Source organism: Zingiber officinale, chromosome 1B (genome assembly GCF_018446385.1).
Source record: "Zingiber officinale cultivar Zhangliang chromosome 1B, Zo_v1.1, whole genome shotgun sequence".
NCBI classification, from domain to species: domain Eukaryota; kingdom Viridiplantae; phylum Streptophyta; class Magnoliopsida; order Zingiberales; family Zingiberaceae; genus Zingiber; species Zingiber officinale.
Window position 1 is genome coordinate 85,955,118 of NC_055986.1, and position 144,179 is coordinate 86,099,296.

Here is a 144,179-nt window from a genome sequence, read left to right on the forward strand (position 1 = left end):
TGACTAATTAACCAAGTGAATACTGCTATCTTCTTAAAGATAATTAGTAACTAACGATTAGACATGTATTAAGGATATTGGTGTTAGGATCTCTTCGTACGGCTAGAGAGGGGGGGTGTGAATAGCCGACCCCAATTGCTCGCGTTTCTTTCTACAAACTAGGGTTAGCGCAGCGGAAACTAAATGTAGAAAGAAAACAGGAGAAGAAATCAAACCTCTACGCAAGGATGTAACGAGGTTCGGAGATGAAACTCCTACTCCTCGGCGTGTCCGTAAGGTGGACGAAGCCTATCAATCCGTCGGTGGATGAGTCCCCGGAAAAATCGGCTAAATCAAACTCCTTGTGGGTGGAGAAACCTCGCCACAATCACTTGCAACAGCAAGCTAAGAGTACAAGAGAATAGCAAGAACAAAATACAACAGGAATGTAAACACAGTAGCTTGCCTTCTCGTCGACTGGGGTCCCGAATGAAGTAGCAACTTCACGGACAGATGCAACAAGCATCTCAGCAGCAGCTGATCCAGGAAGCTCACACGAAGCTTCGACAAGGAGGAGCTCAACAAAGCTCAAGCACAACGCAACAGAAGGAAGAAGAAGAAGTCATCATCCCCTTTATACCTGCGAAGAAGACACGAAGAAACTAGTCGTTGCTACGCGGCTAGAACCCTAACCGATCGGGCTTGACTGATCGATGCCTGATCGGTCGCGAGGACCGATCAGGCCTGTCGATCGGTCCCGGCATCGATCGGAAAAGGCTTCACAGAGTTGCCCAACTCTGTGGAATCTGATCGGTCCCGGACCGGGTCCTGATCGGTCCCAAGGACCGATCAGGCTCATGTTGATCGGTCCCTAGACCGTCAAGACCTTACATTTGTTATCGATCGGTCACGGACCGATCGATACTAACGTATCACTGGATCAGTCTGCAGACCGATCCAGAGCTTGGTTTTTGCCCAAACCAAGTCCCAAACCTTCCAAACCAATATCCGGTCAACCTTGACCTATTGGTACTTCATCCCTAGCATCTGGTCATTCCCTTGACCTGCTAGAATTCCTCGCCAAGTGTCCGGTCAATCCCTTTGACCTACTTGGACTTTCCTCAACACCAGATGTCCGATCATCCTTGATCTATCTGGATTTTCCCTTGCCCGGCTTCACTCACCAGGACTTTCCACCTGGCTTCACTCACCAGGATTTCCACACCGCCTAACATCCCAGTTAGGACTTTCTCACTACGGCTTCACTCACGGGACTTTCCAACCGCCTAACATCCCACTAGGACTTTCCATCTGCCTGACTTCACTGCCTAACATCCCAGTTAGGACTTTCTCACTGCCTGGCTTCACTCACCAGGACTTTCCAACTGCCTAACATCCCAGTTAGGACTTTCCACCTGGCTTCACTCACCAGGACTTTCCACACTGCCTAACATCCCAGTTAGGACTTTCCCACTGCCTGGCTTCACTCACCAGGACTTTCCAGCTGCCTAACATCCCAGTTAGGACTTTCCCTCGTGCCAAGCTCCCTGCTTGGACTTCTCCGTGCCAAGTCTCCATACTTGGACTTTTCCAGTGCCAAGTCTCCATACTTGGACTTTTCCCGTGCCAAGTCTCCACACTTGGACTTTTCGCGTGCCAAGCTCCCTGCTTGGACTTTTCCAGTGCGAAGTCTCCACACTTGGACTTTTCCGTTGCCAAGTCTCCATACTTGGACTCTTTCCCGAATCAGGTCAACCAGGTCAACCTTGACCTACGGTTGCACCAATAATCTCCCAAACATATATTCTTGTCCCATATCAAGAATAGAACTTCTCTTCTCGTCAAACATCGTCAAACATAACTCGTCAAACATCAAAACACAACTCGAGTCAAGTCAACTCGAGTCTGGTCAACCAGGTCAACCTTGACCTAAGATTGCACCAACAATCTCCCCCTTTTTGATGTTTGACAAAATCCAAAATCAAGTTAGGTTAACCCTGTTAGGATCTTGGATGGCTAGAGGGGGGTGAATAGCCTCTTCAAAAGCTAAAACTTAAAGATAAAACTCACACGAGTGGTTAGCGCAGCGGAAAACAAGTTAAGAACAGAATAAGAATAAGAGAAGAAACAAAGCAAACCACAGTGACTCAAGTGTTTACGAGGTTCGGGGATAACTTGCCCCTACTCCTCGGTGTCCGTAAGGTGGACAAGCCGATCTTCGGTAGATCAACCCCGGTGAACACCCGGCTATGAACTTTCTCCTTCTCGGTGGAGTGACCTCTCAACAAAATCTCAACAGGTATGTAGAATATAGCACAAGACTTACTGAGCTTGGTGACTTAGGAGAATGAAAATTAAGCTTACAGTCACGCGAAGGTCAGTGAAACAGAGAGCAAGTCGAGACAGCCGCTTCTCAGCCCCGAGCGTCAAAGCTTTTGCACCGATCGACAGAGAGTTTTTTCTTCTTCTTATAAACCCTCTCTTCAACCAGCCTTTTATGTCTCTGCCATCTCTGCCTTTCGCCCGCAACGGATCCCTGCCAAACTGCAGCAAATCTCTGCATCCAGCCATAGCATCGCCAATCACGCTTCTTTCTCATCTGATCATCTGAGCTCACACCAATGGAATTCTGGTCTTCACTGGTGTCTCTGAGCTCCACCCAATCACCATGAGTTGAGCTGATCGATGCCAGATCACCGCCAGATCGCAGCCACGACTTTGCTGCTTTAACAGGTTTACAGTGGAACATAGCAAAAGTTTCTCTGGTATCCTCTACTAATGAAGCTCAATTTGAAATCAACCAATTGCAAATTACCAGTAACCTGCACCTCAAAATCTTGCAGCAGATGGTTAGAAATATTTAGGCAAAAGCAACTTTGAATCAGAAAGAATCAGAGAAAGTGCATGCAAAACAGACTATAGTATGGATCGGTCTGCAGACCGATCCATACGTTCAAATTTCTTTTTCGATCGTTACTGATCGGTCTGCGGACCGATCAGGAACTAACCTGATCGGTCCTCAGACCGGTCAGTATCGATACAGTAGCGCAGTATGCTATTTACTGATCGGTCCGTAGACCGATCAGGGCACACTTAGTGTCACTGGATCGGTCTGCCGACCGATCACCCGTGCCACTTGTGCCACTGGATCGGTCATCAGACCGATCCAAGGCTGTGATTTAAGAGGCAAGCTTCCAAGCTTGCTACCCTTAATCCTGACAGTCCAGAGACCGAGCTACCGAGCTCTTCTCCGACTATACATGCCAAGTTTCCATACTTGGACTTCCCAATACCAGATGTCCGATCACCCTTGATCCATCTGGATTTTCCCTTGCCTGGCTTCACTCACCAGGACTTTCCAATTGCCTGGCTTCACTCACCAGGACTTTCCAATTGCCTGGCTTCACTCACCAGGACTTTTCCAATTGCCTGGCTTCACTCACCAGGACTTCTCCAATTGCCTGGCTTCACTCACCAGGACTTCTCCCGTGCCAAGCTCCTTGCTCGGACTTTTCCCAATCAGATTAATCAGGTCAACCAAGTCAACCCTGATTTGTCTGAGTTAATTCAATATCTGATTGAAACTTAAATCAGTGTTAACATCAAAACAACATCCAGGTCAGACTGTATCAACAATCTCCCCCTTTTTGTTGTTTGACAACACGATTTAAGTTTAGATCAGAAATGCTTTCATATCCATAATTTTAGGGAAATCGGGATCCTCCCCCTAAGACGGATATATCTCAAATATCTTCTCCCCTTTTTTTCATATTGAGTTTACAATTCGTCTCTAAACTTCAAATACTCTCTCCCCCTTTGTCAAACACCGAAAAGGTATATATAAAAAATATGAGGACCGACAAACACCTCCCCCTTAAACCCATATCATAATCCACAAAAAGAAGTAAGATATGATAGAACTCAAGCAATGTCATATACATAGCATGAAAAAGATATCATAGGAGTACAAAACGCATGAAAATAAACATAATGTCTAAAATAGCAACCATCCAGGACAGGCAATCAACATCGTATCTAGAATAAAGTATCACAATCAACAATCAATCACATAATCAAAATCAACTCGCATCCTCATCATGAGGAGCAGTGTCATCAGCAACAGGATAAGAGAATCCCTGAGGGGGCACGCCGCTGCCTGAAGATGGATCGTCTGTAGAAGGCTGAGGTGGTGGGTGGCTGGCCATCCATCCCATAAACGCCTGATGAGTAGCCAGCTGATGTCTCTGTAGGGTCTCAAAGCGTCGGTCAATGTGGAGACGTAGACCAACGAACTCAGCAGCCACCATCTCCTCGTGGCGATCAAATCGGTCCTCCAACTCCGCGATCTGCCAGCGCAGATCAGGGTCCGCCTCGCCAATGTCAGCAGGAGGAGCAGCTGCAACCTGTCGTGGTAACTCACCTAAAGCTCTCCCATCCTTCCACTGAACCTCCCCATTTCGCCCTATGATTCCAGACTTGGAAAATGCTCGTTTCCCAAGTCGGCAATCCTGCCTGATCATTTTGATTATTCTACCCTTAGAGACATCAACCTGAAGGGTCTCAAGCCAATCAGTAATTATATGCCCATAAGGCATATAAATAGTGAAGCCGCTAGGCTGAGAATATGATATGATCGAGGAGTAGATGCTTGACATGATATCAAAATCGAGACGCCGACGCAAACCATAAAGCATAAGACAATGATATGGTCGGATCTCAGATAGTGGTTTAGATGTGATAGGTAGAAGGCAGTTCGTGACAATTTTAAAAAGAATGTAGTCTTGAGGAGATAATCTCAAGGCTGCAAAAGTAGGGAAGTCAACATCTAGCTCATCTAGCCCTAGTCTAGGCTGTCTGAAGAAGTACTCATAGATTTCGTCAGATGAGATATCAAACGGTGGAGGTAACTCTTCTGGTAAGTCAGGAAATATCGAAAAGACATCACCGGAACACCTCCGACAATCGAGATACTCAAAGAAAGATGAGATACTGAAATCAAGAGTCCGCCTAGCAACTCTTGTTTTAAAACCTTGATCATTAGTCTCATGAAGGTTATTATAGAACTCAGAGACCAAGTCATAGTTGATATCCCGTTCCAAGTAGACTAGAGTATCGAGTTTGTAGTATGCTAAGATTTCGGACACTTGTGGGCAAAATTCGTCCATGAATTTTCTATCCACGGACCTACAAGGGAGTAATTTGAATGTCCTTTGTTGAAAAGCTTCCTCAGTCCGGCGGTTTGGGAATCTACTGGAACTAGCCGGTTGGGGTCGGGAAGAAGCAGCAGGAGTTTTGGATTTGGATGTCTTGGTTGGTTCCTTAGAGGTTCCCTCACCATCAGTGGGTTTCTTCCTAAGGGGACACAATGGGGTGAAATGGGGAGCACCGGAGCCACCGACAATTAAGAACCGAGACAACAAACCAACAAATTCAGTGAGAAACATAATGCTGCCAAATTCTAGAAAGGTAAGAAGTTACCTTGGTGCCATTTGAACCTTAGTATAGGGCGAGGGCTGGAGCTTCGGCGTGCAAAGAGAAGAGAAGGAGTGAACTGGTGGGAAGAGTCGGCTAGGGTTCGTGTGAATGAGGGAAAGAAGAATCGGGGGTTTTAAGGGTTAAGATGGGTGTACAGTGAAGAAAAGATCGGACGGTTGTCCGATCAGAAGGTTTCGGAAGCCCACAGATCGGTCACCAGACCGATCAGGGAACCTCCTGATCGGTCAGTAGACCGATCAGGGAGTGCGAAGCTGATCGATCCTCGGACCGATCAGGGAACTACCTGATCGGTCCGTAGACCGATCAGAGATCGATCAGTAAGCCCAAGTTACAGACTTAACCAATGGAACCACTGATCGGTCTATGGACCGATCAGAAGAACCCTATGCGTATCAGATTATCCTGATCGGTCCCTGGACCGATCAGTGAGCCGCACAAACATACCCTGATCGGTCCCTGGACCGATCAGATTACAAACAGTAGTTTTGGATCGGTCCGTCGACCGATCCATCTTCTCCTGATCGGGCTGTAGCCCGATCAGTGTCTGATACTGAAATTTTCAGTGATTTCAGTAACCGAAATCCTTAGATATGTTTGATAGGTCGTAGAAGTTTCTCCAGTAAAACTGTCAAACTCAATATCTAGAACCCTGAGAATCTACAATCATAACTATGTCCTAACGATGGGCTCTTATGGTGTGAATTTGTTTATAATTTGAGACTTTCATATTCGACTACAAACACTGAGATTTCAGACAAGTTTCAAGTTTGTCAAAATAGACAACTTGTCCTAATTTGCAATCAAGGCATGAAAGCTGAAATTCTTGATTCTTGTTATGTTTAGTTTCAAGTTTGTCAAAATATATCCAATTTGTTATTATTTCCTTTAATAACCTAGCGTTTTATCAATCAAGGTCATGACATGAACCAAGCAACAATACCAATCAACACATCAACCATCAACCATGATTAGAGAATTTCTAGGCAAATGTCCAACCAAGATTCCTTGGTTGGAATATATGAGTAAGATCTAGGAACCAAATACACATGAATTGTGTAATGGTGTTCCCCAAACTCAATTAATGTCTCTTCAACCTAATTATTCAAGGGATGCATGATACATTTTGAATAATTTGGTTGATCCTAGCATCTCACCCCATTTCTAGCAAACAAAAACATTTTGTTAAACCTTATAGTGTATGTGAGATGTTCCCAAGTTGCCCAAATTTTTGTCCCAATTACTCTTGTCATTTTAATAGTCCTTATTGTTCATGGTGAAACTCTAATGACCTAAGGGGCCAAACACATTCCCAACTCCCTCCTTAAATGACTAAATTCATTTTCCGGAAGGGGTTTGGTGAAAATATCAGCTAGGTTTGACTTTGACTCAACATATGTGAGTGCAATGTCTCCCCTAGCTACATGATCTCTAATGAAGTGATGACGCACTTCAATGTGTTTTGTCCTTGAATGATGGACTGGATTTTTAGTTAGGTTAATCGTGCTAATGTTATCACATAGCACTTGTACACCCTTGTAAGAAAATCCATAATCCTCTAAGGTGTGTATCATCCACAACAATTGCGATACACTCTCTCCCATGGCAATATATTCAGCCTCGGTCGTGGAGAGAGCAACACAATGTTGCTTCCGACTTGACCAACTAACTAAAGATGACCCTAAAAATTGGCAACCCCCACTCGTACTTTTCCGATCCAATTTGCACCCAGCATAATCGGAATCGGTATAACCTATCAAGTCAAAAGACTCGGTACGAGGATACCAAAGACCTACTCTTATTGTGCCCTTAAGATATCTCAAAATTCTTTTAACTGCAATTAAATGAGATTCCTTTGCACAGACTTGATACCTAGCGCACATGCCCACAGCAAAAAGTATATCGGGTCTCTGGCTGTGAGATATAGAAGACTACCAATCATGCTTCTATATTGCGTTAGATCAACCGGTTTTCCATCTCATCATTGTCAAGGCGAGTGTTTGTCGCCATTGGAGTGGACACTTCCTTAGAGTCACTCATATTGAATTTTCTGAGCATCTCTTGAGTGTATTTTGCTTGATGGACATAAATACCATCTCTAGTTTGTTTGATTTCGAGTCCAAGGAAGAAAGTCAATTCTCCCACTAGACTCATCTCAAACTCACTCTCCATGTGAGTGATGAACTCATTTAAATAGCCCTTGTTGTTTGAGCCACAAATTATGTCATCGACATATACTTGGGCTACAAAAATATTTTCACCATCTCTACGTAGAAATAGTGTTGGGTCTATTTGTCCTCTAACAAAGCCCTTCTCTAGTAGATATGTTGACAACCTTTCGTACCAAGCTCGTGGTGCTTGTTTAAGCCCATAAAGTGCTTTCTTGAGCTTGTACACGTGATTTGGAGATTCGGTATTCACAAATCCCGGTGGTTGTTCAACATAAACTTCTTCCTTAATGAGACCATTTAAGAAGGCCGATTTTACATCCATTTGATAGAGCTTGAAACCTCTATGTGCAGCAAAAGCTAGCATTAAGCGAATGGACTCTAATCGGGCCACTGGAGCATATGTCTCATCATAATCAAGGCCTTCAACTTGACTATAGCCCTTGGCTACAAGTCTTGCCTTGTTTCTAACTACCTCTCCCTTTTGGTTCAATTTGTTCTTGAAGACCCATTTGGTTCCAATAATGGTGGTCTTCTTAGGTCTGGGAACCAAGTCCCATACTTGGCTCCTCTCAAATTGACCTAATTCGTCTTGCATAGCTATGATCCACTCAGGATCATGCAATGCCTCATCAATTAATCTAGGTTCAATTTCTGAGATCAAAGCGACCTCATTGGACTCATTTCTAAAGAATGACCTAGTCCTAACCCCTTGATGGATGTCTCCCACAATCTGGTCTTGGGGGTGACTAGTGTCTAACCTAGACTGCCTTGGTGCTGATGGTGCCTCATGAGTGGTCTCACTTGGCACAGACAAGGACTCAATATCAGGCAATGGATCCACCTGAGTTCTTTGTTGTCCTTGCTCATCATTATCAGAGTCAATTTCGACTCTTTCGATGTTTTGGTCATTCAAACTTAGCCTTCTAAGTTCGAATTGAATTTGTTCTACATCCCTTGATTGATCATTTAAATTAGGGATTTCTTCAAAAGCTACATCAGAGGACTCTTCAATCAATTTAGTCCTACTGTTGTAGACTCGATAGGCTTTGCTGGTGAGTGAATACCCGACCAGTATCCCTTCATCAGCCTTAGCCGTGAACTTCCCAAGATGATCCTTTGTGTTCAAGATAAACACCTTACAACCAAACACCCTAAGATGTTTAATTGTAGGTGGTTTCCCAAACCAAAGTTCATGAGGGGTCTTTCCTAAAAATCTGTGTATTAGGACTCGATTTTGCACATAGCAAGCTGTACTCACAGCTTCGGCCCATAAGTAGCTCGGCAAAGAGTACTCATTGAGCATGCTTCGTGCAGCCTCCTGTAGGACTCCACAACCCCATTTTGCTGTGGGGTCCTCGGAGTAGAGAACTCATGTCTATAACCCTTCTCTTGACAAAACTCTAAAAACCTATGGTTTTGGAATTCACCACCATGATCACTCCTAATGGTTTTAATTGTGGTTGATTTTTCATTTTCCGTTCTTCTACAAAAAGAAATGAAAATATCTATGGTTTGGTCCTTATGTTTCAAAAAGAAGGTCCAAGTATATCTAGTGAAATCATCAATAATCACAAGACAATATCTACTTCCATTCAAAGATATTACACTACTGCAATCAAATAGGTCCATGTGCAATAAGTCTAACGGAGTAGAAGTACTTACAATGCTTTTACCTTTATGAACCGCTTTTGTTTGCTTACCCTTTTGACATGCATCACATAGTTTGTTCTTTTGATATTTGATGCTTGGTAAGCCTCGCACTAATCCTTTGTTTGCTAGCTTCCGGATGTTCTTCATGTTTACATGTGCCAACCTTCTATGCCATAGCCAAGACTCTTCTTCTTTGTACATGAAACACTTAATCAAAGCATTAGTAGCACTTTTAAATGATACTTGATAAATATTGTCTACCCTTGTGCCTACTAGTACTGTGTCAAGTGTGTCAATGTTTTTAACCAAACATTGACTTGAATGAAATTCAATTGTGTAACCCGTATCACACAATTGACTGACACTTAGGAGATTAAAAGTCATTCCCTTGACTAGAAGGACATTCTTGATATGAAGACATTCGGATATATGAATGTCTCCAACTCCTATTACCTTAAGACTACCATTGTTACCAAAGGACACATTACCTCTACTTTTGTTTTGAAGAGAAGCAAATAGAGATTTGTCCCCGGTCATGTGCTTGGAGCATCCACTATCAACAAACCAAGTTGATAGGTGCTCCCCCTCGATCAATGCCTACAAGATACGAAAGATAGATGTTTTAGGTACCCAAATCTTGGGACCTAATGCATCTACAAGAAGTGACCTAGGAACCCATGCTTTGGTCATACCCTTCCTAGTTCCATGAACCCTAGAATCATTTGATCTATGGTATTGGGTCCTAGACACTAATGAGATAAAACTCGATTCTTTGGGTTGATAACCTATCCCGGCTTTGTTGTAGACTGCCCTTTGGGCATTTAAGATCATGTCTAATGTCTTAGAGCTAGTTGAGAATTTCTCAAGCATTTTCTTGAGCTTCTCAACCTCACTCTTCAAAGCCTTGTTCTCATCTTCAAGAAGCTCTAGATGGAGGTCATCAACCTCATCTTCCCTAAGAGCCTTTAGCATTTCTACTTCTTCTTTTAACAATTTATTTTCTGTTTTCGATTTTTTAAGCAATGTAGATAAATGAGTAATAGTCTTATAACATTTTTCTACATGAGAAGAAGTTACCTCTTCATCATCCGAGGATGATGAGGCCGCGTTTGAAGCATCACTTGAGTTGCCATCGCTTCCGGAGTCCTCCCTTGCCATGAGTGCTAAATGGCGAGTGCTCTTCTCCTTCTTCTCTTCTTCCTCGGATGAGCTTGAAGATGACTCATCCCAAGTGGCCTTAAGGGCCTTCTTCTTTTTGCTTCTTTCTTCTTTCTTCTTGACTCGTTCTTCCTTCTTCTTGGCTCGTTCTTCCTTCTTGAGCTTAGGACACTCACTTCGGTAGTGCCCTTTCTTACTACATTCATAGCACGTAACGTTAGATTTATCAATGTTCGGATCATTAGGTTTACCTTTGTATCTTCGGCTTCTTCTCATGATCCTCCTCACGAAATTCGCCATTTCGCTTGATGACGATGATTCGCCTTCGTCATCGGACTCGGAGGAAGAGGTGGATGAGGAGATCTCCTTTTCTTTCTTCTTTTCCTTCTTCCTTCTCCCATCCTTGCTCCTTTCTCCTGCAACAAGAGCAATACCTTTCTCCTTTTGGCCTTTGTTAGCAAGTTCATGTAATTCCATTTCACAGAAAAATTCATCTAACTTGACAATTGAAAGATCCTTGGATACCTTGTAGGCATCTACCATAGATGACCACAAGGCATTCCTAGGAAAAGCTTTAAGTGCATACCTTACAAGATCGCGGTTTTCTACATGTTCATCTATGGAATGGAGACCGTTAATGATCTCTTTAAACCTACCATGAAGTTCACTTACATTCTCATTTTCCTTCATGGTGAGGTTCTGGAGTTGGTTGAGGAACAAGTCTCTCTTGGCAATTCGAGAGTCCCGAGTCCCTTCTTGAAGCTCAATGAGCTTGTTCCATAGATCTCTTGCACTAGTAAAAGGACCTACCTTGACTAGTTGGTCCTTGGCGATTCCACATTGCAAGGTGACCATGGCCTTGGCATCGGCTTGTGCTTTGCGGAGTTGTTCGGTAGACCACCTTGACGATTCGAGCTCCTTACCTTCCTCATCTCTTGGTGGTGTGTAGCCTTCCTTGACTGAGAACCACATGGCAATGTCCGTCTTTAGGTAATACTCCATGCGTCCCTTCCAGTACTGGAAATCTGCCCCTTCAAAGTAAGGTGGTCGATTTGTGCTAAAACCTTCCCTCATGGCCATCTCTTTGCTCTTAGGTTGTTAAGCCGGATGAAGAGCTCCAAGCTCTGATACCACTTGTTAGGATCTTGGATGGCTAGAGGGGGTGAATAGCCTCTTCAAAAGCTAAAACTTAAAGATAAAACTCACACGAGTGGTTAGCGCAGCGGAAAACAAGTTAAGAACAGAATAAGAATAAGAGAAGAAACAAAGCAAACCACAGTGACTCAAGTGTTTACGAGGTTCGGGGATAACTTGCCCCTACTCCTCGGTGTCCGTAAGGTGGACAAGCCGATCTTCGGTAGATCAACCCCGGTGAACACCCGGCTATGAACTTTCTCCTTCTCGGTGGAGTGACCTCTCAACAAAATCTCAACAGGTATGTAGAATATAGCACAAGACTTACTGAGCTTGGTGACTTAGGAGAATGAAAATTAAGCTTACAGTCACGCGAAGGTCAGTGAAACAGAGAGCAAGTCGAGACAGCCGCTTCTCAGCCCCGAGCGTCAAAGCTTTTGCACTGATCGACAGAGAGTTTCTTTTCTTGCCCAAGAACTTCTTCTAAACCCTCTCTTCAACCAGCCTTTTATGTCTCTGCCATCTCTGCCTTTCGCCCGCAACGGATCCCTGCCAAACTGCAGCAAATCTCTGCATCCAGCCATAGCATCGCCAATCACGCTTCTTTCTCATCTGATCATCTGAGCTCACACCAATGGAATTCTGGTCTTCACTGGTGTCTCTGAGCTCCACCCAATCACCATGAGTTGAGCTGATCGATGCCAGATCACCGCCAGATCGCAGCCACGACTTTGCTGCTTTAACAGGTTTACAGTGGAACATAGCAAAAGTTTCTCTGGTATCCTCTACTAATGAAGCTCAATTTGAAATCAACCAATTGCAAATTACCAGTAACCTGCACCTCAAAATCTTGCAGCAGATGGTTAGAAATATTTAGGCAAAAGCAACTTTGAATCAGAAAGAATCAGAGAAAGTGCATGCAAAACAGACTATAGTATGGATCGGTCTGCAGACCGATCCATACGTTCAAATCTCTTTTTCGATCGTTACTGATCGGTCTGCGGACCGATCAGTAACAACACAGTATGCTACTGAGTGTTTACTGATCGGTCCGTAGACCGATCAGGACACACTTAGTGTCACTGGATCGGTCTGCCGACCGATCACCCGTGCCACTTGTGCCACTGGATCGGTCATCAGACCGATCCAAGGCTGTGATTTAAGAGGCAAGCTTCCAAGCTTGCTACCCTTAATCCTGACAGTCCAGAGACCGAGCTACCGAGCTCTTCTCCGACTATACATGCCAAGTTTCCATACTTGGACTTCCCAATACCAGATGTCCGATCACCCTTGATCCATCTGGATTTTCCCTTGCCTGGCTTCACTCACCAGGACTTTCCAATTGCCTGGCTTCACTCACCAGGACTTTCCAATTGCCTGGCTTCACTCACCAGGACTTTTCCAATTGCCTGGCTTCACTCACCAGGACTTCTCCAATTGCCTGGCTTCACTCACCAGGACTTCTCTAATGCCAAGCTCCTTGCTCGGACTTTTCCCAATCAGATTAATCAGGTCAACCAAGTCAACCCTGATTTGTCTGAGTTAATTCAATATCTGATTGAAACTTAAATCAGTGTTAACATCAAAACAACATCCAGGTCAGACTGTATCAACAAACCCGATAACCTAACTTAGGTTTTCCAATGTTCTTCCTTGAACATTCTTCCAAAACCTACACTCTCCCCCTTGGGACATCTCTCCCCCTTTTTGACACACATCAAAAAGAGGAAATCAAGGTTAAGAGTTTCTTCCTAATGAAAGTCTCATACCTTTCATTGAAACTCTTCATTTCCCCCTTGATACTAAACACAACAATCAACTTAGTGATAATCCCATATCACTCAAGTCTTTAGGAGTAAAAACTCCCCCTAAAAGTCAACTCCCCTTTGACTAATAGGTAAAACTCTCCCTAAAGGCCAACTCCCCCTTGACCATTGCGCCAACAATGTCTTGGAGAGTTTCAATCCTTTAGAGATCTGAAACTCAACTCCCAAAAACTGAAATTTCAGACATCCAGTCGAATTTCAGCAATTCAGCACGCACTGATCGGTCCCCAGACCGATCAGGAACCCCTTGGATCGATTCCCAAATCAATCCTCTTTCTGGATCATCACTGATTGGTCATCAGACCGATCAGGCCTTCCCTGGATCGGTCCGGTGACCGATCCAGACTCTGAAATCAGAGATTTCTGATTTTCCTCCCCGGGAGAAATTCAGAAACTCCTAGAAAATTCCAGAAAATTCGAAAAATTATAAAATTTTGAGGATATATTCCTCATAACATATACTATCATGGAAAAATAGTTTTCTATGAAAATAACTTCCATTTTTCAATCTTGATACAAAGTTCAAAAACTTTGAAATAGTTCAAGTTTAACTCAACTTTGTATCACAATGTTCAATGATGAATGCAATCACTAAGATGGCTTCATCAAGGTTTTCCAAATCAATTTCAAAATGATTTTAAACCTTTTAATTTAGGACCATAATCTTAGGGCTAAATGTACATGACTTGTACACAAGCTTTCCCTATGATCCTCCATTTCTTGAATTAGGCTCATCTAGGTACAAGAACTATGCACCTTGATCCTAATTCATGATCCTAATATCTCACACACATCTAAAGTGTATCAAACACATCCATGGTAATTTTGATGTGAGATATGAGTTTAGGTATCTTAGACTAAGGTCTCATGCATTTTCTAAACACAAATTTGATCTCAATATCAAAATGTATTTTTCATCCTTAAATCAATTCAATTGATTATTAATGCAAGAGATGATGACATGGCATATAATGATATCATAAGTAAAAACATGTGCCAATGTCATGATGTCATGGCATAAAGTTTGAAAACTTAAATAAAGCATGACATATGAACTAGCCTAAGCATTATCATGACATTTCAAATGATAATAAAACTAAACATGATGTCATGACATGTGAGGGCAATCAATCATGGCAAGATTTAGCATAAATAAATATACCTAGATTACCTATCTAAGTATCCTTAACCACTTTGCTAACCTAAAATTTAACCCTTGATTGCCCTAAAATGCCAAAATCCTAATTTTGACACTTCTTGAACTCTAGATTAATTCATGCCACTTAAAGATCAAATTTATCCTCAAAACTTGGCATGTTTCATTTTTCCTCGAGAGTTCTCTAGATTTTCCCAAATTGTGCCAATTAAAATCATTCTTTTCCATAATGGCACATTTTACTCTTCCAAGGAGTAAATGATAATTCCAGTTCATTTTCAAAGGTTCACAAAACCTTGAAAATGCTCCTTGAGTGTCAATTTCCTCAAAGTTGGGTTAACTACCCTTCTTATTGGAGTTGACACTCTCTAACCCATTTATGGGGTAGAGAAGATGCTCCTAGGAACCCAATATCTATGTGAGCTCATTGGGTTCACTAAATATTCACTAGGGATGACTTCCCTAGCAACCCTCCTAATGACCCTCTTATGCTTTGAAGCCTTGGTCATTTGGGACTCATCAAGATCAACTCTAGGGGTGACTCCCCTTGTGACCTTGGTGGTGGTCTTCCTAGCCCTATGTTTTGTTCCATAATCGAATGGAACACTATGATAAGTGGGCTTGACCACTTGGGACTTAGGTTTGTGACCCAAACCTTTCTTGTCCTTGGACTTGGGTTTTTGACTCTTAAACCCTAGAGATGACTTCTCCATGTTTTTAAGAGCCTTTTCTAAATTATCAAGTCTTGACCTCAAGACTTGATTTTCCCTCTCTAATACCTCAAGTGTTAATTTGTCATTTTCTCTTGAGATATTCCTAGGTATGTGTCTAGTCTTCTTGGGATTTCTACCTAGGTTTTCCTTAACTTTAGAAGCGTTAATCCTAGGGTTGGTATTTCTAGTGTTATCCTTACCTAGGCTAACATGTTTGGCTCCTAAGCACATGTATTGGTTCCTAAAGTTAACATGCTTATCATTATTAACAATTGCAACAAAACTACTAGCATGAGTTTTATTAGAATTGCAATAATGAACCTTAGAGATTACCTTAGGGTTTGCCTTAGCCCCCCCTATTGATGTGCTTGGTTTCTTGTCCTTGTGAGGTTGCCTCCCCCTCAGACATTGGCTCCTATAGTGTCCCCTTCGCTTGCATTGGAAGCACACCACGTGCTCCTTGCCTTTGCGTATCGGGCCTCCGGCTTCCTTGACCTTAGGCGCCGGTGGAGTCTTCCTAACTCTCTTTGGACATTTGCTCTTGTAATGTCCATACTCCCTACACTCAAAGCATAATATATGTAATTTGCTCGAAATTAAAGTGTTTGAGTTACCTAGGTTTGTGGATGGAGATGAGCTTTCTTCTTCATCCCTTCCGGAGGTAGAATCTTCTTCTTGCTCCGATCTTGAACAAGAGGAACTCTCCTCCTCTTCTTCCTTGGATGTTGAGTAGCCCTCAACTCCCAATTCGCTCCCTCCATGATGTGAGCTACTTGGCTCACTAGGCTCCTCTTCATGGCTTGAAGTGGAGCTCTCCTCATGGTACTTGGCCAAGTTATCCCATAATTCCTTGGCATTGTTGTAACCTATCTTACACAAGATGTTAGTAGGCAATGAAAATTCAATTATTCTCGTTACCTCTTCGTTGATTTCGGATTTGTGAATTTGTTCTCTTGTCCACTCCTTCTTCTCAAGTGGTTTTCCTTCCTTATCCACCGGAGGAATAAAACCTTCTTGTACACAAAACCAATTCATTATGTTAGTTATAAGAAAGTACTTCATCCTTACCTTCCAATACGCGAAGTCACCGGATTCGTAGAATGGTGGAATGGTGACATCTTCTCCGAGTAGATCCATCCTCTAGCTCGTGCTCCCCGGGTGTTAATCCGATGAAGAGCAAACCTTTGCTCTGATACCACTTGTTAGGATCTCTTCGTACGGCTAGAGAGGGGGGTGTGAATAGCCGACCCCAATTGCTCGCGTTTCTTTCTACAAACTAGGGTTAGCGCAGCGGAAACTAAATGTAGAAAGAAAACAGGAGAAGAAATCAAACCTCTACGCAAGGATGTAACGAGGTTCGGAGATGAAACTCCTACTCCTCGGCGTGTCCGTAAGGTGGACGAAGCCTATCAATCCGTCGGTGGATGAGTCCCCGGAAAAACCGGCTAAATCAAACTCCTTGTGGGTGAAGAAACCTCGCCACAATCACTTGCAACAGCAAGCTAAGAGTACAAGAGAATAGCAAGAACAAAATACAACAGGAATGTAAACACAGTAGCTTGCCTTCTCGTCGACTGGGGTCCCGGATGAAGTAGCAACTTCACGGACAGATGCAACAAGCAACTCAGCAGCAGCTGATCCAGTCGTGGAATGAAGCTCACGCGAAGCTTCGACAAGGAGGAGCTCAACAAAGCTCAAGCACAACAGCACTTCGCAACAGGAAGGAAGAAGAAGAAGTCATCGCAGCAGCAGCCCTCGACCCCTTTATACCTGCGAAGAAGACACAGCAGAAACTAGCCGTTGCTACGCACTTCTGGGGCTTGCCTGATCGGTCGCGGGGACCGATCAGGCCCTGTGCTGATCGGTCCCCAGACCGATCAGAAGGCTTCACAGAGAGTTGCCCAACTCTCTGTGTGGAATCTGATCGGTCCCCGGACCGATCCCAGCGTCCCTGATCGGTCCCGGGGACCGATCCAGCACTGATCGGTCCTGATTTCTGATTTTGTTTGTTATCGATTGGTCACCGCACCGATCGGATACAACATATCGATCGGTCTGCAGACCGATCCAATGGATTTTGCCCAAACCAAGTCCCAAACCTTCCAAACCAATATCCGGTCAACCTGACCTATTGGTACTTCATCCCTAGCATCGGTCATTCCCTTGACCTGCTAGAATTCCTCGCCAAGTGTCCGGTCAACTTTGACCTACTTGGACTTTCCTCAACACCGATGTCCGATCATCCTTGATCTATCTGGATTTTCCTCTTCCCGGCTTCACTCACGGGACTTTCCCCGGCTTCACTCACAGGATTTTTACACCGCCTAACATCCCAGTTAGGACTTTCTCACCGCCTCACTCAGGACTTTCCAACCGCCTAACATCCCAGTTAGGACTTTCCCCTGCCTCACTCACCAGGACTTTCCAACCGCCTAACATCCAGTTAGGACTTTCCCATTGCGACTTCACTCACGGGACTTTCCACACCGCCTAACATCCAGTTAGGACTTTCCCACCGCCTGGCTTCACTCACGGACTTTCCAAACGCCTAACATCCAGTTAGGACTTTCCCTCGTGCCAAGCTCCCTGCTTGGACTTCTCCGTGCCAAGTCTCCATACTTGGACTTTTCCAGTGCCAAGTCTCCATACTTGGACTTTTGCCGTGCCAAGTCTCCACACTTGGACTTTTCGCGTGCCAAGCTCCCTGCTTGGACTTTTCCAGTGCGAAGTCTCCACACTTGGACTTTTCCATTGCCAAGTCTCCATACTTGGACTCTTTCCCGAATCAGGTCAACCAGGTCAACCTTGACCTACGGTTGCACCAATAATCTCCCAAACATCTATTCTTGTCCCATATCAAGAATAGAACTTCTTTTCTCGTCAAACATCGTCAAACATAACTCGTCAAACATCAAAACACAACTTGAGTCAAGTCAACTCGAGTCTGGTCAACCAGGTCAACCTTGACCTAAGATTGCACCAACAATTGGCAATTGAATGATTATTTTAAATAAAGATATTAGATTCAGGGAGAGGATTTAATTTCAAATCATGTGTTAAAAATTCTAAAATATTTACTGAAAAAAAAAAATTAAGCTTTACCTAGAAAACATCATGGAAAATTAGTTGCCTTGAGAAATACATAATTTTGAAAGTTTTTTAAATCATTTTTAAAAACATAGAAAATTATTTTGAATCCGTACTTTTAAAATTACTTTAAAAATCTTTCTGAGAAATCTTTCTTAAAAATTAATTTGAAATTTTTTTGTTTAAAATTACTTTGAAAATCTTTATTAGAAATTTTTTTTACTATAAAAATTTTTACTTAGAAAATTGTTGGAAATTATTTACTACAAATATTGTTCCTTTGCAAATATTTACTTAGGAAATTTTTTCTCACAATTATTTTTAAAAATCCTAATTGTAAAAAAGTTCACTTAGAATTTTTTTTAATTATTTTTGAAAATCTTTTTAAAAAGTTTACATAGAAATTTTGGAAACAAATTACTTAGAAAATTTTAAAGAAATTTACTTAAAAGTTTTTTAACAAAGCCTTGTTTGGAACACAATTTTGACAAAGTTTTACTTCAAAAATGCTCTTAAAAATATTTGTAAATTTTTTTTTTTGCTAAACTAAACTTTTGGTCAAACCTCTCCCTAAGTCCGATACCTACAAAGTATTTACTTTCAGTTATATTTTGCATTAATGTCTGGCATTATTTATCTTATGATTGTATTTCTTTTACCTTAGTTTTTTTTTTTATAAATGCCAAAGAGAGAGGGTAAGGATTAATGTAGAAAAAGAACAAACAAATTTGATCAAATAAATCAAATTCAAAACTAACTTAGATCATTTATGCATATCATCTTTCAATATTGTTTCTTTCTAACTTTAACCCAATTTGTTATTACATTAAAAAGAGGGAGATTGTTAGTGCAATTTTCACTAATGATCTAACTCAGATTTTGATGAATGATAAGTGGATTAAAATTAAAGTGTTTGTGATCTAATTACTTAACCAAGTGTGTAGGAGTTGACAAGTCTGGAAGACCTGACACCGGGTTGAAATTTAGCTAGGTCTGTGGGACCCGATAGCTAGTGTGAAGTCCATATAGGTCCGCGGGACCCAATATCTGGTGGAAAGTCCGATTAGGTCCGCAAGACCTGACAATCGGTCGAAATCCAATTGGGACTGCGGACTTGACAACTGGCGGGAAGACCTATTCAGTTAAAGGCAAGTCAAGTGACTGCAGTTGGTAAGTAAAAAGTAAGCAACTGGAGGAGAGATCCAGTGAGGATGCATTCTCGGTTGAGGGAATAGTAGATATCGGTGCAGATTAAGTCCATTTGGAAAACCTAAGCTGAGACATTGACTAGATTCTGATCTTGAGAAGATAGAATCTAATTACTACTACCATCTTATTACGCTAACTTTATTTTGCAAGATACACATATTTTGGTTGTCTCGACTAACCTTTTTTAGGAAAGACATGCCTGAAAAAGAGTACCTGGAGTTGGTTCGGGCACCCGAAGCTGGTCCGAGTACCTGGAGTTGGTCCGGGCACCCGGACCAGCTTTGTCGGGCGAGTGCCTGGCCAGCACTCGCAAGGTTCGAGCGCCTGGACTAGAAATTTCATCCAGAAGCTGAGTTGGAGCGCGACAACTGCACGAACCCGTGTCAACGGTTTAGGTACCCAGAGCAGGTCCGAGCACCCGGAGGTGGATAAACTTCGAGAATGAAGTTTCGATGAGAGTTTGCCACATCAACACAGTCCAGGCGCCTAGGAGGGGATCCAAACACCCCGAGAAGGGATTTAGGTGCCCGGACGGGCATATAAAAGCAGCCTTTGACCAGCAACTTCACTACAGCATTTGCTACAAGTTTCATTTTTACACGTTGCTCCGAGAAAGCTCCGACGATCCTAAAAAGCTACTTCGACGATCCTAAAAAGCTACTCCGACAATCAACGATCAAGGAACTCTGTTCTTTCTTTTCTATTGTTCTTTTATTTTTCTAGTTCTTGTACTCAAATCTTTGTAACTCATTTTCGAACTGATAGTGATTGCCCAACGAAAGCACTCAACGAATGCAAACCTTGGAGAAAGAGTTGTCGAAAGCTCCAAACCAAGTAAAAATTACTTGTGTTTGTGTTTATACTTTCATGTTTCTTTTCCACTGTGTATTCTTAATTTCTGAAAAAATCGACGAATACTATTCAACCCATCCCCTCTCCAACATCTTTACGATTCAACAGGAATAAGTCAATTTTGTAGTGAGTTACTAGTTCACTAGGGTTTAGACACGAATTAATTTTGAAGTATAAGAGTTGCCAACCTTAATTAATCATGTTGAAAGTGTCCTCTCCTCTTCATTGAGATTAAATCCTCTAATCCAAAATTTTCTGAGCTAAGGAGATCCTGCAAATTTATTAGTAGGATAAATTAAACCTCATCTATTTAATAAATAGGGTACAATTTATCCCATCAATAAATAAATAAGAGTCTAAATTAATCTAGAGATTCTGGACTAAAGGAGACCTCCATTTGGAGGCAATTTAACCGATGAGGAGGTAAAAAAACAGAATATTGGAATAATAAATTTTTTAATATATATATATATATATATTTTGATCGTGCACTTAACTTACAAATGATAGAATTAAATATTTATGGCATTATTATGCATTGCGTCCAAATAATATACCGGCAGAGTTACTGAACAAAGAACAATCTACACAGACAAGCACCAATCATAGTTGGGCACGTCATGGAGAATCTACGGCTTCCTCCTCTCCGGCGGATGCAGCGCTTTGTAAGTCGCGTACCCGGACGCCACTGGCGCCCTATCCGCCTCCCCGTCTGCCACCGCCCAAGCGTCCTCCTTCGCCGGGAGCCGGCAGGGGACGTATTGCGCTCCGGGACACACGGGCTTCGGCTGCTTCAAGAACCGCTCGCATTCTGCTGCCGGCCGCTGTCCCGGCAATCCCGGAATGCAGTTCTTCTCCACGTGCAACACATTACGTTTGATCAGATCGACGCAGCACTTCCCCACCGACGTGAAGTAGTTGTCGGAGAGCGAGAGGTTCACCAGGAGGCCGTGCATGGAATTCGCCAGTTGGCAGACGGCATCAGGCACCTCGCCGGAGAGAAAGTTTCCGGCAAGATTGAGCTGCTCCACCTTCTTCAGACACCCGAACGAGAGCGGGATCGGGCCGGAGAGATGGTTGCTCCCGGCGTCGAACACCGTTGCCTTCTTCAACAGCCCTATCTCGTACGGCAGGCAGCCGCAGAGTTGATTGCCGAGGAATAGGATCTCGAGCAGAGTATTGGATGCTTGCCCGATCGACCGAGGGATCGGCCCGGTGAAGTAGTTGAACGCGAAGGTGATGTAATTCGCGGGAGTCTTCCCGAGGTTGGCCGGGATTTGGCCGTTGAACTTGTTGTTGTTGAGGAAAAGCACCTGCGTCTGGATGTTGAAAACGGCGCAGGGAACCTGACCGGAGTAGTTGTTATACCGGAGGTCGAGGAAGGAGAGGTTGACTAGGGGGAGGACGAAGGAGGGAAAGCAGCCGGTTTGGACGTTGTTGCTGAGGTCGAGCTCATAGAAGAAGGGAAGGCGGGAGAGATCCGGCACTGTGCCGCCGAAGCGGTTGGAATTAGCGTGGAAAATGGCGAGATCAGGGAGATCGTCGATGAAGCCGCGCACCGTCGGCGCCGCCAGGTGATACCCATTGAAGTCGACGGAGGCCACCGTCGGCATATTCCTTTTATCCGGCGGCCCTTCGCAGTAGAAACCGGAATATCTGCCACAGAATTCACCAAAAATTCAATCTTTAAAATCCAATCAACTAAAAACTCCAATTTTTATGATGATAATCAAACCCATGGCCTTTGCCGTCGGAGCAGATCCGGGTTCCGACCCAGGTTCCGGTGATGTTCTTGGGATCGCAGGTGATGGTTCTCCTGAATTGTTGGATGACCAAATAAGCTCGGTACTGGAGATCGTTCACGAAGTCGCACGGTTGCGGCTCGCGAGGTGGTGGTGGTGGTGGAGGTGGAGGTGGAGGTGGCGGTGGAGGTGGAGGTGGAGGTGGAGGTGGGGGGGGTGGGTGGGGGGGGGGGGGGGGGGGGGGGGGGGGGGGGGGGGGGGGGGGGGGGGGGGGGGGGGGGGGGGGGGGGGGGGGGGGGGGGGGGGGGGGGGCGGTGGTGGTGGAGGTGGAGGTGGAGGGGGCGGTGGTGGTGGAGGTGGAGGTGGAGGTGGAGGTGGCGGTGGAGGCGATGATCGAGGTGGCGGTGGACAGTGCGACCGACCGATCCCGATCCCGATCTCGATGGTTTCTCTGTTACCATTACTGGCAAAACAGGGGGCCAGAGACGAGCAGAGGAAGAAGAGTAATAGTACTGGGAGCAAATGGCGACTCCTCCAGCGATCCTCCGCCATGGCTGAAGCAAACTAGGAATCGAAGGAGAAGTTTATTTATATTGGATTACCGGGTTCGATTTTTGCATGGGGAAGAGATAATCGGAGAGGAAGCTGATATAGGTACAGCTGGGCGATCTGGACGTGAGCTCGATCTTTGAATGACTCGATAAGGAAAATATAGAGATGTTCTTAGGATTTGTTGAGCCATAGCCGTCGCCGATCAATCACATTTGTAGCGACAGGGACCTTTTCTGTCGGTCGAGGATCCATTGATCGATTAAACTAACTAATTTGCGATGAAACAGTGGACTGGAAAATTGTCGTTTTGAAACTTCAAACAATTAATTTTAAATGAGGATCAATTTGGATAGAAAATCAGTATCAAATTGAAGTAAGGGTATCATAAAAATATCTAAACAAAATTAGAATTCAAAAAACCCTTTAAACTAATGATAGTTTGATTCACTGTTTGATTTCTACCCATAGATGAACACATAAATTCAAGTTAGTTATGAAAGTTAAGGTCTAAGTATTTTTACCTTTTATTAATTCACAGGTGCAGTACCATGAAAATTTTTCATTAGTCATCATTCAGGAAGTACACTACAGTCCAGCATCCTGAATGATTCATAAATATTTATTCATGTTGTGTAAGGATCGAATCTCCGTTACTTAAAAAACTCATTCTTCTATTTAACGTCGCACTCGATCCCGAGGACAGGAGTGGTTGAATCCAACCACCGTTGCTCATTGCAATCAAGTCATCAAGCATAAAGGACTCAAGGCTTAAGTAGCGATCACAATTTTCCTCGTAAATTTGGAGTTTTGCGAGAAAAATCTAAAATGAAGATAGGAATCTCTGATTTTTTATAGATGCGGTGGATTCAGGGTGAATATGAGAATACTATCTTCATCTCTGAATCCGCCCCGAATGTTATTATTATTAATATTAATAAACAATAATAAGTTTTTTTAAAAATATTAATAATAGTGTTAATATTAATATTAAAAATTTTGAAAATATTAATAATAATATTATTATTATTGATATTAATATTAATATTAATATTATCATTAATAATAATGATAAAATAATAATAATAATATAAATTAAATTTAGGGATGGAGCAGGGATGGGGACGGGGATGGAAATTTGATCTCCGTGGATTTGGATTCGGAGATTCTCTAAACTCGAAAAAATAAAGACAAGATAGAGATGGGGATGACAAATCTGCTCCCGCCCTGCCCAACCCCATTTTCATTCTTGGACTTAAAGTGCGTTCCCTTATCCTTGTCTATTACTTATCCTAATGGAGGTTAGACTCGTTTAAGTTTTTAACTAACGTTGGTGTGTCCAGTCGAGAATGAGAACCATTGGCCCATACAAATGACACCGTACGTCCTTCTTCCCCTGCATAATAAATTATATTATCAATGAATATGCAACGTTAACTATGATTTTTAAAAAAAATAATTTTGTTTTTAAAAAAGAATAAAATAAATATAAATAAACTTTGTGAAGAAAGGCAAAATATTAGGTAATGGAATTGAAATTAGTAATTAACGAAAGTTAGATCAAAAGACTTTAATATCCATGTTAACGTGTTTGTTCTTTCTATTTATTACTTCTCATACTAATATACTTAATACGAATGAATATGCACGAGCATCGGGGACCCTTGATCAACTTATGGTTGAATAGGATTATAAACCAATAAAACCGAGTCAGGTTTTATAGTGTTCAACTTTGTTTGATAAGATAACTGATCGAGTCAAGTTAAATCGAACTTAAAATGAATTAAACAGTTGAAATGATTGTTCAAACTTAACTTAATTTTTTTTTTCTTAATGATCTTGAGCTTAGTTCAAATTTAGGATAAACTTTATTCATTTAGATGTTAGCACGTTGTCAATTCAAGTTTTTTTTATTGTTTGAAATTTTTACATTTTAAATTTATTTGGTTGATTATTGAGTTTGATAATATAAATTTATTTGTTTATTTTGAAAGTTAAGTTGTTTATGTAATATATTGATAAAAGTTTTAGTGATAAACATGGTTCATAAATATTATTCACGACGTTGTTTACAAATATTATTTATAAATATTATTCATGAATATTAATGAGTCGAATATATCTGTGTTCAAGATTGTTCAAGAATTCATTTATAGCCTTAGTTGAATTATAATTGTTTTATACAAATTTTCCACTACTTGTACAATTATTCAAAATGTTGGAAGTCGATAATATTGTTTTCATACAACTACCCAGAGGATAACTAGTCAACTAACAAGATACTAGTTGAATACCTAGTCTACGAATATACTAACATAATATTTTTATTTCAAAGCCAATCAGTTGGGAAGTTTTATTTTTCGAGTCAAGTTGCTTGGATTCCTTCGAGTTGATTTACATAGATTAAAATGTCCCCCTAGTCAATTTACAAGCCCCTTATGTTGTCCTAAGGCTCTAGATTTGAGTTGTTTTATTTTTCGAGTCAAGTTGCTTGGATTCCTTCGAGTTGATTTACATAGATTAAAATGTCCCCCTAGTCAATTTACAAGCCCCTTATGTTGTCCTAAGGCTCTAGATTTGAGTTGTTAGTGCAAAAAGACAAATACATTTGTCCCTGTCAATTCGTCCCATGACCATCATAAGAAAGGTAAATCAGTACCTGATAGGTAATGTGGATGGGAGAGTGATATAGATTTAGTGGTAAAATATGATTCGCTCACCCCAGAGCCTTCGCAAGTCTGTCCCCAGGCCAACATAAAAAAAAGGTAAATTATAGGTAGCTACTAGCTTTGAGCAGTTACATAGTGCATGAGGGAGGACAGACACCAGATTACTAACAGAAATTTGACCCTCAGACCTTATAGTAGCACCATCATCATGTTGGGATTTTCGGGCCGCAAAAATCGCCTTTTTGTGTTGCGAAAACCCCAAATCCCATGCCACCGGATCCGTGCGAAGTTTAAAATTCGTGTACGAGTTTCTCTACTCCTAGATCTACATTAGATCTACAAGATCAGAAGGTATACCTTTGAAGCGATGCCCTTCGCTTAATCCCGCTCGTCCAAATGATGCCGGATCTCGAGAATGTCAAAGTAGTCACTCCTTTATGTACATCCACACGAACAAGGAGATGGAGAAAAGACACTAGAGTGTGCTAGCACCCTTTGTGGCTATCGGCAATGGAGGAAGAGAGGGAGAGAAGAGAGCTTGAGGAAGAAGATGAGAGTTACACACAAAATGAAAAAACTCCTCTCTTGAATGAATTGTGGTCGGCCACATTAAGAGGTTAATAACCTCCATGGAATACCAAGAGTCACAACTCTTGGTAACTCCCATGAGGTGGCATCCCACTTAAGCAACCATGATGATGTGGAGCATCATCATTGGTCCACTCTTTGCCAACTCACCAATGAGGTGGCAAATAGTCAAGTCAAACTTGACTCTTCATCTTCCTCTCAAGTCAAGTCAAACTTGACCACTTTTCTCCCATGGTTGATTAAATCTAACCATTGGTTCAAGTTAATTTTAATTTAATGAATCTCTATTCATTTAATTAAATTGACTCAATGAGTCTAAGTCCAAATTAGACTCATCTAACACACGAATCAAATTGAGTCCAACTCAATTAGCCTAATTTGGATTACTCTTAATCTAATTTGGTTCATCACATGGACCTAATCCTTTAGGTTCATCAAATGAACCTAATCTCCATCTAATTGCCCTTTGTGTGTGACCCTATAGGTTCTTATAGCATTGGCAATGCTCCTAAACCTATTTAGAAGCATAAGTAATGAGCGGTATCTAGCAACACATCATTACTACCCAAGTTATAAGAATGTTGAGATCCAACATCACCTTGTGACTACTAATTATGACTCTTCATAATATATGACAAGTGTCCTTCTATCCTTGACATCTAGATTGATCAATGTGAGGCATAGACCGTGTCAACCTCTAATCAATCTAAATCTTGAATCCCAAGTATACTCACTTAATTAAATGAGCTCAACATCTCATATTGACTCATTTGGGCATGACCATGCACTTAGTGGTCTCACTCTATCAAGAATATCGATGTCTCTCCCATCATATAGGAGGGATAGATCTCATCTACATCACTCACATCCCTCCGCATAATTTGTTACATACCCAGTAATCGCCTTTATAGTCCACCCAGTTACGGGTGACGTTTGACGAAGTCAAAGTATGTAACTCCTTATGTAGGGAACCATGGTGACTTCAGGTCCAAGGACTAATAGTCATACTAATAGCCACATGAGAAAGTATATGACACTCATATAACGATCCATGATACTTTCTCATGGCGGGTAATTCAGTATACATTCTCCAATGCATACCCATGTGTCAACTTGATATCTTTATATCCATGACTTGTGAGATCAAGTCATCGAGTTGACCTACATGCTAGTCTCGTCGCATTAACATTGTCCCTGAATGCTAATACTTGACTAGGAATGATTAAGAGTAATGTTCCCTATATCATCTCACTATCAATTCAACTAACCGATTGATATAGGTAAGAACCTTCTACTCAAGAACGCTATTATACTTAGTTATTTGACATCAATACAAGTAAGCATAATAACCATAAACAAATGCCTTTATATATATATAAGAATATGATACAACGAGTCCATACAACAATTATCAAATGATTGGCTCTAGGGCTCTATCTAACACATCATGCGTTAGTCAATTGCCCATTCCAAGGGGACTAGAGTGATCTAGACTTGAGTTGTTGCTAAGGTGGGAGAGAGAGAGAGAGAGTGAGCGCACGCGCATGAAGGCTATTGGTGAGGAGAGGTTGATGCGACCATGGGTTGGAAGGAGCAGAGGGAGGGAGGGTTTTGCTACTTTGGTAGATCATCCTTCTTGTGCCCATCTCATTGTGAAGGACTCCACCTATAATAAAAGATCAATTAAATGATAAAAATAAGGCAATGAATAAAATAAATGTTTATGTTTAGCGTTCAACTGGATAAGAATTTATTTATTTTCATTCAGTATAAATAAGATCAAACTAAATGAAGAAACTTGAATAATTCATTAAATTATATGAATGTATTTTGCTCGTTAATATTCATGAACAAAGATTGTAAATTGTTAATAAATAATATTGATGAATAATATTCATAAATAAAATTTGCCATTAACAAAGTCCATATCAAACTTATTAAACTGTCAAAACAAAAAAAAAAAATAGAATATATCAAACACACTAACCAACCAACCAAACTTAAAAATATAAAAGTTTAAAACAATCAAACAATTTAGAATTAAGAGCTCGATAATATATCTAAATGAACCAAGCTTGAACTAAGTTCAAGTGCAAAAAAAAAAAAATCAAAGTTAAATAATAGTTTAAATGGCTTTGTTTATTTAGACTCGGTTTAGCTTAACTTAATTATCTTATTAAACAAGTTTGAATAATTCAAATCTTGACTCGGCTTATTTATTACCCTAAGCAGAAAATCTAAGAAAAACTCTTTTTATCTATATTGTTGTTTTTGTCTGAGATCATCGGAGGATGAACCACTAGTAAAGTGATCTTTTTTGTTGATGAAGTCTTTAGATGACGAAAGGAGAACTAGCTGGTAAGAGAGTCCACGTAGCTTGAGGAAAAGAGGGTTAGAATGGAGGGCGAGGGATTGCCCTGGCTCAGTCACTCCACCACTCAAATAAGATCTCCAACGGGGGAGAAAATCAAATGGAGAAGATGAACAGTAGAGTGATATGTATGTATGTGCATGAGTGATTATATACCTTAGCCACGGGAGTGGGTTCCTTTTATAGCATTACTAGAGAAATAATATCTCTTTGCTCAGGGCCGGCCCAAGACTTGAAAGGGCCCGGTGAAAAAAAAAACCTAAGAAAAGTTCATCTAAATCTAAGTGTTTAAACATGTGCACTACTATGTAGTATCGGTGGGTGAGGGCAGTGACGCGTAGATGCGACGACTGCAGCGTTGGACGATAGCTATCGGTGTGGACAAAGAGTTTGAGGGTGAGCAAAAGTAAATTTCGAAAGATTAGGGTTTAAAGAAATAGATATAGAAAATGATTCGTGAAGGAGGAACAAAATGTCTACTCTCGCGCGTATTTTTCTCTTCTTTGGGAGACACTTTTATAAAAAAAAATAAAAAATGTAATATTTTAGATTTTATAATTAGATTTTATAATTTTTTTCTAATAAATACAAAAATTATTTTATTGTAAAGTATATGTATATAAAATATTTTTTTTAAAAGGGGCTCCACTAAAGGTAGGGCCCTGTCATTGGCCCCACCTTGATAGCCCCCAGGCCGGCTCTATCTTTACTCATTAATTGGACATTGTGTCATAGTAGAGAAAACGTCACATCATTATATTTTGGCCGTATCATATAGTCACATTATGTTAGTATCCCCAAGGTAGTTTTGATGTGATCAACCAAATCAGGTTAGGTCCTGTTGATTTTTAACCCCTGTGTCTAAGTGTGCAGGAACTTAGAAGCACAGAAAGTCGAGCGAAAGACGCAGCTAGCGAGAAAGACGGTACGGAAGAGAGTCGACGGGCTTGGTGCGTTTGAGGGACGAGGTGCTACGGAAGAGTACGCGGGCGGATGAGAAGGAGGCGCGTGACGTTTCCGAGGGATGAGAAGCTAGAGCGGAAGATTGCACGAAGGCCGAAAGTTGGGTTCGGGTGAGCCCTATTCCGGATGGCCGAGATCACCCAAGCGAGCGGAGCCGGAGCCGGAGCGGAAGACCTGGACCAAGTCGAGCGAAACCGGAGCAGAAGATCGGGACCGAAAGTCAATAAGATGTTGACTTTCTTGGTCCGGGCACTCGAACCAGGATGTTTATCTGGAGCGTGTCAAACGTGATCCGTTGCTACGGAGATAAAATTTTATCCTCTCCAGGCATCTTGACCAGGGCTATACCCAGAAGCTTAGATAGAACACTTGTAAACGATTTCTTTTATCTAGCTTCGTATTTTTAGTATTTCAACTGTTATAAAGAGGTTTCTCCGCCTGAAAGAGAAATTAGTGCGCTTTCTACTTTCTTGGATTAACAACCTCCCCGGTTGTAACCAAGTAATTCGTTGTGTCTCTTCCTTTTTTAAGCAGTCTTATATATTTTATTCAAGTGTTAATTTTATTAAAGTTATAAAAGCTCAAGGAAGGTTTAGTTTTATTTTTTCAGGACTATCACCTCCTTCTAGCCGGCCGCCAGCGATCCCAACAAGTGGTATTAGAGACAGGACACCTCAGAAGGACTCATCGCCAACTGAAGCAACGAGACGATGGCCGGTGCAAGCATACATCTACCAAAGTTCGAGGGAGACTTCGCACAATGGAAATGTCAGATGGAGGTATTTTTTTAAAATAGATTTTGAGATTCTGTTAATCATGAAATATGATTTTGTAACCCCCAAGGACCAACATGGAGTTGGAAAGGAAGAGTGCTTATGGACAAAGAAAGAATAAGCTGATTTCGTGGTGAATAGTAAGCAGAGTTCCATATGCTAAGTGTCCTTCCGTCCCAGGAGGTTAATCGAATCGGCATCTATGACTCCGCCAAAGAGCTCTCGGAGAAGTTCCTGGAACTCCACGAAGGCACTTCGGAAGCAAAGTTAGCAGGCGAGACATCCTCCGAACTCAACTAACAAACCTGCAGATGAACAATAGAGAAAAGGTAGCGCAACTCCAAGCACGAATCAAAGAACTCATCACTCAATTCAACAATCTTGGAGAATTGGTAACGAACCAAGATTCAATCCGGTATACGCTCAACGTCTTCCTAAGAACTCCAGAATGGTCATCCTTAGTAGATGCATACTACATCTTTAAGGACTTTGAGGTAAGTACACTAGAGAATTTATTTTCTACTTTTGAACTTCATGAAACTCGATGTGTAGATTCTAAAGAAATTGAAAAGTCGAACAACAATCTTGCCTTGAAAGCCAAGAAGGAAGATTCTGACTCTGAAGTGTCGATCGATGAAGATAAAGCGACACTACTAGTAAGAAAGTTTAATAAATTTATTAAAACTAATAAATTTAAATTGCAGTCGAGAAAACATCATCGGAACAAAAGGAAGATCCAATGCTACAACTGTAACGAAGAAGGGCACATCAAGGATGACTGTCCAAAATTGAAGAACAAGGACAAGGAAAAGAATAAGAAGTCAGCTCGGTCCAAGCATAATCTAAAAGTCACATGGGATGAATCGTCGTCCTCCGAATCCGAAATCGAAGCCTATGCCAGACTAGCCCTAATGGAAGACCATCAAAAGGGAGATTAAACCAGCTCAGAGATGAGCATTGACGAAGGGGGAGGATCATTAGAGGAAAGCTACGATAAAGGGGGAGCATCAGAATACGACGTAAGTCAAGTATGTGCCTTGTCTCCTAAAATGTCATTTAAATTTATTAAGATTCTTTCCAAGGATTTAGTAAAACTAGAAAAAGAAAATATAGACTTAAAAAGATAATTAGCTAATGCATGCCCCTTAGATTTGTTTGATAATTTAAAATTAGAAAATGATATATCAAAAATGCAAATCAAAAGTTTGAAAAATGAACATGCATGTTTGAAAATGAATAACTTACAAAAACTAAAATTTAGAAAGTATGGAAGGCTAAAATGGTACATTAGAAAATACCAGGGATAAATTAGAAAAGTCCCCAGAAGTTATGTACCTCCTAAATTTTTAATGAATCTAGTAGATAGGAACCTGTACTGGGTTCTAAAATCATATTTAGGTTAACTATTTTTCTGGACTTAGGGCTTTTCAGAAAGAAGATTAAATGTCTAATTCTTTAATAGATTTTGTCTAGAAGTAGTTGATGATCTAATAACTAAGAAGGTCTAGTGACTTATCATAGCTTGGAAGCTAATTACTGAATTTAATGTTTAATTGACTTACTGTGAGGTATTCAACTAATGCATAAAATTTTTTTGTTAGAAAAATTTATTTAAAAAGAGTCTAATCATTAAAATTTATTTAAGTTTTTTTAACAACCTTTTGAAATTTTTTATGAACTATGATCAAAATACAATTTTTTAAAAAAAAAATTGCCAAAAATTTTCATATATTTTTCCCTTAGACTTTTTTAGATCTTCCAAGTTATATGTTTAACGTACCCCACTTTTAATGTGGTCAAAAGGGGGAGTAATAAAGATTAAGTCTAAGGGGAGGGTAGTATTTTTGTACTTGCAATTTGGGTAGTACAATTTTAATTTTTGTACTTAATTTTTGTACTTGCAATTTTTTGCAAAAATTATAACTGCTATTTGTTTATGGTTTATCCTAACTTAATTTGGGTTTGATCACATCAAAAAAGGAAAGATTGTTAATACCCCAAGGTAATTTTGATGTGATCAACCAAGTTAGGTTAGGTTATGTTGGTTTTTAACCCCTGTGTCTAAGTGTATAGGAACTTAGGAGCACAGGAAGTCGAGCAAAAGACGCAGATAGCAAGAAGGACGACACGGAAGAGAGTCGACGGGCTCGATGCATCTGAGGGACGAGGTGCTGCGGAAGAGTACACGGGCGGACAAGAAGGAGGTGCTCGGCATTTCCGAGGGACGAGAAGCCGGAGCGGAAGATTGCTCGAAGGTCGGAAGTTGAGTTCGGGTGAGCCCTATTCCGGATGGTCGAGATCACCCAAGTAAGTGGAGTCAGAGCGGAAGACCCGGACCAAGGTGAGAGGAACCGAAGTGGAAGATCGGGACTAAAAGTCAACAGGATGTTGACTTTCTTGGTTTGGCGCACGGACTCGTCGGACTCTAGGGGCTCGGAACTCTTCCGTGCGTCCGGACCAGAATGTTTATCCGGAATGCGTCAAACGCGATCCGTTGCTACGGGGATAAAATTTTTTCCCCCTCCAGGTGCTTGGAATCCTTCCAAGTGCCCCGACCAGGACTAAAATATAGCCCTGGTCCTAGAAGGTTAGATAGAACACTTATAAACGATTTCTTTTGTCTAACTTTATATTTTTAGTACTTCAACTGTTGTAAAGAGGCTTCTCTGTCTGAAGGAGAAATTAATACGCTTTCTACTTCCTTAGATTAACAACCTCCCCAGTTGTAACCAAGTAATTCGTTGTGTCTCTTCCTTTTTTAAGTAGTCTTATATATTTTATGCAAGTGTTAATTTTGTTAAAGTTATAAAAGCTTGAGGAAGGTTTAGTTTTATTTTTTCAAGACTATCACCTCCTTCTAGCCGACCGCCAGTGATCCCAACACGTTACCCATATCCCATATTTGTATAATCATACTATTCCACGTGCCCTAACAATCCACGTACCATCCCATGTGTTGTGTTAATTCAGGCACTGCAGAAACCCATATAATTAATTGGGCCAACGAACCTGTCCCATTAAGCGAAGGAGGATTGAGTCGGAGGAGTTGAGCCCCTGGAGTCGGGCAGACTGATTGGATGAATCGTGGGAGATGAGCTGACTGAGCGAAGCAGTGAGTTCAGGAAGCTGAGCCCCTAGAGTCGGATGGACCGACTAGAGGAATCAGAGAGTTGAACTGACTGAGCGGAGCAGTTTGTCGGGGGAGTTGAGCCATTGGAGTCAAGCGGACCAACTAGAGGAATTGGGGGGTTGAACTGACTGAGCGGAGCAAGTTATCGAAGGAGCTGGACTCCCTGGAGTCGAGCAAGCTGACTGGAGAAATTGGATAGTTGAACTGACTAAGCAAAGCAAGATGTCGGAGGAGTTGAACCCCTAGAGTCGGATAGACCGACTGGAGGAATCTGGGAGTTAAACTTACTAAGCATAGAAGGTTGTTGGAAGAGCTAAGCTCCTGGAGCCGAGTGGGCCAACTGGAGGAATCAGAGAGTTAAACTGACTAAGCGAAGAAGGTTGTCAAGGAAGTTGAGCCCCTGGAGTTTATCTAAACTGAATGGTCACCCTTCTTGTCTTGGATAGCCCGACTGAGGGTGATCTGATTAATCCATCCGGACTTTGACCTCCATCTCAGTAGGATTATTGACCTTCTCGATACACGTGGAAACTCCTAATTTACACCTCATATCAATTGTTAAAGGGATACCCTTGATAAAGGACACTCTAGCGTACGAAACTTCCGTTAATGTGGAGTCCTAGGGAAAGAGCTATTATATACCATCTCATCTTGCATCATAAGAGATAATTTATACCTTCCTCGTGATGGCCTTGGATCGGGTGCGGCGGGGGTGCTGGGGGCGAGCGATTTCGCCTTTTACCACATAAGAAATAATTTATACAACTTAAATCCATAACTTCTAAATCATATAGTAATAATTTTATCTTTACGTTAAGACTCTGCTTTTGAAAAGATGCTCTTGATGCAATACTAAAATTGAATCGTTGAATCAGTCAGGAATTAGGAACACCCAGGAATTAAGAACGAAGTGAATGAAGCTAATTAAAAATAAATAACCTCACATGCAAACAAAAAAACACTCACATAGAAAAGTAAAATTAAAAACTATATTAATTCAACGATTCAAAGATGATTAAAATATAGGTCTAGACTGTTTTTATATATTCGATTCAATACCAAATATGAAAATTAATACTCTAAATAAAAAAAATTGGCTAATTTAATGAGATTATAATTATTCTCTATTTACTGCAAAAACGAAAATATTAATTTTTAAATAATAAAAATTAAATCTCAAATTACGAATTCATCAATATTTTTTTAAAATTTAATTTTATTTATTACAAATACGTTTTCAATTCTCTTTCTTTTATGGCAGATGCATAAATCTTTAATTTTTTACTTTTGAATATTTTAAATTTCTTTCCTTTTATTACGCATGAATCCGTCTGAATTTTATTTTATTTTTTTCTTCAAGATTATTTTATTATCTACAATATTTATTCCTTATTTATTTACATTTACTTTTTTAAAATTTATTAAATAGGAAGCCCACTCATATCCAAAATATCTTTTTATACTTAGGTTGAGCAACTTTGATCACAGTTTATCTCTAGATCAGTTTGAGATCGTTGACACAGTTGATTATCTATTTGAGTGATTATTTTTTATTAATTTTTTAGATTAATTTTTAAGGATGTAAAATATTTTATTAAATATTTGAGCTCTCCATATATACAGGACTATTGTATTCCTTATGATTTATTAAAGAGTACGGAGTGCCCTGGAGGGGCGATGGCGACTTCATTATTTTTTTTCCCCAATAAATCGACCATTTGAGTAAAGCTAATTCATTCTTAAAATAGTTTGGGTCAAAGCTATTTCACTTCAAACTTTAGCGAAAGTTATTTTAAAGTGCTGCAATAGTGAAATCTATCATCTTAACGCCCACAACAGTTCCATACTCGAACTATTAAGAAAGAATAAATTAAGAAATCAAAATAAATCATGGAGGCAATTTCCGTCGATTTCACTGAGAATCGATCTTCCTGCATTTTTAGATAATCAGCTCGGCTATTATAAATGATCACATCGAGCGTTGTATGTCCATGTGATGAATAGACCACTTGCAAAAAAAACGCTATTACCATGTGCAGCATAAATGCACAATTAATTATGTCACAACTACTAATTCACTAAATTAAAGCTTTAATTAGCTTATAGAAATATAATAAATGAGAAGACATTCTTCAATCTTCATAATGGTCGGTTTATCTCAAAAAATAATAGTATTGTAGCAATTAAGTCAGAAATATCATCAAATTTTATAATTAAAAATAAATCAATTCAAGTCCCATTGATAGGTGTGATGTAATAAAATATTTAAAAGAGTAATAAAAGGAATATAATTTAAATTTTAAATAAAATAAATATTTTAGAGATTGATTTTTTGAAAAATAATAATAGTGTTCATGACTAGGGATATAAATGGACCAAACAGTTTACGAGTTATTCAGACCTTGATTTGGTAAAAAGCTCATTCGAGTTCATTCGTTTATCTTATCGAGCAGAGCTCGAGTTCGATTTCGAGTTTGACAGTTTTATCGAGCCAAGCTCGAGCTTAAGGGCATTCGGCTCGTGAGTTCACGAACATGTTCATTTATAGACTCACGAGCTTGGGCTGGAACTCGGCTCGTTTAAAGGGCTCGAGGACATGTTCGTTAATAGGTTAGTGAATTCGGGCTTGAGTTCAGCTCGATTAAAGGGCTTGTGAATATGTTAAATAATGTATTGAGTTTGGAAGTTTAATATAGTGGTTTGAAATGTTCCATGATATGTTGAGTTTATATTATTTTAGTTGTTATGTTTTATGAATATTTATTCAAACGAGTTTTCGAACTCGTTTAACAAACCTCCAAAATGAGCCTTACAAAAAATGAGCTCTAAAATAAATCCGAGTGCACTTAACGAGTTAGACTCATTAACTATAATAATCAAGCTAATAACAAAGCCGAGCTCGAAATATTCACAAACTTGGTAATTCTAAAACGAACTGAGCTCGAGTCTTATGATAAAAATTTGATTCAAGTTCGAGCCAAACCCAAGTCCAAATATAACTTAAATAAGCTGAACTCAAATCTAATACTATCCGATTTAATTCGACTCGTTTACCTCCCTACTCATCATGACAGTAAATCATGTAATTCTCTCGGATGGGTCTAGTGGCTAGCGCATGAGGTGTTGTCACAATAAGGTCTGGGGTTCGAATCTCGGTAAAGTCGATGTAAATATCTCTCTTATATGCTAGTCACTATTTCAAAGGCTTGAGGGGGCCGCTGAGTTGACGGTTCTAACCTTTTGCAGCATAAATAGATTGATGGTGACGCTGAAAGCAATTGTATTCACTTTTTGTCACAATGACAGTAAATCATGGAAGTATTAGGACGCATTGGTGCGGCCCAATCGGGCCGGGTCGGTCCGAAGGCGGGCGGCTTGATATACATACAACTCCAACCACTGCTTGTACACTTTTTCGGCGGTGTCGGGATCTCACCATCCGAGTTCCAATCTCGTGGCGAGGCGAGAGAAAACGAAGCTCGGGGCAGCGATCCAGATCAATAATGGATTGTTTCATTCTGATCTCTCAGAGTTCATGAATTTTTAATTTCCCCTGTTTCATGTTGTAGATCTTCTGTTATCCGCGAATGCTCTGGTTGTCTTTTTTTTTTTGTTTCTGTTGCTTCCTTGGCATTTCCTTGGCTTTTTTTTTTTTTTCCTTTTTCTTTTCTTTGATCTCTCTTGGTTTCGGTATCTTTGCTGAGCATATTCGGAAGCAGCAGATCTGAAAGAATCTGAAAGTTCATTCTTCAAATATTAGCTATGTTTGCTTATGATGATACACTGCCGTTAAATCTTGAATCAAAGTTGGAAAAAAGTTATCGCCTGTTTAAAGAAACGAGTTTCGTTATGTTCCATGAGCACAGGCCGCTTAAGAACTAAGGTATGAAACGATGGAATGCTTTTCCCATTTTGCATTTTTTGCATTACCGTTGAAAGAATCGACACTAATTCTTTAACACTGGTGTTATTAACTGAATTTGTTATTATAAGAGATATGAAGCCATCTTTTTTGAGGTTGTTAGTTGTGCTACCTAGAGTCGGTTCTGAGGGTCAATTCAGTACTCAGTGGATTGTTTTATAATAAGATCATCGTACGATTGATATTCCATTTGCTAGAGAATCCGTAGCTTCTATTTCCCCGCTTCATGTAACTAAGAGGTTGTCCAAAGGGCATGTCAATTTCACTGAGCAAAATGTTTGACTCTGGGAAATCACAGGTTCATTCGAAGCTTTAGTAGAAATGTTATGGGATTGGGGCTGCCTCAAATGGCTTGCAGGGGTATTCTTCCTTTGTACCATGGTGTCAAGGGCTCAACCCCTGAATCCCTATATAGTGTATCAATCAAGCTTCACATAACAATTTAGACACTTACAATTGCGGCTTGAGGTTAGTTAGACAAGTGGAGCTTAGAAAGAAACTTAAATTGGTTTTATTACTTGTTATTTCCTATGTTGATCTTGATTAATGCACTATAAAGAGGCATGGAGGTTGAGCTTTTTTTATCAGCTCGTTGGGGTGCAAGAGTCTTGACGTTGTTGGAAGTTCAAGGGCAACATCCAATGTTTTTCTACCTTAGGCGACTCAACTTTGTGTCCTACCAAATGTATCAGGCTAATTTAACCTAGGGACATATTGACCCAATCAGGTGGCCTATTGACCTAATTTGGATACATGTTGACCATGTTAGATGTTTAGGTGTTCCCTTTTGCTTGCTTTTCATTCATTGGTGGTTAATGCACTGTTTGGTAGAATATAATACAACATTTCTGTTCTGCATGTAGTATTATCATAGTGGAAAATCTTCTACATTAGTTACAGTTTATGGATGAGTAATGGAATTTTAGTTGTTCACAAGGATGGACAGGGTTTCTAGATATGATACTTCTTAAGTGACCTGCATCAATTAACCATTTATGACTAACTATTAAATTTTTGTGTTTCAGATCCATTTTGTAATTCTAATTAGTCGACAAGGGAAGGTGAGATTGACGAAATGGTATTCTCCATACCAACAGAAAGAACGAGCCACGGTAATGCTATCTACATAAGCCTTAGCATTATCTGATATATTTTTTTCAGAAAAACTCTTAAGCATGATATCATTGCATATGTAGCTGACTGGCTTTGAAGTCTATATTTTTGGGTCAGTTCTTTCTTCCTAAAAGTATTAAATGGTTAGCACATGAAAAGTAGAGGATCACATGTTGATTTGTGGAATTCTTTGAACTTTTGGAGTTTTTACTTAGATTAGGTATCTGTTATCATGTCCCAGAACCAATGCATAAATTACTTAGTAAAACAAACTAATGATTTTTTAGGATTATGTAGATCTGTGCTAATTTATGTATTTATTTTCACATATTAATTTATTAAGGCTATCCGGGAGCTTAGCAGCCTTATTCTTACACGAGGACCAAAACTTTGCAATTTTGTCGAGTGGAAGGGATACAAAGCTGTGTATCGAAGGTATGTTAGCTTTGTTGTCACTGTGGTGATTTCCTTGCTAATTTCTTCCTCATTTTATTAATCAAGGTAGCAATATTGTTGATCAATCATTGAACAGGTATGCTAGCCTATACTTCTGTATGTGTGTCGATCAAGATGACAACGAACTTGAAATCCTTGAGATAATTCATCATTTTGTCGAGATATTAGATCGTTACTTCGGCAGTGTGAGTTATACAGAAGTGTCTTTCTTAATGCTCTACTCACATTTAGCTTACACTTCTTTTGCCTCTTTTATCCTGTCAGGTGTGTGAACTTGATTTGATCTTTAATTTCCACAAGGTATCACTGTATTATTATTATTATTATTATTATTATTATTATTATTATTATTATTATTATTATTATTATTATTATTATTATTATTATTATTATTATTACCATTTTGTAATTCACATGGAACTCTATAGATTCTTCCCTTTCTTGCCTGAACAAAGAAATTTACAGGCATATTACATTTTGGATGAGATTTTGATTGCCGGTGAGCTTCAAGAATCAAGCAAGAAAATTGTTGCTCGACTTATAGCTGCTCAGGTAACTGTAACTGATATAGTGTTTGAGCTACTTTCCCTTTCATCTTTAAACTTAATGTGCTAGGTGCATTCAATTTCCCAGATGCATTGATAACCCACATATACCCTGCTGTTATGCTATATAGGTGAGATCAGCTATGTTGCTAGATTGGGGGAAGTGGGCTATCAATAGCAAGTAGGTAAGATGAATGAGTGAAATGAGGGTACACAAGCAGATTCAGGGATGTAGAGCTTGGAAGACAGCCTGAAGGTGAGCAATAAGGAGTTGGGTGAGTGGGCAATCTAATCCCCTCGTGGGGACGAAGCATATCCAAAGGGTATCATGTTTGTATTGCCTGTTCTCCTATCTTTCTGTCTCGCCTCACCTTCTTTCTCTGTTAGTCTAGAATGCAGTAGAAGCAACATGACCATTAATCATACACACGGAAAAGCAGTTCTCTGATCCAATGCCCAGACTGTGATCTCTATAATGGCTAATCTAGTGCTCCAGGAGGATTGAATTCCTCTTGAGAGGGAATGAGATGTTTTCATTGAAACATATCTCATTACTGCTTGATTATAGTCTAAGCTCGGAAATCTTCTATGGAATCAAGGACTCTAATCGCTCGTGTTTGTTCCTAACCCTCACTCTTATTCCTGTTCCATCCCATCCTCCCATCCCTTGTCTTCACCTCCTTATCTGTTCTGCCTCGGCTTCACCTTGTTTTTTCCTGTTGAGGGGATGAGGTCACAGGCTGACAAGAAATAAACATTTCCACCAAGTTAGCTTGTGTAGAAGTAGGGCGAGCTTGTTCCATCTTGAAATGAATTGTGACAATTGTTTGGGATGAGAACACCCTTCTAATACACAGGTGTTATGTGCAACCCACTTATTTGTTTGGGTCTATGGGCATCAAGCATCTCTAGTTTTAACAAATTCTTTCTTGCTCATCATGAAGTATGGCAAAGTGCGACAGCTGATTTCATCCCAGAATTACTAATAATCGCATTTGTCTGTGTGAGACTAATACTATTACAGGCAGACAGACATCTTTACTTTACACATCCTGCATTCATGCATGTTCATCGGAAAAAGGAAAAAAGTTACATTGATTGCAGAGGAATATAAATCTGGTTCTTTCAGGACACAATGGTGGAAACAGCAAAGGCGGAAGCTGGTTCAGTCAGCAATATGATTGCACAGACAATGTGATCAAGGTGCCCAGTGGGGAAGTGGTGATATCTTTCTACTCAGGCCTTTGTTAATGTTTCATTCCATTTATGACGTCATTCATAGCATTATTCCTTTGATAATGACTTGTTGCTTCTATGCTCTCATTTTATGCAAATATTTCTTGTTCCTTTTCGTAGTACTTGCTACTGTGATTATTATGATTTATGACAACGTAATAACTGGGAATTCACGAATAGTCAATTATTTAGGGTCCAATTACTTGGAAAGGAGAGAAACGATTACAAAATTACATATACGGAGCTCTATTATTTATGCACATGTTTTGTTACTTCTTTCTCTTAAAATTCACGTACCTGATTATGTTAATAATTGAATTTGGTTCAATTCATATGTTTGTGCGCGTCTATATATATATATATATATAGAGAGAGAGAGAGAGAGAGAAAGAGAGAGAGAGAGTAATGATATGTTTAAGGAAAAAAATTCATGGAAAAATTTAAAGATAGACACATAAAGTCATGACTCACTATTTCATTTTTTGTGGACCTCATCATTTTATGTGTCTATCCTTGAGTTTTTCCTTGAATTTTTTTCCTTGAACATATCATTTTTCATATATATATATATATATATATATATATATATATATATATATATATATATATATATATATAATCCATTTTAAGTTGGAATGCATGCCAACCTATGGATCTGAGTCCCCATTTTTCGTGTATTCATGTATGCTCAACTTGTTTTAAGTTGAATTTAAGTTTTAGATCTAGGTTGCTTGATGTTTGGGTACCAAGTCAGCGACGTATGCATTCAATTACTTATTTATCATTCGAATTGAGTATTTAAATGAGTTTTGAGTAGGGGTATTCAATTTGATTCGAGCTCGGCTAGTCTATTAAACCCTTGGTATCCAAAATTGATTATTGCATTTATATGGTTTCAATAGACTTGTGGTATGTTGTATCATTGTTCTTGTGTTGTGGGTAATTTGGGTAATCATTTTTAATGATAATTAGTACAAGCATCTCCAATTCAGCGAGGGTGCCAATTCACTTTGTTAGTAAAAGCTTTAAATTTTTTTGTTAAGGTTTCAATTCACTATGTATCACTTTGTTATCAAAGGGCACTCGAAGCCCTGAAATTCTACGATTTTAATTTTTCTAAAGAGCGCATTTAATTTCAAAACACTCTTTCCATCTTTCAATTCGAAATTATAGTAAAAAATTGATTTTCTTTATTTAAATAATTGAACTGAAAAGGAAAAAAATTAATTATTTTATCAAAGATTTTTATACAAGAGTCACTGTTGATTTTTTAAAAAATGTTTTTTTAAAATAAGTCATTAAACTATGATGCTCTCTTAAATTTATCCATATTTTTTAAAAATATTTAGATGTTTTATTAAAAAAATAAAAAATTTAAAATACAAAAGAAGGTTAATAAAAAGTTAAAAAAACATTCATTAAAAAATAAAAATTTAAAACTATTTTTTAATTTTTTTATTAGTTTAATAATTAAGAAAAATTAAATTAAATAATATTTTAGTACAGTTTTAATTAAAATATTATTATTTTTTATTGACTTTTCCAAAACATCATCATTTTAATATTAATTTTTTTAAAATATCACTTTAAGATTTAGGATATAGAATATATTAAGATATTTTAATTGATTGATCCACTAATTGGTCTACAAAATAGTGACTCAAAAACTTCGCATGGCTGTCTCATTTGTTTGTATGGTGCAGAGAGGCTATTTTAGAATTCGGAAAAATTTTGATGCTTGAATAACAAAAGTCTACAGCTTTGGTATAAGGTCGACCCACCTGTTTACCATAAATAAATTTGACTAATTTTTTTCTTAGAAATTGTAATTATTTTATATTACTGAAAATCATGTGAAAGTGATAGTGTAAATTACATTTCATGGAGGGGTATAATTAAGTCGAGTCGAACTCTTGAATATTTGAGTTTGACTCATTTATAATCAAGCTCAGCTTGAATTTTATTTAATGAATATATTCATAGTTCATAAGCTTATTCAAATTTTTATCGAGTTTAAATAAATTTAATAAATATAAATTATAAATTTAAATATTTATTAAAAATTAAATTATATATTTAAAAAAAATTATAATATTTTTATTAAAATTTATAATTTTATTCTTATAAATAAATTTAATATATTTATTTATATTTTTTTATAAGTAGAATGTAAAATTTATAAATTTAATATCAAAATTATTATTTTTTTATTTAAAAATTGATTCATGAATTTATTTATAAGAATTGTGAAATTAATATCAATATATTCATGAGTTAATGAGTAGTATTGTGAAATTTGAATTTGATTTATTTATCTTAAGAGTCTAATGAATTTTTATAGAATTGAATTTCTAATATCTCAAAAACAGCTTAATTTATTTACACATTTCTATGTGATGGGCGAGAAAGTTGTATCATGCAACTTTCATCCAATAGTGCGACAATTTAGCTAAAGCCTTCAACAATATGTAGACTTTCTAGTAAAATAAATTATATTAAAAAAATTAATAAACGAGAGAACTACTAAACATTCGGACATTAAAAATAAATGATTAACTAAAAAATAGACAAAGTAAATGTCACAAAAAAAAAATGATATTATATTTTTAGACTAGAAATTTCCACTTAGCATAAATAATCTAAAGTCAAAATAAATTTGAAATGTTCTATTAACATAAATAATCGATCTTTAAGAGTATAAATTAATAAGAAAACAGTCTTAACAAAGCGTTCACATTAAATAGCTTTCCCCACAGTGTTAATTGTATTTTCAATGAAAATATTTTTAAAAGAATTTTACTAAAATAATTTACACTACATGTCCTCTAAGAAGTTCTTTATATATATATATATATATATATATATTAGAGATTGAATGAAAAATAATATTCGTACTTTAAAAAATACAAATATATAAAAGAATATTTGTTCCAGGAACAGAAAAAGCAATTAGTTGTAATCACAATTCCAAATTAATTTTTACAATTAAGTATAAGAATATTTACTCCATAAAACTCACAAGGAATTAAACGGTGAACCAATTGCACCATTAATCATTCGAATTGATACACTTTTAAAGAAAGATCTGAAACATGTTCAGTTGGTTTAGGATCTGGTACATCACTTTTTTTGTGCAAACAAGGCTACAGACAATTTCTAAGAGAACAGCCATTTGATTGATATAACTTATTTGTTGAGTCAATTGATTTGAAGCCAATAATGAAATCACTCAAAGAGGATAGAAGCCAGACCAGATCGGATATCTTCTTTAGCTTGGCTGTCAAAGGGATCGTCGCCAAAGTAGAGGTCCAACACCGACTTACAAAGCAGCTTACTTTGGATCTTCCCCACATCCTGTCCATCAACTAAGGAAAACAAAAGTACAATCAGGGCAAAGAAATAAAAGTAGATAAGTTTGTTAAAAGATTTATATTTTAGAATTCTCTTCAGGAAACTCATAAATTTAACGGCTAAAAACTAGTTGTAGATCCTGATTGTTCATATACTCAGGATCCGTATAGGTTAGATCAGTTTGGATCTTAAGCGTGTCAGAACCTAGAGACTAGATCACAAACAGGACTACCATGTATGCTACAATGTTACAAGTAAGGTAGTGAGAGTTTAGAAGAATTTGTTTAAATATGAGTATCAACATATCTAAAATCACATGAAAAATAATATAGTATCAGTATTGTTTCCTTTCAAAAAAATTACAAAAGGAAACTAGTAGGCTTGCAGCAGAAATCTTAGATCATAATCATCATCAATTTGTGTTAGTCACGAAGAGAATACTTTTCCTTTAAATTTTCTTTCCCACATACAGGCAATCTGAAATTTCTCACTTTTTTTTCCTCCTCACTTTCATACCTTAGTATTATACTAAAGAGAAAGGAAAATAAAAAAGAAATAAGGTGATATCAATATTTTTTTCAATGATACTTTCCCTTTGTTTCCTTTGATAGAAATAAGGGAGGGAAGCAACAGGCAGACCCCTCACTTTTGCATGCAATGACTCAAATCTAAACTTCAAAAAATTAGATTTTTTTTTTCAAATCCATTTTTAATTAAATGAGTTTTCCTCCCTTTGTTCCTACCCCAAAAAATGTTGCATGGAAATATTTTATAATTTTTTTATACTCCTACCTTTTTTGCTCTTTAACTCCTTTCCATTGTAGGTAAATGACAATTAATCAAAACAAGAGCTTAAGAAAGTTTGTATGTGTAAAAGGATCTGGCCAGTGACCCAAAATCTAGTCAGGACCAGCAACCAACCCTTTAGTAAAAGCAAAAGAGCTGATAGCCAGTTTAAAACTAGTACCATGGCCAAATAAGGAAGAATCAACCTATTGCACGCCAGTTGGTACAGAACAACCTATTGATCTAATCAAATTCTTTTTAAGAATCAGTCACTGGGTGTCTGTATGGTGTACAATAGTCAAAAACGATCAAGTCCAGACCTTGTCAAATCCTGTCAAAGGCCAGTCAGTGCATGTGCGGGTCAAGAACAGAACCAGTCATTAGCAAATTGATCGTATGCTCGACCATTTTGTGTAATTACATAACCAATGCACATGCAGCTCATTAATTGTATACTCATCAGCCCAGAAATTCAACAAATTAGCCAACATAGTAGGATTTGGATTTGACCAACTGAAGCAGATCTTCAGGTACAAGATTTGCAAAAAAAGCCAGGAAGGCCGGGTACTCATACAAATACCTTCACAAAAGGTTTTGAATTATTGAATTTCCTAGGGAAAGCTGAATGTACAGAAATTTCCTAGGTAAAACTTAATAGAATGAAGATGTTAGATATTGGCACTGGGAAGCTGAACAAACTTTGGCAGAATGTTAGATATTGACACTGTTTCATAGGTTTGTCAGAAGTTGTGAAAATGCACATCAATTTCTTTAAGCCGTACCAAACAGTTTCAAAATTATAGGCAAAAAGCAACTTCCAGATTTTGTTTCTAAACTTAGAATTCTATAACTGTGAAAAAATTGTTCCTTCACTAACTATGCGTCTAATAACATATGAGCAAATAGTATTTTAAACAGCTCATTCAAAACAGAAGTTGGATTCGCTCTTGCTAAAGAAAAAGGTCAACACTAATGAATGAACAAAATAAATTGTCTTACTTTTTATTTGAAGCACATAACCTTGTTCCCTTGAAAGATCAATTACCGAACCCTTGGGAAGCTTGTATTCATCTTTGAATAAAGAAGTAAAGCTGCAAAACAGTTAGCCTTTCATTATGTATTGAGAGATCAAAGCAACATATTTAAGCTAGTTTAAAAAACACCAAATAACACTCTCGTTTATATTCTAAACTAATGTGTTAAAAGGAAAAAAAAAACTCAGGCCAATTTTAATAATTTTCGGATGCTAGATATATATCTGATTCTGGATGTATGCAAGAATAAGCATGCAAATTGCACCATTAGGACAGGGAAAGCTAGAGAAGCTGATATCCAGAACAGAAAATATGAAAGAACATAGTTCAAGAATATTCCAATACGATATTACTTCCAAAATTATTTTGGAAAGTCCAACATTATTAGTAATAGTACATCGAGTTTTTCTCCACTATGATTCCCTGATTCTGTCACTTAACCAAACAAATCCTAACAGTTTTTTTGGATTCTCTAGTATGGGCATTATAAGAATTAGGACAACCAATATGAAGGTTCATAGAAGTATAAACAAGTTGAAAATGGGAATATAACTTTGATATGATATCCACATAATGCAATCTATTGAATATGCTTTTATGCTATCCCCAGTCTCCAAATCTTAAGCATCAGATTAAAGCTATCAATTTCATGATTTCAATTGGAATGAATTTCTAAATCAGTGGTCATCCATTTATGTTCTTTAGATCATGAAAGTGCTTCTCGTTCGGGTCATGAATAAATAACCAAAAGGGTAATCAAGATCATCTAGAAGGATATTTAGATATAATCCATACTCATCTTTCATACCAAAATGCATAATGTCGAGCATATATCTAACTGGAGGTGCAGCAGGAATACTACCTTTGAAGCAATTCTTTGTTTTCTGATCCACTAAACTTTTGAAGCCTGCTTCCTACACTTTTTTCAAATGCATTCCGCACTGAACCTATGCTTAGTCTGCTATAAACTATTTGAAGCCTAACTGTCAAGCGTAAATCCTGGTCCAATACATCTTCAATGAACTCTTTATTTTCCTTCAATTCAGTTGCTGCAACGTTGCCATATTTCTGACTCAATCTTTTTATATCACTGTCATCAGCATAAACACCTGCAGGAGTCAAGAAAATATTCATGGATAACTATGTAAGGTCAATGAATGAGTCAGTAGCAAGATTTGCAACCAGAACTTTGTCATATTCCTGTCTCAATGATTTTATACTTAATCAGACAACATTCTTTGCAATTTGAACTGACTCGACCATGAAAAAAATGTCAAATGAAGTCAAGAAACCAATCAGAAGAAACTATTCTGGTTAAAAAAATTGTGGATGAAGTTTAAATTGATTGGCAATTCTTTTATAATAATAGTACAAATAATAGATCACTTGGTAGCCAAATGATGCTATCCGATGAAAAATGATTGAAAAATATAAGTAATTTGAAAAACAAATACAGTTGAAGATAAGATCTGAATCAAGAATGGAAGTTAATCTTTCTCATAGCATAAACAACTACGATATGGAGATAAAGAACTAAGAGAACTAGGCATTGCCAGCACAATATGTGATTCTATCTACATTCCCGAATAAAACACCAACAATAAGGAAATTACCAAAGGCGTAGACATTGATGCTCTTGATCCCCAAGACGATCGTCTTCCGCAGCCCGATCCCAGTGAGGCGCCGGCCGCCGTCCAAAGACGTGGGGAACGACGCGCCCGTACTCGGCTCCACGGAGGTATCCGCGGGAGGAGCATCGGCGAGGGACACGGAGGCCCAAATGGGGGAAGGTCGGGCAAACGGATGACGGTAGGGTTCGGAAGGGTCTGCGGCCGATCTACGGGAGACATTGACCGCGAACCCAATTCCGGCGCCGGCAGTGGCGGCGGCGGCGATGAGGAACGAGGAGGGTTTCGGCCATCGACTCGGATTCGGGAGCTGAGGCAGCGAGAACGGAAAGCGAAGGGAGCCCATGGCAGCGCTCCTCTGCTATGCTCCGTTTCAGTGTGCGTAGCAAATGAGCCAGGACTAGGAGAGAGGACAAGAACGACTTCGTTGTTATCGATCACAGCGTTAAAATAGGGACACTACTTTACATTTACACCCTTGTATATATTTCTTCACAGAAAGGACCTTATTAATATGATCAATTTTTGATAGGGCTGTCAATTGTTCAGTCTTATTTGATAAGAACTGAGCCAACAAAGTGGAGGACGGTTGAATTGGTTATTCAAGTTTAATTAAGTTACTTTTTTATAAGCTTAATAAATATTTTATATTTTAAAAATTTATTTGGTAATTAATTAGCTTGATATTGTAATTTTATTTGTTCATTTTCAAAAATATTTATTTATTTGTAACTTTTATAAAAAAAAAATTATCAACCAACATAATTCACAAATTCATTAATATTATTATAAATAAGTTCTTGCCCCGGGATAAGAGTACAATGTCAAACATTTTCTATTTATTTTGATGGTTAATAAAAAATTTTCATTCAACTAAATTGATCACCTCAGGTAAATTGGATACTTGAATATTATCGAATTGAAAATATTAAACTTGTGCACAATCATTTACAGTCTTATCCGTTGAAATTTTAATTATATGTATTCCTAGTCACTCAATGACAAACACATGAATTATTTGTATTTTTGAACTATGGCAAGAGCAACAAATCTTACGATTCAAGCAATGTTAAACAGGTATACTTCAGAAGATAGAACCAACATTTACAGTGCAAAAGTGATAAAAAAAATAGCAACAGAAAATCACGTGTGATTCTTATAGTTAGAAACTCTCTTTCAATTTTATTGTTGATAAACTGAAACAAAATGAGCAACAAAAAGTGTTGCAATCAGGAAGCCTTCATATCGTCCAGGCCGACGCTGGCCTATACAGGAAGAGAACAGCAGCATGTCAGTTTAACGAGAGGATGAAAACCAAGTTTAGGGTTCTTACGAGGAACTTGTGATTCTCTGCAAGAAGAGGAGCAAATGTTTTACAGAATTGCTCTATGTCAGCATTGAGGTTGCCTGATCCACCGATGAGCTCCATGAACTTCTTTCTATCGGGGATAAGTTTGATAGCAACCTACAAGGAGAGGAGCTTTGTAGTTTAAGTTATTAGAAGGGGAAAACATAATAACAAGACCGTAACCATTATTACCGAAAAGCTAGAACTGGCGAGCCAGCCATGCCATTTCTTTAAGGTCTTGGAGTAGGAATCGTTGCAGACTTGTGTCATTGTCCATTCTGGACGATCAAGCAAGTTCCGAAATAGATCCACTTGGAAATCCATCGCTCTAAAAGAGGAAAAAAGTTATTTGCCAGATGAAACCGGGTGAAACAAAGTTTAGCTTGACTTGTAAGAATGTAGGAAAGACCCCATGCATTCAGGTTCCGTTTGAAGAGTTGCCTGGTCATATAATACAATTAGAATAGAAAATTACAAAAATGAAACGCTTCATTTTGAATAAGAAAAAGTGATTAATCAGGTCCGACAATGAGTTTTCCAACAAGCCTTACAAGGAGCTCTAGGAACTTTGAATAGTGAGTTACATTTCCATATGGTCCGTGCTAATATTCGCATTCTTAGAACCATGCAAAAAATAACGGATTAGCCTTAACTTCTAATTTAGGTAATATTTTTTTTCCTTCCTAAAAAGAATAAAGAAATGCTAATGGTAACCCTTCGAGCCGACGAAATTAGTAATATTATCCATGAATGCATTGAACAATATACTAGAGAAGTAAAGATTATGAATACCGGTACCATCCTTCAAGTAGGCAACGGAATTGCTCGTATTCATGGTCTTGATGAAGTAATGGCAGGTGAATTAGTAGAGTTTGAAGAGGGTACAATAGGCATTGCTCTGAATTTGGAATCAAATAATGTTGGTGTTGTATTAATGGGTGATGGTCAATTGCTAAAAGTAAAATTCAGGAAAAAGAACCCACTGTATAGGAAATACTTCAAGAAGTTATGCAGGGGCATCCTGTATTATTGAATAGAGCACCCACCTTGCACAAATTAGGCATACAAGCATTCCAACCTATTTTAGTGGAAGGGAGCGCTATTTGTTTACACTCGTTAGTTTGTAAGGGTTTCAATGCAGGCTTTAATGAGGATCAAATGGCTACTCATGTACCTTTATCTTTGGAAGCTCAAGCGGAGGCATGTTTACTTATGTTTTCCAATATGAATCTCTTGTCTCCATCTACCGGGGATCCCATTTCTATACCAACTCAAGACATGTTTATTGGACTCTATTTATTAACAATCGGAAATCGTCGAGGTATTTGTGCAAATAGGTATAATCCATATAATAGTGGAAACTACAAAAAAAATAGTTGCTAATCATAATAATAACTATAGGTATACGAGGGAAAAAGAACCATATTTTTCTAATTCCTATGATCCACTTGGGGCTAATCAACATAAAAGAATCAGTTTAAATAGTCCTTTGTGGCTCCGATGGAGACGAGATCAACGTATCATTGGTTCAAGAGAAATTCCCATTAAAGTTCAATATGAATCTTTAGGTACTTATCATGAGATTTATGAGCACTATCTAATAGTAGGAAGTATAGCAAAAGAAATCCGTTCTATATACATTCGAACTACTCTTGGTCATATTTCTTATATAGATCGTATCGATTCTTATCAAAGAAAGACAAGTTTAATTGAAGCTGCTCAAACAGGCATAGGTCAACCAAATGGCATTCCTGTAGCTATTGGCGTTATGGATTTTTAGTTTATGGGGGGTAGTACGGGATCCGTAGTAGGCGAGAAAATTACTCGTTTGATCGAATATGCTATCAATCAATCTCTACCTGTCATTATTGTGTGTGCTTCTAGAGGAGCACGCATGCAAGAAGGAAGTTTGATGCAAATGGCTAAAATTTCTTCTGCTTTATATAATTATCAATTAGATAAAAAGTTATTTTATGTAGCAATTCTTACAGATCCTACAACCGGTGGAGTAACAACCAGTTTTGCTATGTTAGGAGATGGCATTATTGCTAAACCTAATGCAACTATTGCATTTGCGGGTAAAAGAGTAACTGAACAAACATTGAATACGACAGTACCCGAGGGCTCACAAACATCTGGGTATTTATTCGAATAGAAGGTAACCCAGTGCACAAAGCTCCCTCCAATGCGGAGTCTGGGTCTATTATACGCAATCTTACCTTGCATTGCAAGATGTTGTTTCCGTGACTCGAACCCGTGACCTCCAGATCACGGGTCACACAACAACAATTTTACCATTGCCCAATCATATAATGTTGTGCAAAATTGAGTGTGTTTTTGTGCGTAGAACCATTAGATTTCCTTCGAGTGATCAATCACAAATCTGAAGGTTCAGATTGTCCAAATTTGGACTCTCAAAACTAGGGCTGCAAATGAATCGAGCCGGCTCACGAGTTTTTCGGCCGACTCGAAAAATATTTGATTCATATTCAAAATTATCGAATTTGAGCCGAACTCGAACATGTTCGATAATTTTTTCGAGCCGAATTCAAACCCATAATATTTTATTTGATTATTCACGAGTCGCTCGCGAGCCAAACTTGAATCGAATTCTCATTATCATTATTTTTACACAATTTTAACTTAAATATATTTAAATTAAGGTTTGAATAATTCTAATCAAATTCGAATTTAAGTCATTTCAAATTAAAGTTTGAATATGCTCGAATTAAGATTTGAATAATTTGAATCGAACTCGAGCTTTAATTTTATTTCAAATCAAGCTTCGAATATCATATATATATTTTTTTGAGCTCGAACTCAAATATCAATATTTTCATATTATTCGGCTCGATTCGATTCGTTTGCATCCCCTACTCAAAACTGAACCACAATCCATATATGAGCATGCAAATCCTTTTCTAGTTAGGCACATGCTAATGCTTATGATGTTGTCTAAATTAAAGACTCCCATCAAGATAAATCCATCCATCTAAAGTTTCCAAACCACAATGAAAAACTAATATTCAGACATGAACTAAATGTTTAGAGATCTTAACCCTTTTTCAGAAAAAGAAAAAAAGGATTAACAAAGATCAAACTTGAGCATGTTTCTGCTCCTGATTCCATGCATAATTCTGAGTTTCTAAAACTACCTAGCTCACAAATTATTTGATTCTCTTGAAAAAATTCTAATTTCAGGAATCAGTAAATATGATACACAGCCAGTAAATATGATCAGTATAATGAAGTGCATTTTCCACAAAAAATATTGGCCAACATGGAATCTCAGGAGCATGTTAACAACTTTGCCCTTGAATAATAACCAATAGATTGTTTCCATGATTCCAACTTTGATAACAATGGAGCAATCTTCCACTATGATCTCACCCCTCACATACATCATACTTGTCAACATGCATAAAATTATGGCGGTAATATGGGTAAAATCCATCGTTTGACTGGGGAGATGCAGATCCACCATGTGAATACATAGCGATCCACAGTGAACATGAGGAGTCCAATCAGAAAGACACCTGATAACAATGGGATCAGACAATGCTCATTACCATGGCCTATAAATAGGTAGTGCTACAATAATGGGAACATCTTTGACAGTTTTTCCAGAAAACCATAGTGCTTATTGCAACAAAGTCCCTGCCAACTTTGCAAAGTTGAACAGTACACTAGCTTCTAGAAGAGCAACAAAGACAGAAAAATGCCTCAGGGCCCTTGAGCTTCTGCATCTCGGCAAGTCAAGCACATCAATTATGGTGCCCACCTTGGAGAGCTCACCTTTAGTTCAACACCAACTTCCACCCTGAAGGAACCAAGTCATGTTTAGCTCAACACCAACTTTCACCTTGAAGGAACCAAGTCCACCTTGGGAGAGCTAAACTTGTTGCTAAGAAGCCACCACTATTCTGGCCCAAAGTGCATCCCGCCTTGGCCAAACATAGCTGCCTCACAATAGGCCCTAACAAATAATGACAACAACTAAGCGGTTATCCCACCTATATGGATCCTCTTACGTCATTAGGCTCTTCCCCTACTATATCATTATCTATATTTAAATAAATTTTATCTTATTTTATTATTGTTAACCAAGTTTCTTTGGTCCTCTTCCTCAAAAAGCCCCAACAAATTTCAAATACCTTAGGTGATTTACATAAGGCCCCAATGAAGCCTTAACAAAACTCATCTTGTACTCATCCCGCTACAAGCCCAATTTATAGTTTAAGCCTATTATAAATTTGGCAAATTACTATTTAATATGTTGCATCCTGATCAAATCAGGAGAGACCAAAGTGCCACATTAATTCAAATTGTTTTAAGTTGTAATAAAAAAACTGGTGGTGCATATAAAGGTTTGAACGACTTTACCAAAGAGAAGGTTACATGACATGCAATTTGGCCAAATAGGCAGTGTTTGCCCAATCTTGTCAAATTTACAACACATTTCCCTTGAATCAGCACCCTCATCTATATTGAAACAAATATCCTATCCTTCAACATAGTAAACCACTGCCAGCTTTCTAGGATCTACCCATATGAATATACTATTTGAAACCTTTAATTTAGAGCGTATCACAATTCACAATGAATGAAAGCGCAAACCTTGTTAGCCACAGAAGACCATTGGTACAGCTTGAAGAACCTTTAGCTGTTTTAGAATCTACTTCCATTTGCACCATACTGTATAGATGTTCAAACTTTGGTGGATCAGAGTTGTATTTGTTTTCAAGCCTCTACAAAAATAACTAGGTGAATATGCGCAAGTCATGCAAAAGAAAAGGAAACAAAGACCATATATATTTTACGCAATACTCTTACTAATTAATGGGACTTTCCAAAACAAAAAATGCCCCATTAATAAATAATATAATAGGAATTCAGAGGCATACCTAGAAAATCATTTGACTAGGGTAAAATTAAAACAGAACTTACACATACATTAACGTATAAAAAAATTCTAATAAACCTAGATAAAACAAAAATAAAGAAAAAAAAAGTAAGAATCCATTATTTATAAAATCAAAAGGAACAACTTTTTCTTTAAAAAAAAAAAATCATTAAGACTGAAATAAACTTAAATAAAGTCATTTGTTGACATTCAATTTCTAACGTTGAGTAGATAGGGTTTGAGATTAATACATTGGTTGTACGAGCCAATGTGCATGGATAAAAAAATTAGGACCCATAGAGCAATCCAATATTCAAAAAAGGAAAAATACTCTGTAGTTTGAGGCAGTGTTTTCACGGATAGATTTAATCAGTTGATCAATAATGAATTAGTTAAGTCAGGCACTGAGGATAATCAAGTTTGAATGATGCAATCTAAGGGGGTGCTTGGTTCATTGAAAGGAATGGGAATAAGAATGGGATTGATAGAAGTAGAGAATGGAAATGGGGGCTTTCCCATTCCTCTTCTTTTACTAGGGAATGGTTCATTCCCATGTTTAGGGTAATGAATCCATGGGACCCACCACTAATCCCCCAAACCAAACACCCACTTTCAATCCCTTTCCCATTCCTTGCTCTCATTCCATCCAACCAAGCACCCCCTAAACTTTTGGTTGAACTTTTAAAAAAAAACAAAGATACTGATTTTGTTAGGAAGCTATTTGCAAATACCATATATTACAAGAGCTTAAATGAATGTTGCAATACATAGGTAGAAGGGACTACCTAGGTAAATTAATCCAAATTTTCCCTTCTACACGGTATTGGACCCAACACGCCCACTTGAAATCAATCTCTTGTGCCACATCATGAGCAACACACCTTCATTTGCTAACCTTTTCGGTGGAGATGAGTAGCAACAGCAACCCTCATTGATTGATCGCTAAATACCTTCTCTAATTGGCATCTCTATCATTTCACCAACACCTTTGTTCTCGTTGGCATTTCCTTTGTTGGCTTGCGGTCTTCTTGCAACAAGCGATGAACACTATCAGCCTCTTCCCAGAATAAGCAACAGACAGTACCACCCTCATTCTGGAATGAGTGACTTATCATGGCTCTGTTCTCAGCTTGAAATATTTCTTTCTCCGTTCCAATCGTGGAGTTCATCACTGCTGAACTCAAGTTGTCATACTAAACGAGGGGTTGCCACACGTTGCACTTGTGAAAAAAATTTAAAGTGCAGGTATTTCATATTCCTCTATTTGTATCACAGTCAATGCGCATATTCATGTGCAATGTGCGGTGTCTTAGGTTACTACTTTAGTAACTTTGTTTAAAAAAAAAGGAAAAAGAAAAGAAAAATAAAAAAATGACAAGCGCCACAACCATACAACATGTTCAATCTAATGCTTCCTTGACTCATTGATGAGAAGAATTCTACTTTGTTGGATGTAACAGTTTGTATTTTATTTATGGGTCAATTAAAACACCTTACATCGACGCTGTCAACATTCTCAAGTTTATACAAGCATTGTAGGAGCAGATTGATGCACAATTGCTGATTCCTCCCAATCCTAGTCTTATGAGCATTTCTTGATGCTTCTTCTTGTGTTATGAAACTTGGACACCTGATAGAAATTTGTACACGGGTATATTTATCAAGCATATATTGTAATTGATAGTCTTTTATAGTTGTGGCAATTCAATGTAGAGATTACCATATATTGGCCGAGTCCAAGCCATTGTTGTTGATCTTCAAGACGATGGTAATGGGTGTGGTTTCATATCATCTGTCCTCATACCCATCAGAAATCAGATATCCATCCTCATATACATACTCATTATCGGATATTCAGGTCGATATCGGATATTGGCAGTCCCTCCATACTCTCCTCCATTCGGGTCAGATATCGGATCCTCCATCAGGTTCGGAGGAAATTGTCATCCCTATTCGAGACATCTTTCTGATTACATCAAGAGTATGGATCATGCAAAAGCATTTTGATTAGCTTCTAGTCATTATGTTACTTTACACAATTTGACCTAAGAGCTTAAAGTCTCATATCTTAGGAGGTACCTCTATTAGATGCTTATATGAGGTCCATGAGGATGTTGAAAGCTTCCACTAGATTCATAAGACCATCTGATTATTTAGTAGACAAATCCATACAAGCAACTCAATTTCATGGAGAGATCATTGGCGAAATTGCGGAGGCTACACTAGGGCAAACCCAAATGTACTCACTCTGGGAAACCTTACATGTTATCTTATAAAATGTTTTGCCTGTTTTATTGTTTTCCTTTTTTTATTCTTTGTACTCCAACTCCCATTAATATTCTTTTTCCTTGTAACCATATTTATTATCATCTGACCAAGGTATTTGACCATAATTGTTTTGTTTATAATTGATCTTCTGGTTGAGATAAAGTATCACCTAAGATAGTCAAGTGTGTTTCCCTTAACTACTCCCAATTATAAAAGGAATATTGTTGCTACTCTCAAAAGTTACGTGCATTTATTTCGATGCCACTTTCTCTGAATCCATTCCATTTTTCTCAAACTCGCCATCTACTTTAGTCTATGATTAAGGTGCTTCCAGTTCCTATATCGTTGTCCATTTCATTGCCTCCACTTTTATTTTCTCTTGTTGAACCATTGGTAACAAAAGCTATTGCGGACCATAGCAGACAACCACGAGACTCTGATACTTGCCCAATACTATCTCTTGTTTAGGCTTGCCATTTGATTTAGAACTTGCTATTGCTCTTCGAAAAGGTACTTGTAATTGTTCTATCTCTCATCACATTTTTGTTCCTATCTTACATTGCACTATCACCTTGCTACCTATTGTGCCTTCATTTCTTCTTTAGCTACATATCCTTTAGAGAGGTAATATAATTTTTTATAAAAGTAAGAAGTAAAACATTGTAGCTAGATTGAGAGCAAAGACATAGATTAGGAACTAAACACAAAAAAATAATCACATCATTTGTCAGCTCTGATGATAAATCAACAAAACTTTCTAAGTTATTCAAAGGTCCAAGGATCAAGTACCCCTATAGATATCCTTTCTTCTTCCTTTTTTTTTTTTTTTGATAATTCTTTGGCCTTCGGCTCAACTATCCTGCAGGAGGGTGGCTTTTCCCTTGGCTCGCCCACCAAGTAAATCTGGAAGCACAAGTGGCTCCTCGCCCAGCAACCAACATCCTAGATTTTTCATCCCACCGGAGGAAAATACTCTGTAGTGTGTCATAGCTAGGATTTGAACCGTGAGTGCTAGGGTAAACGGCTGAACACATGTAGATATCTTTAATCCAACTTGAATGGGAGTGTTAGGGAACTATTTGTAAATATCATGCATTACTAAAGCCTAAATGCAATATTAAACTGATGCATGTTATGTATATAGGTAGAGAGGACTACCTAGGGTTATTAACCCAAATCTTTCACTCCCGATACGCCCCAAATTCAAAGGGAGAAAGCCCATATCAAGGAGCCATCTACATGACCACGACTAATGGTATATCCATATGAACATGGTAAAGTGGTAATATATTAATTTCACAGTTATCTATTATTTTGGAAATTTCAGTGAGATCAACAGAGTCCCCATTTAGCTACACACCCTAATGGGGAAGAAGTGATAATAACTGGATTTTAAAAAAAAAACTATTTATGAGCAACTAGGAAAGTAACATCACTGCTATCCTTACTACTCAATGAAACTAATTAATAAGAAAGTCTTACTGTTATATTGCCCCCAATATCAGACTTAACAATAGCCAGAGCAGCTCCAAAATTGTCTAGCAAGAAAAGAACAAGATTAGAGGAAAATTAGAACAAGATACTGCAAGAATGAATATTTATGGTCTATAGATTATTTCTTGACAATGTTGTCAAGTAACAGAATTAAGAGAAAGAAAGAAGTTGTCTATATTTAAAAGTGAGTAACAGGGGCAAGTTTGCAATATCCAAGGACAACAATCACTACAGGTGAGCTATGGCGGATACATTGTTGTGTGATATTTTATCTACTATGTTCATGTGATTGAAAGTTTGCAGTTAAAAGTAAAAATTAACAACTTCCTATAACATTGGCGAGAATATTGCTATGTACAAACTCATTTGTGGCAACACATGGTGACATTAGAAATTAATGAAATTATTATTCAGTTTAATCTGATTATTAACAAGAAAATAAGATCATTTTTATACCAAAACAAGGTCAAATTCAAAAGTTTCACTGCAATGGTAGGTCGAGGGAGAAACAAGTGCAATGAGAACAATGTACCTAGAATGGGCAGGACGGATTTGCACACGTCAAGGAAAGGCTTTGTTAGCATAATGCCGTTCTCTGACTTGACATTCTTCATTCCTTCCAGTAAGGGAGTGAACACTGTGCCCGCCATTTGTTTGCTTTGATACTCCGATCTATTGAAATCATACCAAATACAAAGTCTTCACATCTAGTTGCTCAGTTTGTTAAAAAGCGAACGAACCAAAAAAACGACAGTAGATAGTAATAAATTAAGTGATTTGTTCCAAATACCACAGACGCCCTATCATATCATATCATATCATATCATCACTCTAACAAAAGTAACACATTGGGATCCAGGCATTCCCCATAGGAACTAGCATTTCACACCTTCCAGATGGCAAATAATAACGAATCTTATTCGATATAACCTAGAACTCTAATCAAAACAAGAATGAAAAAAAAAATGCAAAGATCAGCTCTTGACTCAAACCAGTATTAAACGAAAATCAGGCGATAAGAAAGCAATGCCCAACTAAGTATTAAGTGTGATCCCGCACAGTTTCTCTTTTGGCTCCAGAACTGTCAGAATGTAATCAAAGATCCAACCTTTGTGCCAATTTTTAATCGAAGAAAATCGTGGAAGTCATAAATAAATAAATAAATATAATTATGCAGAAAAATACGTGTACCCGCGCGATGTGCCCTCCCTCTCAACCTCCGCAATTGCCGCCTGCTGCCAGTATCCATCATATCCAGTGCAAGCGCCGCCGAGAGCCGATGCCTCTGCCGCTTACTCGTCGCGCCCTCCACCGAGCTTGCCGTCGCCCAGATCCCTAAATTCAAATGCTTCGCTTTTATTTTTTTATTTTTGAGAATTTGAGACGTAGAATAATAATAATTTCTTAGAATTGTTTTTTTTTTCTCTAAAATGTAGAAAGGCACTTGTTAAAAAATCTTAGTTATAAGAGTAACTGCAATGCTAAATGGGAGCTGCTTTTCCCAACCAACCCATCCTGAGGATGGATCCAGATCAAAGGGATAATCTATTTTTCTAAATCCTTGATTTGGATGGATCCTACCTATTTAAAAATGGAATCTATCCAAATCAAGGATCCACATGTAAGGAATCATCCCCTGATCCATAATTTATGAACCAGAGGATCCCGCCCTCCCTAATTTAATTTTTTTTTACCCTTATACCCTCACCTCATCCACGGTTTTTTTTTGTTTTGTTTCTTTTTTTAATTGGTTTTATTTTTTTATTAATCAATTTTTCTTTTTGAATAATTTATTTTTTATTATATATTTGTAATCTTTTATTTATTTTTTTAGTTATAGATTTTAGGAGTTGTTATTTGTAAAAATTTTAAAAAGTATAAAAATATAGATTAAAATAAAAATTATATATATGAAATTAATAAAAATACTAACAATTAATAGTAAACATGTTTATAACTTACGAATAATTTTTTTTTTAAATAAAAAAGTACATATAATAATACATAAAAAAATACATGAAAATATATAAAAAATAGAAATTTTAATCAATTCAAATGGAGAAGAGGTTCTGACATGTGTCAAGAGTTGGAAGGGGATAATTTAAATGGAGATGGATGTTTTAACATGTGTCAAGAGTTAGAGGATGAGTAATTTAAAGGGAGAGGAGGTTCTAATATATGTCAAGCGTGAGAAGATGGATAACCTTGGTTATTCATCCAAGATTATCAACGAAAATCCTATCTGGTTTAGGTAATCGATAATTTTCGAGTAATGTTCCATACCCGACACGTCAACAAAAGGGGCATGCAACCCGGAATCGGAAAACCTCGGAAAACTAATGGGAATGAGAGTGGGGAATGAGAATGGGAATCATTGATTGTCATTATTAATGTTTGGATTATAGGAATAGGAATACAAATAAGGGAATGAATCCTTAAAATTGGGTGATAACTCATTCTCATGTACCTCTCCTTCAATGAGTCATTACCCTATTTTCATCAATCAAAATATTCACTTATTCCAAAAATACCCTTGACCTAAAATTAAAATTTTTTCCCTTAATATCAAATATCAAAATATATTTATTTATTTTTTCTTTCATATCACTTCTCTCTCCTTGTTGTCTCTCATCATATTTTCTCTCATCATTTTATCACACACTTTCTCTCTCCTTAATCTCTCCTATCACACTCTCTTTCTCTTTTTTTTCTCATTACGCTTTCTCTCTCCTCAATCTCTTCCATCGCACTCTCTTCTTTCTTTTTTTTCTCATCATACTTTTTCTCTCCTTAATATCTCTCATCACACTCTTTTTTTTTCTCATCACACTTTATCTCTCCTCAATCTCTCTTGTCACACTCCCTCCTTTTTTTTCTCAACACACTTTCTCTCTCGTGATATCCATACTCATACTCATTCTCATTCCACAATACAATGATTCTCATTCTGATTCCTATTCCTAGGAAAGAACCAAATGCCCCCTAAAGTTTTTCTTGATTCTGGAGTTAAGGGAATTTTTTTACCCAAAATACTCTTGAATAAGAGAAAAATGTGATAAAAAGGAAAAATGTAATGAAAAAAATAAAAAAATATATAAAAAAAAATAAAAAAAAAAGTAAAAAAACATTAAAAACAAAAAATAAAAAATAAAAAAATGCAAAAAAAAATAAGGAAAAGAAAAAAACATAAAAAAATAGAAAATAGAAAAAACATAAAAAAAAGGGTAAAAAATTTAAAATATATATATAAAAATAGAAAAAATTTAAAAACATAAAAAATAAAAAATAAAAAAATGTAAAAAAACTATAAAAATAAAAACACTTTAAAAATTTTTAAAAAAAAAGAAAAAAAAATTAAAAAACACACATAAAAATAAAGAAAAACGTGAAAAAGAAAAAAATTAAAAAAAACGTAGAGTTTAAAAGATATATATGATTGGTTTTGTAATTAAGGGTAATATAGTAAAATATTAAATTAGGTTATTCATTAAAATCGTCAAATAAATAAGTTTTTGTTGCATTACCTAGGTTAAACCAAACAACATTTGGTTATGTTTTATTCCCCATAACCTTGGTTATATCATTACTTGGTAATCACATGGCCAAGGTTATATATGATAACTTGAACCAAACACACCCTAAGCGTAACCATAATTCTGAATCTATAAACCTAACTTTATTATAGGATCTACTATGTCACATCAATGTCATATCAAAAGTAAAAATCCATAATTTTTTTAAATCTCTACCCACAATTAGAGCATCCACAATGTTGTTCATACCCAGTGGCGGATCCAGACAAATATTTAGAGGGGTGCTCAAAGAAGAGACTAAAAAAATTTTCTTACTATCAAATAAATATATTAAAAGATAAAAGTACTAAATTGATAATGATAATAATACAAACACAAAAATGTGTGCATACCAATAATGTAATTATTTTTTGATACTTGAACCACCAACATTAAATCTAGACATACAAACAAGAGGAGGCAACTGATCCTACGAGTGTTCATCTGTTGAAAATATTATAAAATTTACTCATTTTCAATTGTAGCAAAAATATCCTTCTCAATGTATACTACCAAACTATTATTCATTCACTCATCCCCCATCCTATTACGCAAATTAGTCTTGATAATTTTCATCGTAGAAAAAAATCTTTCAACAGAAGCAGTTGCAACTAGTAAAACTAATGCTAACTCGATCAAATGATATACCAATGAAAAAATTGTATTCTTACTTGTTTCAACCATCTTTTTAGCAAGACTTCCCAAATCTTCAATCATAGAAAATTCACATCGTACATTTTGAATGTAAGTCTCAAGTTGGTCCTCAAGTATTACACGATCAGTCAATGAAAAGTCTCCCGGATAAAGTTCAGCAAGGTGAAGTAGCTTACCAATATCAAATTGAGAAAAAAAAAGTCCTTTGGATCTAAGCAAGCAATGCAAGTAAGTACCTCCGTACTTGATTCTGAAAACGGATTATTCATCTCTTGAACCATCATATCAAGAACCTAATATTGTAATAATAAAAAAATGAATAAAAAACATTATTAGAAAATTAAAATTTAATAAAATATTTAAAAATAATACCTGACAAAAAATTTCAACACGATAGTGATGAAAATTAGTAATCATTTGTCCATTACGTCTACTGTGACCACGAGTTCTCATATTTTCTTCCGTATTCGGTACTGGGATCATATGGTTACTACAAAATTTGTTGACGACATCCAAAAAATTCTCTCATCCTTCCTAGCTCTCTCAATTTTTGTAATTGATCTTTCATTGTCTTGATCAAACTGACAACCAGTACAATGTTTTGATCCTTTTGTTGTAAGGCAAGTGACAATTCATTTGTGATTCCCAATAAAGATTTCATCAAATGCATCACAAACACAAATTCATAACTCTCCATCTTATCAATCAAACGGGTGGCGATACCACTATTATCATCATTAGTACCATCATCATACACATTTTCAAGCACTTTTAAAACAGAAGTCCACGTAGACATCAAACGGATAATAATCATGTAATGTGAACCCCCCAACGAGTATCCCCTGGTCGTTTTAAACTGATTTCTTGATTTTTTTTTTCCTTTGCCACTAACAATATCTCCTTTCTCCAAACATTCTACAAGTCTATCATGTTCAAGTTGTCTAAACTTATCTTTTCTTTTGCATGAAGCACCAGTAATATTCACAATCATAGCAACATATTGGAAGAAATCACTCACAATTCGATTGCTTTTAGCAACTGCAATAACAACTAGTTGAAGTTGGTGAGCAAAACAATGGGCATACCTTGCAGATGAATTTTCCTTCAATATAAGAGCCTTCAATCCATTATACTCACCTCTCATATTTGAAACTCCATCGTATCCTTGACCTCTCAATCTTGATAATGACAACTTATGTTTTGCAAACAATTCATCAATAGCCTTCTTCAAAGAAATAGCAGAAGTGTCAGACACATGTACAATAGCAAGAATCTTTCAATAACACATCCATGTTTGTTCACGTATCTTAAAACAACTCCCATTTGTTCTTTGACTGAAATATCTCGACACTCATCAACCATAAGAGAAAATATATTATCTTTTATATCATTAAGAATGACATTTGTGACTTCAGCAGCACAAGCTCGTGTTAAATCCTTTTGAACTGTTGGAGACTTCATTTGATTGTTTCCAAGGGCATTTTCATTCATGGTCTTGGCAACCTCATCATTTCTTTGAGTATACCACTCAATCAATTCAAGAAAGTTACCTTTATTTGAGGAACTTAATGACTCGTCATGTCCACGGAAAGGCAAACCTTGTTTCAAAAGAAAGCGTGTAACATCTAAAGTTGCCGTTAATCGAGTGCGATATGCAACATCCATTCCACGCCCTTGTGCTTGTAGCAAATGTGACACACTTTGTCGTTGATTTTAAAAAGTCTCAAGTTGTGTTCTTGCATCATTGTGAGCACTAGCTACACCACCAACATGCGTATTAAATACTTCCATTGCTTTTCTCCAATTAGTCATCCCTGAATTAGTAGATGCCTTATCTCTAACTCGACATCCTCTATGAGAATTTTTAAAGAGATAACACCAAAAACAAAAAGCTGCATCTTTTGATATGTTGTACTCTAACCATGAAATTTTTTTAAACCAATTGCAACTTGGAAACTTCTATGCTCTTTACCAAATTGTCTTTGGGGATAACTATGAACAAATGGTTGACAAGGTCCTCTAATCAAATATTCTCTTCGAATCTGATCTCTAATAGAAATATCAAATTCATTAATTGGTTTGCGTAGCCCTCGATCACTAATAACATCATCCGGGTTGAATTCAACGCGAGAATATTTTTTCTTACTATTTTCTTCCATAGAATTCTTAGATGACTCAATACTTCGTTTTAAAATTTTCTCCATAACCTATGTCAATTTCTCAAAATTATTAATTTATGCAATCAACATAACAATTAATGTACTACCAAGTATAAATCATGAAATTAGAAATTAGATGAAATAAGAAACAAGATTCACCTAAAAATGAAGATATTTTGCTTGTTGTGGAGGATCACCGGCGGAGCACAGTGGCAGCAGCGTCGACGGAACAGGCGAACTGCGAACAGTAGTGGGAAACAATGAGATCTCTTAGTGCGATTAGGATTTTTGGTTTGAAGAAGAAAGAGTTGGCTTAGAAAAAGAAGGTTCGGCGGTTGAAAAAGTTGCTGGAAAAAGGATCAGGAACGAGAAAAAAACAAAACGAAAGTTGCTAGGAAAAGGATCGACAATGAGAAAGGAAGGGAAAAGATGTTTTTATAACACTTTTGTGAAAAGTCCAATAAATTTAAAAAATTATAATTATGCCCTTTATTATTTAATCATGCCCTTTATTATTTAATCATGATTATATATATATATAGAGAGAGAGTTATTATGCTACGGATCCTATTTTACGGATTGTTGCGGACTAAAATCCACGTAATTTTTTTAATACCGCTTCTTATTTTTCGTTCGCCACAGTGTTCGTTCTCGTGTTCTCGCCACCCGCCACCCGCCGGCCACCTACCCACCGCTGGCGGCCTTCGGCCGCCTGGACCCACCCACACTATAGCCCAAAGGGTGAACCCGTCGTGGATCGCGGCATGGATTCCTGCTGCCGCCGCTTGCTCACCGCTGAGCTGAGAGGAAGTCTCGGCGGCTAGGGGATTTAGTCGCGCCGGATTCCGACCACGATTGCGCCAGAATCCAGCCGTGATCTTGTCAGAATATGGCGCAATCGCGTTCGGTCGTGACGCGTTCGGAATCCGACAGTGATCGCGCCAAATTCTGGACACGATCGCGACCGAACACGGTCGCACCAGATTTCGGCTAGATCGCGGCCAGATTCCGGCTCCATCTCGGCCGGAATCCGGTCGTTACCAGACCTCAGCCGGCTCGCGGCTTGATTTCAACCAGAATCTAGCTGAAATCCGGCCGCGATCTGGCCACCATGCTAGCGGCCGCAATCGCGGCCAGATTTCGGCTGGGATTCTGGCTACCGGCAGGTGGTGGCGGGTGGCCGGCAGGTGGCCGGTCGGAGGCGAGGAGGCGGGGTGACTGGTTGGTGCCGGCCGGCTGGCCAGAGGCGATGCTGGCACGATTGGCACACGACGAACAGAGAGGAGAACAAGGATAGTAAAAAATATATAAAAATCCAAATTATGTGGGTCGCGGACGAGTCTCCATGCTTGTGTCCGTATTTTAACATATATATATATATATATATATATATATATATATATATATATATATATATGAGTGATCTCCTGCGCGCTCGCACAGTGCGCGCGAGCAGGAGATCGCTCGGTTTTTTTTTTTTCGTTTTTTTTAATATTTTAAATTTAAAAAATCAATTAAAAAATTAAATATTTTCTTATATAAATTTTTAATACCTTAATATATCCCCTTAAAATATTACAATACTCAATAAATACTTAAATTAATTTTATTTTAATGTTTTTTTTAAATCAAATACTATAACCTAATTGGAAAGCCTAAACCCCATAGGTAAAATCTAAAAAAAAAATAATTTTAACACTACAATCAAAGCTTGAACCCTAAAAATAAAATCATAAAGAAATTTTTTAATCATTTTTTAATTTAAAAACTAATAAAAAAAATAAAAAATACCGATTGATATGCTGCACGCGCACAGTCACACACTGTGCAGGCACGCAGCATATCAATCTCGTATATATATATATATATATATATATATATATATATATATATATATATATATATTTATTTGTCAGAAGCAAGGGCACCCCCTCGCGCCCCCTGTCTCCTGCAGTGTTCATACCTGAACCATTAACGCCAACGTGACATGATTTTTTGCTATTATAGTATTAACGTGTTTAATTTTTTGCCATTAACGCATGAACGCATTAATCGCAATGTGAATGCTTTTATAAACCTATAAAGAACTTTATATTGAAGCATACTAATTTACACGTCATTTTCTACTCTTTTTTTTATTTACCATCTTTATTTATAATATTTATTTATATATTATTATAAATATATATTTATAATATACATATTAATTAATTTATTAATAATATATATTAGTTTTATATTGGGCTAAATTCAACATCCAAATTTAGAGGGATTCTTGAATTTTAAAAATCCACTAACGCTGCTAGTTCACAAAACCCAGGTTGCAGATATTCTCAAATAACTACTGCAACTTTATCCATTAGTTTTAAAAAAAGATTTTAATGAAAAATACTATATGAATTATGTGTTTAAAAAAAAGTAAAAAAAATATTTTTTCCATAAAAAAAGAGTAAAATTACTAAATTTTACTATATAAATTTAAAAACATATAATTTTTTTAAAAAATAAACTAAGATTATAAGTTTAAAATTTTGATAAAGTTTACAAGCAATTAATTTAGAAAAAAGGAAATACAATATAAATTTAATAAATGATAATTTTGCTTAAATTTTAAATGTAAAGTTATATTGTATGCAACTATTAGAGTTTATCCATATTTTTAAAAAAATACTAATTATGTAAATTTTTACTAAAACTGTTATATAATTATTTTCTTAACCAAATTTAAAATCTAATTGTATAGATGTATAGTTTTGAAGAAAAAAACACTAAATAACTTTTTTCTCAATTTAATCTAAATATACAGTTGTAATATAGAAACCAATTGTATCTCACTCAAGCTTTTATGTTTTTTTTTAAAACTACTATATGATATAGTATTTTGACCAAAATAGATCTATCTAACAATTTTAATCAAAATTATAAGATTTATATAACAACTTTGGTCAAAAATTTTAATTATGGAATGGACTCCAATGGTAAAAACAATTAATTAATCATTTTAAAATCATTTTTAAATCATGAATCACCTTTAATGGTTTATTAGAGTAAAATTTAAGCAAATATATATATTTAAAATTATTACATTATTATTGTAAAGCGTTTAGTCATTAAGATTCAAAAATTGAGTAGAAAATAATTATATAATAGTTTCGATCAAAATTATTATATTATTTTAGAGTTATTTGTTCATTTTAAAACAATGAGTGAATTTTAATATTCTTCATTTATATATTCAGATTCAAAGTTTAACTTATAATAAATTTGGTTAATGCTAATACATGACCGTTTTTAACCATTTGATCACGTTAGTTACCTAAATTTGAATAATCTCTTAGTGCATTTATATATTCAAACTTAATTTTTTTTAAAAATGACCGAACTAAAATATCACAAGGTCATGTTTAACCAAAAATATCAATTTTATTTAGATTATATTTTGAAAAAAAAAACAATTTGCTTATGGATTTACAATTTTACATCAGTTTAATTTCTATTTTTTTTTAAAAAAAAGTTTACTTTATGATATATTTTAAAATTTTTAATATTTTTAAAAAAGTTGATTTTAAAAGTTTATGACAAAACTTATTTCAATTTATTCTCTATTTTTTAAATAATATAGAAAATAATTTTCATCAATTTATTCTTTATTATTTTTTTAAAATTATAACTCATATAACAATATTTATCCCATGTAGTTGTTGAGGAGGTGGTAAAATGAACCCAAAGAATCGTAACTAATTACAATTGAATTACGAACATGATTTGATCATAATTATATTATGGATCATCCTTGAGATCTAAAAGAGTAGACTAGAGGATCCAATCTTATTATTGAGAGACACAGATTGGACAAATTAACTGGTCATTCTAACCTATCTATGAATATTTAGTAACAATAAATCTAGATTTATAAAGGTAAAATATTTTAATTTTAAATTAGTGAAAATAAATAATTTATGAAATAAATAAATCGGATATTAGTAGCGTGAATCTTTGATAACAATACGATAAAATACAATGAATGTCAAAGAAAGAATATTTTTTTTACCCACGTAGGTAAATTTTTAAAATTATAAAATCATGTAGGATTATCAAATTATATATCTATTTCCTATTTTACATCTATCAGTAAATTGCTTTTTTGATCAATTGGAATGCACCTCAAAGAATGAATTATTTTGTTTACCCATTAGGTAAATTTTTAAAATTATAAAGTCATGTAGGATTATCAAATTATATAGCTATTTACTATTTTATTTTTACCAGTCTATTGATTTTTTTTATCAATTGAATCGATTTTACTTTGTACCGAAATATTAAAATTTTAAATAAATCAGTCGATTGATTTTTTTAATCAAAGTTAATTTTAGGTTAAATCAGTTAATGAATCATACAACCTCAGATTAATATGAAACTAATTTCTATGTGTTCGGCTACCTCTTCTCATTGTATCCATACCCTCAAATGTCAATTTGACTCAATATATTAAGAGTAATAATTTTTTGAATACGGATATATTTGAAAAATTAAATTCGTGTTCAAAAAATCATTGCTCTTGATATATTGGATTAAATTGGTATATGGAGACATGAATATAATCAAAAGATGTAGATGAACACATAAGAACTAGTTTCATGTCAATCCGAGATCATTTGATCCATCAACCGATTTTGCTCAAAACTAATTAATGGACCAAATGATCTCATATTGATATGAAACCAGTTCCTATGTGTTCGTACACCTCTCCTGATTAAATTCATGACCTCAAATGTTAATTTACCCAATATATTGAGAGCAATGATTTTTTGAATACAGTTTAAAAAATCATTGCTCTCAATATATTTGGTCAAATTGATATTTGAGGGCATGAATATAATTAGGAGAAGTAGATAAACACAAAAAAAACTAGTTTTATTTCAATCTGATGTCATTTGATCCATCAGCCGATTTTGCTCAAAATCGACTGATGAACCAAATGACCTCGATTTGACATAAAACTAGTTCATATATGCTCGTTTATCTCTCGTGATTATATCCATACCCTCAAATATCAATTTGATCCAATATATTGAGAGCAATGATTTTTGAACACGAATTGAAATTTTTAAACTCGATATATTAAGTCAAATTGACGTTTGAGGGCATGGATATAATCAGGAGAGGTAGATGAATATATAGGAACTAGTTTCATGTCAATCAAGATCATTTAGTCCATCAATCGATTTTGGGCAAAATCGACTGATGGACGATTGATGAACCAAATGACCTCAGATTGATATAAAACTAGTTCTTTTGTGTTCATCTACTTCTCCTGATTATATATATGGCCTCAAATACCAATTTGACTCAATATATTGAGAGTAGTGATATTTTTTGAACAAGAATTAATTTTTTTTAACACATCTGTGTTAAAAAATCACGGCTCTTAATATATTAAGTTAAATTGACGTTTAAGGATGTGGATATAATCAGGAGAACTAGTTAAACACATAAGAACTAGTTTCATATATATCCGAGGTCATTTGATCTTCAATATATTTGGTTAAATTGATATTTGAGGGTAATTTAGTTGATCAACCGATTTTACTCAAAGTCGGCTAATGGACTAAATAACCTCGGATTAATATGAAACTAATTTCTATGTATTCAACCACCTCTCCTGATTATATTCATACCCTCAAATATCAATTTGACTCAATATATTGAGAGCAGTATTTTTAAACACGAATGTGTTTGAAAATTTTAATTTGTATCCAAAAAAATTATTACTTTAAATATATTGGGTCAAATTAGTATTTGAGGACATGAATATAATTAAGAGCGGTAGGCAAACATATAAAAACTAATTTCATGTCAATCCGAAGTCATTTGGTCCATTAACCGATTTTGCCCAAAATCGACTGATATATCAACTGATATCAGATTGACATAAAACTAACTCACATATGTTCGTCTACCTCTCATGATTATATCTATGTTCTCAAACGTCAATTTGACTAAATATATTTGAGAGCGATAATTTTTTTAATCCGAATATGTTTGAAAAATTTAATACGTGTTCAAAAGTCATTACTCTCAATATATTTAATCAAATTAATGTTTGAGGACATGAATATAATCAAGAGAACTAGCCAAACACATAGAATTTCATTTCATGTCAATCTAATATTGTTTGATTCAACAATCAATTTTGAATAAAATCGGTTGATAAACCAAATGACCTCAGATTGGTATGAAACTAATTCTTATATGTTCATCTAACTCTTTTGATTATATTCATGTCCTCAAATATCAATTTAAACAAATATATTGAGAGTAATGATTCTTTGAACATAAATTAAATTTTTAAAACATATTCGTGTTTAAAAATTCACTACTCTCAATATATTCAATCAAATTGACATTTAAGGGCATGCATATAATAAAAAAAACTGATCAAATATATCAAAATTAGTTTAATATCAATCCGAGATCATTTGATCCATCAACCAATTTTACCTAAAATCAACTTTGATAAAAAAAAATAAATTGACTAATTTATTGATAAAGATAAAAAATTGGTACATGATTTAATAATTTTAAAATTATCCTACATCATTAATTTTAAAAACTTAAGTGGTTTAGTGAAAAGTAAGAATCTAAAAATAATTAATACTATATCCAGAACATAATCATTATTAACTTCACAAATGATGATAATTAACAAACAACATTTCTGTTCAAAACTTGGAAATGGAAGACCTGTTAGGTTCCTATGATGGCACATGAACAAGCAATCTGTTGAAAAATAAAATAAAAGGTAAACAGGAAAGCTAAAACCTTACTACCTATTGCTGATGTACAATGTAGATTTACCACCTTCACAGTAAAAATGAAATTTGGGAGCATGATCGAACCATTGGCTTGGCTCGACACAATGAGAATATTGCTTCAGTCAAATTTTGATGGGTTCATACTTTTCACCTATGACGCCACCTTTCTGCTTCTGGAACTCAACGTAACGCAGTGTGCTAGCGAAGAATGAATCGGCTGAGGGATCCGATGCGAAAGTATCGCTTTGCATCTCGGTCTTGATGAGTTCGATCAGACCCTGAAGTATAGAACTTGTAATTTGAGGATTTCCTTTCTCAAAGAAGTAAAGGTACCTGCATAGAATGATGTTGCGTGTTTCATAATGAGAAAGATGCATTCAATTTTCCCATAAATGTTAAACTTGGTTTGTTCATCATACTTGTTTAATATTTCGATGAACAATACCACTGGACCACCGCTACCCCTTGACACATTTGCCATTTGTTGGGCGGCATTTGCGATTCTCAAGGCTCGCTTTAAGCAAAGGAGAACCCTGAAACAGAAAGGCGCAAAAGGATCAAATCATCATTCAATTATGCCAATTCCTTTAAATAAAATATGAAGAACTGGAAAAAATTGCTAAGAAACAGCCATCATCACTAACCGATCAGTGCTTAAGTCAGACCCTAGATTTCATAATATTATCTACGAGCATCTTATGTTTTGTGGAAGTTCTTTCCTCTAGTGTTAATTCTATGGTCTAAAACCTTAACCACCAATTCAAGAAAATATAGTAGTTTCTTCAATTGAAATGAAAATTATGAGTAGAAGAGGAACTCATATCTTCTGAAGTTCCTACTTATAATATTAGCATTTTCTCATAAAAAGATATCAAAGACCAACAAAATCCCATCAGCTCTGACCACTTAAGAAGTCAGTTTCTAATGGAACTCTAAAAATCACCAAATTGAAGAGAGATGGAAAAAAAAATTGACCTACGCTCCAAAAATGGAGCATTTTCCTCACAAACCAATAATGCATCAATAATAATAATAGTGGTTCGGTTCATAGATATTTTATTTCCTATAAATTTCCATGGAATAAGTAATCCTATGTTGGAATACTAATTCCAATGGAATTGTGATGACTATTCTAGAAATAGCAATCCCTCCTCTTTTTCATATCCCAAGTAATAGCTTCTATTCAACCCTTTAAAGGATACGTATTATGAACAACTAAATCAAGACAGTGGGGTCAACTTGCGCCCAGGATAGCGGGGGCCAGGCCAGTGGAGCGGGCAGAGCTAAGCAAGTTGTGCAGCCTACAATTTTCTACACCGTCAACCCTACTTGTCAGTTACTTATAATTTTCTAGAAAGCAAATACAGGAATTCAAATGAAGCATCTATTTTATTCCAAAAATCAATCAAAAAATAAATATTCATATTTAACTCCTTATCAATTCCATTCCTTAAGAAATAATTTTCCTATTTCTTACTCAATTCCTGTGAACAAAATGCACCATAAATCTACCTGAAAGAACCAAGAAAAACAGGAAACAGCCGCTAGAATGTTTCTAACTCAAGTTACTAATGCACAGGCTGACGTTATTCTCCCCTTAGGTATATGGTAGGGGGGCTTAAAACAAGGGATTAGAGTCTGTAAAGAAATGGCACTTGGCCCTAGAATTTGGGTGTGAATACATAACCACCATTTTTGGAGCAATAGAGCCAAAACCTAATAACTATGACAAGGAAAACAAATATTATTCACCTTTCTCCATCTTTAATTCCATCCTGATCGTCGACCCAGAATAAATGAGAACATGCATAAACTGCTCTGCATTGATCAGGCTTCTTCAAAAGTTTTGCTGAATACTGCAGAGAAGAAAAATGTTGAGCCAGAGTGCTTAGTCCATCACAAGTTAAAACAAAAGAAGGAAGGAACAACAACTCATGTGGGGATAAATAAAAGCATACCCCTGTGGCCTTGTGTGTAAGAGTATCTCGGTTCTCTACTCCAAATACATTCATCCGCTGAAGAGTTCCAATAATTAAGTGAATTGCAGTGACTTGGGCTTTTGAGTCCTGACAAAAATAATGATATCGAGTTCCATTAAATTGAAATATGAGGCATCAAGTATTTATTGAACTTTGCTAATTGAAGAATGGTACAGATTCATTCAACTTAAAGATCGAGCAATGACATGACTTCAATGTAGTTTACTTACTGCAACCTCTTCTTCATACAAAACAAATGCTTGAGTGAAGAATTCATAAGCAATGGGTTCCAGATCACAATCATTGGCAGCCTGAGTTAGTTAAACATTAATGAGGAATAACATCCAAGCACTAACGGAAACAATTTTAGCACTAAATAATCACATACCTCTGCACATTGTAGGTATAGCCTTAGAGCAAGCTCTGGTGAAGGAACAGATAACAAATCCTCAATAGTCTGAAATGGATTACAGAATTAAAAGACAATGGAGACCCAAGGAAATGGAATCAACAAGGAAAATCACTTTAAAAAATAGTATCTAATGATATTTATAGATCTCTATATTTGACATAATCAACTTTAACAATAATCTAATCATATACACGTTTAATACTCTTTCTGAATGAATGCTTACTTTAGATGTCTTTGTGATTCCTAGAGTTTATTTGTTTGCACTTGAGCCAGCTCCTTTAACATTCAGATAGAATTCCTTCTCTTTAAGTTGAAAGAAATAGTTCAAAATCACTTAGTAGAGTAAGAAGAGAACCAAAGTACTAGTTACCACCAACTTGGCCTTCCTGAAGAAAGATCCTATATTTATTTATTGTGGATTATAGTTGATGTCACCTAGCAATTAGGATGAGAATTTACTATCCTTCTATAGAACTTTCTTGATGCAGGATTAGATCAAACAAAACTCAATTGCAGCCTCTCATCTTTAGGTCAGTTCAACACTAGGATCTCCAAGAATTGATTTAAGCAAGTTCAGAAATTTCCACTTGCTTTTATTTTATTTGAAGAGAGGAGATGAAGATCTAGAAATAGAAAAAACAAATCCAAAAGAACAATGACCTTTTTCTTTTGTTTAAAGATTCCTTAAATATGTTATTTCAGTAGAAAAGTTGTAAGCTTAGCGTGCAACTATGGTTCATGGATCATCTTTATGTTATTATTGATTTGTTTGATGTGAGACATCATAATGATGGGATTCAGTCAGCTTCCTTTTCCTGGCCAGAATGTGAGAGTTCTTTTTCAACTCAAACTCACCTGCATTTGTTAAAAAATGATTTGGCAAAGCTGGAAAGGATCAAATTTAAGTCGAACAAATTCACCTAGTCATATGAATCATCAGGTTAGTTGGTCATGGATCAAAAAATTATTAATAACTGATGAATACACTTAGTTGAATTACCAACCGATCTATAAACAAGGTCAGATATGGTTGAAAATTCCATTTCAAAATCAGGGCGTTCAAGTCAAAGGCAAACCTAAAACCAAAACTAAGAAGCAAGTTCAAAAATAATTCAATACTTGAAACAGATTTGAGATCCCCAGAGAATCTTGGGTCAGCTAGGTAAAATTTTCCAGTAGACAGGTTCTAATCCCCTTCATGAAAATAGTTCATCTTAATATATTGAATACTTAAATTAATTCTTGAAGTCCGCAACAAAGAAAAGAAAAAAACCTGATGTAGAATTTGAAAAATTTTCTTTGGTGTTGCAGAGACTTCTTCTCCAACAGCCTCTCCATCTTGACCTTGTAACTGTCTAACCAACTGTAGAACAGACAGAAAAAAAAGAAAGTCTTAACAAACATTAATAATATCACTCGAAGTGCAACTTCTTTTCTTGAGATAAAATCCAACCTAATCAACAAAATCAAGTTCTAGGTGATAGAGTAATTACAAAGCAGTTAAATATGTACAGAATATAGGTTCGTTTGCTTTTCAACATAGAAAAGAATGAGTTTTTGGCAATAAGAATGAATTCCTGCAAGGTCGGTCAGTTTAAAATGGCAAAGACTGGTTCATGCACATCAAAGAAGAGACAAAGAAAGAAAGAATACAAGCTACCTCAAAAGGTGAGGCAACACTAGTCAAAGAGATTGAATAGTAACACTTTCATGAAGAAAAACCTCCCTCTCAACTCAAGACACTTGGTAGTTGGTACGAGTTACCAGATTCAGATTCTTGGTTGACCTTTCACAGTTTGAAACAAAGCAACCTAAAGCAATCATAAAATAGGCAGTTTAATATTTCCAATTTCCTGTAATACTTCTTTTACGCAATGGCACTGAGCCAATGTTACACTAACATGATAAAATAATTACCAAGGACCTATATCTAATGATGCAAGTATGACAATACCTTTCATGCATGGCACAGTTTGAAGTTAACATTCAACTTAAAGTTATCCAATATCCACTTAGGCAACATATGTTTCTTGCATGGTACCTTGTCACCTAGTTTGACATAGTTTATCAGTCATAGGTGCACAACAATCCTTGTTGACAACCTTCCTCATTGGGAAGAATCATACTTTTTAAGAGTAATACAAGTAGCATGCTAAGGAAGGCATCGAGGAAAATGCTAGATAACCCCTCCAACACTTCATAATGTCTATAATTTTCCACTGCTTCAAAAATGGATGCTTCTGTCATTCTGTCCAAGCTCCTAAATTTGCCTCTTGTTTGTTCATCTACCACATGAACACAGAACTGAGCCATAGATATTGAGGGAAAGGAATTCTAAAGATGAAGTTCCTTCATATGATTCGACAACTTAAGAAGCATAAGATGTTCGTGCTAATCAAGTTATGGTAGTCTTCTTGTATGACAGTCTTAGGACACTATAAATTTTGCAGGGATACCATGTCAAAAAAGTAATGAAACAGTCTTTATCGGAAGGCAATTATTATCCTATTTTATCTTATGGAACAATATATGTTGCCCATGCTTATGAAAACTCTATATTGACCTTACCGTCACCACCATTAAGCATAGAGAGTACTCAATGAGGTAATAGCCATATAGATCAAATCACAATGAAAAAAAATATATATATATTCTCGAACTATATAAGAAGCAATTATATTAGCTATATCTACAAAATTGGAAATTGTGTTTATTACAAGAAAAAAAAGGTTTCCTGCAACTAAACAATTTGCAATGGCATACAATATTTAATACAAACCTTAAGGGCAGAGAAAATCAGGGAAGGTACAGTAAAAGGTAGGCGTCTGGGACCACCGAGAATAATGTACTTCCTTACAGTATATATGATCTGAAAAAAACATTGTGCAGTTCAGTTGCAATTAGACCACTAGGTAAGACAATTTTATAGACAAAAAACAAGGCCTGAGCAAATTCATCAATATAATATTAACAATCTGTCCCAATATAGCATATAATCAGCACCAGTTCCACTATCCAAAATTTTTCATTACAAAGCCAAATTCTCCACGCATGCAACAAGTTCTAGCAGTAACTGGAAAGAATAGCAAATAAGATTCTAAGCAAATGGGTTCTCAAAATTTTCACCACGTATGAAGCTCTATGAAATTGCTAATATCATACAGTTTTTGCTGGAAAAGGGTAGTCAAAGGTTCAGGCGTCATTATATTATTCTTACAAGAAGTCAATGTTTGATGTGAGATATTCAATTAGATGAGTAGCACCAATCCACCTTATTGTTATACACTGAAATCTGAAAGCTTCAATAAATTCTACCAATTTTAAAAATTAAATTAAACATTCTTATTAACTGGCACAATAAATAACACTGAGCTTGACTTCATATAGCACGTATCTACGTTTTGGACAATTTGCATTTTTTTACTTCTATATCCTCTTTAGATTCGTTATTGCTCCTAGTACCTATGATTTCTCTATGAAGAACTAGAACACAATATGGTCTTTTAAAATAATTTTCCCATTTTACAGAAAAAAAGGATGAAACAGAGTCCTCAAAAAGAATGATGGAAGAAACAAAAACTTCCGTAGATCAAATAACCAAGTGATTGTCAATCAACAGAAAATATACTTGTCAAAATGCACCAACTTCACTAAATCTACCTTCAACATCTCCTCCGGGTCATCATTATGCAACATGTGAATAAGACGTGCAACAGAATTTTGCTCCTCCTTGAAATCCTCTTCGTCAATCTACATTCAAAGAAAGAGGTAGCAAAAAGAAATCATCTTGCTAGCAGTAAATATAATAGCTATATTGCAGGGAGGGACAGAAATTGTCTCAAGTAACCATGCTGTCTAACTGGATTTTTCAGTCAGCTAGATTTTTTTGAAAAAAAAAAAATACACTTATACAGAAACTTTATCTAACTGGAAAAGAGTAATCCAACTTAAATACCTCATCATCTTCAGTTCCCTCAACATCTTTCATAAGCCCTTTTATCAATTCAAATAAAGCCTCAACCTAGAAATACCAAAAGATTTTTCAGTTTAAACAAAACCATTCAAATTTAGAATTCAAACCTAAATAGAAGGCCTACTTTATCTGCAGTTGATATGCAGGTGGTGTTCTTCATGATGCTTTGTATGATAACAACAGCCATGACTTTTTTGGTCCCATTGTCTAAGTGATCCATGACTCGGGGATAGTTAGGAAGCTTCAATGCTGTAACAATGTCATTGTACTTTTCCAGTGGAGCACTCAAAAGTGCAACAATTTGTTTAGTTGCTTTGCTATCCTCAAGCTTAGCTTTTACTGGAAGTTTCTTGACACAAGCCCCCTGTAGAAATAGAAAATTGAAAATTTTGTTATCTATAATAAAGAGTGTATTACATTATTCAAAACAATGTGATCATATATCTTTTATTAAGTTCTATATGTCAAAACTTAAAGTAGCTAATTTTTGTTAGAAACTACTATATTTAGTACATTTGGATAGAATAAGTTTGATTTTACTTCAAAAATAAATGAATAAAAAAAGAAAGAAAACATGAATATCCTGCAAATCAACAATAAAGATTTATTTTGATAAAAAAATTGACATCAGATCTTATAGTTAGAATGAATAGATCATACCAATACTTGATCCACATAGTCAAGCCGATCAGGATGCACACGGAGAGTAAATGTGAGAAGGGATACATAGAGAGTAATTACTCCAACAATAGGCATGTCAACCTGTGCTTCTATTACCTATAAAATTGTAGTATTCAGAATATAGTATGCAGATAGATCACAACAAATTAGGTTCACATAATTTGACTTATCAAGTCAATGTGAGGACAAACCAACATAAAGTATACAAATAAGGCATAACAGAAACAGTGGAAACAAACTTACAAGGGTCTAGAAATGCCAAAATAGTATTTGAGAACATGATTTTCCCCCAATAAAGAGAATAAATCAAGAGTAAAATATTTTTTCTGATCAAAGAAAAAAAAATAAGATTGTCATTTATAATCACAAATTCATCTAAATGCTATATTTTATATAATGCATCAGTATAGGCAACAAAGTTGATTGAGCAATACAATCCACTGAGTATAAACCTGACATTCTACATTAATATACATGCTACTCATGGGCATGGCCTCCACTCATATCAAAGAAGGTAGAAAAAATGGCTCACAGTGCACCTTTTATTAACCATAAATTCAGGTACAAAGGAATCAATCATTTGAAAAACATTTGTGGTACCCTAAATAGGAATGACAAGTTGCCCTGCCCTGACCAAGATTCATCCCACTCCAATTAAGGTAGTCTTCCCCTATCTTGGTATGTAAATGATGCAAGGATGGGATCCCAAATAGCCTAAACATGTGGGGCAGGACAAGTATGGAATGATTTTTTTTTTTACCATGTCATACCCTGCATATATTTTAGTTTAGAAAAAACATAAGTATTTTATACAAATTTTGTTGCCCTGTATTAAAATTTAGGGAACCCTAGTACTAGATATCCATAGGAATCAATCAACTGCAACAATATACTAATTGTGAAGAATATACCTCAAGTTCCTTCATAAGTCATAACTTTAATGTTTTCACAATATTAAGATATTCATGCATAATTTTGGTATTTAGGTTGACAAAGATTGCAAGCTCAAAATTTGAATGATGAAAACTTGATATCTGACTCGTGAATATGATTTATTTAGGAACTTGAATGTTGAAATAAATATTCCTTTGGGCTATAATGATGGCTAGAGGAGAGTTGGGCAGAGAGGAGATTTAACTTCCCACTCTTACTATGTTTTTTTTGCACCCCCGGCTCCCCTACAACTGCTTGTTGTGCAAGGCAAATCGATAAGGGGCAAAAAGAAATGCACGGCCAAATTGATTAAACTGATATTTCATTATATTTAATATGAAGTGGATGGTGCAAACACAAAGAGGCTTGGGATACCCAACGAAATGATTTTTTACTTCCCTTAAACCATTACAAGGGTTTATCATTATTTTTAAAAAAATCAGTTTTCTTTAGTATCTTGCCCCTTGAGAAAAATGTTAATGTGATTTGTCCTCCTGAATTTATAATCCTGTGCAATCCACTGACCTCGGGCAAAGAGGGGTGGGGCATAAAATCCTTGTCTCATCCCTCCCCATCTAAATGATGGGGTAGGGCAGGGCAACCCAAAAAACAAGTTGGTTAATGCAAGTCCCGATGTCATTTCCAGCAATAAGAACAAACAAATTCTTTTTTAGTAGAAATCATTGAACTTTTTAGGAGACCATGCCTATGAATATATTACAAATGAAGTTAACAAAGCATGTTACAATCATATAAGAATTCCTGAAAGATTTAGTGAGATAAAATGAATTCCAGAAATTAGTGTAGGTCCACATCATACAAGATTTTTTTTTAACTCAGCATGTCTAATAAGAAGATAAATCCAGACAACATAAGAACTTACAAGTCACATGACATACAGAAATAGTTTAAAGATGTATATCATGAACTACCTTTCCAATTGCATTACTCAGTTTGCCAAAAGCTTCTACTTGCAAGAATTCTGGTAATACCTGCAGCATTTATGTACAAGACATAGTTATCTTTTTTTCCTAAGTCAGGAAGATCAACTCAAGAAACTCACTTCTGTGCTGGACGTAGCATAATTTGATAGCCTATCCATAAGTTGAGATAGAACAGTTTTGATGTCAACTGATGGCTGCATAAAAATAGGAAAGAATTTAGGCATCCAAAAATCCCAAACAATGAGTTATTAAGACAAATTTGACACCTAAAAAAATTACAGAAGACTTCTATGATCTTTCCAACGCCTATCCCTCTATGCTGATACTCACAAAAAAAAAAAGGAGACAGGAATCATCTTATCCAACATGTGGCATGCAAATTATTTAGGATAATAAAACCATGCTCAAAATTGGGTTGGAAGATACTAGAAAAGAGTATACTGGAGTCGCTATTGTTTTTAATTCTGACAGTACTGGGTACTAGAAATGAGGCTGATATTGTTCCCATGGTATGACTGGACATAATTCCTTATATCTAGCATCACAGAGTGATCTTGTCTACAGATATATTAACAGTAATTTCCCTTCACTTCTCCCCAAATACAATTAGGTTGATAACAGGAAAATAAATAAACCTGACAATTCAACTGGATTTGATTAGTGACTAGTTAAGTAAGTATCACGTTTAGCACAAGTTAATATAAATTCATAGAGCACAATAAGGGTGTACCTCACTACATCATCTCTTTCATATGTTTATTAAGAGATACAAATGGATAAGGAACAGGAAGTATGCAGAGTATGAGGTCAGCAAGACAAACTAGTCAGCAAGACATGATAAAGAATAAAATTTTCATACTAGCCTACATACTGCATAGGGCATTGGACCTTGAGATAAGGACCAAAGTTTAAGTCAAATTAATCTACACAAAAGTAAAAAGGGTGACACAAAGCACCATATCCTTCTACAATTACTCAATTAGTTCAACAACTTTTTACCTTGATAAATAGGAGTCAGAGACAGCTCAAGAATAGCAGACTAGAGTTGAGCCATGTAAAGATGAATAAACAACCATATTAAACTCTTGATTAAGAGGGGATTTGTTATCCTACGTGAATTCAGGATGTATGCCAGTTGTGACATGCCAAAGTTATATAACATCAACCAAATAACACAAGAAAAATACTAATATAAGTATATAATTCTTAGAATAAACTACTTCAGCTACCTGAAGCTGGGGAAATGCACTCAACAATGTTTCAAGTGTCTGCAAGTGATATTCATCTGGAAAGACTTGAATTACACAATCCATCAGATAATGTTGAGCTAGATCATCCTTACAATTGACAACCTGTTAGCCAATACCCTTCAAAAAATGTAAGGTTCTAAGATGTAAACCTTATAGAAGTACCAATTGTCGATGAGTAATAATTACTGACTTGCTCCAGTATTCTAGGAAGAACAGTTTCTTTATACACATCAAGATCAACACCCTCAATCTGGCTGAGAACATGAAGATTTTTGCCGACCTAAAATAAATAGAAAAAGAAAACATGAAGACATCAAACTATCTTGATTGAGAATAAACTAATTCCAGGGTGCTGATATTACAAGATCACGGAGTTGACTCCTTTCCTTTTCTCGTTTATCCTTTTCCCTGGTCGGCCCCTGCAGGCCAGAAAGTCCAATGTCTAGTCTCAGAGAGTGATCACTTAACAGTTTAATAATCACTACAGTAGCAGCATGACTTACTAATGTCATGGTATACAACATGTCAAATTATGACATGCATGTGTTCAGGTGTCATACATATACATAAACAACAGCATGTCATATATGACATCTTTTTTGACCAACCTGGTGTTGCATTCGAACCCAGAGTTTGTTCATTTCGGTGAAGTTCTGAAGCACAAATTCAATAGCATCATTAACTGTCTCAGCATCCCTAAATAATAGAAATACATGATAAACAAAATTGAGTGATGGTGGAAAAAACAGCTAAGAAGCAATTAAGAAAGCCACTATTTTTCTTTCTATAAGTGGAATATCTACATTATACAAGAGATATACAGAAGTTTGGTGTGAAAAAAATGAAGTTTTATGTTTAAAATGTTCATTAGATCTAGTGGTGCTTTCCAAGTTAATAATTAGTTATCACAGATTTAAAGAAGTCAAACTCTAATGAATTATTCTCAATATCAGACGCAAACAAAACATATTCCACTAGCAATGAGAATTATAGATACATTTGAAGGCGCTGAAATTCCGTTCTATTTCAATTTCCTTATACAAAAATTATATAAGTACAGAACTTTTCCTAGCAACCCGCATGTTCGATCAGACATGTGTTTGATCAATGAAGCAAGTTCTTAACGGATCAAAGCACACCTTGATCGAAGTACAAGATCGCTGGCCTCTTGTGTTGGTATTCAAAATCGATACAAAGAAAACTAAACTAATTACGCAACGGAATTAAAGAACTAGTTGTACCTTTCCTTTGTAGCTAAAGACCTCTTGATCTTCTGCTGTATTCCTCTCCTCTTGTTGGACGTCGTGTGGGCGATGATCTACCAAGACAACAAACACCCTTCCCCTCTTTGGATCCAAACCGCCGGCCACCAAGTGAAGCTTTAGGATGGGTGCCTTCTCTTCTTCTTTCTCTTCTCCAATCCGCCGGCCGCCAAGAGATCCTAGCAAGGAGGGGCGCCGGCCCTAGCAAGGTGGAGGAGGAGCCGACCCTAGGCAAGGTGGAGGAGGCGCCGGCCCTAGGCAAGGTGGAGGTGCCGCCGGCCCTAGCAAGGGAGGAGGCGACGACCACAAGGAGGAGAAGAGAATTGTGAAAAATTAGGTTTTAGGGGGCACCACCTACTCCTTTTTATAGCCATTGCTGTCAGCCCTAGGAAGGTAGAGAAAAACCAAACCAAACCCAAGTTGTGGATGGGTGGATGCGAGACTTTATATAGAGGCTATAACAGGGACCTAGAGGAGGAATTGGTTTAGGCCTCCTGATGGACTTGGGCTTCCAGTGTTCGGCACGAACACTCAACTCAAGTCCATTAATAATAACCCATACCACTAAAGGGTTATTATTGAACTACCACACCAATCCCATATTACAATATCGGCTCCTTCTTATCATGAGTGCGTTAATCTCCCTGTGTTTAAGATATCACATGTCCGTTAATTAAATGAGTTACTTACTCAATTAATTAACATCTTATTCCAAGAGTAGTACCACTCAACTTTATTATCATGCCGGACTAAGTCCACCTGCAGGATTTACATGATAATCCTTATGAGCTCCTCACGGGGACATCATCAACCTAAATAATTAGGACACAGATTCCTTCTATAATCAACAACACATCATATAAACAGTACTATTTCCCAACTCATCGGATCTATTGATTTAACGAATAAATCTCACCCATTGATAAGTTAAAGAAATAAATACTAAGTATACGTGCTTATTATTATATTGGGATTAAGAGGACGCACATCCATAATAACAGAGGTTCTGTTCTTTTATGTAGTCAGTATAAATCGAACAACCACAAACGATCTTACTCAATACACACATAGTGTACTAGTGTAATTTTATAGTCAAGACAGACTAATACCAAATTACACTACAACCGTTCCAATGGTTTGTCCCAATCCATCTTGGTTGTGAGCTACTATTTATAATTTATAAGGAACTGATAACATGATCTTCTGTGTGGCACCACCCACCATGTTATCTATAATATAAATTAAATGAACAACTGCATTGACATATATATAAATATAAAATGCAAACATTTGACCAAAATGATTCTCATTTCAAAATATTTCAAAACAGATGTTCATACAAAAACTAGGCTTATAGTATACATCCCAACAATACTCAGAAACTAGTTAGTACTAGATTCTGTTGGTGCGGTTCGTACTAACGGTCTAACTCGGGTTTTGATGAATAAAAAGTAAGTTAAGTTAGGTTATGTCGTGATCTAACCACTTGATTGAGTGTGCAGGAAATCCAGCTAGGTTGATGGGCCGACCGGATAGCTGGTACGAAATCCAGCTACGTCTACAGGCCGACCGGATAGCTAGCACAAAGTCCAGACAGGTCGACGGGCTGACCGGATGTCTGGCAAACTGGTAAGTTAAGGTAAGTGAGGAGAGTGACCAAATGAGGACGCGTCCAGATTGAACGGACAGTAGGTGTCGGTCTAATTTAGGTCCATTTGGGATCCCTAAGCTGACACCTCGACTAATTCCTGGTCCTGGAAGGACAGAAACTAATGGCTACTCTGTATTATTATTAAATTGTCCTAATACATATTTTGCAGGGTATTTTGAACTAACATTGTTTTGCAGAGCTAAGAGAAGAAAATTACCTTCGGATGAACAGTGTTCGAAGATGCCTTCAAGCTTGATGGAAGGCGCCTTCGTACTGTTCATAGAAACGCCTTCCATGGTTATGGAAGGCACCTTCCGCGGGATAAAGTTGGACGAAGTCATGGATAAGCACCGGGCTATTCGGGATCGAACTTATCTCATTGGAGGCACCTTCCATGGCTATGGAAGACACCTTCCATGCCCTTTATAAGACTATCTCGAGAAGGCATTCCACAACAACACATATACGAACTACTACGCGTCCATTTAAGGCTCCAACTGCTCCGGGTTCCTGCTACAACTCTGCTACGAAGTTGTTGTGTCCGACAACTGTTCCGAGGATTTCCGATCGTGACCAGCAGACCGACTCCAACACACGAGCGCCTTCATATAAATTCCTAAAGTGTCAGTAACGAGATTTCTATTTGTACTTAAATTCTGCAAACGGAAAGTATAGTCTGTTACACTGTCGAAGACTTAACCAAGTAAAACCGCCCTACATTCGGTGATCGATTTTTCATTTTAAGTTTTCCCGCCGTACTTTACTGATTTCAAAAACACGAAGCGTTTGAAAATCACGATTCAACCCTCTCTCTGTCGAATCGATCCAATGTGGTATCGAGCTGTTATGCATTCGTGCAACCACCAATGCCGGGAATCGCTTTTAGATTTTTTTTTTCGCATTCCATACGAATCGCTTTAAATATATCTCAAACACGTTAATCCAAGACCAAGTCTTGGTATCCCATTTTAGTTTTCTTCTCACTATCAAACGGCACAACTCAAGGGTACAACATCGTCCGTCCCTCCTCCCCATTCAATGGCGACTTCCGACGGAAGAAGAGATGGAAGTGTAGGATCGAAAAGAATTTAGATATCTCACAAATGATAATCCACATTATCTCAGCCTTCTGGTTCTGCTCTCGTTTGGTTCGGCCACCCAAAAGCGGAGATATCTTTTCTCTAATAAACTTGATCTTTCCATGCTTGACGATTGGGGTTCATCTCAGACCCCAATACCTCAAACCTCAAAGGACCACCAAGCTTCACGTCCGATCTCGACCCACCAAGCCCTGACCCAACCCACTAGGACTTCCTCGCTTTAGCCCAAGTAACAGACTTCCTACCTAGTGTCTAGTCCTCTTAATCCAAATATGAGTCCCCACTCTTTGTTGCTCGATATCGTGTGACCACGATCCAGTGCCAACTACTGTATTGTCAACGTTAAACCTTCTGGCAATCCGGGCTCTGATACCAATTGTAGGATCAAAAAGAATTTAGATATCTCCACAATGGTATGATATTGTCCACTTTGGGCCTAAGCTCTCATGGCTTTGCTCTTGGGCTCTACCCAAAAAGCCTCATGCCATGGAGATATCTTTTCTCTTATAAACTCATGATCTTTCCCATGTGTTTTCAATATGGGACTATGTTTGCAACCTTGCAACCCCAATAATCCCCCTCCTCAAACAAAGGACCACAGGCTTCCCAAGTCCGATCCTCGACCCACCAAGTCTTCCTGCCCCTTGGTCCACCCGACCTACTAGGACTTCCTGCCTGGTGTCTAGTCCTCTTGATCCGAACATAGAAGCCCCCACTTTCTTTGTTCGAGGTCAATATTATACCCACATGGCTCAATCAGACCATAACTCTTATGCACAGTCGGCGGTTAAACCTTCTGGTAGTCCGAGCTCTGATACCATTTGTTGGGGACCGTTGGTGGCCGACTGTCGAAGGGGTTGAATGACCTCAAATATAAAAGAAAATAAAAAGCTGAAATTAACTTTAGATAAATCTTGTCTGTCGGAAGATCTTAAAAGATTAGAAGCAGAAAATGATAAATTAAAATTAGAAAATGATTTGAAAATGCAAGTAGATATTTTGAAAAATCATACATGTTCAAATAATCAACATATTAAAAAAATTTATGAATTAAATTGGTACCTTAGATACCATAAGGGTCAAATTAGAAATATTTCAAAGAAATATGTCCCTAAGAAATATTTAACTAATCCAATTGGCTGGAACTTATATTGGATTCCTAAGTCCTGTCTTACTTGAACCTTAATTTAGACTTTGCGCTTTCAGCGAGAAAATTAAATATTTAATTTCCTTATGCATCGTTGTCTAGAAGTGGTTGATGATCCAATAACCAAGAAGGCCTAGTGCCTCGCCACAGCTTAGAAGCCAAATATTGAAATAAAATGTTTAATTGACTAACTGATAAAGCATTAAATTGAAATTAATAATGCTTTAAAAAGTCTTTTCAAACATTTTTTATAGAAATTACTCAAATATTTTTTTTGCAAAGTTTTCTAAACTTAGAAATTTCTTTTGCAAAGTTTTTAACTTAGAAATTTTCTTTTTGCTTGAATTTTATTTAGATTTTTTTTTAAAATTTCTAAAATTATTGCAAATTCTTTTTGGTGATATAAAAAATAATCTCCATTTTTTATGTGATCAAAGGGGGAGATGGAAAATGTTAAGTCTAGGGGGAGGTAGATCAAATCTTTGCACTTTTATTTAAAATTTATTACTTTTGATTTATGTCGGTTTACCCTATCTTAACTTAGGTTGCTCACATTAAAAAATAAGAGATTGTTGGAACCCCAGGTTGTTTTGATGTGACCAAACAAGTTAAGTTAGGTCCTGTGGTAACTTTACCCTGCGTCTAAGTGTATAGGAACTTAAGAGTACAGGAAGTCGAGCGGAAAACGCAGCTAACGAGAAGGACGGCACGAGAAAGAGCCGACGGTTTCGGTGCGTCTGAGGGACGAGGTGCTGCAGAAGAGTACATCGACGGACGAGAAGGAAGCGTGCGATGTTTCCGAGGGACGAGAAACCGGAGCGGAAGATTACTCAGGGAGCAAGAGATGCAGCCAGCGAGAAGGTCGGCACGGGAAAGAGCCGACGGGCTCGGTGCGTCCGAGGGACAAAGAGATGCGGATGAGTACGCTGGCGAACGAGAGGGAAGCACGCGACGATTCCAAGGGACGAGAAACCGGAACAAAAGCCTGCTCGAAAAGACCGATATTGGGTTCGGGTGAGCCTTATTTCGGTTGGCCGAAATCACCCTAGCGAGCAGAGCGGAAGATCTGGACCGAGGCGAGCAGAACCGGAGCAGAGAGCCCGGACCGCAAAAAGTCAACAAAGTTGACTTTAAGGGTTCGAGCGCCCGGAATGCAACTTTTGACCATATCACGTTTGACCGTGATCCGCTACGAAGGGGATAAAGTTTTATCCCCTTCCAGGCGCCTAGAACTCTCCAGGCGCCTCGACCAAAGCTATAAATATAGTCTTGATCTAAGAAGCTAGATAGAACAAGCAATTTTGATATTCAACACTTGTGCGCTTCTATTGTTTAGTTTAACTTCCTTCTTTCTATGCTTACATTGTTGTAGAAGAGGCTTCTCCGCCTGAAGGAGAATTTAGTGCGACCATCTTCCTTGGATTAACAACCTCCCCGATTATAACCAAGTAAAATCCGGTGCCTCGTCTTTTTAGTTTCAGTCTTTAATTATTTACGCAAGTGTTATTTTAAAAGTCCGAGAAGGGTATTTTCTTTTATATTTGTACAGGGTCATTCAACCCCTCTGATAGCCGGCCACCAACGGTCCCCAACAGGAAGTATATTTGAAGACCGACTTTCACCAGTGGTTCAGCATCACCAGAGGTTACAAGGCTCCAATCGATAATGTCGAAATCCCAAGGGACCCAGAACATTGGAATCCGGAAATGAAGAAAAAAGACGTACATCGACTTCAAAGCTCTCAACACAATTCAGTGCAGGCTAACAAAAGAAGAGCTGAACCGCGTCGGCCCGCATGAAAATGCAAAGAAACTTCGGGACAAGCTAATAGAACTGCATGAGGGAACCAGCAATGCCAAGGTAACAAAGAGAGATTTATTTTTAAATAAATTATTTAATGTCAAAATGCAGGAAGGTGAGACTGGCAGTCAGCTGCACGCGAGTATAAAGGACATCCTCAACGGACTCCACACAATCGGCCACCAATTAGAGAACCGGAACCTGATAAGGTATACCTTAAACGCATTTCCTCGAAATGCACTTTGGGCTTCCATCGTGGATGCCTATAAGATTTCGAGAAACTTATCAAAGTTAAAACTAGATGAATTATTCTGTGAACTAGAATTGCACGAACAGACTGACGCCAAATCCGAGAAAGGTCTTGCTTTTATTGCAGGATCATCAAAAGACAAGTCCAAATCCAAGCCGAAACCTGAAGACGAGTCTGACCCAGACTCAGATGATGAAGAACACCTGGTGAACTTGGTAAGAAAAATATTCACTAGGAGAAAGAAGAACTTCACCAGTAAGGACTTGCAGAAGATCAACTCCACCGCCAACTCTAACAATAAAAACATGACCTGCTTCGGATGCAACAAGAAGGAGCATTACAAAACTGACTGGCCGAATCTGAAAAAGAAGAAGGCCCTCAAAACGACGTGAGACGAATCATCCGAGATGAATCAGACGGCAGAGAACCGAAGCACTCCAACTACCTCGCACTAATGGCGCACGGATCTAAATCGAAAAGTGAATCGGAAGATGGGTCCAAACCCGAATCGAGCCACGAGTCCGCACTCGTTTCCGAAGATTCCGATGATGTATATTTTAATTTAAATAAAAAATTCTTTAAAATCATTGCATGCTTGAATAAGAAATTAACTACTTATAAAAATCAAATAAACGAACTAACAAAAGAAAATAATAAACTTAATGAACAATTAGAATTCAACTAAACAACTGAACCAATTCAAACTGAAATCTCAACTCAAGATGCAAAACTTAAGGATAATTTCAGATTGAAAAATGAAATAGTTAAACTAAAGGAATTACTTGAAAAATTCACAACTAGATCCAAGTACCTCGACATGATACTTGATCACAAAGAGTTGTGTACGAACTCAGATATAAGCCCAGCTCAACCAAAAAATCTTTTATATTATTAGTTAACCAAAATAAAAATCAAAGTAAAACTTGGGTTCTGAAAGCATGTCTAACCACGCAAGTAGGACTCAATCAATATTATATACCTAAAGATAAAAATTTATTATATAAATCAAAATAAATCAAAAGACTCTCCTTAAACTCTAAAGTTCAATCTTCAAAAATGAATACAAAACAAAAGAAAAACCCTAAATTATTTAAACCTAACTTAAATAAATATAATATAAACAAAAACTATAATCAAGTATACTATAACTATAAAAGTAATCGATATAAACCCAAAACTTAAACTCAAAATGTTCAATAATTCAAGGGAGACTCCAAATTAGTTGGCACCACCAAAATAATAACTTACCCAGCAGGGTAATTAGGAATAATCTAAATAGGGACAACAGTTTAACTTGAGTACTTGACAAAAGTACTAGTGAAGTTTTGGATAATAGTAGGTTAGGGAAACTATGTCTATGCATGTCTAGGAAGATATGATTTCGATCTGGTGCATTTGGCTTAATGGAACTAACTGAAGCTACCCCTTACGAATCCTAATTAGTTAAACCAAGATTTTGTATTAAGTTAAGTGGATAGGACTATTTGAAAAACTTCGAAGGCATGGTTACTCTAATGATGTCTAAATGACTCACTATAGCCCAGAAGTTTATCCAAAGAATGCATATTTGTTGAGCCCAAAACTAAACTTAAATTTAACGCAAAGTTAAACCCAACCCTAAAACTGAACTTAATTCATCTCACAAAATCATAGGGTTCCCTGATTGAAAATATAGATCGGGTGAGATGACTAAGAAACTAAAAATTTAAAATTTAAAATTAAATTTAAAATTAAAACTAAAAATTTTAAACTTAAAATTAAAACCAAAAAAATTTAAACTTAAAATTAAAACTAAAAATTTAAACTTAAAATTAAAACTAAAAATTTAAAATTTAAAATTAAAACTAAAAATTTAAAATTTAAAATTTAAAATTAAACTTAAAATTAAAATTAAACTTAAAATTTAAAATTTAAAATTAAAATCTAAAAATTAAAATTTAAAAATTAAAACTAAAAATTTAAAATTAAACTTAAAATTAAAACTAAAAATTTAAAATTAAAATTAAACTTAAAATCACTATGTTTGGACAGTGGTTACTCCAAACACATGACGGGGATCACACCAAGTTCACTCAGTTAACATACAAAAGCTTAGGAACAATTGCCTTTGGAAACAACAGCAAACTCAAAGTAAATATTGAACTTAAAACTGATTTTATTGTTAAGAAAATATTACTTGTTGAAAATCTCAAATACAACCTTCTTAGCATTAGTCAATTGTGTGATTCTGGATATAAGGTTAGGTTATTATCCTCTGAATGCCTAATTAAGCACTTAGATAACCTTTCTATAAGTCTAAAAGGATTTAGAAAAGACTATCTATGCAATTAACCTAACCACTTCCTCACTCAAGTGTTACTTAACACAAAAGGAAGAAACTTGGTTATGACATAGAAGAATGTCACACACAAACTTTAGAAATCTAAGTAAATTAAATGGATTAGTTAGAGGCTTACCAAAATTACCTAATTTGGACTCAACAATTTGTAATGTCTATCAATAAGGAAAACGAGCAAAGTCTACTCACAAATCAACTAATCAACTTCAAACAAATTCAATACTAGAACTATTGCACTTAGACCTATTTGACTCCTATGGGATCAAATCAATAAATGGAAGTCTATATGGTCTAGTAATAATAGATTATTACTCTAGATTTACCTAGATAAAATTCTTAAAAAATAAGGATGAAACATTTGAAATTTTTAGTAATTTTACAAACAAATTAAAAATGAAAAAGACTAAAAAATTAAAAAAATCAGAAGTGACAATGGAGGAAAATTTAGAAATCACAACTTTAATCAATTCTGTCTTGAAAATGATTATCATCACGAATATTCATGCTCTAAAACACCCCAACAAAATGAAATAGTAGAAAAAAAGAACAGAACTCTACTTGAAGCCTCGATGACAATGCTAAATGAATATAACCTGTCAAAATACTTTTGGGCAGAAGCTATTAACACAACATGCTATGTACAAAACAAGACCACTATAAACAAAACTCATAATAAGACATCATTTGAACTCTATTATAATAAACAACCTAATATTAAATACTTTAAAGTATTTGGATGCCCAGTCTATATATTAAATACAAGAGAATACTTAGGAAAATTTATCTCAAATATAGAAAATAGAATCTTTGTAGGCTACTCACTAAACAGTAGAGGTTACAGAGTATATAACAAAGTTACACTAAGAATTGAAGAAATCTCAAATGTAAAATTTGAAGAATCTAACCAAAACCTAGAACAAACCCAGAATCAAACAATTGAATTTGTTTGAGGTACCACTAGTCAAGGGGGAGCAAATGAAAACCAAAGTCACGAAGAAGAAAATCAACCTCAACTGAATGAACCTACTAGAACCATAAGAGTAAACCCAAATCATCCAATTGACCAAATAATTGATAACCCAAACCTAAGAGTTCAGACTATGTCATCCTTTAGAAATTTAGGTCAAATATCCTTGATCTCAAAAATTGAACCCAAAACGATAGAAGAATCCTTACTTGACCCAAACTAGATCATAGTCATGCAGGAAGAACTAGCCCAAATTGAAAAAAATGAAGTCTGGGACTTAGTACCACCACCTAACAATAAAAAGGTAATAGAAACAAAATGGATTTTCAGAAATAAACTAAGTGAAAACGGGAAAATTCTTAGAAATAAGGCTAGACTAGTGGCTAAAGGGTTTAGTCAAGTCGAGGAATTTAACTATGATGAAACCTATGCCCCAGTAGCTAGACTTGAATCTATTAGAATGCTACTTAGCTATGCAACCCATAAAGGTTTTAAACTTTATCAAATGGATGTTAAATCCGTCTTTTTAAATGGGCTAATAAAAGAAAAAGTATATGTAGGTCAACCACCTAGATTTGAGAATCTAGATCATCCTACCTATGTCTTTAAGCTTAAAAAGGCCTTGTAGGATCTTAAACAAGCACCTAGAGTCTGGTATGAACGGTTAATCCCCTACCTTATTATATGATAGTTAAGGATTTAGGAGGTCAGCATGTCCATTAAGGGATCTGATTTGGCGCAAAGGTAAAGTTGTTGTCATATGACCAAAAGGTCATGGGTTCGAATCTTGGAAACAGCCTCTTGAAAAAAGCATGGTAAGGCTGCGTACAATAGATCCTTCCCCGGAACCTCGCATGGCGGGGGCTTTGTACACCGGGCTGCCCTAGTAGGGATCTGCCATTTGGCGAGCCCTACTCCCATATTACATTAGATACTATCTATATATATTTTTTGGGGAGGAGAGACTACCTACAATAACTGACTTTAGGTCACTCTCTCTCAGGGTCCAGGACTATATTCTATATCGAGTCCGGACCACATGCATTTTGACGATCACATCTCGCGACGTTGCGATGATGTTACCTTCCCACTCCTTTTTGTATGCCCTCTGTCAGCATCTAGATATTGACATTGCATTACATTTATTTCATAATGTCATACATGTATCCAGTCTCGTCACTAAACGTCAGGTTCATATACCCTATTGTCACATTTTAACATACATATTTTCGACCATAGGAGTAAATATAACCCAGGGTACGTCCAGCTCCCTTAGCGCATATGACAAGTTTGGTCAGCGTCACCTAGCCCTAGTGCATATAGACATCACTGCTTAAGGGGTTCTAGCCTGGAGAGGTGGGTCGTAGCTAACCATACCGGTCGAGGTCAAGGATGACTTTCCTATTCCAGCTAAGGGAGAGGAGTGGCCAAAGTTCACGGCTGAGGAGATATTTGGGTATGCTCCAACTTCGAACTAGCCTTCGACCTCGACTCAGCCCTCGACTTCTCTATCCGTCAAGAATCGACTCGCTCGACTTGAGGAGTCCTCCACGCAGCTTCGGCAGTCTGTCTCGGATGGATTCAGCACACTCCGGGAGAAGATGACCACTGGATATACCTCCCTCCGAGACGAGAGAATGCATACATCCGGCGAAGTGTGAGGCTCCTTATATAGAGCTGGGAAGGGGCTCACGCACACATGCCAAGGCGAATACGTGTCCTCAACCCATACCTCCGTATGGACTTGTCAGAAAAGCTTACCTGACACCATACTGCTACAGTCCGAGCACATCTTTGATGGGACAGCGGAACCCTCTGTCATAAGGTTCTGCGTATGGCCTACTCGTCGAACATACCCGCTGTCAGAAGATGTTCCCTTGTCCTTTTCTCCTTTTACTCCATGTCGAGCGTCCGGCCGGTCGGCCGCTCCCTCGCGTCCGGCCGGTCGTATGCGCTGGTCCGCTAGGGAGATTCCCGGTCGTGTGCTTTATGGACTGTCCGCAGTCTTGCTACTTTATGTCTTCGGCCGAGCGGACTACCCGCTCGGCCACACGACTTCGTTCAACATGAGCGTCGGAACCCCGACTTCCCGCAAGGGTACCTTTGATGTCATTTAGACCCTGGTCGGCCGTCCGATCGGTCGGTCCACCCTTTTCCGGTCGGCCGGTCGGTCCAACTTTTGTCCAAAGTCGGCCGGTCGGCCCACCCTTCTCCGATCCTTTTTACCTTTTGACTTACGCTTGGCGTTGACTCCGAGGGTCCCCTGTTCTTACCGCCGGATCACTTGCCTCCCCTTCAAGTCTAGTCAAAGAAGGCGATTAGTCCGACTGACTCGACGATTGTTTCGCTGAGCGGCTCTTCCAAGAAACCATCCTCCGCTTGGCAGATATGGCGGTAACTACGGCCTCAATCAACGCCACTATCCCCCGGATCTCCTCGGAAGCTGCACCAATCTCCATCATTAACGCCAAGCACGCGCTCTGCGCCTCGATAAGGCGCATATTAAATGCTCTCCCGTGGCGGAATGCCACGTGGCCTTGCTGCCGTCAACGTACGACGGCGGCGCTGCGGGTGATGAGATCGAGGCTGTTCGAAATGAACGGCACGATGAGTACTCCGATTCTCGCGACCTGGATCCAACTGTAGAGGTCGCTCGGGCTCCGCCCTATAAAACCTTTGCTTCCTCCCCTCTTCGCCGCATTTGCATCTGCGCGAGTTCAACAGCTGCCTTTGGTGTTTCGGTGCTCCGGCGATCCTGTTGCTGCTTCTTCCGGCAATTCCTTGTTCTTCTTCCATCTCTATTCTTCTCTGTAAGGCCCTTTTTCTTTTCTATTTCTGGTTTTCTTTGCATTCCTTTCCCAAGTTTTCGTCCTCGGCTACTATTTCGTTGCCATCTTCTTGCTTTTATCCTCTGCCTTTTCGTCTTTTTTGGTTTCGTCCGCTCGGACAATGGCCCAATCTTCTCAACCCGAAGACCAAACCCTCGGCCCATGGTACGCTACCATGGAGTCGCGCTTCGATCGGCGCGACGCCAATGTTCTGATTGATAGTTTTGATATCCCCTCCGACCTTGAAATCATCCTACCAACAGACTCCGCTCGGCCAAACAAACTGCAGCGCGGAGCTTTTTGTGTTTTCCGCGACCAGTTCATCGCCGGTCTGCAATTTCCGATCCATCCCTTCATCATTGACGTCTGCAATTTTTTCGGCGTTCCGCTCGCCAGCCTAGTTCCCAACACTTTCCGCCTTCTGTGCGGTGTAGTCGTCCTATTTAAAATCCATAATATCTTCCACTACTTCTATTACCCTAAACAGTCCGAGCCGGGCACTTACATGTTCCAGGCTCGGCCCGGCTTGGTTTTCTTCAATAAACTTCCTTCTTCCAATAAGCATTGGAAAGAATTTTACTTTTACATTCGCCTCCCCGAGCGGGCTTCCTTCCAAACCCAATGGCAGACCGGAAATCCTCTCTCCCCAGAACTCAAAAGATTCAAGACCCGACCGGATTATCTTCCACACGCCTTGCGGCGATCGGTTGACATTCAATAAAATTCCTTCCAGAGGGGTTATGTACATATTGGTCGAGTCCGATCGTAACACCCTCCCGAGCGACGGTAAGAATTTTACTGTACATTCGCCTTGCCTTTGCTAACCGATTTTTTCCCTTTTCGCAGACAATATCATGGAGTCTGAGCCGGTGTCGGTGTGTTCAAGAGGAAGGCACTTTAAGCCGCCAAAGAAACGGAGACGACATCCAGTCGGCTCTAATGAAGAAGAAGAGAGCTGGACAATGTCGGGAGTCGCCGCCAGGCTTCTCTCCCAGAGCTGGCCGGCCTGCAATCATAGCCAAGAGCCTCCGCCGGACGAAGGTCCGCCCGAAGAAGAGAAGCCTCCCAACAAAAGAGGCGCCGAGTGGAGACTCCTTCTCACCACGTCCGCGGTTCAGCCGTCCGCCCGTCACCAGCTGGCGTCGCGCCCCGAGGTCGGCTATCTCGTCCGACCGACCCTGTCAATCCTGCCTCAACCGGACGCGGACCGGCTGACCCGCTCCCTGCCTCCCGCCGAGTCCAGGATTCAACATTTTATCCCACTCGGCCCGCCTCCGATCCTCTCCCATCCTCCGCCGACGACCACGGCCGCACTGTTAGGGTCACCCCGTCTCCCACCGAGGAGATCTTCCGAGTCCGAGCGCCACCGCTACCGAGCACAAAATCACCTCAGGGCCCAGCCGAGATGTGGGTCGACGCCAAGGCTCACTGATCCCCCTTCGCACTGGGCGAATAGCCACGCAAGAGGCCACGGGTAAGAAAAGTTCTTACGATTCTTTCCGATCGGCCACTAACTTTTTCGAGACGGGTGGAGGAGATAGCTGTCTCCAACCACCGCCTGGACGTGGACGAAGAATCGAGGCACACAAGGTCCAGCGGTCCGTCGGCCTCCCAAGGCCCTTCGACGCCGATCCAGAAGGAGAAAGCCCAAGACTCATGCCGAGCATAAGAAGACAACGATCGTGCTCATACTGCCGAGCTCGAAAAAGCGTGAATAAATCTCTAGATCGCAAGATAAGCCCTCATGACCGAGCGGAAGAACATCATCTCCTCCTGGAAGAAGAAGAATGTAGGTCTGGGCTAGAGTAGCGAGTAAAGGAGTTGATGGAGCAGCAACATGGAGAGAAGGTGGCGCTCCGTCGACGTGAAACAAGACGAATCACGCGCAGAGTCCTCGCTCGCCCCCCAGCGACTTTAAAGAATATCAAGAGGCCGAGCCAAGCCGGCCTGCCGCCGCCCGAGAAAGAATTGCATCCGCCGCCGATTTCGGAGAAAGCTCATGAGCGGACGTACACCGCCTCACCTTATGGCACGCCACCACACATATTCAAGTCCAAGAGTCTTCTTCCGACTGCCTCATCCCGTCCGCAGATCAAGTGGTGCTCCGACAACATTCAAGGATCTTTACGATTATTTAGAATGTGTTTAAATGTATTCGCTAAAAATCACCTTTGTAATTCAAGCACTTTAGTTTTATTACGATATCCTTGCTTTTGTCTTTGCTAGTCAATACGCTGTCCGCGCCTCTTATAACACCTCTCTTATGTTTGAAAGAAATTATCGAAGTATTTTATGAGCTTTTCCACCGCTTAATATATCATGTTTCAACAAAGAGGTTCATGGATGTTGACAAGTACTTGGGTAATCGGCCGAGCGGAACGAGGCTATTAACGATATTGATGGCGAATACCTTTGTGTACTTGTTCCCGAGTCCTCTTTATTGCCTTCATCCGGTACCGAGGGTTTATAGCTTCTGCCTTTCGACTCGATCCGCCTGAGGGTTTATACCGTGCTGACTCCTCGATTTTGAGCTTTCGGAGCTCGGTCTTCCCGGAGGTTTATAACGGTGTCTGCCTCGATTTTAACGCCTGAGCTCGCCAGCCTTCCGCCGGGGTTTAGACGCCCGGTTCGCCTCGATTTTTAACGCCGGAGCTCGACTGGCTTCCGGCCGGGAGGTTTATGCCTGCCTCGATTTTAACGCCTGAGCCGACTCTCGATTTTAGCGGTAGACTCGGCGATGCTTGGCCAGGGGGTTTATAGGCCGTTGCATTCTCTCGATTTTTAACGTCGGAGCTCGACGGTATTCATGGGAGGACATAATCGTAGGCTCGACTCTCGATTTTAACGGCGGTTGAGCTCCCGTCACTGGTCCGGGGTTTATATACGGTGGTCGTTCTCGTAATCGCCGAGGGATCGGCGTTATATCCGGTTCGCGTCTCGATTTTAACGCGTCTGAGCTCGACACAGGATTCTTCGGCCGGTAGGGGTTATTACGGGCCCGTCCTCGATTTGAGCTCGACGGCGAGGGTTTATACGCTGCTCGACGCCTTCCTACCGGGGAGGGTAAACTGTCACGGGCTCGACGGCCTCGGGGTTTTAAATGACTCGACGGTTCTTCCTGGGTGAGACCGTTCTGCCTCTTTTTAACGTGATTTTTAAGTTCGGTCGACGCTGTGAGGGTTTACGCGAAGTTCGATGACTGCCGGTGTCTTATCACGGTCTGCCGGAGTTTATATCTTTATACGCCGAATTCCTGGTCTCGAGGGGTTTATAGACGCCTCTCTCTCGATTTTTAACGGGCCGGTCTTGCTTAACGAGAGTTTGTATGTCCCTCGATTTTTCTCTCGACGACTTTACTTTCGGAGGTTTATACTGCCACTGTTATAGCCTTCCCATCGAGAGTTAGACGTCTGCTCTCTCCCACGAGGTTTATAAACGGCTCAGAGTCTCCTCGATTTTAAGCGCCGGAGCTCGGCGGGCGAGGGTCTTGGTAGGGAGGTGCGGACTGCCTCGATTAACGTAACGCTTGACTTCGGGATCTCGACATTTCGAGTTTTAATGGCTCGGTTACTCTCCGTCTAGCCCGACCGAGCGAGGGACTTATATAGCGGCCCAGGTTCGCCTCATTAACAACTGGGACTGGCTCCTAGTAACGCCTTACTGACGACGAACTTTGCCATCCTTTTATGACTATTGTGAAGCTATCCTTCCCGCTATTCAAGGACATTTCAGATTCGATCGATCATTATTAAAAACTGCATAACACGGCAGCGTGGACCTTATAACATACCATCACATTAGCCCACAATTTGCTATTAGGATCGGGCCCACCGGTAATCCGTCGTCGCATCCTCCAAAATAATAAGCACCCCGAAGCTTCTCGGACACGACTTTCAGGAGGCCGCAAGCCTCGAAGTTTCCGCGGCTAACAAGGAGACATGCCTCGGCGATTACACGTCATTGTAGTTTTGCTTCATCCGCTCAGTGTGATGCGACAAGACGCGACCTGTATGACGGGATGACCGACCGCTTACAAGCATCATCGTTGTAGCTATATCCGCATCGACGACGTCGCTGACGGACGGATCATTGGCTCTGTCCGCCTCCGACCACTGACACTCGATCGCTCGGATGGGACGGACGATGATCGACCCGAGGGAGCTTACGCCGGACTACTTCTCTGCCCGGGGACCATACGCCAGTACACAATACGCCCCACCTTCACGCCGGATTGTAAGGCGCTTGCACGCAACGAAGAATTCCCGCCGAACTCTTGCCGTTATCGGAAACAAGTCGATTGGGATACCACACGTGAAGTGACGAAGTATTTACGTCACGCCAGCCTTTAAACTTTTGACGCTTTCAGCCGCACGCCGGTCGTTACTGCCGGAAACAAGCCGGACTCCCACCCATGGCCACCCATGACCGTATTTGTCATATAATCGACATCTCGGCGCCTTACGCGCATTTGGAACAGAATAGGACCAACCATAAATCCTTCACGAACGGATACGAGACGCAGAGTCGCTTTCATTTCCTCCACGGCCCTGGAGAAGTCAGATACTTCCGCAAGAAAAGGCACGTCACAAGGTCCGAGCCAAGACCTGGCTGGTGCCGGTTGGGCAGCATCCCGGCCAACGATCTTCTTACCGATCGTCGCGGACGCCCTCCACGATCCTTGATACTTCTTGGAGGATGTACGCCGCGTCTTCCGAGCTCGCACATTGGACGGAGAAAGCCTTCTTGTAGAATTGGTCTCGATGGCCACGACTCTCCTTCTTAGTCGGCTTCGATCGGATGGTGTTGCACCGACCGTAGAAATTATGATGCTTGTCCTCGATCGCCGAAACTGAGGCCCTCCATCCTACCGACGTGTGCCACTAAAGATACTTGTTCACTGACGGCGACCGACGTTATCGAACTTCAAGTTCGCTAACTCATCTTTGATTTTCCGCTCGGGTATCTTCCGGATAACGACTTCTCAAATTGGCCTCAGCTTTCAAGGCTTCAGTAGAGTTTGAGCGTTGTTAATCTCAAAAGTTCTAGAGGCTTGAGAATCTGAATCACCGCCCAGGGCGGCCCGTGTTTAGGCTATAAGGGCCTCATACTCCGTTGTTTTGGCTCAGAATCCAGCAGACAGATGCATTCGTTCTTCGGAGAACGATACCCCAATTAAAGCGGTAGACGATCCACACAAATATTTTCCACGCTTTTGCTAGATGACAAAATCTGCTAAGGATCGCGATTTATCGTCGAGCGGGGTCAATCATATCACTCAACTGATCCATTTAATGAACCGTCCGGACGCTCGATTCAACACTCTTCCCGACGGGCTATTCATCCCACGATGATAGTATAGGCCGAAATAGGAGCGGCGGCGCGGGATTCTCTTTAAAATATGACTTAAGAAATACACGGGTTCTTCTCCGCCTCACTAACGCCGAGCCATCTGCTTACGGTGGAGGAAGGTGGAAGTCCTGAAACTTGTGATGGATCCGTCCGGCCTTCAAACCACCGTCAGAGAGAGTGGTAAGGAATACCGACTTTACTCCATCCGTGTATTGATGAAGGGTGGGTGTTGTTGAACTTTCCTGACGATCATCCGGCTCGGTGGTTCCGCAGACTCACCGATCGGACGTAGTGCTTCGCAGAGGTCCCGCAGGATGGCCTCAAAATCATTGCCGACCCGCTCGGGGGCGTCCACTCGGGGCCTTGCTCTCGTCTCCGCACGTCATGTAAGATCCTCGATCCCGATCAACCGCTGCGGCCGTGAGGCGTGCGGAATAGGCTCGAGGAACGGAACTGGCCGGGTGCGCCGCCTCCCGACGCGCCGCTGCGCCCATCCGCCGGCGCGACTTACGCCTTTGTTGTTCCACTAGCTTGGCCTCGGTTTCGATCGGGCGCTCCGTGGAAAGCATCACCGAGTCGTCGGCCCGTCCATTGCTTCCGATCGGAGGAGCGCGTTCCCACGACGCAAATCGATCCTGTCGAATCGGCTGAATCGGCGGACGGAGCGCGTGGCTCTCCCGGTTGTCGACGTAGATCTCCGACGATCTCCGGCGAACCTGCAAAGAAGTCGAGCTGGGAAAGGGTTCCCGGCAACGACCCTCCGACGCTCAAGTCAGGCAAGTGGACAGCAAAGAAGTGGCTCCGAATATCAGAGAATGCATACCTCCGGCGAAGTGTGAGGCTCCTTATATAGAGCTGGGAAGGGGCTCCTTATGTCCGCAGTCTTGCTACTTTATGTCTTCGGCCGAGCAGACTACCCGCTCGGCCACACGACTTCATTCAACATGAGCGTCAGAACCCCGACTTCCCGCAGGGGTACCTTTGATGTCATTTAGACCCCGGTCGGCCGTCCGATCGGTCGGTCCACCCTTTTCCGGTCGGCCGATCGGTCCAGCTTTTGTCCAAAGTCGGCCGGTCGGCCCACCCTTCTCCGATCCTTTTTACCTTTTGACTTACGCTTGGCGTTGACTCCGAGGGTCCCTGTTCTTACCGCCGGATCACACCCCCCACTCACATGCGCAATCAATCCAATAGATTCAAGTCCAAAACTAGAAGCAAACTCTACAAGAAATACCCTTAGCATACAAGATAAGTAACCTTGGGACTTTGAATGATAGAGAGATTCAGAAAAGGGAAAAAGTAAATGTTTTGCAAACTGCAGTAAGTAGTAAAAAAGCTCTCACTTTAAACATCAAAACCAAAGAAATTGAAGATCAAAACTGTTGAAGTCTTTAATACTCCCCTTCATGTGTGGGTGAGTAAAGCTGACACATCAATTGATGAGAATTATTCTTATGCAGGCAAGAGTGGAACCCTAAACTTCTTTTTGTTTGACATGATAAGCTGGATTTGTGACCTAACCCCTTGCACTGGTCTGAGTGGTGAGCCAATCAATTTTAAAAAGAACTATAAACAACTCTAACACTGGATGTCTTTGTAGCAGACTGTCCTAACTGGTAGCCACTAGTTGAATTCATTTTGAAACTTTTGAATAACTAGAGACCATCTTGTGCCACCACCTAATCTTTAAAATAGTGTTTCATTATTACAAAGGAAAACTAATCTTATTAGGATTAACAGTAGCCTTTTGTCATTGAGGTCTAATTCTAATAATGTTTCTAACATAATCTCTGAGGTCTACCAAAGAATATTAAATCATAGTTGTACCTAGACTTATCATATCTAGAGACTTGGGGATGTAGGAATCACTGTTTTAATAAGCAGTTGCTTTTATGATTATGGTATAAGGGGCATTCATGTTGCATGTGCAGCTTGGCTCATTAGATGATCAGGTATTTTAAAACTATGCCACTTATTACAAGTAGTGGAAGCATAAGGATTACACGTGCTTAATCAATATTCTAGCAGGTTAAATTCCAAGTCATGTCCAAGTCAGTATTGTTTGATCTGACCAACATTGACTACATTAACAAAGAAGAAGGAAGCATATTTTATATATCTCATGACAACGGAAGAGTGGCAAGAGGATAAAGATATTTACTCAATAATCAGAATTATGACATTACATTTAAGCCCCTTATATAAAATTTTACAAACCAAAGTGTACTACTACTAAAAATTTGGACAAAGTAGACTAAATCCAATTTAAAACTCAGGAAAAAAATAGACCGTTTTAATAAAAAAACAAAAAAAAAAAACACTATATAAACAAAAGCACTATTAACCCACATCATGAAACAAATCATTTTTGTTTAAACCACTTTAGTTTATTTTGCATCAATTCAAGACTAATTAAGGAAGTTTCTGGATATAAAGGTACAATTTTGTAAATATATGTAACCAGACAAACAAAAAACAATAATAACTGTATCAAACACAAATAATTTGTCATTCATTGTGCATATTCTTACCCTTCATACTCCGATCCAATATCAGGCAACTTATCCCTGCTAATTTGACAAAGATAACTTCTCAAGAAAAGTCCACGAACTGGATTCTGGATACCACGGCACATTTCTACCAGATCCTTGAGGACATCTTTGGCAGGAGCCTCTTTTGATTTGATATAGACAGATCCCACTGTGCATAGGAGATACCTGATCAATTGACAATCTTAACTTCATACAAGTGAATGAGATAATATATGCAAATTATTATTCCTATGATTAACTAGCAAAAAATCAGATGTGAGCTTTAGAGGGGAAAAAGGACAGTAGATAATTTACATTGGTAAGTATACAAAGAACTAAATGCATGAACTAGACAAAAAAAAAAAAAAAAAAAAAAGTAAACAGTGTCAGCCAATCGACAAAATTGTGCTCTTTGAAAAACAATTTCAACTTTCAATTGCAGCAAAAAAACTGTTAACCCTCACCCCGAGGGCCCCTCCAGGATTGCCCCATGCGATATGGAAGAGAGGTAAATCACGAGGGGTTTCGCCCAACATAGTAGCCCTTTGCATGGGTCAGGTGACTTGTGATGCATTTCACACACACTGGGAATCGATCTCATGGCCTATTGCAGCAACACCACCTACAAGTACCAACTGTGCCAGCCCGTGGGGGCAACCGGGCAACCGGGCAACAATTTCAACTTTCCAGCTTACATGTGAAGTTGTTAACATGAATAAGAAGTTCCACATTCAAGTTTATATTTGATCCAATGCTTAGCAGCATGACATTTTTCAGAATACAAACAACACTAAATAACAAAAACAAGCCATGTGAATTGCTACATGAATCTCCCCATCAATGAAAGGCCATTTGATTTTCAATGCCTAATAACATTTCAGAAAGGCTCATAATAACCAACTTTAGACATTATTTTAAGATGGTCCAAGGGGATAACTTTGTCAATGGTATATATTAATTTTATTTTGTGTTAAGTAGACCGCAACACACTGTGTAAATGCTGGAATTACTACATTCTCAGTGATACTGATTATCCAAAGGTATCAATTTAACATTTTCAGAGCACAAATCGATTTGGATAGCATATTATACCTTAAATTGTAGATCAACCCTGAACCTCGATTCAAATACCATGATATACCAGGAAATCAAACATTCATATTGATAGCTAAGAGAATAGACTATATCCAGATAGACAGCTACATCCTGGAAGTTGTCCCTGTTTTTGCATGCTCAGATTGAAAATCTTAAACCAAATAAGTTTGATTATCGTGATCCTAATGCAAATAATTAAACTCACATTAAAAACTCTCAATGTGATAATTTGTTGAAGACTGGTCCCCGCTTTGCGGTAGAAGTTAATTGGGCTAAAATTTCCAAAGCTCTTTATGCTTGCCCATTCTCATATAAGTATTTATCTTTACTAAACTAGGACATCACACAACTTGGTCTTTTTATATAAGTACCATTACAAGGTCAAGTAACATGGGGAAGAAACTCAATTGTCACACTAAGCCAAGGTCGACTTTCTTAAACATACTCAAATCATGCTGCTCTCCTGCTATGTTTAATTGTAAATGTGGACCTTCTACTCATGTTGGCAATTCACCACTTATTTTGCTATACATTCTTTAGTGAGCAAGTCTCTCAAGTGATATACATGCACACTAGTAACCAGTTTTATTAGCTTGCTAAATATGGAACATTATGATATTTTATAACGCTAAGCTGTTGCGGTGTGTAATTATGAAATCTACATGGTCGATTTGTTATAGTACACTCAAGCAATATGCATTCTTGCTATCTTTATTAAGGATTCCTGAAATACTAATGAAGTGTTACTGTTGTAAATAGGATCTTAACTAGAATCTAGCGTCAGAGAGGCAATATGCTAATCTATTTCTATTTTACTGAATCACGACTCAGTCAGACAGAAAGAAATAATTAGATTAGACAGACATTGGTTGCCATATTTATAATGTTTCATGAGAGCAAAAACTTAGATATGTCAAATGGAAAAGAGTCATGAAAACCGATAAAGAAATTTACTTTCATTAATTAAGAACCAAAACCTACATTAGCTAATATTATTAAACAGATATATTAGAGAGAAGGTACTTCCATTGTAAAATACGGCTCACAGCTAATAATTTAATAATAAGGTTATTTGACGAAATAATCTAATTGGAATTTTTAGAAATTTTCTGAGAATTTTTCGGAACTCGTATGACGTATTTTAAGGGGATCAATTATTGGGATGCAAGAAAGTTTATTTGGGATACCCAAAGATGGGAGTTGATTGAGGAATTTAACCTTAGGTTTAATTAAAATACCTAAGTTATAAACTTCTCTCCTCCCGATTCCTTCCCTTCTTATTCTCGTCATTCCCCCTCACGACGCGGCGCCATCTCCTCCCCGATTTCTGCCCTAACCGAATCCCTTCCACCTCCGCCGACACCTTCCCCTCTCTTCTCTTCTTCTCCGCTGATCCATCTCCTCTACCGATCCCTCGCCCTCTCCCTTCTCTCATCTTCGATTCAGCACAGCATTCCATCCGTAGACAGATGGACAGTCAGAGCGGACCATCCAGACATTAGAGGATTTGCTGAGATCTTGCGTCATGGATTTCGGAGGCAGCTGGGAGGACCACCTGCCATTAGTAGAGTTCCTCTACAACAATAGCTATCATTCGGCTATCCAGATGGCACTATTTGAAGCGTTGTATGGTAGACCGTGTCGGACACCCACCCTCTGAGAGGAGGTTGGGAAGGTCCAGCTGCTAGGACCTCAGAGAGCTGAGGTAGAGTTGGTCTGTACTATCAGACGAAGGATGTCCGAGGCGCAGGACCGTCAGAAGAGTTATGCTGATCGGACACAGAGACCCCTGGAGTTCTTTACTGGCGACCATGTATTTTTTAGAGTCTCACCCACGAAAGGGATGAAGAGATTTGGTCTCCGAGGTAAACTAGCTCCACGATACATTGGGCCTTTCCAAATCTTGGAGAGGATTGGAGCGGTAGCTTACCGTCTGGCGCTACCACCAGCTCTGGCAGACGTTAACAATGTATTCCATGTGTCTATGCTGAGAAGATATGTATCCGACCCAGCATATGTTCTGTCAGATATATCAGTTCTCATTCAGCCTGACGTTACCTACAAGGAGGTTCCGATACGGATTCAGGACCACAAAGAGCGTCAGCTGCGGAACAAGACTATCCGGCTGGTTAAAGTCGGATGGCAGTATCATTCGGACGAGGAGGCTACCTGGGAGCTCGAGAATACAATTTGAGCTGGATACCCCCATCTTTTTTACTTGAGGTGTGCAGGTTACATTTCTGTTCAACATTTATACTATCTATCTATTGCTAGTACCTGCTGATGGTAAATAACGAAAATTTGAAGACCAAATTTTTATTAGTAGGGAGTATGTAAAATACGGCTCCCAACTAATAATTTAATAATAAGGTTATTTGACGAAATAATCTTATTGGAATTTTTAGAAATTTTTAGAAATTTTCTGGGAATTTTTTGGAGCTCGTATGACGTATTTTAAGGGGATCAATTATTGGGTTTGTAAGAAAGTCTGTTTGGGATACCCAAAGATGGGAGTTGATTAAGGAATTTAACCTTAGGTTTAATTAAAATACCTAAGTTATAAATTTCTCTCCTCCCGACTCCTTCCCTTCTCATTCTCGTCGTTCCCCCTCACGACGCGGCACCATCTCCTCCCTTCCACGTCCGTCGACACCTTCCCTTCTCTTCTCTTCTTCTCCGTCGATCCATCTCCTCTACCGATCCCTCGCCCTCTCCCTTCTCTCAGCTTCGTCTCTGCCCAACACCTCCAACGTCGCTCGATGCCGCAGACACCGCCCAACGCTGTGTCGCCCGACGAACGTGGTGCCACCGTTGCTTTGATGCCCGATGCTATGCTGCCCGGCAAACACCACCCGATCGCTTCGACGTCGTGCGGCCACTGGGGTTTCCTTCTTCTCTGCTGATCGCCTGCGCCTTTCAGCCTTTTTTCTCCCTAGATCGTTGCACCTTGCGCGAGTTGATCTTCAATCGAAAGGGGGAGAACCCATGCCCTCTCCCGATCTCAACCATTATGTGCCCTAGCTCCGATTTGTCACCGCCGACCACCAGATCCCTACCTTGAATCGGCAACCTAGCTTCAAGATTGGTGCCGGACCTGATCCCTGGTCCGACATGAAGTTTCTGACCAAGCAGTATTGATCCGGCAACGTGACCAAAAGGTCTTTGGCTATGGCGGTTCCTGTGGTGTGGAGGATTGTTGGATGGATTCATCACTGGTGGAGAAGGTGCCAAGTTTTGTGTCATTGAGGTAATGGAATCTGTACAATACAAGTTTTTGGGATTTTGCTTTGATTGTTGTGGATATAGATTGAGGATTGTGATTTGATTAGGATTGTTAGATTTGGAGGGTTGTACCGTCACCTGGTTCTGACCATCTTGTTCCAACAATGAACATCCCCGGCCGTGAGTCGATGGAGGAGCAATTCGAAATGAGGTAAGTTGTGTATGGAGATTGGTTTGTATTTTGTGATGGATTGGTTGATTTCGGTTGATTGTGTTAGGTTGATATAGCTTTGTATCAGTTTCTGATTGAGACTTTAATATGTTCCATCTTGGTTAATGAGCAATTAGTTGTGTTGGTTGGATTATCAGATGTGGTGGTTAGCAATTGATTATGTAGAAGAATTATACATGTTTGATTCATGATGCTTGGTAGTTGATGGAATTAAACTTGATTGGATAAGTTGGATTGTTAGTTCATGTCTTTCTTGGATTAAATTGAAGTATGTGAAGGAAGAGTTTGGATCAATTTAGATTGCTTAATAGTTGTTATCTTGATTATAAATCCTTAGTTTTATCTCATATCCTGTATTTGTAGGATTCGAGTTGGATGTGATCTTTTGGATCTATTGAAGACGAATGACACGATCTACGTATAAAAGCGGGTACCTTTGATTTATCTCTTTTGATATTGTCATTATAATATGCGTAGTAATTTATAGCTAGTAGTAATGGTTGTGTTTTTAGCTACCATTGGTATGTCACTACTTGATATCTATAGCATGTCTTTATTTGTTATTATCTGTTATGCATTAGACTTATATTCTTTTGTTCTTGTCATGTGTACTTATGATCATATAAGTAGTGACATACATTGTCTTACTGTGTACAGGACTAGTTACTAGACATATCTAACATGTGTACCTAGTTTCATGATACTTAGATCCTTGTTGGATTTCTTTACCTTTTGGTATATATTATGGACTTGTCAGGATTTACATGCTGTAGTGTCATGCATCATCTTGCATGATTGCATGCTGAGCGATTATCGGCTTCATTGTTATTGAGCACATCGCCAGTTACATGATCTGCACACAAAACCACTCATGGGTTAGTGGTACATCAGGCAGGGTGTGCGCTGCTCTGTCAGGGCTCCGCTGGTCCACTCATGGGTAACGATAACTGCAGCGTGTAGCGGGCAAGGATCCCTCCCCTTGACCATGATACAGGGAGATGAGAGCTGAGACTCCCCCACTATGTTTGGGGTAGGAGGATAGGTGTACTCCGACAGCATGCTGTCCACTCGGTCACTCATGAGTAGTGATGGCAGAGTGCACAGTTGTCATAGCCCTACCCACTCGGTCTCACCATCGCATGTGAGATGGCTGACTGGCGTCATGTCATTTGTATCATATGCATAGATTGCATTTATTGCTTGTGATTGCTGCATTTTGTATGTTGCATTTTTGGGTGATTACATATGATTGACATGCACACAGAAGACATTTTGTGTCTGGTCTGACGACCCTTATATCCTGATAGGAGGTCCTGGTGAGTACAGTTTCTTCAGCCTTTTCAATTCACATTTCCTATTATTGTTCGGGAACTGTACCGCATGATTATTATGATAGTTATATTTTACTATGCATGTCCGTTTGATACCCGCTGAGTTGTTGAACTCACTACCTCTTATTTTTCCTGTTGTTTTCAGGTTAGCACATAGATATGTCGTGTCGCTTGGAGTATCCTGTCTGTCGATCCCACGTCACATCAAAAGACGGTTTACCTCGCTCTTGATTTTCTTTTTATATATTCTTTATTGATTTAGCTTTGTATTGGTGTTTAGTCATGTGGCTATTTTATTGTTTTGGTGTTGTATTTGTGTTTAAGTCGTGCCGGCACGCATTGTGTTATTTTGGTTTGTACAGGGTTTCCTTTTGTGTTTTTCCGTTGTATTTTGGTACAACCGAGTGGGTTGTTTAATATATAACTACGTGGTTGTATTTTTATTTCAGTCGTGTGGGTTGTTTATTATATATAACTGTGTGGTTGTATATATATTCCAGCCGTGTGAACTGATAAGTACTTGTGAATGTATATGTGATTCAGATTGTCACTAGTACACGGAGATGCTGTCGGATTTTCCTCTTGCAGAGACTCCTCTGAGGCGTGACATCCATTGTATGGTTTACTAAATGCTATCATAAGCTTAAATTATAGAAAAAAAGGAGGAGAAACTACAAAAGGAAGTGTCTAAACTCACTCATATGAGCATGTAGTTGAGAAAGTAGAGAAAACCAATATCTTTAAGAACAAAATGGGGAAACGGGGTTTGCATACATACAGCCTGGGTAAGATGTTGCCCGCATGCTGAACGAGCTCATAAAGCTCGATAACCGAGATAGTGCCTCGAGCGGTTTCCTCTCTGAAGAACATCTCCACCTTCCTCAATTCATCAAACGCCCTCATATCTTCTCAATCCCAAAACAGAAACCCATCAATATCAAATTTTGATACAACCATTATCAAAAAGGAGCAAGATAAACTGGGAATCCGCATTCAACATACAGAGTTCATAGTATTTGTGCGGGGAGAGAAGAGAGGTCCGGAGCTCCGAGAGCATCTGAACCGAATGCTTGAGTGCGTCCTTCAAATCATTGGAATCCTAAAAGAGAGCGGGAGATACGGATCAGGCGAAAACGAGAACAATTAGGGTTGCAAATCAGTAACTGGGATCGGGATAGATCGAACCAGGGCGCGATGCATGTAGAAGGCGTTGTGCTGGATGCCGGCGATGCCCTCGGCCAGCCATTTCTCTTCGTCCTCAGTGTCCGGTAGCATCTCGATCTGCGGGAGGAGATCTCCTACGCTCCAAATGTAAGAGATCGTTCGATTTGACCTCTTCTCCTTCGCCTGCCGCTGCTCCTTTCCTCTTCGTCTTCCGGTCTTTGGATTTGGGATTCTGACGACATGACCGAGCTGGCGTCACTGTTTCCTGCGATAGCAAGCTGGCCCGCCGAACCGCGAGCTCCTCGGTTCGCTTGATGAAAGGTTAAACCGGTAGATGAGTGAGCGTGCTGGGCTGCAAGTGATCTACCTGACACGGCCCTTACCGCACAAGTGAGATTGGCCGACATAGTCAGCCCAATTTAAAGATTTTAAAATATAAAAATAATTCAAAATGTTTTTTAAAATAGAAAATTAATTTTTAAATTTATTATAAAATATATTTTTATTGTTAATTTCTTATATTTTAATTTTATATTATCCCACTTTTTACTTATTAAATTAAAAATCTCGACCATTTAATAATCAACTTTTAATTAATTTGGTAAAATTTAAAATTAAATTACGTTAATATTTTTTCCTTTCACATCAAAAATAATTTCAAACCTTATTAGTAATTTCAACTCCTTATCCTTCTCAAATTACATATGCATAACCTAATTTCTACTATCTACATCGTTTTTTCTTATCATCTCAATTTTCATCGATTCTTCATTGTTCTCTTCTCCCTCTCTCTCCAATTTTTGTTGTACAGTTTTTTCCTTCTTATCCTTTAATATCACAATGCATCAATCCATCTATTTCGGCTCTTCTACATATCGCCACATCACTTCATTTGTATCTCATTGATTCTTTAGGAAAAATCACAGTTGCATCTATCCATCTTTGTATCTCATCAGCTATCTTATTGTTTCTTCAAGTGATATAAGGCATTCTCGCTACATAACTTGAGGTGTAATTAATGACCTAATTTTCTACTTTGTTTTCGGATGATGCAGTGATGAAGAGGGGTCTCACCAAAGGTAAGTCAAAGCAAGGAAGACTGGCTAACATAGAGGCCGAGGTCAAAAATGGTCAAGGGTAAGGGTGAGCATAGAGCCACCCCTAAGCAAGGGCTACTAGGGCCCCTGGCCAGGGCCCAAAAATACTAAGGGCTCATATATATATATATATATATATATATATGCTAGAAGGGGGTGAATAACACGCGTTATTTTTTCGTTCGTTTCATAAAACTCAAAGTAAGTACGCAGCGGAAATAAAGAAAGAACTTAAGGCAATCGCTAACACAATTTCAGTTGTTTGTTCTTGATCTCAGACTTGTTTTCGAAGCACCTGGTCGAGCCCTCCTTTTATAGCCGAGCTTGATCTGATCCAGATCCACTAATCTCGGGATCAGTGTTTGACTCGTCATTGATCGATCGACTGATCCCATGGTTCGGTCGACCGGTCCCACCTGGATCAGCCCCGCTTCCCGTCCAGATTCTGTCGCTTCGGATAATCCTTCTTTCGGTTGACCAATCCCGTTGTTCAATGGACCGATCAGGCGATGATCTCTGCCCCGATCAACCCGACCTGATCGAGTCGTTACTTATCCTTGGTTCGGTCGACCGATCCCCTGGTCGAACTCGGTCCACTCGCTAGAACTTTGATCTTGCTGCTTGGAGGTTCGGTCGACCGATCCAGATGTTCGGTCGACCGATCTTGGTCGATTCTAACCATGCACAAAGTGTTAGTCTCCTGCAAAACAGAGTTAGCACATAACAGATAATATGTAAATAATTAAGTTGACAGTCGTCAGACTATCTAGTTCTGACTTCGGATTTCCTCCGGAAACCCTAGGTCAAACCGATGCATATTGTTCCCTCACCGGGGAACGCGTCCTCACCTACTCCTCTCAGGAGAGATTACCTGTTGCCAACTTAGTCCTCCAGATCAATTGGACTTTCCGTCTAGGGTTACCACCCCTAGGACCTAGGCTTACCACCCCTTAGGGCATCGGGTTACCACCCCCTAGGGTTTTCCTCAGCCTAGGGTTACCACCCCCTAAGACCTAGGGTTATCACCCCCTAGAGTTTTCCTCAGCCTAAGGTTACCGGCCCTAGGACCTAGGGTTACCACTCCCTAGGGTTTCCACCTGCCTAATTGCAGTTAGGACTTTCCATCACCTAGGGTAACCGCCCCTAGGACCTAGGGTTACCACCCCTAGGGTTTTCCACCTGCCTAGAATCCACTAGAACTTTTGCATAAGACAACTTAGGACTTTCCTGCAAGCTCAATGAACCTTGTTAGATAACAAGACAGCTTAACTTTGAACCCTTTGACATAATCAAAACACAGGTTCGATCATCGGATGCTTCGCGCACCAATAATCTCCCCCTTTTTGATTATAGCAATACGATTAAAAGTTAAGTAAAATATAACAAAATAATAAAGGAATTTAAGCATGAGCATAAATAAAATAATTCATAAAAAATCTCCTTATGCTCTCCCTTTTATAAAATTATGTTTAAATTCTTAACTTTTTTTTCTTAACTTTGACTTTTCTCTCCCCCTTTGACATAAATAAAAAATAATAATCAGAGAGAATGTTATTTTACAAAAAAAAAATTATTTATTCTATTTAACTTTAGGCTCCCCTTGAAGGATAGCACTTAAAAACTTAGCTAATTTTTAAGCGATTAAAAGTGAGTTGGCCTTTAAAAGACTTAGTTAAACTTAGCTTTTGAGCATAAGTACTTTGAAATACATTTAGCTAATTTAGAAATACTTCGAAAATACTTAGTTTTTTCAAAAAAAAAACTTAGTTAATTTTTAGCTTTGAAAATAATTATTTTGTCAAATATTTAGCTTTCAAAAGAAGTTGATAAGAACTTAGTTTTAATACGTAGCTTTATAAAGATTTTGAAAAAGACTTAGTTAAAAGTACTCAACTTAAAAAGGATTTTGATTAAAGCTTAGTTTAAAATTTTGATGAAAACTAAGTTAAGTATTTAGCCTTTTTTTTAAAAAAAAACTTTTGATACCAAAAATACTTTTAGATTTAAAAATATTTTGTAAAAACTTAACTTAAAAAAAACTTTAAACATAATTTCTTGAAAAGAAAAAAAATCGATAAAAGCTTAGTTAAGTACTTAGATTTTGATAAACATTTAACTTTTAAAAATATTAAAAAAACTTAGCTAAGTAAAAGTTTTCTTTGAAAAAATACTTTATCAAATACTTAGTTTTTGTCTTTTCAAAAATAATTTTAAAATTAAACTTCCTCTTTCACTCCCCCTTAATTAATGCCAAAAATTTTTTAATTGAATAATTTTAGTTTGGGAATTCTAGAGTCCAAGCATGTAAGTCAAAAACATAAAGGTTATTATTTATTTTCCTAATTTTCTATCTCACTCATTCTATGTTATTAAGCATGTTCAACTTATGAGTGTGTGTGAGACGAAGTTAAGTTGATTTTATTTTTAACTTTGAAAAATATTTATGATCTTAAAGTATATTTCAGCAATAATTTAAGTTAAATTTGGATTTTGAAAACACTAAAATTGAGATTTTAAAATATAATTTTGAAATATAATTAAAATTTGAAGATTAATTGAACATTTGAAAATAATTAAGATTTTGTAAATTAATTATACTTGTGTAATTATATTTTGAAATTAATTATGCTTTTGAAATTAATTATGATTAAAAATTAATTATGATTAGAAATTAATTATACTTGTGAAATTAATTAATATTTTGAAATTAATTATAATTTAATTAATTTAGGTTTGGTTAACTATTTTAAACCTAGGTCCATCTCACCCTTTTCTAGATTTTCAATCAGGGAACTTTAATAGTTTTGTAAGATTGTTAGTTTAATCTTCAATTTAAATTCCATTCTAAGGATTGATTTAAAATTGAGTTAGACTAAGGTTTTACAGTTAGTTAATAAAATATTTATTTCAATGATTAGCTTCCAGGCTGTGACGAGACACTAAGGCTTCTTGGGTATGAGATCATCTACCACTTCTAGACAAAACCTTTCAAAGAAATTAAATATTTAATTTCCTTTCTGAAACTCCTTAGTCTAACTAGTCAAGTGTGAATCAAGCCTAGGTCCCTATCTATCCTAGTCTAAGCATGAATAATAAAAAATAGTAAATCAAACATCAAATAATTCTATTTTATGATAAAAATGGTCTTTTTATTGGCTCCCCCTGGATCATAGCCTCGATAAGGTCTATCAAGATAATGAATATGATCCTTGGGGATCCAATATTGATCAAGTCCAGCTTGATTAATCAAGTTCGACTTGGGGACCCATGCTTGAACTAAGTTTCTATTTGATTGATTTACTAATGATAAGTAGGATCTAAATCTTTGTTTAGTCTTGTATCCAAGTCCAGTTCGGTTGTATACGACCCTTTGTTTTCCAAGAATTAGGTCAAAATTCTTGGAACCCAAAGTGAACCGTTCTAATGAGTCTTTGAGTTCTTTGACTTGAGTTTTTAAATTGGAATTCTCTTCCTTAACTTGCTCAATCAAAGAACTCGAGTTCGTCACTTCCTTAAGGGTTGTTATCTCCTTTTGGAGTGACTTAACCCGGACGTTGGATTTGACTAACTTTCTTAATAAATACTGATGTACGTAGATTGTATACATTTGTTTAGCATGTTTTGACGCACATTCACATATTTTACGCATGCTTTATCTATGCATTTTTGTACTTCCAGCTTTGCTTTGAGCATATTTATTCTTTTTGTTCGGAGATCTGCTTTGTGCATTTTCCGTACGCAGGAGTCGATTTTGGAGAAGAATTAACGTTCAAGGTGAAATCTACAATTGAATGAAGGAGGAAAGCACCATCCCTGTGTCCCACACGACCCTGTCATGGGGAGTTGCCCAAGCCGTGTGGTAATCCTCACCCCTACAGCACTGGCAGAATGAAGGAGTGTCCAGGCCGTGTGAGTATCACACGACCATGCAAGCCTTCCAGAGCCAAAGTAGTGCATGGTCGTGTGTGTTACACGGCCATGCAGCATTACCAGAAGCCAAGAATGCCTTGGCCGTGTCCCAGACACGGTCGTGCAGGAGTTCCAGAGCCAAAGGTAGAGCAGGCCGTGTAGATCTACATGGTCGTGGAAGGGGGCAGTAGCAGAGCATGTCGCGGCTGTTGAGCATCACAAGGTCGTGTCACCTGGGCAGTGAAGGGAATGGACCAGGTCGTGTGAGCTTCACATGACCGTGTGAGCTTCACATGGACGTGTCTCGGGGTCGTGTGGCTCCCAAACCCTAGCTCTATATAAGGGGGTTTTCTTCATTTGAAAGGGGGAATTCTCCCTTTTGGGAGAAATCAAAAATTTGGGCGTTCCTCCACCTTCTTGGAGGGATTTTCTGGCGATCTAAGGGCGGATCTTCAACGAATTGATTTCGGGAAACGAGTATAGGATCCAAAGATGGTTCTTCATCGTAGATAAGCTTTTCTTCCTTTATCTTCTTGGATTTGGGATCAAGATGCTTGTAATTTTCTTGCCTTTGGATTCCTCTTCTTGTTCTATGGATTAGATCTCTATATTCTATGATGGAGGAAGTATTTGTAATGTGAATTTGATGTAAACTCTTGTGGATTTGCCAATTTTCTATTTTTATGATTTTGCCCTGTTTGTATCTATTTGATCTTGTGTGGATTGTTGTGATTGGGCTTGATTACCATACTTGATTAAATATTTGGGCATCTTGTAGATCTTGTAAAGGTAATTCCTCACTCGATTATCCGAGGGACGTTCGTGACAGACAAGCTCGTGTAAGGATGTTTGAGGGATAATCTTGAGAGTGAAACAAGGGCATTCAAGGGGGTAGGATAGATTGGATGCATTAATCTTTCATATCTTGATGAGGTTGAGAAGTAATAAATTTCTATGTTGATTTTCCGAGGGGCGCACGTGACAGGCAAGCCTGTGTAAGGACAACATAGGAATCATTCCTAATTGATCACATTTAGGTATAGATTTCAGTCCTAAGTCATTTGTCTATTGCAAGAGAGAACTGACAACCTTCTACAAATGATTGCAATTGAGGAATACGATTTGGTAGATCATCTACATTGAATAACATTACAAAGAAACTGAAACTCCTATAACATCCTTTATTATAGCCTTTATTCTTGCTTCTATTCTTTTATCTCTATTCTTTACTTTTCATAGTTGCACTAGTTTTCATAAATCAATTGATTAGTTGTTTAGCTAATTCGTGTTGAGATATCTTTAGTACTTATACCAGTCCCTGTGGATACGATATCTTTCTTTATTACTGACGACGTATCCGTACACTTGCGAATCGTTAACAAATACGAAACTAAATTTTATAATTCATCAATTTTAGTACAAGAAATTAGGGAACTTACAACATTGTTTAGCCCTTCGGAAATAGATACGGATCCGTGGCTTCTTTCAGACTCAGTTTCCAATTCTGCTTCGATTTCTGATTCGGACTCTGTTTCGGCAACGTATGCTTGTACTGGTAGAGCAAGGAAGCTTGCTTGGTCGTGTTCTTCATCGAAATCTTCTGAGGATTCGGACCACGTTGCTTTCACGGCCTTCCTTCTTCTTTGCTTCTAGTTCGGACACTCCGGCTTGTAGTGTCCCTTCTGGTTGCAGCCATAGCATGTAACTCCATACTTGACCTTCGTATTCAATTGAGTCACCTTCTTCTTTTTGCACATTTTTCATACCAATTTTTTGAGCTCGGCGATAATCTCGTCGTCTTCTGAGTCTGATTCATCTTTGGACTCGTGTTCCATTCTGCGCTTTGCTTTTGGTTCTTGCGTTTTGCTTGTTCCTACAATCAGAGCTATACCTTTCTCGGTCGGACTTGCATTAGTCTGTTCGTGCAATTCAAATTCTGAAAACAACTCGTCTAGTCTAATTAAAGAAAGGTCCTTGGATACTTTGTAAGCATCAACCATGAATGCCCACAAGTGTTACTTGGAAACGTGTTTAGTGCATACCTTATGACGTCGTGATTTTCCACCTTCTGTCTGATTGCGTGGAGGTCGTTCAGTAGATCTTGTATGCGAGCATGAAGCTGGCTCACTGACTCACCTTCCTGCATTTTTATATTATATAATTTATTCAAAATTAAATCATATTTACTTACTTTCATATCGGAAGTTCCTTCGTGGAGCTCGATCAGCTTCTCCCATAGTTCTTTCGCGCTTGAGAATGAGCCGACTCAGTTCAATTCTTCTTTAGTTAATCTGTATTGAAGAGTTTGTGTTGCTTTTGCATTGGCTTCAATTTTCTTATGAGTTGGTGCGTCCCATTTGTCACAGGGGACAAGTGCTCCGGTGTTGTCGACTGGTAGGAAGAAGCCCGTTTGAATGATGATCCACATCTCTATCTCTGTCTTCAGGTAGTACTCCATTCTGCCCTTCTAGTAGCCAAAATTCTCGCCGGAGAAGAGGGGTGGGCATGTTGTGCTGTAACTTTCTTGGTGGGCCATTGTAGAAGAAAATCTCGCACACAAAAAGTAAAAAGAAACAAATGTCCAAGACTTGGTCTTAGATTAGTAGTGCGGGAGAAAAATAAAAATAGCAATTTACTAGTTTTTTTTAAAAAAATAATAAAATAAAAATATTTAAAAAATTATTACAAATTTTTGAAAATGTGATATTTCGATAATACCGACCAATGGTGAAAAGATAAAAATGAATTTTTCAAAAATAGTTTTGGAGGGGAAAAAATGAAAGGATTCAAAGCGATGAATAAGAATGCTCAAACGGTAGTTGTACCGATTCGGAGCGACCCCCATCTGATACCAATTGTAGGATCGTAGACGTGTTAGAGGGGAGGGGGGGGTGAATAGCACGTGTTGCTTTTTTGTTCGTTTCGTAAAACTCAAAGTAAGTACGTAGCGGAAATAAAGAAAGAACTAAAGTCAATCGCTAACACAATTTCTTTTACTTAGTTCGGAGCCTATGGTGACTCCTACTCCAAAGCCCGCGATCGTTGATAGCTTTCGGTGGGCAATCACTATAAGTTCAGAAAACTTTATAAAGAAACAATACAAGTACAAAGCTTTACAAATATGAATTACAACTAGTTACCGATGACTTCGTGAAATCAATCTTCTGGCTTTGATCGTCGTCAAAGCAGCGTTTAGACATTCCGAAGTGCGCGCAGTTGTTTGTTCTTGATCTCAAACTTGTTTTTGAAGCACCTGGTCGAGCCCTCCTTTTATAGCCGAGCTTGATCTGATCCAGATCTACTGATCTTGGGATCAGTGTTTGACTCGTTATTGATCGGTCGACTGATCCCATGGTTTGGTCGACCGATCCTGCCTGGATTAGCCCTGCTTCTCGTCTAGACTCTGCCGCTTCGGATAAGCCTTCGTTCGGTCGATCGATCCTGCTATTCGGTCGACCGATCAAACAATGATCTCTGCACTGATCAACCCGCCCTGATCTAATCGTTGCTTATCCTTGGTTCGGTCGACCGATCCCGAGTTCGGTCGACCGATCCCTTGGTCGAACCCGGTCCACTCGTTGGAACTCTGATCTTGCTGCTTGGAGGTACGGTCGACCGATCCAGACGTTTGGTCGACCGATTCTGGTAGATTCTAACCGTGCACAAAGTGTTAGTCTCCTACAAAACAGAGTTAGCACATAGCAGATAATATGTAAATAATTAAGTTGACAACCGTCAGACTGTCCGGTTCTGACTTCGGATTTCCTCCAGAAACCCTAGGTCAAACCAACATCTACTATTCCCTCATCGGGGAACGCGTTCTCACCTACTCCTCTCAAGAGAGATTACATGTTGTCAGCTCGGTCCTCCAGACCGACTTGACTATCCGCCTAGGGTTACCACCCCCTAGGACCTAGGATTACCACCCCATAGGATTTTTCTCAGCCTAGGGTTACCGCCCCCTAGGACCTAGGGTTACCACCTCCTAGGGTTTTCCTCAGCCTAGGGTTACCGCCCCCTAGGACCTAGGGTTACCGCCCCCTAGGACCTAGGGTTTCCACATGCCTAATCACAGTTAGGACTTTCGATCACCTAGAGTTACCATCCCCTAGGGTTTCCACCTGTTTAACCATAGTTAGGACTTTCCATCACCTAGGGTTACCGCCCCCTAGGAACTAGGGTTACGGACCCCTAGGGTTTTCCACCTGCCTAGAATCCACTAGGACTTTTGCCTAAGACGACTTAGGACTTTCCTGCAAGCTCAATAAACCTTGTTAGATAACAAGACAACTTAACTTTGGACCCTTTGACATAATCAAAACACAGGTTCGATCGTCAGATGCTTCCTGCACCAACAATATATATATATCTAAAATTAAGTATGTTTTTTTTTCTCATTTCCTCACTGAAGCCCTAGCTCTCTCGTCGACTCGCACTCACAATTCTCCTCACCGAAGGCCCGAAGCCCTCCCTTGCTGCCTCCCTCCCTCGCCGTGACGACTACAAGCCCTCTCTCAAAGGTGCCTTCCATCAGCGAGACGAGCACTCTCTGGCTCTCTCTTCCCCTATTAATGTTCCCTGCTGTACCCTGCCCTCTCTCCCTGTGATGAAACTCCCTTGCCAGCCGATAAATGCTCATGCTTTTTATTTTCTTGTTAATCATGTTTTGTTTCTACACAAATTGGCTTAGTATCAAAGATGTTAGATAGATTCGACTAATTATTTTCATCAAATTTTGCTCTGTATTCTTTGCCTTACTAAAAAAGACAAGCAAAAGAGCTTGCTAAAACAAACATAAGAATATTCTACAGTTATACTAGCCTTTTTATATTTTTCTTAGACAAAATATGTCTTGCTACTCCGTTCCTTCAAAGATCAACTACAGCAGCAATGCAGCATGTCCGTGTTCATGCAATGGAGGCAGTAATGGCTTGCTAGGAGCTTGAACAATCACCCTGAACCTTATAAGTCAACTTCATTTTTTTTTTTAAGATTTGCCACTAACTTGTCTTAGCTGATTTAAGATGTTAATCTTTATATTCTAAGAAAATGTGTTCATAGGCACATCTCTCTCTCTCTCTCTCTCTCTCTCTCTATATATATATATATATATATATATATATATATATATCATTTTTTTATGGTAGATGTCTTTTCATAGGTTCTCATAGACATTTGTTTGTAGACTGCTCTGTTTTCAATAACATTGCAAAGCTTAATATCAATTTGTTCTGCACTACTTCCTAATGATCTCATAAGTAGAGTTCTTTTAATATTTCATCATAGGTTTAGAGTAGTTGACACACTTAATTCCTACTTCATACCTCAACTTTGTTTCATTTCCCTTAAGTAAATGAGAAGTAGTTGTTGGATCGAGATCGCGCTAGAGGGGGGGTGAATAGCGCTCGTGGCTAAATTGTTCGTTTATCGGAATCATAAAACTATCGGCGTATTTAAAACCTCGTTCAGAAATTAATGCAGCGGAAATAAAGTAGAGAAACACACACAGAAGAACACGGAGGATTTACTTCGTTCGGAGCCTAAGGCGACTCCTACTCGAAGGCCCGCGATCCTTAATCACTTCCTGTGGGAAACAACTATAAGCTCGATAATAATTACAAATTGAAGTACAATAAATGCCAATAATTAATTATACCGACGATAAAGAAATGAAGATCCAGAGCTCCTGGTCGTCGGGCACGAGTAGCAGCACTTCGAAACGTTGTTTGGAGCAGCACGTAGCACTGGAATCACTTGAAACTTGATATCTTGAAGTGCTGGTCGAAACCCCCTTATAAAGGGTGTTCAAGGCGCCTCCATGCTGCCGAGTCTTTCGCGTGGATCAAACTTGATCTGGTCGAACTTCATCTGTTTAAGGCGCCTTAAACCCTGCTTAAGGCGCCTTCCAAGGTGCCTTATACCCTCATGAAGGCGCCTCCAATGAAGTTTCACAGTCAGGTCAACTTTTGCACCCAAGGCGCCTCCAAGCTCCATGGAGGCGCCTCGGATACTGTTCATCCGAGGAAAAACTCCATTTCTTTGTACCTGCAAGATGTGTTAGTCCCAAACAATATCCTGCAACACAAAGTTAGCATAAATAACAGAATGAATATGATAAGAAATGTTATGACAATCTCCGGACTGTCCGGGTCTGACTTCGGATTTCCGACCGGAAACCCTAAGTCGATCCGACGCCTACTGTTCCCTCTACGGGGAACACGTCATCACTTACTCCACTCAGGAGATTTACCTGTTGCCTGTAATACCCACTAAGCTTGTAAGATAAATATATGAATGTGGGATTTTGCCTTAGAAAAATAATAGGAAGTGAGTTGAAGCAAAAAGAAATAAAATGAAATAAAAATAGGGAGAGGTCAAGAATTGAACCATGAACCTCTTATATTATATTTCATAGAATTAATGAGTAGAAACCAATTGGGATAGAAAGAAGATATTGATAGCAAAGGAGGGAAACTCATGATAAAGGTAAGAGTAAAAGCTAGCCAAAAGAAAACAAGAAAGGAGCAAGAGAAAGACAACTTGCCTTCCTCCCTTTCTCTCCTTCTTCCTCTTTGGTTTTGCCGAAATGTTTAAAGAGGAATTAAGGGGATTCAATCCCCCTTATTTCACCATGAATGATGAGGATAAATAAATAAATAAAAATAAAAATAAAATAGAAAAAAAGGCTAAGGGAGAAGGAAAGCAAAAACTAAGTTTGCTACCTCTTCCCCTTAACATAAAAGAGAATATGTAAAGGGAAAATTCTATTTTCTCTCATTTTTCTCATTCTCTCCTCTCCCTCACCGAAACCTCAGTTCCCCCTCTCCTCCATCTTCATCCCCAAAGCCAAGTTTTTCTCCTAGGAAGCCTAAGATACAAGGAGGACTAAGCAAGGGAATCAAGGGAAAAGGAACTAGAAGAAGAGGCTATTTCTTCTCCACCATACCTTAGATCCACAAGAGAAAAGGATGTAAGCTTCCCCTCACCTGTGGTACAAGGCGTTTTAAGTGTTTTTCGGATTTTATGAAGATTTTAAAATCTAGAAACAAGTTTGAGAAAATTCGGCCAAGAAGGGCTTTCAAAAATCTAATGATGTTTAAACTAGTCTTCACTACATGATAAATTTTTCTATGCTATGTAGAAGGGTTCTTCTTCATGTTTTTATACCTATATGATGCTTGATCAGAGGAGTACTGAACCCTAGAATTTCGGCCAAAAATATTCTTAAGAGGCTAAGGAAATTTATTGTTTTACCCAACTAGTACAAGGTTCTCCCTATGAAATATTAAGGATTATGTATTAGTTTTTCTTCCTTAGAAGATATTGAAACTAAAAGAAAACCCACTCATATGATTCGGTCAAGAAAGGGTTTAGGGTTAGGAAGACCTTTAAATTTAAATAACCATGCTCATGTGATAGAATACAAAGATCTTAAAGGATTTGTATGCTTGAATATTGCTAGAATTTCATGAACTCCTTCTTAGGGTTTTTCGGCCATGATGAGATAGATAGCTTAGAAAAGCTTAAACAAAATTTTAATATGCTCAAGACCTCTGTTCTATTTAGATATGAAAGTTGTTTAATGTCCTCATGCTTAATTAGGGTGCAGAAAAATTAGTTGCATGACATATAATATGTATGACCACAAGGGGTCCTAGCTTATTCATGAACCAAATTGTATATATGTTTCTTAGTAACTTTTGCCATGAAACTTACATAGGTTTTTCATGCTTTAGGCCACTTAAAAACCTAGCTAAGGAATGGTAGGTTTTGGCCATGAGAAAAAAATAAAAGAAAAAGAGAAAAAGAAACCTAGAAAGCCTAAGACACAATTCATATGTATACTCATTATGCTTGTCCTTATACATGCTATGAAACTTGTATAAATTCTCATGCTTTTAGGCTATTTGAAGCAAGTTTATATTCTGTGAGTTTCGGCCAAGTAGGGTTTAAAAGACCTAGAGGCCTTAGAAATGAAACCAAATGTGTTAAAAGTACTTCTTATGAAAATAGGATAATGTGTTGATTGTTTCACATGCTTGTATAATTTTTCCATGACCTAAATGAACCCTTGAATGTTTCGGTCATGAAGGAATAGATGCCCTAGAAACCCTAGGACTTAAATTAAATATGCTCATGTCACTCTACATGAAATATGATAAGTAGAAAGCCAAGGTGCAATTGCTATATGTTGTTTTATGACCTAAAATGATGCTAGGGTATGTTTCGGCCATAACTATTGTATGATGCCTTGTATGAATTTATACATAATGTTAGTCCAAGTTCACATGCTTGTATGCTTGTTTGTAGCCCTATGAGAACTTGTTAAATTTCGGCCATGACATATGTTAAGGGCTTAAAGAACTTAGGAACTAATTCAAATGTGTCAAATGTGTTTACCTTGTTCCTTGGTAAAAATGTTATAAATATGATTTAAAGTTGTCCATACTTTTATGTCATATGGAACCTTGTTTCACACCTTAAGGTTTCGGCCATATGAAAATTAGGGACTTGAGGAACTTAGAAACTAAGTTAATCATGTTTATAATGCTTCCTATGAAAATGTTATGATGATAATTTAGGTGCCACATGCTTGGATGTTGTGTTTAACCTAAATTGAGCTCTAAAGGGTTTCGGCCACAAGGGTTTAGGAAGCTTAAAACCAAGATAAATATGATACCATGTTTCCTATGATAGGATAATCACAAGATACACCCTTATGCTTAAAATGTATGCTTGTGATTCATGACTTATGATATGATATGCATGCTTTTATGATATGATATGCTTTGTGCTAAAAAATATGCATGCTTATGTTATGATATGTGGCTAAATTATGCATGCTTTAATGCTATGTTTAGTGCTTAAAATATGCATGCTTTCATGATATGCTATGTGGTTAAATCATGCATGCTTGATGATATGTTTTATGCTTAAGATATGCATGCTTTTATGATCTATGCCTAAGTGATGCATATTGTTATGACATGATGTATGCCTAAGTGATGCATGCCTTTATGATGAGATGTATGCCTAAGTGATGCATACCTTTATGACATGATGTATGCCTAAGTGATGCATACCTTTATGATATGATGTATGCCTAAGTGATGCATACTTTTATGACATGATGTATGCCTAAGTGATGCATACTTTTATGATATGATGTATGCCTAAGTGATGCATACTTTTATGACATGATGTATGCCTAAGTGATGCATACCTTTATGATATGATGTGTGCCTAAGTGATGCATGCTTTTATGATACATGATATGTATGACATGTACTTTACTTTATGAGTGGCTTGTACCAAGGGTGGGCTCCATAAGCGCCCCGGGGACTAAGGACCTCGTTAGGGATGGGCTCCTAAGTGCCCCTAGTACTAAGGGCCTAGTATATTTGCCTCGTAGGGTTCAAGACTTGCTACCTTGGACCTACAAGGTTGCGCGCAATATGTAAGTGGTACATAGCCGGGATCCCCCTTATGTTGAGATTACTTTCAAGTATATATGTAAAAGAAAATGGTTTTAAAGATCATGAGACATACACATGTTTTTCGGATACATGTTTTCCAAAATCATATTGCATACACCTTATGATTATGTTATGTTTCATGCTATGCTCTTGATTATGATATGCCATGATAAGATATGATAATGTTATGTTCATGCTATACCTTATAGACATGTTTCGGCCATGAATATGTTGATGCTTGATATATAGATTTCGGCTATGGATATGATAATGCCTTGATGTACATGTTCGGCCATAGTTATGATGCTTTGATATACATGTTTCGGCCATGCTTTGATATACCATGATACTTGGTTGTTATGCCATGTCTAGCTATGTTTTATGCAATGCACTAGGTATATGTTTCGGCCATGATGATGTTTGATATGCCATGACTAGTGGTGATTATATTATGATGCATGATATGCTTGAATAGAATGCTAGGTTATGCCATGATTAGTTGAGATTATGACTTGTTGATACATTCTTTGATTATATGTTGATTTTTGGCTTTAGTGAGTAGGAAAGGAACTTACTGAGCCATGAGTGCTCACAGCTTACTTTCCTTGTACCACAGATAAAGGAAAAAGCTGGATGAGCTAAAGGAGCAGCAGGAGGGGCAACGAAGATGTGTGTGGCGGTGGCTAGGCAACTAATTAAGAACCTGCTTTAAAACCTTGAAGAACTATGCTTTGGTTTTGTGAAATGTAATACACTATTGGTGACTTGATGTTAAGTTTTTATTGATTTTGTTATCATGTTATGGAACCATGTTAGTGTAGTTCGGTTTTAATTAAGTTTAAAAAAAAATAATTTTAAGTCTTCCGCTGTAGTATGTACGTAGAGTATCGTAGCCCCGTCCCTTAGGGTTAGCAGGGAGGGCGGGCGTTACATTGCCAGTCGATCCTCCAGATCGACTGGACTTTTGCTCAGCACTCGACGCTTCTGAACTTTCTGCTGGACATCTGCTTCCCGGCTAGTCCAGTCTTTCACCTGGTTCGCGACACCAGGACTTTCCACCTAGGGTTACCACCCCCTAGGACTTTTGCTTGAAGACATCGACCTGCCAAGACTTTCCGCATAGGGTTACCACCCCCTATGACCTAGGATTACCACCCCCTAGGGTTTTTCCCTTTGCCTAACCGCAGCTAGGACTTTCCTGAAATCCTCAAGTAGACTTGTTAGAAGACAAAACGCCTTAACTTTGAATCATTTGCCATTACCAAAACACGAGTTCGATCGTCGGATGCTTCCCGCACCAACAATCTCCCCCTTTTTGATTATGGCAACTCAAATTCAAAGTTAAGTAAACAGGTGAATAGATGAATACTTTTAACACAGGCAAATTTGCTAAGAATAGATAAACACATTTAAAAAAGCAAATTTGCTAAAGTAAACCTTACGAATTTAAAGTTTTAGTGCCAACTATATGCTCCCCCTTAACTGTTGCTCCCCCTTTTATATTATCCCCTTAACTGTTGCTCCCCCTTTTATATTATTTTAAGTTTGAATTTTACTTGAATTTTACATATACAATTTTGCTACTCTCCTCCTTTGCCATATATAAAAAATAAGCAAGAATAGTCATTTGAATAACTAGATTTTGAGACCACTTAACAGTCCCTTCTTATTTTTAGCTAAGTGAAAAGATGATGTTAGCTCTTTGGAAGTTTAGTTAGCATTATAGAACTGTTTGGAGACTGTGCACTAATTTAAAAAGTTAGCTGAGTTCAACAAAGTTTTTGAAAAATAAGATTGGAACTTAGCTTAGTTTATTTACAAGTATTGAATTTTGAGAACTTAGCTTAAGTTTAAACAATATTTATATTTTAGGACAAGGAGGGAGCAAAGTAGCTAAAATTCAGTTTTAAGAAGTCAGTTGGTCCTTAAGTCCAAGCATGAGTCAAGTTTAATAGATTGATTTTTAAGAGGTATCAGAGCCCTAAAGATCAAAACATGCTTAATCAGAAAACTGAGTGTCCTTTACCAACTGTCTAACCTTTTGCTACTTGCTAACTGCCTATAGGGCAACAGCTTTCACATGGTTAGTCAAGTCAAGTCAATTTGGTCCAGCTAGATTTGACTAGAGCTGGAAGACTTGACTTGATTGATGTTTATTGCGTGTTTAACACCCAGACTCATATCGATGCACAGATATAAGCATTCTTGAGTCCAGGCTGAACCCTATGCATCTCACGCCGTTCTATGTCTTTCAAACACAATCAAGGTAAACCTACGTGTTTGTGAGATGCTCTGGATTAATTCTAGGGGAACATGATTTCTAGGGGAAATGCTTAGGCTAATTCCAAAATTTTGAAAAATCTAGGAAATTGGGAATTTTGAAATTTATTTTTCCTAGAATTTAAAAAACAAAAACAAGATAACAAAATAAGACACCTACTCTACCCAACACATTCCTATTTGCCTTCTAAGTGCACTGAACTCAAGTTCAGGTAAGGGTTTTGTAAAGATGTCAGCTAGGTTTGATTTGGACTCAACATAGTTGAGTACAATTTCACCTTTAGCTACATGATCCCTTACAAAGTGGTGTTTTACCTCTATGTGTTTAGTTATAGAGTGGTGAATAGGATTTTTGGTGAGATTAATTGAGCTGATATTATCAATAAATTTTTTTGTATTTTTATATTCTAGTTGATAGTCTTTTAATGTATGCATCATCCACAACAGTTGAGATGCACATTCTCCTAGAGCTATGTATTCAGCTTCTGTAGTGGATAGAGCAACACAATGTTGCTTTTTGCTTGACCAACTTACTAGGCACTGACCTAGAATCTGGCAGCTACCACTTGTACTTTTTCTGTCTAACTTGCACCCGGCATAGTCTGAATCAGAATAGCCATAAAGGTCAAAGGTGCAAGTTCTTGGGTACCAAAGTCCTACATTTAGAGTTCCTTTAATATACCTAAGTATTCTTTTAATATATGTTAGGTGTGACTCTTTTGCACAGGATTGGTATCTTGCGCACATATCTACTGCAAACAAAATGTCGGGTCGACTTGCAGTTAGGTAAAGTAAACTACCTATGGCACTCCTATAGTATTTTGGGTCTACTGGTTTTCCTTCAGGGTCAGAGTCAATGTTTATGTTGGTTGCCATTGGAGTATTTATAATTTTTGAATTTTCCATAAAGAATTTTTTAATTAACTCTTTAGCATATTTAGTTTGATAAATGTAGATTCCATCTTTGGTTTGTTTTATTTGTAAGCCTAAGAAAAAGTTGAGTTCCCCAACCATACTCATTTCAAATTCACTTTCCATTAATTTAACAAATTCTTTTAAAATTTTTGAGTTAGTTGAGCCAAAAATAATGTCGTCAACATAGATTTGGGCTATGAAGATGTCTTTTTCTATAGTTTTTACGAACAAGGTCGGATCTCTTTGTCCTTGGTTAAAGTCTTTGGATATTAAGTAATTAGATAATCTTTCATACCATGCTCTAGGGGCTTGTTTTAGTCCATATAACGCCTTTTTTAGTTTAAATACATGGTTTGGGTAGTCTAAGTCTTCAAATCCTGGAGGTTGGCTTACGTAGACCTCTTCCTTGATAAACTCATTTAAGAAGGCTGACTTAACGTCCATTTGGTATAACTTAAACCCTTTATTTGCTGCATAGGCTAATAACATCCTAATGGACTCGAGTCTAGCTACCGGAACATAGGTTTCATCATAGTCTAAGCCTTCGACTTGACTAAATCCTTTGGCTACTAGCCTAGCTTTGTTTCTTATTATATCACCGTGATCATCCAACTTGTTCCTAAAAACTCATTTGGTGTCTATTATTGATTTATCTATGGGTTTAGGTACAAGGTCTCAGACTTGGTTTCTCTCAAATTGTGCTAATTCTTCCTGCATTGTAATGATCCAGCCTGGGTCAGGTAGGGCTTCTTCTATAGTCTTGGGTTCGATTTTAGAAATGAGGGCAATCTGACTAAGGTTTCTATAGGATGATCTAGTTCTGACTCCTAGGTTTGGGTCACCCAAAATTTGGTCTAGTGGGTGAGAAGTACTTACTCTAGTTGGTCTCAGCTGTGGGTCAGAAACTGGTTCTTCTGACTCATTAAGGTTAGGTTGGATTTCATCATCTTCTAAAGCTCTTGGGGTGATATTAATATTTTCATTTATATTGGATAGGTTATTTTCTTCATCAAATATTACATTAGTTGTTTCTTCAACTTTCAAGGTATTTTGATTATATACTCTAAAGGCTCTACTGTTGGAGGAGTATCCTAAAAATATTCCTTGGTTAGACTTGGGTGTAAATTTTCCTAAGTAATCTTTAGTATTTAAAATGTGAACTTTACACCCAAATACTTTTAGATAGTTTAGATTGGGAATTTTATGGAAGTAAAGTTCATAAGGTGTTTTATTGTGAAGTTTGTTAATTAAAATTTTGTTTTGAATATAATTTGCAGTATTTATTGCTTCAGCCCAAAATTGATGATTCAAATTATATTCGTTTAGCATAGTCCTAGCGGCTTCTTGTAGTGTTCTATTTTTACGTTCCACTAGACCATTTTGTTGGGGGGTTCTAGGACATGAAAATTCATATTGGTATCCATTTATTTTACAAAATTGGGTAAATCTATGATTTTCAAATTCCCCCCCCCCGTGATCACTTCTTATTCTTTTGATTTTAGTATCTTTTTCATTTTCCGTTAAATTGCAAAAATTACTAAATATTTCATAGGTTTCATCTTTTGTTTTTAAGAATTTTACCCATGTATATCTAGAGTAGTCATCAATTATTACTAAGCAATATTGATTCTTGCTTAGTGATTTGGCTCCATGTGAATCAAATAGGTCAAGGTGAAGGAGCTCAAGTACGGAGTTAGTTCTTTCTAGGTTGGTTGATTTGTGGGTTGACTTGGTTTGTTTTCCTTTTTGACACGCATCACAGATTGAGTTTTCAATAACTTTTAATTTGGGCAAACCTCTAACTAGACCATTTTGACTCATTTTTGAAATGAGTCTAGTGTGCGTGTGACCCAATCTTCTGTGCCACAGTTGGGTTTCCTCATGTTGTGTCAAGAGACACTTTATTGAGGATATTGATAAGTCAATTGTGTAGATGTTATTCTTCCTAAGTCCCTTAAGTCTAATCTCAGGGTTTTCGATGTTTTTAACTAGACATCCAGATTTATCAAAATTAACTAGATATCCGCTGTCACATAATTGACTTATACTTAGTAAATTAAAGTTAAAATTTTCAACCAATAAAACATTTCGAATAATGAAATCGGAACTGAGTTCAATATTACCTTTTCCGATTACTTTAAGTTTACCGTCGTTGCCGAATGCAACTGATCCTAACTTCTTGTACTTGAGTTTAGTAAACTTCAACTTATCTCCAGTCATATGTCTGGAGCATCCACTATCTAACATCCATTGATCCAATTCCTACACATGAAGTAGTTTGAATTGGTTTTTAATGGATTTAAAGATAGCTTAATTGAAGTAGACTCCTTAGATTTTCTATCTCAACTGTATTCGAAGTAATTTTAGCAAACACTTAATCCTATGGTTATTTTCAATTGACGTTTTTTGAAAAAGATTTTATAGTTAATTAATTTTAAGATATAATTTTGGAGTTAATTTTAATTTTGAAAATGATTTTGAGTTTTAAAATGATTTTGAAAAATAATTTTGAGTTTTAAAATGATTTTAAGTTTAAAATAATTTTGAACTTTGAGTTTTAAAATAATTTTGAAATTTGAGTTTAAAATAATTTTGAAATTTAGTTTTTAAAATAATTTTGAGTTTAAAATGATTTTGAAATTTAGTTTTTAAAATAAATTTGAAATTAAGTTTTAAAATAATTTTGAAATTAAGTTTTAAAGTGATTTTGAAAAATAATTTTGAAATTTAGTTTTAAAATAATTTTGAGTTTTAAAATGATTTTTAAATTTAATTTTAAAATAATTTTGAGTTTTAAAATGATTTTGAAATTTAGTTTTAAAATAATTTTGAAATTAAGTTTTAAAATAATTTTGAAATTAAGTTTTAAAGTGATTTTGAAATTTAGTTTTAAAATAATTTTGAAATTAAGATTTAAAATAATTTTGAGTTTTAAAATAATTTTGAAATTTGAGTTTAAAATAATTTTGAAATTTAGTTTTTTTTAAAATAATTTTGAGTTTTAAAATGATTTTGAAATTTGAGTTTTAAAATAATTTTGAAATTTAGTTTTAAAAATAATTTTGAAATTAAGTTTTAAAATAATTTTGAGATTTAGTTTTAAAAATAATTTTGAAATTAAGTTTTTGAAAATAATTTTGAGTTTTAAAATGATTTTGAGTTTTAGTTTTAAAATAATTTTGAAATTAAGTTTTTGAAAATAATTTTGAGTTTTAAAATGATTTTGAGTTTTAGTTTTAAAAATAATTTTGAAATTAAGTTTTTGAAAATAATTTTGAGTTTTAAAATAATTTTGAAATTTGAGTTTAAAACAACTTTCATAGTTTAATTTCTTAGTCATCTCACCCGATCTAAATTGTCAATCATGGAATCCTATAATTGTTGTGAGATGAACTATTGTTGAATTTAAGGGACTGGTTTAACTTTGTGTTAGATTCAGGTTTAGTTTTGGGTTCAACAAGTAAGCATTCTTTGGATAAACTTCTGGGCTATGGTGAGTCACAAAGAGCTCATTAAAGTAACCATGCCTTCAAGGTTTCCCAAATAGTCCTACCCATTGAACTTAATACTAATCCTTGGTCTAACTAGTTAGCATCCATTTAAGGGTAGCTTCGGTCAGTTCCACTTGGCCAAATGCACCAGGTCGAAGCCATATCTTCCTAGACATGCGATGCCCAAGCTTCCCTAACGTACTATCATCCAAAAATTTCACCAGTACTGTGGTTCAAGTTAAACTTAGCCCGTTTTAATCTAACCTTAATTACCCTGCCGGGTAATCTACTCTTGTTTTACCCATTTCGAGTAGATTAGGTTCAGTTACCCTGTCGGGTAGTTCAGTTGGAGGTGCCAGCTAGTTTGGATCCTCCATCTATTTTTGAATTTTGAATTTTGAATTTATATTTTAATTTCGAATTTTTAATTTGATTTTGAATTTTGAATTTATAATTTAATTTTGAATTTTTTATTTTGATTTTGAATTTTGAATTTTGAATTTATAATTTAATTTTGAATTTTGAATTTGATTTTGAATTTTGAATTTATAATTTAATTTCGAATTTTTAATTTTGAATTTATAATTTAATTTCGAATTTTTAATTTATAATTTAATTTTTAATTTTTAATTTGATTTTGAATTTATAATTTAATTTCGAATTTTAAATTTGATTTTGAATTTTGAATTTTGAATTTAATTTTAAATTTTAAATTTTTAAGACTGTTTTTCTTTTTGCTTCCCCTGGATCATGACCTCGATATGGTCTATCAAGGTAGTGTATTTGATCCTTCGGGACCCAGTATTGGCCAAGTCCGACTTGATTTACCAATTTAGACTTGGGGACCCATGCTTGGACTGATTTATTACTTTGTTTGTTAATTAAGGATAAATAAGATTTATACTTCTTTTTTACTTTTATATCCTAGCCCAGTTCTATTGTAGACAGCTCTTTGTGTCCCAAGAATTAGGTCCAGATTCTTGGAGCCCAAAGAAAATCGTTCTAAGGTATTTTTTAAATCTTTTACCTGATTTTTCAAACTTGAATTTTCTTCCTCAAGTTTTTGAACTTGAGTTGAATCTTCAGTCTGAACTTGATCAGGTAAGGATTTTGAGTTAGTCACTTCTTTAAGGACAGCTATTTCCTTTAGAAGTGATTTAATCCTAAGGTTTTACTTGGCTAATTTGCGAAGTAAATAATTGACTAAATTATTAAGCCTCGGAATACTTACAGCGGAGTCTGGCCCTTCGGAAATGGATGCGGATCCGTGGCTTTGCTCGGAGTCGGCCTCTGACTCGCTCTCGCTCTCGGATTCGATGATTTGGTCCCGGGCCATCAGTGCGAGTAAGCTCGTTTGATCGAGTTCGTCGTCGTCGTCCTCCGAAGAAGATTCGTCCCAGGTTGTCTTCAGGGCCTTCTTTCTTCTTTGCTTCTTGGCTTCCTTTTGGTTGGGGCAGTTGGCTTTGATGTGCCCCTTCTGGTTGCACCCGTAGCAAGTGACTTCAAACTTTACCTTCGAGTTCGGTTGGGCCTCCTTGGATTGAACTGCCTTCTTCAGATCTTTCTTGTTGAAGCCCTTCTTCTTCTTGTAGAGCTTCTTCACGAGATTCACTAGTTCGCTGGTCAGTTCATCTTCTGAATCTTCTGAGTCAAGTTCGTCTTCTGATTCCGGTTCAATTTTTTGTCGGGATCTCGGTTCGCGTGTTCGACTAGTACCTGCAAGCAAAGCTATACCTTTCTCGGTTGGCTGTGCATTAGTTTGTTCATGAAGTTCAAATTCACTAAATAACTCATCTAATTTTAAGGAGGACAAATCCTTGGAGACTTTGTAGGCATCTACCATTGATGCCCACAATGTACTCCTAGGAAATGAATTAAGAGCATACCTTATAATGTCTCTATTTTCTACCTTCTGCCCGATTCCATGTAGAGAGTTCAGAATATCTTGAATTCGAGCGTGTAACGAACTTGCCGTCTCGCCTTCCTGTATTTTTAAATTGTATAGTTTATTAAGTAACAAATCACGCTTACTTACCTTGGTTTCCGAGATGCCTTCATGAAGTTCGATCAGTTTCTCCCACAGCTCCTTTGCAGAAGAGAACGGACCGACTCTGTTGAGTTCTTCCTTGGTAAGACCGCATTGGATGGTGCAGGTAGCTTTGGCGTCGGCTTCCACCTTTTTTATAAAGGCTGGCTCCCAGTTCTCACAGGATGTAGGTTTACCGTCTGTATCAGTTGGTAGTTGTAGTCCTGTCTTGACTATCATCCAGGTGTCGAACTGGATCTTCAGATATATCTCCATTCGCCCCTTCCACTATCCAAAGTCTTCGCCGGAAAATAGTGGGGGACGAACATTGCTATATCCTTCTTGTTGGGCCATTTTAGATCTAAGAAAAAAACACAAACAAGAAGATCTATTCCAAGACTGAGTCTTGGATTAGTAGTGCGGGAAGAAGAGGAAAAAAAATAACGAGCTCAAGTGGTATTGACCAACTTTGAGCAACACCGATTTGACAAGAATTAGAATTTTAGCTAATTAGCTAATTTCTAATTGACTCCGAAACAAAATACCATGAAAAAAAACTGTTTTGAATGGTGGTTGCACCAATTCAAAACAACCCCGCTCTGATACCAATTGTTGGATCGAGATCGCGCTAGAGGGGGGGGGTGAATATCGCTCGCGGCTAAATTGTTCGTTTATCGGAATCGTAAAACTATCGGCGTATTTAAAACCTCGTTCAGAAATTAATGCAGCGGAAATAAAGTAGAGAAACACACATAGAAGAACACGGAGGATTTACTTCGTTCGCAACCTAAGGCGACTCCTACTCGAAGGCCCGTGATCCTTGATCGCTTCCGGTGGGCAACAACTATAAGCTCGATAATAATTACAAATTAAAGTACAATAAATGGCAATAATTAATTATACCGACGACAAAGAAATGAAGATCCAGAGCTCCTGGTCGTCGGGCACGAGTAGCAGCACTTCGAAACGTTGTTTGGAGCAGCACGTAGCACTGGAATCACTTGAAACTTGATATCTTGAAGTGCTGGTCGAAACCCCCTTATAAAGGGTGTTCAAGGCGCCTTGAAGGTTGTTCAAGGCGCCTCCATGCTGCCGAGTCTTCCGCGTGGATCAAACTTGATCTGGTCGAACTTCATCTGTTTAATGCGCCTTAAACCCTGCTCAAGGCGCCTTCCAAGGCACCTTATACCCTCATGAAGGCGCCTCCAATGAAGTTTCGCAGTCATGTCAGCTTTTGCACCCAAGGCGCCTCCAAGCTCCATGGAGGCGCCTCAGATACTGTTCATCCGAGGAAAAACTCCATTTCTTTGTACCTGCAAGATGTGTTAGTCCCAAACAATATCCTGCAACACAAAGTTAGCATAAATAACAGAATGAATATGATAAGAAATGTTATTACAGTCTCCGGACTGTCCGGGTCTGACTTCGGATTTCCGACCGGAAACCCTAGGTCGATCCGACTTTACCTGTTGCCAGTCGATCCTCCAGATCGACTGGACTTTTGCTCAGCACTCGACGCTTCTGAACTTTATGCTGGACATCTGCTTTCCGGCTAGTCCAGTCTTTCACCTGGTTCGTGACACCAGGACTTTCCACCTAGGGTTACCACCCCCTAGGACTTTTGCCTGAAGACATCGACCTGCCAAGACTTTCCGCATAGGGTTACCACCCTCTATGACCTAGGATTACCACCCCCTAGGGGTTTTCCCTTTGCCTAACCGCAGTTAGGACTTTCCTGAAATCCTCAAATAGACTTGTTAGAAGACAAAACGCCTTAACTTTGAATCCTTTGCCATTATCAAAACACGAGTTCGATCGTCGGATGCTTCCCACACCAATAGTAGTGTCATAATCCAGCCCCTGATGGAAAGTTGAAAATTGATTCGAATCTTAATGCATAACAAAGAAAGTGTCTAACCCCTATCATTTGTATAAGTATTAATTTAACCACTAATTAATTCTATAGTTATATAAGTTGAATTAATTAAATTAAAAAATCATACAATTTTAATTAATATAATTAAAAGTGATTAAAGATGTTTTGATATTATTTCTAATATAATTATTATAAAATTATATAACTATTTTCTGGTGCAACCATAGACCCGAATGCTTAAGCTCAAGTCTCTCATCTAAACTTTATAAACCCTATTTAATATTTCACCTCTCTTGGTACCAATTGACACACTCGATTTAGATGAGAAATCAATTTTTAAACTCAACTATTAACCAAAAATTCTGGTACAAAAGTTAACTTTAGTTCACTTATCTAAGCTCACAAACTCTCTTTATTGCTTAATTCATCGTATTGAGACTAAATTAAGGTATCATAATAGTACCTTACTAAATTAAGGTATCATATTGTACTATTTTACCTGTTATTAATGTTGAATATATGTGAATGAAGAAGAGGTGAAAAATGCATGAAGCTCCATTATAAATGGAACTTTAGTCTCATATTGGGAGTTTTAAGGCATATTAGTTGGTTTATAATGATTCACATACATTGTTGATGTGAATAAATGCATGAGGAGAGACTTTCTCTCACATGTGGGTGCGCAGGGGGATGCAAATACAGGGCCCGGATTGCATTGAACCAAGTTGACTCGTGTGCGAGCACGACCTGTGTGCGCCAAATGCCGGACCGATCGAGGTAAAATTTGCCCAAGTGGAACAACCAACATACTATATAAACTTTTTACTGCTTATTTAAGGGTGTAATGAATGCATTAAATTAAAGATTAATGCAGCCGAGTGAAACGTTGATGTTTCACAGCTGGTAAATAATGATCATTAAACGATCATTAACGTTGCCCATTGGTCTAAGCTTCTATATAAGGAGGTTGCGACCACAAGCAAAATGTTACATGCTCAAAAATTTGAAGCTCTCCACCTACGTTCCTCTTCTCTTCTGTCGTGCATCTCTCTCTCGGCGGAGTGCAGTGCCCGTGATAGCAGTCAGTACCTCTCAATTCGTTGTGACCATCAGTGCTTGGTGGGAATCACGGTTTATCGTTGTATCCTAGGAAACAGATGACCTGAGGAAACTTCGAAGCATAGCCAGAGGTGTGGCGAATCTATTTCAAGGAAACTGTTGTTGGTGCAATCTTAGGTCAAGGTTGACCTGGGTGACCCGACTCGAGTTGACCTGACTCGAGATATATTTTGATGTTTGACAAGAATGGAGAAGTTGCATTTTGATGTTTGACAAGAATAGGAACTTGGGGGTTTGTGGGTGCAACCTTTGGTCAAGGTTGATCTGGTTGACCCGACTTGAGTTGACCTGATTCGGGAAAAGTCCAAGTATGGAGACTTGGCACGGAAAAGTCCAAGCAGGGAGCTTGGCACGGGAAAAGTCCAAGCAGGGAGCTTGGCACAGGAAAAGTCCAAGTATGGAGACTTGGCACGGAAAAGTCCAAGTATGGAGACTTGGCACGGAAAAGTCCAAGCAGGGAGCTTGGGGAAAAGTCCAAGCAGGAGCTTGGCACGGGAAAAGTCCAAGTATGGAAGCTTGGCATGGTAGGTCGAGAGGGCTCGGTGAGCTCGTTCGGGTGGACAAAGTGGAGAGGCTCGGTGGCTCGTTCTGGACTAGGCCGAGAGGGCTCGGTAGCTCGTTCTCCGGACGAAGTTGGAGAGGGCTCGTAGCTCGTTCTCCGGACTAGGCCGAGAGGGCTCGGTGGCTGCTCTCCGGACCGGACGGTTGGAGAGGGCTCGGTGAGCTCGTTCTCCGGACTAGGTCGGAGAGGGCTTGGCTCGTTCTCCGGACGAGGTTGGAGAGGGCTCGGTAGCTCGTTCTCTGGACTAGGTCAGAGAGGGCTCGCTCGTTCTCTGGACCGGACGTGGAAGTCGAAGAGGGCTCGGTGGCTCGTTCTCCGGACTAGGTCGAGATCGGTCTGCAGACCGATTCAGGGAAGAGTTGGATCGTAATTGATCGGTCTGTGGACCGATCAGGCTCTGTCCTGATCGGTCCGCGGACCGATCCCAGCTCTCCCAGCTCTCTCACAGACCGAGAATCGCACTCGTCTCGTGATCGGTCGTGGAGACCGAATCAGTCTGGGGACCGATCAGCGTAGGGCCTGATCGGTCCCCTGACCGATCAGATCCACCCTAGACCGATCAGGGTGGAGCCTGATCGGTCAAGGTCTAGCCGTTGAGTCACAACGGCTAGATTTCTTCTTTGTCTTCTTCGCAGGTTGATATAAGGAGGCCTCTCGCTGGGACTTCTTCTTGACTCTTCCTCCTTGCGATCTGAGCTTTGCTGAGCTCTTCATCCCTGAAGCTTCGTGTGAGCTTCCCTCGGCTGGACTCCAACTGATCAGTTGCTGCTGTTGTTGGCGTGAAGTGGTTGCTTCATCACGAGTCGACGAGAAGGCAAGCAAACTAGTGTTTTTACATTCATATTGTTCTTGGCTTCTTGCTGTATTTCTTGTACTCCGATCTTGCTGTTGCAAGAGAGATTGTGGCGAGGTTTCTCCACCCAGAAGAAGTTTTTATTAGCCGATTTTCCGAGGTCTCATCCACCGACGGATTGATAGGATTCTTCCACCTTACGGACACGCCGAGGAGTAGGAGTTTCATCCGAACCTCGTTATATCGTCGCGTTTGAGGTTTGATCTTCTCCATTTTCGTTTCTACTCTTTATTTACGCTGCGCTAACTCAAATTGTAGGAAGAAACGAGAATTTGGGGTCGGCTATTCACACCCCCCCTCTCTAGCCGCTATCTGAAAGTCCTAACAAGTGGTATCAGAGCGAGGTTGCTCTTCGTCAGATTAACACCCGGGGGAGCACGAGCTAGAGAATGGATCAACTTGGAGAATACGTCACGATTCCATCCTTCTACGATCGCGACGACTTCACGTTTTGGAAGGTAAGAATGAAGTATTTTCTTATGACTAACCTAGTAAATTGGAATTGTGTACAAGTAGGTTTTATTCCTCCGGTGGATAAAGAAGGAGAACCTCTCGAAAAGAAGAAGTGGACGAAGGAACAAATCCACCAATCCATAATCAACGACGAGGTAACGAAAATCTTTGAATTTTCATTACCTGATGATATTTTGTGTAAGATAGGTAGATACAACAATGCCAAGGAGTTGTGGAACAACTTGGCTAAGTTCCATGAGGAGAGCTCCAATTCAAGTCATGAAGAGGAGTCAAGTGAGCTAAGTAGCTTACATCATGGAGGTATGGAATTAGAAGTTGAGGGCTACTCAACATCTAAGGAAGAAGAGGAGGAGAGTTCTTCTTCAAGAATGGAGCAAGAAGAAGAAGCCTCTACCTCCGGAAGGGATGAAGGAGAGAGCTTATATCCATCCTCAACCCTAGGTAACTCAAGCAACTTAATTTCAAATAAATTACATATAATGTGCTTTGAGTGTAGGGAATATGGGCATTACAAAAGTAAATGTCCAAAGAGGATTAGGAAGACTCCACCGACACCAAAAGTCAAGGAAGCCGGAGTCCCGATACGCAAGGGCAAGGAGCACGTGGTGTGCTTCCAATGCAAGCAAAGGGGGCATTATAGGAGTCAATGTCCAAGGGGGAGGCAACCTCACAAGGACAAGAGACCAAGCACATCTATGGGGGGAGCTAAGGCAAACCCTAAGGTATCTTTTAAGGCACATTCTTGCAATTCTAATAAGACACATGCTAGTAGTTTTATTGCAATTGTCAATAATGATAAACATGATAACCATAGAAATCGATACATGTGCTTAGGTGCCAAACATGTTAGCCTAGATAAGGACAATGCTAGAAATGCCAACCCTAGAGTTAACTCATCTAAGGTTAAGGAAAACCTAGATATGAATCCCAAAACAACTAGACATATTCCTAGGAATACCTCAAAGAAAAATGGAAAATTAAAACTTAAGGTATTAAAGAAGGAAAATCAAGTCTTGAGGTCAAGACTTGACACTTTAGAAAAGGCTCTTAAGAATTTGGAGAAGTCAACTCTAGGGTCTAAGGGTCAAAAATCAAAGCCCAAGGACATGAGAGGTTTGGGTCACAAACCTAAGTCTCAAGTGGTCAAGCCCACTTATCATAATGTCCCATTCGATTATGGAACAAGATCTAGGGCTAGGAAGACTATCACCAAGGTCACAAGGGGAGTCACCCCTAGAGTTGATCTTGATGAGTCCCAAATGACCAAGGCTTTAAAGCCTAGGAGGGTCATTAGGAGGGTTGCTAGGGAAGTCATCCCTAGTGAATATTTAGTGAACCCAATGAGCTCAAATAGGTATTGGGTTCCTAGGAGCGTGATTCCTTCACGCTAGATGGTTTAGGGTGTGCCAACCTTAATTGGATAGGTAGTTACCCTACTCATGGCAAAAGGTGGCATTTTAGGAATTTTTAAGGTGTAATCAAGCCTTGAAAATGAAAGTTAAAATTCTTCCTAAGGTGATTAGGATGTGCCAACCACATTTGAGGAGTTTTCTAGGGTCAATCTAATTGGCACATAGTGATCTAAAAATCTTTAGTATATGATTTTAGGTCTATTACACTTAGGAATATAGAAGTTATGGTAAAATGATCAAAATTATCAAAAATGGCAACTAAGGCTAGAATGAGGTAGTTTCTATACCTTTATATGTTATTTGCCATACATTGTTTGTTATATGCCATGTCATGACATCATATTTATTTTATTAACATTTGAAATGTCATGATAATGCTTAGGTTAGTTATATGTCATGCCTTAATTAAGTTTCATACTTTATGCCATGACATCATGACATTGGCACATATTTTCACTTATGATATTATTTTATGTCATGTCATCATCTCTTGCATTTATGATCAATTAAATTGATTTAAGGATAGAAACATAATTTGATATGGAGATCAAATTGTTGTTTAGAAAATGCATGAGAACTTAGCTTAAGATGACCTAAACTCATATCTCACATCAAAATTGACTTGGATGTGTTTGATACACCATAGATGTGTGTGAGATATTAGGATGATGAGTTAGGATCAAGGTGCATAGTTCTTGTACCTAGATGAGCCTAATTCAAAATTGAGGATCATAGGGAAAACTTGTGTACAAGTCATGTACATTTAGTCCTAAGATTGTGGTCCTAAATTGAATGGTTTAAAATCATTTCAAAATTGATTTGAAAAACCTTGATGAAGCTTTTCTAGTGATAGCATTCATCATTGAGCAAGTTGATACAAAGATGGATTAACCTTGAGCTATTTCAAAGTCTTTCGAACTTTGTATCAAGATTTAAAAATGAAAGTTATTTTCATAGAAAACTATTTTTCCATGATAATATATGTCATGAGGAATATATCCTCAAAATTTTATAATTTTTGGAATTTTTTGTGATTTTTTAGGGGTTTCTAAATTTCGGGAGAAAAATCAGAAATCCTTATCAGAGAGTTGTGGACCGATCAGAGGGGATCCTGATCGGTCCAGGGAAGTCTGGATCGGTCACTGGACCGATCCAGGGAAGTGTGGATCGGTCTGGTGACCGATCAGAGCGTGCCAAAATGCCGATTTTCGACTGTTGTCTGAAATTTCAGCTATGGAAGTTGGTGCTTTAGATTTCTAAAGGGTTGAAACTCTCCAAGACATTGTTGGTGCAATGGCCAAGGAGGAGTTGACCTTTAGGGGGAGTTTTACCTAATTGTCAAGGGGGAGTTGACCTTTAGGGGGAGTTTTTACTCGTCAAGATTTCTGAGGATGAGTGATATGGGATTATCACTAAGTTGATTGTTGATTTTAGTATCAAGGGGGAAATTAAGGGTTTCAATGAAAGGTATGGGACTTTCATTAGGAAGAAACTCTTGACCTTGATTCACTCTTTTTGATGTGTGTCAAAAAGGGGGAGAATGTCCAGAGAATGTTCAAGGAAGAACATTGGAGTTTGAGGAGAATGTTCAAGGAAGAACATTGGAGAACTATTGGAAAACCTGAGTTAGGTTATCGAGTTAACCTAACTTGATTATGGTTTTTGTCAAACATCAAAAAGGGGGAGATTATTGGTGCAACCATAGGTCAAGGTTGACCTGGGTGACCCGACTCGAGTTGACCTGACTCGAGGTATATTTTGATGTTTGACAAGAATGGAGAAGTTGCATTTTGATGCTTGACAAGAATAGGAACTTGGGGGTTTGTGGGTGCAACCTTTGGTCAAGGTTGATCTGGTTGACCCGACTTGAGTTGACCTGATTCGGGAAAAGTCCAAGTATGGAGACTTGGCACGGAAAAGTCCAAGCAGGGAGCTTGGCACGGGAAAAGTCCAAGAAGGGAGCTTGGCACGGGAAAAGTCCAAGCAGGGAGCTTGGCACGGAAAAGTCCAAGTATGGAGACTTGGCACGGAAAAGTCCAAGTATGGAGACTTGGCACGGAAAAGTCCAAGCAGGGAGCTTGGCACGGGAAAAGTCCAAGCAGGGAGCTTGGCACGGGGAAAAGTCCAAGTATGGAAGATTGACATGGTAGGTCATAGAGGGCTCGGTAGCTCGTTCTCTGGACCGGACGAAGTTGGAGAGGGCTCGGTAGCTCATTCTCCGGACTAGGTCAGAGAGGTCTCGGTAGCTCGTTCTCTGGACCGGACGAAGTTGGAGAGGGCTCGGTAGCTCGTTATCCGGACTAGGTCAGAGAGGGCTCGGTAGCTCGTTCTCTGGACCGGACGAAGTTGGAGAGGGCTTGGTAGCTCGTTCTCTGGACCGGACGTGGAAGTCGGAGAGGGCTCGGTAGCTCATTCTCCGGACTAGGTCAGAGAGGGCTCGGTAACTCGTTCTCTAGATCAGGAAGGCTTTAGGTTTAAGGCTGGGTAATTGGATCGGTCTCGACCGATCCAAAGGAACATCTGGGTTATCGATCGGTCGTGGACCGATCGGTAAAGCTTCATGGGTTATCGATCGGCAGGACCGAGAACACGTAAAGCTTCAGGAGTTATCGATCGGCAGGGGACCGATCAGAAGAAGGCCGATCGGTCCACGCACCTATCGGATCGCAACCAACTCTCGTGAGAGTTGGGATCGTCTGGGACCGAACAGTGGGCCCGATCGGTCCCCGACCGATCAGATCCACCTGGACCGATCGGGGTGGAGCGATCGTGTTGAGTCTGTGACTAGATTTCTTCTTTGTCTTCTTCGCAGGTTGATATAAGGTGGAGGGCCTCTACTGTTGGGACTTCTTCTTGACTCTTCCTCCTTGCGATCTGAGCTTTGCTGAGCTCTTCATCCCTGAAGCTTCGTGTGAGCTTCCCTCGGCTGGACTCCAACTGATCAGTTGCTGCTGTTGTTGGCGTGAAGTGGTTGCTTCATCACGAGTCGACGAGAAGGCAAGCAAACTAGTGTTTTTACATTCATATTGTTCTTGGCTTCTTGCTGTATTTCTTGTACTCCGATCTTGCTGTTGCAAGAGAGATTGTGGCGAGGTTTCTCCATCCAGAAGGAGTTTTTATTAGCCGATTTTCCGGGGTCTCATCCACCAACGGATTGATAGGATTCGTCCACCTTACGGACACGCCGAGGAGTAGGAGTTTCATCTCCGAACCTCGTTATATCGTCGCGTTTGAGGTTTGATCTTTTCCATTTTCGTTTCTACTCTTTATTTCCGCTGCGCTAACTCAAATTGTAGGAAGAAACGAGAATTTGAGGTCGGCTATTCACACCCCCCTCTCTAGCCGCTATCCGAAGGTCCTAACAACTGCGACCCTCACAGACCTCAGTCCATCCACTTGATCGAATTCTGTGTTCATTTGACGACATCTTACTCGACCTCTAAGTTCGTTCAGTCGTACGCCCGTCTGGCCATAACTTGCTCTACCTCTTGTTCACTCGGCTGAATGCCCATCCGGCCGCAGCTCGCTCGACCTCTACATTCATTCGAATACACGGGTATTCGGCCTCAACTCGCACTCTTAGTTCTCTCGGTTTCTCATTCGTTTGCTCACCCAACCACTCGGTCACTTGGTCTGCGACTTGCCCATCCGACCACTCACTCGCTCGGCCTCTTTGCTCTCTCTGCCGCTCACTCACCCTGTCAGTCACTCGCTCGACCACTCACTCGGTCTGTTCGGTTATCCTCTTGCTCGCTCGGTCAATTACTCATTTACATCCAGCACTTAGTAGAAACCAGCCCCTGCTAGCAACCTAAGATTATCTACTTAAGTCATCTTAATAGATAAGTTGAATTTAATTTGGTGTATTTGAATTCAGCTAATTCCCAAAATCTCCGACAACATATTATTTTGTCCAACAATCTTGAAATAGACTCAGTTCTGTTGAGATGACCATAGAACAAAGTGTTGAAGTGCAATAGACTCAACACACGAAGGCCCCCTCCGCCTTGATTGAGACTGTGATAATCAATCATGGGGGAAAGTCAAAGAAGTTCAGTGGGATGAACTTCAAGATGTGGCAGCGGAAGATACTCTTCTACTTGACCGTACACTCAATCTTGCTCAGTTCTTGACCAAGGAACCTCCCAAGCGTGCTGAGGATGCTGATGCGCAGACCATCAACGCAGTGGAGGTATGGACTCATTCTGAGTTCCTTTGCCGAAAATGCATCCTCAACTGTCTTGCCGACTCGTTGTACGTTGTGTATGGCATGAAGAGAACAGCTAAGGAGTTGTGGGAGTCCCTGGACAAGAAATACAAGACGGAGGATGTAAGGGCCAAGAAGTTCATCGTGGGCTGATTTATGGACTACAAGATGGTTGACTTCAAGATGGTGATCAGTCAAGTCTAGGAGCTTCAGGTGATCTTGCACGAGATGCACTCAGAAGGGATGATTCTGAGTGAAACCTTCCATGTTACTGCCATAATTGAAAAGTTGCCCCCAGCTGGAAGAACTTCAAGAACTACCTGAAGCATAAGCAGAAGGAGATGAATGTGGAAGAGCTCATTGTTAAATTTCACATCGAAGAAGATAACAAGAGTTCAGAGAGAAAGTTGTTCTCTTAGGCTATTGTGAAAGTCAACGTGGTCGAGTACGATCAAAACTTAAAATGGAAGAACCCCAAGTCTTCTAAGATGGGACCTAGAGGAGGCATCTGTTGGTGTAGGAAGCATCCGACGATCGAACCTTAGTTTTGATAATGGCAAAGGGATTCAAAGTTAAGCTTAATTGTTATCTAATGTGTATGATTGAGTGTTTCAGGAAAGTCCTAGCTGCGGTTAGACAAGTGGAAACTGTTGATACAGTCTGACCTGGATGTTGTTTTGCTGTTGACACTGATTTAAGTTTGTATCAGATATTTAACTCAGATTACTTACTAATCTAGGTTGACCTGATTGAGAAAGTCCTAACTGGGATGTTAGGCAGTCGGAAAGTCCTGGTGAGTGAAGCCAGGCAGATTGGAAATCCTGGTGAGTGAAGCCAGGTGAAAACCCTAGTGAGTGAAGCTAGGTGCAAGTCCTGGTGAGTGAAGCCAGGCAAGGGAAAATCCAGATGGATCAAGGGTGATCGGACATCTGGTGTTGAGAAGTCCAAGAAGGAAGCTTGGCATGTGAAGTCGGAGAGAGCTAGGGAGCTCGCTGCCAGGTCGAGAGGGCTCGACCCTGATCGAAGTCAGCTGGATCGGTCGCCAGACCGATCGGTGAAACTGAACACCGGATCGGTGCGGACCGATCCGTTATACCGATCGGTGCCGACCGATCAGGAATTGTCGATGGCTGCGAACGCGTTTCATCGACGGACCGATCGAATCGATCGAGCTCATGATTTTACCGATCGATGCGGACCGATCGAAATCAATCGAGCTCATCGAGATTTCATTGATCGATGCGGAGACCGATCAGAGGCCTTAAGCATCGACGGCGACATCTGATCGGTCGCGGACCGATCAGGATCGGTCCGGACCGATCGAAGTCGCGCACTGATCGGTCCGGGACCGATCAGATAGTTCTGATCGGTCCGCCGATCGAGATGATCAGAAGCATGGATCTGCGACCGATCCACGATGGATTGTTTTGCATGTGCTTTCTCTTATTGTTTCTGATTCGCAATTGCTTTTACCTATTTCGTTTCTAACCATCTGTTGTAAGCTTCTCGAAGTTACAGGTTACAGATTACTTGATGTTGGGTGAAT

At 38.4% G+C, this 144,179-nt stretch overlaps 5 protein-coding genes and 1 pseudogene across 8 annotated transcripts; 1 reads left to right on the forward strand and 5 right to left on the reverse strand.

Annotated features, from left to right (window-relative positions):
- Nucleotides 1–20,919: 20,919 nt before the first annotated feature.
- Nucleotides 20,920–22,876, reverse strand: LOC121976217 (annotated as a pseudogene).
- Nucleotides 22,877–36,617: 13,741 nt separating this feature from the next.
- Nucleotides 36,618–40,600, forward strand: LOC121969124 (AP-1 complex subunit sigma-2-like). Of its 3 annotated transcripts, none has more exons than XM_042519048.1 (7): nt 36,618–37,096; nt 38,161–38,247; nt 38,592–38,683; nt 38,781–38,889; nt 38,969–39,004; nt 39,170–39,256; nt 40,379–40,600. In XM_042519048.1, exons 1-7 carry the CDS (start codon nt 37,070–37,072, stop codon nt 40,445–40,447), a joined length of 507 nt encoding a protein of 168 aa, XP_042374982.1. In that variant the 5' UTR covers nt 36,618–37,069; the 3' UTR covers nt 40,448–40,600. The 3 variants fall into 3 exon arrangements, with proteins under 3 accessions (XP_042374982.1, XP_042374993.1, XP_042374987.1); XM_042519059.1 differs by having other exon boundaries at nt 36,631–36,719; XM_042519053.1 differs by lacking the exon at nt 40,379–40,600 and adding an exon at nt 39,381–40,372 and having other exon boundaries at nt 36,631–37,096.
- A 2,910-nt stretch (nt 40,601–43,510) lies between these two features.
- On the reverse strand, nt 43,511–47,698 carry LOC121969140 (fatty-acid-binding protein 1-like). Its single transcript, XM_042519074.1, has 4 exons — nt 47,270–47,698; nt 46,519–46,765; nt 45,622–45,713; nt 43,511–43,850 (listed from the first exon to the last, which is right to left on the reverse strand). The coding sequence occupies exons 1-4, from the start codon at nt 47,628–47,630 to the stop codon at nt 43,711–43,713; spliced, it is 840 nt and encodes a 279-aa protein (XP_042375008.1). The 5' UTR covers nt 47,631–47,698; the 3' UTR covers nt 43,511–43,710.
- A 627-nt stretch (nt 47,699–48,325) lies between these two features.
- On the reverse strand, nt 48,326–58,657 carry LOC121969147 (glycolipid transfer protein 1-like). Its single transcript, XM_042519084.1, has 7 exons — nt 58,489–58,657; nt 57,830–57,969; nt 57,286–57,341; nt 53,250–53,327; nt 48,825–48,960; nt 48,618–48,749; nt 48,326–48,549 (listed from the first exon to the last, which is right to left on the reverse strand). The coding sequence occupies exons 4-7, from the start codon at nt 53,324–53,326 to the stop codon at nt 48,514–48,516; spliced, it is 381 nt and encodes a 126-aa protein (XP_042375018.1). The 5' UTR covers nt 53,327; nt 57,286–57,341; nt 57,830–57,969; nt 58,489–58,657; the 3' UTR covers nt 48,326–48,513.
- A 2,740-nt stretch (nt 58,658–61,397) lies between these two features.
- On the reverse strand, nt 61,398–63,188 carry LOC122039658 (zinc finger MYM-type protein 1-like). The gene is made up of 4 exons (XM_042599162.1): nt 62,883–63,188; nt 62,113–62,796; nt 61,760–61,816; nt 61,398–61,694 (listed from the first exon to the last, which is right to left on the reverse strand). The coding sequence occupies exons 1-4, from the start codon at nt 63,186–63,188 to the stop codon at nt 61,398–61,400; spliced, it is 1,344 nt and encodes a 447-aa protein (XP_042455096.1).
- A 7,156-nt stretch (nt 63,189–70,344) lies between these two features.
- Nucleotides 70,345–109,232, reverse strand: LOC121969153 (vacuolar protein sorting-associated protein 35B-like). 2 transcript variants are annotated; one of them, XM_042519095.1, is made up of 22 exons: nt 108,958–109,232; nt 108,775–108,871; nt 108,551–108,677; nt 101,893–102,078; nt 81,278–81,365; nt 81,032–81,088; nt 80,860–80,949; nt 80,649–80,771; nt 79,539–79,613; nt 79,408–79,467; nt 77,522–77,638; nt 76,986–77,225; nt 76,844–76,909; nt 76,549–76,638; nt 75,668–75,757; nt 74,162–74,251; nt 72,865–72,933; nt 72,707–72,787; nt 72,456–72,563; nt 72,250–72,353; nt 70,917–71,030; nt 70,345–70,830 (listed from the first exon to the last, which is right to left on the reverse strand). In XM_042519095.1, exons 1-22 carry the CDS (start codon nt 109,045–109,047, stop codon nt 70,620–70,622), a joined length of 2,373 nt encoding a protein of 790 aa, XP_042375029.1. In that variant the 5' UTR covers nt 109,048–109,232; the 3' UTR covers nt 70,345–70,619. The 2 variants fall into 2 exon arrangements, with proteins under 2 accessions (XP_042375029.1, XP_042375038.1); XM_042519104.1 differs by lacking the exons at nt 101,893–102,078; nt 108,551–108,677; nt 108,775–108,871; nt 108,958–109,232 and adding an exon at nt 81,911–81,966.
- Nucleotides 109,233–144,179: the final 34,947 nt, after the last annotated feature.

Bases quoted from the DNA above. Each gene is read 5' to 3' on its own strand.
- LOC121969124 (XM_042519048.1), top strand. From the start codon at position 37,070: ATGAGCACAGGCCGCTTAAGAACTAAG. The intron at 37,097-38,160 runs GTATGAAACGAT...TTTGTGTTTCAG, and splicing joins CAGGCCGCTTAAGAACTAAG to ATCCATTTTGTAATTCTAAT. The intron at 38,248-38,591 runs GTAATGCTATCT...TAATTTATTAAG, and splicing joins AACAGAAAGAACGAGCCACG to GCTATCCGGGAGCTTAGCAG.
- LOC121969140 (XM_042519074.1), bottom strand. From the start codon at position 47,630: ATGGGCTCCCTTCGCTTTCCGTTCTCGCTGCCTCAGCTCCCGAATCCG. The intron at 46,766-47,269 runs GTAATTTCCTTA...TGACTCCTGCAG, and splicing joins CATCAATGTCTACGCCTTTG to GTGTTTATGCTGATGACAGT. The intron at 45,714-46,518 runs GTAGTATTCCTG...ACTGTTTTGCAG, and splicing joins AACAAAGAATTGCTTCAAAG to CTTTACTTCTTTATTCAAAG.
- LOC121969147 (XM_042519084.1), bottom strand. From the start codon at position 53,326: ATGGTGCAAATGGAAGTAGATTCTAAAACAGCTAAAGGTTCTTCAAGC. The intron at 48,961-53,249 runs GTTTGCGCTTTC...TTCCTCTTTTAG, and splicing joins GGTCTTCTGTGGCTAACAAG to AGCGATGGATTTCCAAGTGG. The intron at 48,750-48,824 runs GTAATAATGGTT...CTCTCCTTGTAG, and splicing joins TCGCCAGTTCTAGCTTTTCG to GTTGCTATCAAACTTATCCC.
- LOC122039658 (XM_042599162.1), bottom strand. From the start codon at position 63,188: ATGGATGTTGCATATCGCACTCGATTAACGGCAACTTTAGATGTTACA. The intron at 62,797-62,882 runs GTTGATGAGTGT...TGTTATTGAAAG, and splicing joins ATAATATATTTTCTCTTATG to ATTCTTGCTATTGTACATGT. The intron at 61,817-62,112 runs GTTGTCAGTTTG...TTACAATATTAG, and splicing joins AGGATCAAAACATTGTACTG to GTTCTTGATATGATGGTTCA.
- LOC121969153 (XM_042519095.1), bottom strand. From the start codon at position 109,047: ATGCTACCGGACACTGAGGACGAAGAGAAATGGCTGGCCGAGGGCATC. The intron at 72,564-72,706 runs GTAAGTAAACTA...TATTTTTGTCAG, and splicing joins TGTATGAAGAAGAGGTTGCA to GACTCAAAAGCCCAAGTCAC. The intron at 72,354-72,455 runs GTATGCTTTTAT...TCTTCTCTGCAG, and splicing joins TTACACACAAGGCCACAGGG to TATTCAGCAAAACTTTTGAA.